The sequence below is a fragment of the Atractosteus spatula genome, chromosome 6, assembly GCF_055471065.1.
Source record: "Atractosteus spatula isolate fAtrSpa1 chromosome 6, fAtrSpa1.hap1, whole genome shotgun sequence".
NCBI classification, from domain to species: Eukaryota; Metazoa; Chordata; class Actinopteri; order Semionotiformes; family Lepisosteidae; genus Atractosteus; species Atractosteus spatula.
This window is the reverse complement of record NC_142711.1, coordinates 62189587-62333765: the sequence shown is the minus strand read 5'-3', so window position 1 is coordinate 62333765 and position 144179 is coordinate 62189587. Positions and strand designations below refer to the sequence as shown.

At 43.2% G+C, this 144179-nt stretch overlaps 3 protein-coding genes across 3 annotated transcripts; all 3 read left to right on the top strand.

Annotated features, from left to right (window-relative positions):
* The first annotated feature begins 4257 nt into the window (after nucleotides 1-4257).
* On the top strand, nucleotides 4258-22170 carry mcm6l (MCM6 minichromosome maintenance deficient 6, like). Its single transcript, XM_088918979.1, has 17 exons — nucleotides 4258-4352; nucleotides 5962-6108; nucleotides 6549-6659; nucleotides 7233-7482; nucleotides 8197-8362; nucleotides 9183-9328; nucleotides 10400-10550; nucleotides 12660-12801; nucleotides 13317-13458; nucleotides 13565-13672; nucleotides 14966-15121; nucleotides 16828-16956; nucleotides 18058-18219; nucleotides 19073-19245; nucleotides 20175-20314; nucleotides 21198-21337; nucleotides 22048-22170. Exons 1-17 carry the CDS (start codon nucleotides 4258-4260, stop codon nucleotides 22168-22170), a joined length of 2481 nt encoding a protein of 826 aa, XP_088775105.1.
* A 615-nt stretch (nucleotides 22171-22785) lies between these two features.
* anks6 (ankyrin repeat and sterile alpha motif domain containing 6) lies at nucleotides 22786-38921 on the top strand. Its single transcript, XM_088919664.1, has 16 exons — nucleotides 22786-23364; nucleotides 24608-25134; nucleotides 27845-27889; nucleotides 29039-29243; nucleotides 30129-30235; nucleotides 31100-31248; nucleotides 32091-32313; nucleotides 32709-32758; nucleotides 33334-33537; nucleotides 34183-34351; nucleotides 34634-34809; nucleotides 35258-35444; nucleotides 35787-35854; nucleotides 36311-36427; nucleotides 37012-37108; nucleotides 37542-38921. Exons 1-16 carry the CDS (start codon nucleotides 23069-23071, stop codon nucleotides 37598-37600), a joined length of 2679 nt encoding a protein of 892 aa, XP_088775790.1. The 5' UTR covers nucleotides 22786-23068; the 3' UTR covers nucleotides 37601-38921.
* A 15663-nt stretch (nucleotides 38922-54584) lies between these two features.
* On the top strand, nucleotides 54585-143844 carry ahrra (aryl hydrocarbon receptor repressor a). The gene is made up of 9 exons (XM_088919418.1): nucleotides 54585-54746; nucleotides 55254-55326; nucleotides 59463-59644; nucleotides 118901-119013; nucleotides 126795-126884; nucleotides 131192-131327; nucleotides 132072-132205; nucleotides 134494-134690; nucleotides 140201-143844. The coding sequence occupies exons 2-9, from the start codon at nucleotides 55265-55267 to the stop codon at nucleotides 141309-141311; spliced, it is 2025 nt and encodes a 674-aa protein (XP_088775544.1). The 5' UTR covers nucleotides 54585-54746; nucleotides 55254-55264; the 3' UTR covers nucleotides 141312-143844.
* Nucleotides 143845-144179: the final 335 nt, after the last annotated feature.

Here is a 144179-nt window from a genome sequence, read left to right as displayed (position 1 = left end):
GCGATTTTTGATGAAAAAACACTCTCTTCAAAAAATGTGTATATGGTACGTTATTTACGGTACATAACGGAACATCACTGGGAGGAGCCGAACACATTTGCACAGCGCTGCCCACACTGTATAGATGTATGTTAATCAGGTGCTCACTGTACTCTGCTAGAGCAGGGGGGGTGAATTGGATGTGGATACCACCTTCAACCTATCTAGAGAAGATCACCTGGAGCTGTCAATGTGGACTATTAGCAAAGCACTCTAAGCAGTCAAAGTCTTTGGTACAGTATGTTGCATGCCCAGACACAGGACATTCTCAATGTTCTCCTCCGTTCTGTAGCTGTCATGTGTGTGGATTTCAAACATAATCTGGGGATTTGCTACTGGACACAAACCCCTGTCTTCAACACAGTTCATATGTATTCAGAAACTCTCTCTCGACACAAATACACCTCTCACCATCCACGACTGCATTTGTTCAATAACGCGTGTCATTCTTCTGCACTGTAAGCACTCTCTCCCCCAGAAAAGTTGCTTATTCATCAAAATTGACTACAGAAATTTGTTAATAAAACAAAACAAAGTCATCTAATAGGGGGAATTACTCCACATCGCAGCGTGTTGTAGGCGAACAAGGCGAGAAACACTGCTGTAACCAACACGCTGTCCGATCTGCACTGTAAAATTAAACTTCTGCAATGAACACGAGGGATCAGAGCGAGTTTTTCAGTCGCTCTCCTGATGTTCTTGAATACTTTCAGCTTTGACCTTGAGCTGCTCAGACTAGGTGAAGTCTTATGCTTTTGCCAAGGTCCACAGTTCTTTCTGCAAAACAATTCTGTATCATTTTATTTTTGTTTTCAGTCCTACAATTTGTTAGCTTTGTCAGTGAAATTAGCGAATTAATTTATTCAGGGATTATCTGACTGACAACATGACATTTTCTTGTACACAGGTTTGAAATCTCAAGAACCCTTGGTGAAAAGTCCTTGAACCAGGGCCTAAACATTTTTAAGGAGCAGTAAAATATAACTTTTCTAACCTGAATGATCTCTATGAGAAACATGTCACATTCAGCTTGATTAATGGAGTAAGCAACATTATCAAAAATGTTTGATCACAATACATGCATAGTATATTGTATTTTGCTTTAATTGATATTTTTAATTTGTGGATGTATTGGTTTTAACACAAATAATTGAATGTCCAGTCAGCACATGTATTTAATCCTCCTTACTCCTGCTTGGATCTGTACACTAATTTAGTTCTTTATTCCGGTTTTATTATTCCTGCTTTCATTTAACTGTAGACAAGAACGTTATAGACTTTAAATTGTTAACACATGGAAAAAAACAGGAGTAACAGCCAATTGTCAAATACAGACTTTTCAGTTCACGCCAGATGGAGAGATGTGAAAACACCCCGATAAACTTCTTGGAGAAGGAAGCTGACTGACAGCAGTGAGTTGCACCTGAATGAGTGTTGAATCAATTGAACATTTATCTAGTATTTATCAGTAAAATAAACACAAACTTGAGACATTCCTGGGGCATTATAGGGGTGCCTGAAACATCTGTTTAATGCATTCCATATGAAAGCTGAAGATTTACCATGTGTCTCCTGGTCTCTTTTTAAAGAACTAATTGTAAACAGAATCAAAATTGTCTTTCAGGTAATTGCCTCTTGTCAGCTGCGTTGCTGCAGAGATTTGTCAGGCACTGTAATCCTAACTTCAGTTTGTCAGAAGTAATTATTCCTGAAGCTTCAGCAGTCATGATTAAGGGCTGTGTTCCTGCATTGGGAGCCGTTTCACAGTCTCAGCTCACGCCAAAACATTTATCTTTCTTAGGAAAGCCAGGAGCCAAGAAACTCTTGGCGGAGCCCTGAGTCTCTCAGGTTTGTGCCCAAACACAGAGATCTCCCTCCCGCACGCAGGCCTCTGCTCCACAGCTCCCTGTATGCATGACTCTTCATGACCTGCAGCTCGTGAAGGCCTCTGTCCAGGAGGAAGTGTACTGGGCATCCACAAGGGTCTGTCCTGGTTCTGGTCAGCCCAGCGGGATGTTCAGAATAAGCGCTGGAACACCACCCCCAGGACACAACTGTGTGAAACTCTGGGAGAATGTATGACCAGACCAAGTCACCAAGAGTAAAAAGGATTATTTTTCTTGCAAAGCGTACCTACATTTAGACATTTAATTTGGGGTTTAACAAAGTTGCATAAAGTAAGTATTCTCTTGTTTTTAAATGTTTTGGGGAACTTTACAGTGCTTATGCATTAAAGAAACATTTTTATGTCTGCTATAAATGCCAAATGAAAATCAGATTTGTAGATAATATTGTCCTAAAAAATACAAAATACAGTACCACACACAGAGAGATAATATCTATCATTCAAATTATATTCATTTCAAAAATGAAAAATAGATAAATGGAGGATTAGACAGATACAGTAAAAGCATTTTCATTTATCACATCATTTGTAGAGGCAGGGGCATAAATATGTCTATTGTGTATTTTATATTTCAGTCAGTGGAGCTGCAGTACAATTTGATCAAATGTATTTTTAGTCAAACTAACACGAGAATCTCTCTCTAGGTGCTAAGAGGGGCTAATTTCCAGTAAAAGGAGAAACCACGAGCAGCTGTCACAGATTAATGCAATGATGCCAACTATTAATAGTGACAACTACTGTCACTATTGGCTTTCTTACTACTTTAGTCTCATTTAAATGAGCCACAGATCTTAATAAACATTTCTTACGTTTAGACTTTCTTTTGTAGCTTAAAAGATTTTACATTTATAAGCACTATAAAAAAAGGCTGGGGCTATTATTATAGTTTTTGCTACATCTGGCTATAAATATGAAAAGTAAAACTGAGGTTTTCTGTCTCATACAGGCATATGGCACTATTAGTGAGGTTAGTGAGGTATGGTAATTTGAAGTCTGCATTTTAAAAAAATGTTAGGTTCCTGTCTTCAGTTTTTGAAAAGAAAGCCGACTGTAAATTAGCAGTAAAGTTAAAGTGATCTTTCTTGTTAGCAATGGCTGTATTCCAAGTTAAGCATCTGAAAAGATAACATTTTCCATCTAATTATTTTTCTGTGGAAACATTATGTGCTTTATAAAACTTATTGTCAAAACATCAGACTGCAAAAGTTTTAAAGATCTTACTACTGACCCAACATTTTATTTCACAATAAGGTAAGAATACTTCACTGGAACACTCACTTCATTGCCAGGAGGTGTCTGACATTTTTTAATGCTGCCTTCAATCCTAACCTTTTTTTAAAATCAAGATAACACAAAATGTGTTAAAAGAAAAGAGACAAGCTCTTAATAAATACTGTTCTTGTTGCCAGTGATGCGGTAAAAACGTTGTCACATACAGTAGGTATCAAATGAACAGCTGAACCAAATGAAAATAGTGCTACAGTAGGTGACATTACAAGAGAACATAAGACTGTACTGTATACTGTATGTATAAAACATAATACTGTATGTTTTCCTTCAGACACAATAAATATTCTGTGTTTCTTGACACCGTGCAAAGCTTGGTCATATTTCTTTGTGACAGCTTTGCAGTTTGTACATCTTGAAGGTTGTTCCTATCATAATTACCAAGGCATTCAAAGAGGCCCTTAGCGAAACAATCTAATTTAAATAAAACCATGGAGGCTTAGAGTGGAGTAAAGACCTGCAGAACTCGAGACCAATTTGTTTCGCGCTGTTGCCTTCCTGGTTTCTAGGGGATCGAGGTACTTTTTGCAGAACAAAAATTGCTCACTGTGGGTCCTATTAGTTAATAACACACATTACCAGGGCTGCGCCCTTAAGTGCCGGCGCACGGGTCCGTACAGGGAGAAGGGAAGGCAAAAACAAAGATTAAAATCTCTTCAGGTATACGAAGATTACAAGAACGACACTGTACTTAGTTATACAACTAATATTTTCGTTATATTATACCGCGGAGCCTTGCTATTAACCCGCTCAAGTGAGTTATCTTTTACTGAAGCACCTTGCTGTTCAACCGAGATGGTAGTGAATTCGACTTGAGGAGCAACATCATGTGCTTGAGCCTTTAACCTCTTGGCGCACATGGCTAATTAACGCGCCCATATTACGGTCTTGGGAGGGGCGACGCGGTTTACGTCAAGGCTCACCTGTGAAGACCGGGCGTCACCTGCTCGCTTCCGGAAGGTGGAAGGGTCTAGCAGACCGCCCCACGACGCCGGCCGTCTGTTACAGCGATTTCAACTACTGCCATGGAGGCCCTGGTCGAAAATACGGCCTCGGGGGTGCAAATTAAGGACGACCTTTCCGAAAAGTGTCAGAAGCTTTTTCTCGAGTTCTTGGAAGAGTAAGTAGGCGTGCTGGTTGTTTCAAGCGCGGTTCAACGCCGCTACTAAAAGTACCGCAATACCGTGCGGCTGTTTTTCGAACAAAAAAAGTTAAACTTGACAGTTTTATGTTAAAATGTCATTTCATGTATTAACTGTTGTATGAACTAACGGGATTGCATTTGACATTTTAATTTAAGATACGGTGTCTGTTTCTTTTTGGCCTCTGCAAAGAGTATTGGAAACTGAGTACTTTTTCTCTTGAGAACTTTTGAGTTCACGCATATTTTTCATTGCTGTAATGTTTAAACTGTTAAGTCTGTATCATATTTCTGTTTATCTTCTCTAAAATACCTTGCGCTTGTTAACGTTAATGTATAAGAGAAGGATTATAAGAAAATGACTAAAAAGTGAAATAACAAATTACACATAATTTTCAAATCGTTTTCCATTGCTCGAGAAGACGGTCTGCGTTCGTATATTGAGGACGAACCGTCTTCCTTTATTTATCATAATCATTGGTTGCGCAATTAAAAGTATCAGTTAGCCACCGGTGTTGTGTTCGTAGTGTAAGGTTACCGTGGGACAGGCAGGTAATAAAGAGGTCAAAGGTGAAGTCCCATGCACAGAAAGTGTCGGTGCCTGGCCTCATGAGAATTGACGCAAAAAGAACCAGGCACGTATTTCCTCAAAACACTAGTAAATTGTAACGAAATGAAATTCTGTCACGATGTGATAAATAGCATATAAACTATCAACAAACTCTCAAACCTGGTGATTCTGTGAATTACAAAGAGCTTTGACCTTGGCCAGACCTCTGTCTAGACCATTTACGGCTAAGCTTTCATTCTGCTCGACCTCTGCTGTCAGGATACTCTCCGAATTAACAACGCAGGACCTTGAGGAAGATTGCAGAGAAAGCTGGCCTCTCATCACGGCTACAGCTTTTGTTTGGTGGCTTGTGGTTAAGTGACCCAGGTAACTCGTCCAGCCTCTCCTTGAAAGGAACCAAGGATATACTGGCTTGGAAACTTTGAAGGAGGGCAGCTTGTTTCCCTCTGCACCAGAACAAGCCGAACGGGTGGGCGTTCGGTTTTAACCGGGGGTGGGTTCGAGCGCCAGTTAGAGACGCGTGACTCTACAGGTGATAGTTACCTAATCGTCACTACAATATAGGCGGCAAAGTCAAATGTAGCTCAGCATACACCAGTATGATGAGAATAGGAAACATTGGTTAGAACGCGCGTACTGTCATCATAGTACTTAGTACAGACAAGGCACGCCACACATCCTGCAACAGCCACAGCTCACAAAACTACTTCATCAGCACCTCCTTGTTTAAACGGCATAGGAACTAGGGCATCCGAATAAGCGCCAGTCATTTTGATCATCATCCAGTCAGCGGTGCTCATAAAATACAGAAGTAAACCGGTTGACTCGCCATTATAGCTCCGTTTGTTTTCATTCGTCATGACGGGAAAAGAAAATTTGCTTGAAATGTTAGATTAGTCCCATGGATATTTTTCAGTATTTTGAAAAAATAAATGAAAACATTTTTTTCCCCACTTTATTAGAAAATGATTCCCCCCACCCGTTCTCAGATCTGGTCCGTTCTTCTGGCGGCCGCAGGTTCCAGAGCCCGACCGGGGAGGCCATGTACCTCCATGACGCCGAGGAGCTCGTCCGCCCGGAGCGCAACACGCTGACTGTGAGCTTCGCCAACATCGAGCGTTTTAACCAGCCCCTGTCCACGGCCGTCCAGGAGGACTTCTACCGGTAGGGTCCGCAGACACGCCTTCTTCCTCCGGCTCGGACCAGATGAAAGTGTTAATGGTGGTGTGGCTGGCAGAGCGCGGTGGTGCCGGATCAGGCAGGTATCACTCTGCTGACCTGTGAGTCCAGCCTCTTATCGAAAGAGCGAAGGGACATGCCGCTCCTCTGTTCCGTGCCCCGGTTAACATATTCCGGTAGGTGGCGATAGGAGGTTACTTCCAGCCCCATCCTGGTCGTCACTAGAGCCTTAAATCGATAAGGATCCCGGCCAAATACATCTTCTGGCACTGGGCTGCATGAACCGAGCCCCCCTTTCCCTGCTGAAGTCAACGAGTTCACCGTAGTGACCCACGTAATTCGATCTGTGGCGAGACCGCAAAAACGATTTGTCTTCATAAGCATTGTCAATCTGATGGGGGTTTTTTTTTTCCTCCCCACTTCAGGGTCTACCCGTATCTCTGTAGAGCAGTCCGCCACTTCGCCCGGGAGCGGGGCAATATCCCGCCATCCAAGGAATTCTACGTGGCCTTCTCCGAATTCCCTGCCAGGCAGAAGTAAAGTATTTGCGAGTCCCGTTTCTTTACTGTTCTCGGTCTGGCCGCTGTGCTTCTCGACAGCAGTTCGCTGGGGGCTGCGGAGGCCGCTCCTGGAGAGGAGGAGGGTTTTCAGTGCCGAATCGCAGCGGAGCGGAGCGGAAAGACGGAACAGGAAACCTCCTCCTCAAACGAGTTAGCGGCTTCGATCAGTGGTTTGCTCTTCGAGTCTTTCACAGCTGATTGTTTTGCTTTTTACGGGACTTTTATGATGTGTACAATTTCAGCAACTAGGTATTTACTGGGGGGGGGGTATTATCTTTGTACCTAAATTATTGCAGATCATCATTCTCTCTAGTGTCCTGTAACAATAATAATTAGAGCTTTAGCTTCAATTAGATCAGATATTTTATGCACTTTGAAACTAGGCTTTGCAAATTTTGATTGCCCTGATTAGCCTTATTTGCCAGTTATTATGACGGCGCACGAAAGTGTGGTGAGATCTGGGGTGTAGGTGAGGGAGAACGGGATCTCGGCAGGTCACGGGCTCTGTGCTTCTCCTTGAGCTGTTGCCGTCTGCTCGGCTCCCGCCAGGATCCGCGAGCTGTCCGCTGCCAGGATCGGCACCCTGCTGCGCATCGGCGGCCAGGTGGTGCGGACCCACCCAGTCCACCCGGAGCTGGTGAGCGGGACCTTCCTGTGCCTGGACTGCCAGTCCGTCATCAGGGACGTGGAGCAGCAGTTCAAGTACACGCAGCCCACCGTCTGCAAGAACCCGGTCTGCGCCAACCGCCGCCGCTTCCTGCTGGACACCAACAAGTCGCGCTTCGTGGATTTCCAGAAGGTAGGCGGCTCGCCTGGGCTGAAGACCCCACGTATCCGCTGTGCCGCTTCCAAGGATCGTCCAGTAGTCTCCTTACCTAGATGTGTCATTCACTGTGCCAGGAGCACTCGTGGCCACGTAGATGCTGTCGAAGTCCATGCATTATAAATGATGGGATCTCAGACCTGTGCATGATCACTTTGTGTGCCTGGTCTTTTTTGGGGGATAGCTAGGGGAGAATGCCAAGAGAGACTAACTTTATTTTATCTGGCAATTTTCAGGCGCCTTTTCTTAAGGATCACCTTCTGCTCTCTGACGTTACATGCGAGTCCGTTCGTGTCTACAGCCAAGAAGCAAAAAGTATACTCGGCTGATAACTGAAATTGCATCGATGAGCGGAACAGCAGGCGTACTGAGGAGTAGCTGCTGTGTCGTGTATTCATTTCCCAATACTAGAATGTGTGAAGGCTGCAGTAAAATTTGTGAGAAGTTCTGTAAGCATTGATGTGAAATGTAGGAATTTATCCCCGGGGAACAGTGAACAGGAGACGAGTATGTTAAAGCCATCTGTGTTCTGCCTCCTGCGATGGGATTGGGTCTGTAATTAACGGCGCTATTTAGGGAGCTGCCGGTGACACTGCCACTGTGCCAGGAGGAGGAGGGAGAAAATGCCGCTTGAAGAGTTCACAGAGTCGCTGGGTGATGCCGGTCTGGGGCACTTGTGCATCTCCGCAGGTGCGCATACAGGAGACCCAGGCGGAGCTGCCCCGGGGCGCCATCCCGCGCAGCGTGGAGGTGATCCTGAGGGCAGAGGCCGTGGAGACCGCGCAGGCCGGGGACCGCTGCGACTTCACCGGCACGCTCATCGTCGTCCCGGACGTGTCCGCGCTCTCCGTCTCAGGCGAGATCACGCCGCCGCGTCCCAGGCTCCTGAGGTGGTTGGGTGTTCCCAGCCGGGAAAAGCTGTGCCGTCCAGAGGGAGCCTTTCCGTGATGTATCTTTTCACCCTGCGTTTCTTCCAGATTGCACCATGTTTAAGATTTTCGAATGGCCTTCGCTATTACTATTGCCTAATTTATTTCCCCGCAAGGGGAAGAAATCTAAAGCAAGGATAGACAGACTCTTAGCTGGCTACAGGAAACGTTTGGAAGCTGTGACCTATCAATAGAGAGAGAGATGAGATAAGATCACTTTATTAGCCATATACAATTTCTTGCATTAGAAATTTGTCTTTTTCCGCATATCCCAACTCGTTCTCCATGAGACACACAGGCACACAGACGGGGTACAGAGAAGCTTGGGGTCAGAGCGCAGGGTCAGCCATTTATATGGTGCCCCTGGAACAGCTGGGGTGAAGGGCCTTGCTCAGGGGCCCAGTGGAGTAGAATTCCTCTGCCGGCCGGCCGTGGGATACAAACCGGCAACCTTCCAGCCACAGGCGCAGATCCTTAGCCACAGTGCCACCAGTAGATAGGTTGTTAATAAATACTGACTGACGGGGTGCCCAAACTTTTGCATGTACCACATTCACTATTTTTTTTCAAGCTATTAAATTCAGCTAATTAGTAGTAACTGTGCTTTAAAATGTCCAGAAATATGCCATGCTTAGGATTGTACCCTGCAGAGGTAGTTAACCTCTTTTCACTTAGAGATTCAGTGAAATTATGCAGTCTGAGCAGGGATGCCCAAACTTCTGCGTACAACTGTACCTCACTGTGCAGGTATTCGGGCTGAGACCAGCAGTAAAGTTACTGGGCCGGAGGGGTTGCAGGCTGATGGTATCCAGGGCCTGAAAGCCCTGGGAGTGAGAGACTTATCCTACAGGCTGGCTTTCCTGGCCTGTCATGTGGCGCCCACTAACCCCCGGGTAAGACTCCTGTCCCATCCGTTCATTTCCAAACTCCTTTGTCCAGAACAGGGGTGACAGGGGAGCCGGAATCTGTCCTGGCAAGCAGCAGGCGCAAGGCTGGATACACCCTGGATGGGACGCCAGTCCATCTCAGAGCGCACACCCACCCACACACCAGGGCCAATTTTTCCCAGAAGCCAGTTTACCTACCGGGATGTTTTGGGATTGTCGGATGTGACCCATGTGAACACAGGAAGAACATGCTGTACAAACTCCATACTGATAGTACCCCAGGAATTGAACACGGGCCTCCAGAGCTGTGAGGCAGCAGCGCTAAGCACTGCTCCACACAAAAACCTTCATCGAGCGTTACTTAACACCGTGTGTTTTTCAGAACGGTTATCGTCGGGTTATTCTTATTTGCCAATTATCATGGCAGGGCATGAAAATTTAGTGTGACTCAGGTCATAGCATCTGGTTCTATAGGTCACGGAGTCTGTGTTTCTCCAGGTGCTGCTGCCGTCTGCCTGGCTCCTGACCCCCTGACGATAGCCGTTCTGAAAATCATGGTGTTAAGTAACGCTGGATGAAGGTTTCTGGGTGGTGCATTGCTGCCTCACAGATGCTGGGGCCCTGGGGCAGCTGGTCAGGTGCAGTGGCGCTGCGGTCAGTGCCGAAGCCTCGCGCACGGGGTCCCGGGTTCAGTTCCCGCCTCGGGCACCTGTCCGTGTGGAGTTCGCATGCCCTCCCCCACGTGCGCGTGGTTTGTAGCGGGGTAGACTGGTTTCGTCCCACCTCACAGACACACAGTGGATCTGGCTTAATTCTGGAGTCGCACTGGAATCCCATCCAGGGAGAGAGGCTGGGATGCGGTTCCCGCCGGACAGGCTCCGGAGTCCTGGGTCGGTGACGTACTGATAGTGGACAGACGGACACTCTGAGTCCCAGCAGTCATTTGGCGGCAGTGAGGGTGGGGGGTTGATAATGGTTTGTTGTGGTACTTATTTTTAAGCTTGTCGTTTTTGTTTTTCAGCGGAATGAGTTTTCGTTTTTATTCTCACTCGGTGTGCGTTTGCTCTTGCGTTTAAGTTTGGCGGGAAGGAACTTCGTCAGGAAGATCAAACAGCCGAAAGCATTAAGAATCAGATGACTCTGCAAGAGTGGGAGAAAGTGTTTGAGATGAGTCAGGACAAGAACCTCTACCACAACCTGTGTACCAGCCTGTTCCCCACCATTCATGGTAAGATATGCACTTCCTGACGGCCTGTAAAGGAGGATACAATACTAATTCTAAAATAAATAGTAGGGGGGTCAGCAGGGGGCGCTCACCCTGCAGTCTGAGTGGGTTCTAGTGCCCAGTATAGTGACGGGGACGCTAGACTGTAAAAAGACGCCATCCTTCAGATGAGATGTAAAACCGAGGTCCTGACTCTTTGGTCATTAAAAATCCCAGGGCGTTTCTCGTAAAGGGTAGGGTTGTTACCCCAGCATCCTGGCCAAATTTCCCATTGGCCTTTACCAATCATGCCCTCCTTATAATCCCCATCTATGAACCGGCTTCATCACTCTGCTCTTCTCCCCACTAAGAGGTGGTGTGTGGGGAGCGTACTGGGGCATCATCCAGGTGGGGCTGCACACTGGTGCTGGTGGAGAGGATCTCCATTAACTGTGAAGCGCTTTGAGTGGAGTGTCCAGAAAAGCGCTATGTAAGTGTAAGAAATTCTTATAAATTCTTAAAAGAAAAGGCGGTGCTGTCCTGGAAAATTCTCACATGAAGGAAATACGGTAGTAAAACTCTGAGCCTTTACAAACATTTGACGTTCTTGAAGGCCATTTATTGTTAAAGACATCTTATAGTGCAGAGAGGTCTGGAGCCCTGAAATGCAGTTACTCTTGCAAATCTCCCCAAATTGCCTGTTGTCCAGTGATCATAATCTTTCAATAATTAGGCAAGTAAGGTTTCCATAAAGGGAACACTCAGTCTTGGAGGACTGAAGGGTATTCTAATCCGTTTCAGTCTTTCATTAAATTACTTGATTGGACTCACCACTTGTTTGACTACTCATAGATTAGTGATTTTAAATATTGAGATCCCTGCTGTATCGCATCGAGCTTTCAAATGGATGCTGATATATTTGGAAATTTGGTTTGCATTTTATTTTGTTCATCTGATGTTTTCTAACGTTTTTATTAGTCCATAAGTTCTTCTTAAAATTATAACGACCCCAGTGATGTTTCCACAACTCTTCACATTCAGAAAAAGACAATGGTTAAAAGGAAAAGGTGTGGAAAATAAATTGTAAATGCCTTTTTGTAATTTTTTTATATGCTACTATTTAGCTTAAATGATATGCTAAATATGCGTTGTCTAACAAGTATAGTATTAATACAATACTAACTAATTATACTCCGGGGTCTCAGACTTTCTTCATGGGTCATTAAAAATGTACAGTATCTGTTTCCAATACGAAATGAAGTCTTTCATGCAAACTATCTTTTTTTAATTGCAAAATGGGATTGTTTTTAATTTGCATAGGTTCGCTAGGCAGCCAAATCAATCTGCTCAGTTTCTGTAATACATGATTGATGTCTGGTCTGTTATTTGCATTTAGAAGTTACAAGCCGAAGTAAATTAACATAAAGCCAGGCAATTGTGTTATTCATTTAAGTTGTACATTGAATGTAATTAAGAATATCCCCCAGCTCAGCTTTAGTCAATAGTGATCATAAGGCAAAGAATGAACTCCCGTGTTTTCTGATGCAATGTGAATATTTCCTAACTTCACAGCAGGTCTGAAACAAAGGGTACTGTTGCTTTCTTCTCTGGTAAAGTCAGACATTTACAGTTAGGATGTCATTTAATTGTGATGATGGTCTTTTAAGCATGTTGAAATCTTAATAATTACATAGAAGTGTTACATTGCTTTTCCTTGTCTAGGTTTATGAGTTGTATGCTGTGATACAGTATGTTTCTTTGCCATGGGCCCAGTGAGATTCACTTTCATTATAAAAGTAATAATTAAAATTCTGTAATTGCTACAGTCAACAGCCTTGCAATGGTCTTCGTTCCCTTCCTCTGGTGTCTCCCTTTGTGAATTACAAAACGATGCATGCACATTTCATTAAGCGTAATGTTTTATTGAAAGCTTGAATGCTCAGACTGAAGACTTCAAAGGGTAAGTTACAGTCCATGTGTTTGGCCTGGGTGTTGTTATTCCTCGTTCCAGTGGCACGCCACGCCTGCTGCGGAGTGCTGGTCTTGCAGTGAGATGAGTTAAGCTGTCTCCGTCGCTGCGGTTTTGAAAACCGAGGGGCGATTATTTAAAGAGGGCCGCGTGTCTGCTTGCAGGAAATGATGAGATAAAGAGGGGCATCCTGCTCATGCTGTTTGGGGGCGTCGCCAAGACAACTATGGAGGGCACCTCCCTTCGGGGCGACATCAACGTGTGTATCGTGGGGGACCCCAGCACTTCCAAGAGCCAGTTCCTCAAGTGAGTCGGTGCAGCAGGTTCATGACTCCGGCTCATAGCCGCGTGAATCCGCTGTCTGTCTTGTCGTCATTTTGCTAAATAATGTTGAAAAGGGGAGGTGGGAAAAAAAAAAACATGGCAATTTCAGTTTTGTCTGTAACAATTTGATACTGGCAACGTGCTCCAAAATGAGGTTTTTCTCAAGGGAGTTGAAAACGATGCACTGCCAGACAGCAGATATTTCAGCATTTACAGCTGTGATTCCGACCACTTTGGAATGACGGTCCCTCTCAACATTTCGAAATCTTAGTGATTAGAGGAGTGCTATGCTGTTTCTCCTCGTGTGCCTGTGAGGGTTGTGTGCTAGATCGTATTTCTTTGCCATGGGCCCAGAGAGATTCTCTTTATTCCTCCAGAATGAATTGGGATTGTTTATCACTGACCGGATTGGAGCAGGTCTACATGACTGTAACTCACTATCTCAGCGTGTGTGTTAACACTAGAGGGCCGGCTGACCGTGCTGTGGTTTGCTCCAGGCATGTGGAGGACTTCTCTCCACGCGCGGTCTACACCAGCGGCAAGGCCAGCAGCGCCGCGGGGCTGACGGCCGCCGTGGTCAAGGACGAGGAGTCGCACGAGTTCGTCATCGAGGCTGGGGCGCTCATGCTGGCCGACAACGTGGGTACCCCCCCCCCCGCCCCCACGCTCCCCTGTCGAAACCGGATTCGACATTCGTGCGAGGGCTGACCCCCCCCCCCCCCCCCATTGCTGGTTTTCTAACTAGGGCATCTGCTGCATCGATGAGTTTGACAAAATGGACCTCAAGGATCAGGTGGCCATCCACGAGGCCATGGAGCAGCAAACCATCTCCATCACCAAGGCTGGAGTCAAGGTAGTTCACAACAGGGGCTTAATGCCATTACCAGCAACACCGCGTGCCAGGTGACGTAACGCCATTAGCGGTGGGCGACACTCTTGCCCAACAAGCTACAAGTTGTTGTTTTTTAAGACTATATTCTTGTCACTTTTGTTAAAAGCTCAGACTAGGACCCTTTACCTCTCGCAACCCCCAATATTTGTTTTTTTTCCCTCAGTCCGTAATTCTCGTGGTGGTAGGCTGAGCTGTACGGTCCAGATGTTGCGGGTTCGAGCCTGGTGTGACCAGGATTCCCTGGGGCCCACAGCAGGATCAGGCAGCACTGGTCTGCAAGGGGCTGCAGCTCTCTAGGCACCTGCAGGACTGTGGTAGCAGTCGGAGAGACGCGCAGCCTGGCGCTGCTGTGCAGCTTATCAAGTGTCACAAGGAGAAAGGAGTGATGGGTAGATGAGTCAGAGGGGCCTGTCTGACTCTCCTTCAGATCAGGAGCTTTTGCTTTGAGCCAAACCCTGATGAAGTTAAGGATTTTAAATTGCTTGAGTTGCCTTTCAGGTTGCCTTGAAAGAAAAGTTGTCCTTCTGAGCCTTACACTGCCCCATTTACTAGGCTGCGTTTCTGATCTAAGCATCTGATTTATTTTACAAACAACAAGCTGCAGATACAAGGTGTGCATGTAAAATTGCTTTGTAAAATAAAAAAAATGTAAATATATATTGATTTTTAATATGCTTCATTCAGGTACTTTTACCCTTTTAGCAGTTTATTGGTTTAAGACAAAAATGCACCTTATGAATTAAAAGAGGTAGTCTTGTAGCCAGGGTAAAAAGATAGCATTTAAAACTATTAATGGAACCAATATATACAAGGTATACAAAAATAAGTACTATGTATGAAGTCTGCTTACACTACCAAAACATTAAAAAGGGTATCTTTTAATACCTGTCTTTTTTCAGATATCATCCTTTCAGAATGAAAGGATAAGGGATTAATAACTTTTTAATCCACAGAGGTCAACAGAGCTGTACTGAACTGCATCAAGGATCTGTTGTGTCCCAGGTGCCAACGAAATAGTTGGATCTGGTTTCACGGTCCTTTTGATTGTTCTAATGTACCTTGATCACCCTCCACTCAAAAGCTGTCAGAAACTTTCCTTTGTCACGTTTCCCCTGTCAGCTCGCTGATCTTGTAGTCCCAGAATCGAATGCCTGGCAGGTATCCGGTTTCTTCCTCCGAACAAGAGCTGAATGGTCGGTCTTGGGCTGTGTCGATGATAAGTTGATGCTGATTTCTCATCTGTTTGCAATCTAGGCCACGCTCAATGCCCGTACCTCCATTCTAGCGGCTGCGAATCCAATTGATGGGAGATACAACCGATCCAAGTCCTTGAAGCAGAATGTCAATATGACTGCTCCCATCATGTCGAGATTTGATCTCTTCTTTATTTTAGTAGATGAGTGCAATGAGGTAAGAACAGCGATTGTGAGTTCGAAATCTCGACAGCCACTGTGTGGTCTGACCTATTAGCTGTATAAATGACCACAACAGTCCTTATATGGAGATTGTGGGGGAAAAATGGTGACTGTGCTGCGTTCATCGACCTGCAGAGGCTGATGAGCAACAGAATCTGTATTGGTTGTTATTTTTTTAATTTACGAATTCGAACATTTTGATGTTTATAAACACGTGTGCCAAAAAGTTGAAAAAAAAATTGTGAAGGGTGTAACAGCAGCATATTGTTGTGTTTATAAGGGACAACACCACACAATTTAACTGAATTGACCTTATACTGCTTATACTGGTTTTTCATTGTTTTTATGTTTACAGTAGAACTAATGGCTGACAGGTGCAATATACATTAATTGGAAGTAAAAGCACAAAAGTGTATTTTATATATATATACACATTTAACAAATACACTGCTTACAGCCTCTGTCTGTATTAGCTATCCCCTTTCCATTCGGCAAACACATTTATGACAGTATTTAGAACTTTGGATCATTTAGTGATCGTTTTGTCCTTTTTTTTGGACATGACTTGAACATTGTACACCAAGCCAGAATCCAGAATGTAGCCCTCATTTCGAGCTTAACCCATAAACACAATTGTCCTTTTTTAGCAAATTGAGCTGACATTGCAAACTTTGGCTTCCAGAAAGCGCATCCAGTTTAATAGTAAATGCACATGTTATTCTCGCTGCTTATTGATTGTTCTTTAACGCGACTCTGCTTAGTTATTGGTGTGAAGGGGAAATGGGTCGTATTTGCAATCCAACTGTTTTGATTATTGGAATTATATTCTCGGAATAGGTGGATTGTGATCTAAATATTATCAACTGCTGTAGTTTGCTGTTTCATTAAGGCTCAATGTAAAAAATACTCGACATGGAATGCAAGAAGAACATGTCAAATGCAGAAAAACAAAAACAATCTGTGTGTTGGATCATTGAAATTCATCTCCTCTTTCTCGTACTGAATCGTTTTTTTCAAAATGTAAACATCTCAGCGGCCCCTCGCATAATTCAAGAGTACAGATGTTGAAGAAATTTTACAATTTCGTTCGTACCAGTCATCACAGCACCGAAAAGCCATTTTAAAATTTATAACTATTCAATGTAAAATTTTAATTGGATAAAATTGACCAAAGAGACATCAAGGAAGAAACAGATTGTCGGTTTGAAAGCAGGAACACATGAAGGATATCTTAATTGAAATCTAAATTTGCATTTCCTACTACAGCAGTAGTCTGATTGACAGTCTCTGGCTGTTGCCTTCCTCGTTTTTTTTTTGTTTTGTTTTTTGTCCTGTTGGAATCCCTTCCAAATTCATTTTTCAGCTGAATGTAGATGCCTTGAACACATATAAAGCTGCCTTTTCTGTTAAATTACAGCAGGCAGGAGCCCAGTGGGCTCTAGAGACTCCCATGACTCTGACTGGCCCCGTGCAATGTGCTCACACCAGCCTGAGGGGTCCAGGTCACCAGAGCTGAACCCGGGATGGAGTCCTTCTGTGTGGTGTTTCTGGGGCTGGTGTAGGGGCTTCATGTAACTGGGAGCATTAAATCTTATCCTTAAAGCCAAAATACCTAAAAGAAGCATACCAAAAGAAATGGTCCAAGGAGAAGCTTGATGCTGTGTAGAGGGTGCTTCGGTGACAGATGTTTTGGTCTTTCAGGTTACAGATTACGCCATCGCTAGAAGGATCGTGGACCTTCATTCGAGAAACGTGGAGTCAGTGGAGCGAGTGTATTCCACTGAAGACGTGCAGAGATATATTATGTTTGCTCGTCAGTTTCAACCGAAAGTAAGCATGATTTGTGCACAGTGCACAGTCTCATCAGCCTCCTAGTTTCATCCTGAAACATGCTGAAAGAAGGGCTGCCTTTTGTTAGTGCTCTGTTGCCCTCTGTTTGTCATAACCAGAAACTGCAGTCCCCGCAGACAGGAATCACGATCTTGATGCTTAGCTGCCAGTGATCTTCCAGGTTGTGTCTGTTAGTAGCTACAGTAGCTAGCTAGCCTTTTCAGTGTGCCAATTAATTTACGAAAGAAAACACGTTTTGCTCCTATTTGCATAAATATTTAAATGACTGAGGCTGGACTTGGGGTCTTGGGAATCTGAATTATGCATCACTACTAAGAAAATGCATTGTACAAATGGAAACATTGTACATTAAAAAAGTTTTTACAGCTACTTTTAGTGTTAAGAGGACAGAGAGAATATAGACTTAGCGAGTTCTTCTAAAGATCTCCTTTCTTACTGGGGATTTTTAACTCGGCAGGTGCATAAACGCTGTTCTCAAAGGGGTGCAGATAAATACGATTGCTTTCAAAAGCAAACGGGTATCGGTCACAGCGTTCAGATGTTTTAACTCTAAATTGGGATACCTGCCGAACGTTGCACAGCGTCATCTCGTCTGTCGTTAAAAGGTGACAAAAACTTTCTTTTGCTTTTTGGTCACCAGTCTGCTAGCGATAGGGATGAATGAACACCGCTCTTTGTCAAGATGATTCGTAAAGTACCTAACTGCGGCTTGCCCATGACGTACAGACCCATCACGCAGGTTTATAGATCATGTGGGTAGAGGCAGTGACGTTATTGTAGATGTTTAAATAGGCAGTGAAAACCATGATTCCTGGTGAGGAAGGATTTCCATGCTTCAGCTGCTGAAGGCTACCCTCGTCGACATTGACATTTACAGTTCGCACAGGAACACAAGCCTCTCGGCATGGTCGGCGACGAGGGCTCAAGGCAGAGGACCCAAGGGGTCGAGCGAAGGTTTCCGAGCGGCTGTGAGCCCACAGCCGCCGTGTTTCCCGCTCTAGTCGAGCGATACTGGGTTTCTGCGGTGCTGCGTTGTTCGTCACCAGCGTCTGTCCGCTCTCTGCCCCCCCCCTTGCCCAGATGACCAAGGACGCGGAGGAGTTCGTGGTGGAGCAGTACAAGCGGCTGCGGCAGAGGGACGGCGGCGGCGCGACGAAGTCGGCCTGGCGCATCACGGTCCGGCAGCTGGAGAGCATGATCCGCCTGTCGGAAGCCATGGCCCGCATGTCCTGCAGCGATGAGGTGAGGGGGCGTGGCCTGCGGTGGGTGATGAGTTGTGGGGGGTGGCCTGCCCTTCCTGTAGTGATGAGGGAGAGGGGCATGGCCAGCTGTGAGGGTAACGAGTTGTGGGAGATGGCCCGCACTTCCTGTAGTGACGAGGGAAGAGGGGCGTGGCCTGCTGTGATGGTGACGAGGCGAGAAGGATGTGGCCCGCACATCCAGCGGCGATGAGGTGAGGGGGCGTGGCCTGCGGTGGGCGGCAAGGGGCGTGGTCTGTAGTACCGAGGTGAGGGGGCGCGGCCCACAGTGGGTGATGAGTTGTGGGGGGGTGGCCTGCCCTTCCTGTAGTGATGAGGGAGAGGGGCGTGTCACTGGGAGACGGGCGTGTCCTGTAGTGACAAAGGGAGAGGGGCGTGGCCAGCTGTGAGGGTAACGAGTTGTGGGAGATGGCCCGCACTTCCTGTAGTGACGAGGGAAGAGGGGCGTGGCCTGCTGTGATGGTGACGAGGCGAGAAGGACGTGGCCCACAGCTCCATCGGTGATGAGGTGGAGAGGCGTGGCCTGTAGTGATTAGCGAGAGGGGCGTGGCCCGCACCTCCAGCAGCGACGGTGAGAGGGGCGTGGCCTGTAGTGACAAGGGGAGAGGGGCGTGGCCGCAGTGATGAGGTCACGGCAAGTTACCACCATTGTTCAACAAGCTGCACAGAGATGCAACAGGAGGGACTTCCTCACACAAAGGATGGTGGGAGTGTGAAACAAGCTGCCCAGCCATGTCGCTGAAGCTGATACCCTGGCTGAATGAGATCCCTAATAAGATCCTGGTGAATCAAGCCTGATTACTGTTGTTTGCAGACTTAAATTTTTTTTTTTAAAGGTGCAGCCCAAGCATGTAAAAGAAGCCTTCCGCCTGTTAAACAAGTCCGTTATCCGTGTCGACTCTCCTGACATAAATTTTGATGCAGGATCCAACGACACAGAGGATGTAACTGGTAAAATGCTTTTTCTCATCCTCATAAGTGTTACAGAGGGAAGATATTATTCAAAGCTGTTTGCAGCTTGATTGAGATACTGTCATTTTATTTTCCTTACTTTGGTTTCTGAGAGAAAAGGTGAGAAGGAAATGACATGATGGGGGGAAAAAAAGATGATAATTAGAAGAATAACTGGGGTGGTTCTCGGAGCTTTTCGATGGTCATGGCTGATATTATTCTGCTTTTATATCGCATACATGCATGAAATTAATGTTGATACGGCCATTTCTCATTGAGTCTCTAATGACTTTACATGAAAGGTGATCTTGAGGCAATAGTGGAAGAAATCGCATGTGGGAGGTGGCATTCCCAGTTAACACTATACAAGGACAACAACCTAAATAAAAGTCCATCTAAAAAGAAATAGCAGAGCTGAATCGCTGAAATTAAAATCAAAATTGCAGAAGAGTGTGAGCCCCCTCTCCCATCTGCTTGCATATGAATAATTATTATTGATGATCGTATATTATTTTATCATACAAATGAACTGAATCCATGATTTTATGGCATTTTGGATCCCAGAGTGCTTCCAGTAGAAGCAGAGAGATGAGAGAGTCTGGACTACTCGGCTGGGTCGCTCGACCCTGCAAGTCCAGGAGGGGAGTGAGGAAACGCTGCACTGAGTGGGATTTAGCCAGAACACCAGGCTTGGCTCCTCTGCTCTTGCCCGCTGTGTCCTGGAGCAGTGAGAACCTCGGTTTAACTTTTTTGTTTTTGGAAGATGGTGTTCCCTCCCAAGTCACAGCGTTCCCTCAGTATCTGTAGTGAGGAAGGGGACATTTTAATTCAGAGGGAAGAGCACCATCTGCTGTCCAGCAGTGATCCACCTGTTCCGTGTGGAGATGTGTGCCCGTGAGCAGCACCTCTTGTTCTCTGCCCCTCTGTGTGACGGTGCCCAGAGGAGGCCGAGGCGGCTGCTGCACAGGACGGGCCGGCCAGGGGCAGGCCGGGAGCAGGGGACTTGGACCAGCAGCCGGACAGGGGCGAGAAGCCCAGCGCGCCCGGGGCCGCCTTCAAGATGCCGTTCGCTGAATACAAGAAGATTTCTAACCTGCTTGTTCTGCACATGCAGAAAATGGAGGAAAGTGAGTACCCGCACAGCAACATTTAAGTCTAAATGTCCAGTTCGTTTAGTCTTGGCTCCCCAGGTCTGCACCTGCTGAACACAGAGTCTGCTGGCTTTTATCTCACCATGAAGGGGTTTTCATTCGACCTGGTGCCTCAGTGTCCTCAGGTGTCTGAGGAGAATGAAGATGCATGGCACTTCTGTCACTGCGACGCCTGCGATGTTGGGGACATCGAGCCTTTCTTGCAATCTGTTCTCAAGCCTTCGGTGGCGCGTGTCTGTGTCTGTGTCTGTGTCTGTGTCTGTGTCTGTGTCTGTGTCTGTGTCTGTGTCTGTGTCTGTGTCTGTGTCTGTGTCTGTGTCTGTGTCTGTGTCTGTGTCTTTGCTCAGGCTCATTCCAGTATGTGGCTGGTGTCACAGTGACTAGATTTCTGCCAGCTGTAGATTGTTCATAATGTAGTGCAGGAGTGTCTACGGCAGGTCCTGGAGGGCCGGTATGTCTGCACGTATCTCCAGGTCTCTAGAACGACAGCAGCTGAAGAGCTGGGAGAAGTTTAAACTGGCCCAGTTTAAGCCAGGGACCAGCTGGTTTAACTCATTAAGAGCCGAGTGGAAGGGTGGGACCCACTGACATACCGGTTTTCCAGGACCAGGACTGCACGTCCCAGTGGTCCCAGTTCTCTGCAGTGCTGGGAATGCGGTGTTTGTGCAGCCCGTCAGGACAGCAAGCTGGGACTTGATGCAACAGAACAGTTTACAGTTTCTATAATAACCCATGAAATTCAGGTTTGTCAGTCTGAGGGGCACCCCTGTGAAACTCCCCTGATCTAAAAACAGTTAATCTAATTTGTCATGTCCATTGAGCAGAATAACGAAACGAGTACTGTACCTACCCTTTGCAGTGGATGAAGAATCTTCACTGAGGAAGAGCGAGCTGATCAATTGGTACCTGAAAGAAATGGAGAGTGAGATTGAGTCAGAGTCCGAACTGATTGCCAAGAAAAATTTGTTGGAAAAAGTTCTTCATCGATTGATCCATTACGTAAGTATCTTCCTTTGTGTTTGCCGACACTCGGAACCCTTTCATTATGCTAAACAAAACCACCAGTTCTGTAGCATAGAATTCAAAGCACTTTTGACTTTGTTAAACACGCCCACTGGAACACACCACTCCCTGGAAAACTGAAACGGATCACAAAAATGATGGAATTCAATCAAATGATGTGCACTGCTCTCTGCATTTCCTTGCAGAATTTCACCTCTCAGCAGATGCACTGGTGTCACACATGCAGCAGCTGCTTGAGAAATCTTTGTCCTGCCTTGCTGTGGGGCACAGGTGCGTTGGAAGAAAACTACTCTGTGGAATCTGTCCATACAATTCAGTGATGCAGGGGAGCCGGAGTCTATCCCAGCAAGCAGTGGGCACAAGGCAGGGTACACGCTGGAAGGGATGCCAGTCCATTGCACAGCACACACAGACACACACTCACACCAGGAGCAATTTTCCCCAGACGTTAACCTATCGGCTTGTCTTTGCATGGAGGGAGGAAGCCCATGTAAACATGGGGAGAACGTGCAAACTCCCCACAGACCGCACCCCAGGTCTAGAACTGAGCCCAGGGCCCCCGAGCCGCGGGCCAGCGATGCTGACCGCTGCTCCGCTGTGCCACCCTTACTTTGGCATGACCCCTTCAGTCCAGTCCAGTCCAGTCCGAGTCCGACAGCGACACCGGAGTCTCTGTCCCCTTGCAGGACCACATTATAATAGAGCTGACGCAGACCGGGCTGAAGAGAGCTGGAGCACAAGGAGAAGATCCCAGACCAGAAGAGGATCCCTTCCTGGTGGTGAACCCCAACTATGTGATAGAGGACTGAGATCTTCAGTACCCTCACAGGCTCATTAGCAGGGTAGCTCCAGCGCCTTGTACGTGTTGTGTGTATTTGTACTAGTGTAGCGTCACTGTCAGCGTAGTTGCATGTGTACAGTAGTAAGAGTTCGAATAAGTTGGAAGGGAGGGCGACGAGTTCTGAGGTGTTTTTTTGTTGTTGTACATCACTAACCCTTTGTACTACTGGAAGGTAATATGAATTTTGCTGTGTATCAAAAAAAAAATAAAGCATCTATTTTCCTATTTTTATGGGTTGGAATTTCATCGTTTCGTTTCGGGAGTGGAGCGGAATGTAAGCTGTAAGTAACGCGTTTTCACAAGGCGAATGATCGGAAGGAACGTCTTTAAAAATGCTTTTTTTTTTTCTCGGAAACATTCGGTGCAGTAGTGCGCTGTTACTGCTTTCCAGTTCCAATTTTTTTTCCCCCCAAGTAAGTGGTCCTCCGCAGTGACGATTAACTGTGTGTATCCAGCTTCCAGTAAAGTTATCCCGGAGCTGAGGGGGTGGGCAGTATAGACACCACACTAAATCCTACGCGTTGTTAGGGGATTTTACGGTAGAGGGGAGGTGGCCAAAAAAATTGACTTGTTGCGTCGCTGGAGAAGCGCATGCGCTACCCAGCACTGCTTCCAGAAATCTGATGGTCAGGACTTGAGAACCCGGCCGGCTCCCAAGTAACTTTTCCAAGAGTAAACTAACAGCCCGATGGCTACTTCTTAAACGCCGGGCGTCACGGTCAGTGTGCATCGCGTCCTCTCCTCTCCTGGTGCTGTCAGCACTAAGCATGCGGCGACATTAAAAGGGCAATGTCTCCCCAGCGAGGGCCAGCGCCGGGCTTCGGAAACCGCAGGGGCTTTCTTCCTGGGCTTCTCGGCGTCCGAGGATGAGCTACGGGGTCTCGGCCAACTCGCAGGTGCTGTTCCGCGCCTGCGATGAGGGCGACTACGGGAGCGCCCGGCGCGTCCTGGAGCCCGGGGCGGGCTCCGAGGGCGGCGGGGACACCGCCCTGGGGGAGCTGGCGCTCGTCCCCGTGGACTGCGCGGACGAGCAGGGCAACACGGCGCTCCAGTTCGCCGCCGCCAGCGGACACGAGCACCTGGTCCGGTTCTTGCTGCGGAAGGGGGCCTCGGTGGACAGCAGGAACCACTACGGCTGGACTCCGCTGATGCAGGCTGCGAGGTGCGGCGCCCTCCCTCTGTATTCAACGCGCTCGTTGCTTTCTGCTGCGCTGAGGGGCGGGGGGAAGACTGGCTGGGCATCCGAGGATGTCTGGAAGAGATTCATGTACTGCAGACTTGAGTTATGCATTCAAACAAATAACTTAGGCACCCCCCCACCCCCAACAGTTGAATTCGGTCTCCATTTAAAACGTGCCCGCAAGAGAGAGCACCGTTAGTTGACCAAGCCAGAAAACGTTACTTTTTTTTTCCCAATGGGGGTGACTTCGTACTTAAAAAAAAAGAATTCCGAGAGTCTCCGAGAGGTTGTTGAAGTAGAAACTGCCGGTTTCGCATGAGACTGAGCAGAAGGAATGACTCGGAACTCGGGGGGGGGGGGGGGGTGTTGGTCTCGACGGTCCGTTTTAGCCCCCAAAGAGGCAGGTACGCTATAATGCTAAATTAGAGCTCGGGTTTCATCGATTCAAGGTGGTGCAAGTCCCGACACGGGCGGCTTCCATGAGGTTTGCCTTGTGCCGTTTCGGTGCAGTAGCAGTAATTGTAACCGCTGCGCGTTGGCTAGTCTGTGTGCGCTGGATGTGCGCCAAGCCCGTCAGGTAACGCTTCAGAGCGCCTGCCGCCGGTGGCATCTTCTGAGAGATGGGCAGTACAGCTGAGGTCCCCTCTTGTGCACACCACAGATACACGGATCTGAAATCGGCTGGGTGGAAAAAATGCAAAGTGAACCGCGATATTAATCAAACATTTACCCGAATGCAAAGTGTGCACGCCTTTCGTCTCTCCTATTAAAGTCAGAGTTTCTAAGCTGTCACCGAAGTGTTTCTTCATAACCGTTTTAGACCTAGCCGTAGGGTTTTTTTGTTAAAAGTGCGCGTTCCCTGTATGCCTTCCAGTGATTTAATTTTCATTCCTTCATTCAACAAAGAGGGTTCGGCAGCAGAGACGGACAGAGCAGTATTTCCGAGCATGGAAAAGCAGGACGAGCCGGGAAGACTCCATAAACCGAATTCCTAGAGAAAGCTGACATTTTAAGCTATTTCTTCGCGAAGAAATAAAAAAAAATGTTTGAATTGGCAACAATGCATAACTGCGATGGGCATTTCCAGCAGGTAGCCTGTACCGTGTATTGATCATCCTGCCCGCGGGACATCACACTTAGCATTGGCAAGCAAGCAGGAAAAAAAAAACAACAACTTGCACGCCCGGGAAATAAAATAAATTTCCCTCGCTGTTAATTCCCGTAGGTTTGGGCACCTGAGCGTCGCCCACATCCTGCTGGAAAACGGAGCGGAGATCAACGGCAGGAACAGGATGGGGGCCAGCGTGCTGACGATGGCCGCGAGGGGGGGGCACGCCAGCGTGGTCGGGCTCCTGGTGGAGGGCGGCGCTTTCGTGGACGACTACGACCACCTGGAGGTGCCCGGGGCGAACGGCAACAACAACAACAACAACGGCGGCGGCGGGGCGGGCGAGCCGCCGGCCATCACCCCGCTCACGGCGGCGGCCCAGCACGGCCACGAGGCGGTGGTGAAGCTGCTGCTGGACTGGGGCGCGGACGCCAACCTGGGCCTCCGGGCCACGGGCTGGCGCCCCCTGATGGCGGCGGTGCTGAGCGGCAAGGTGGGGGTGGCCCGGCAGCTGGTGGAGCGCGGCGCGGACCCCGACCACGTCAACGCGCTGGCCAGGACGGCCTTCGAGCTGGCCCTGCAGCTCAAGCAGGAGGGCCTGCAGTGCTACCTGGACGCCATCACCACCGTGCGGCCCCAGCCAGGTAGCGTGGCCCTGGCAGGGCTTTCTCCTGTTTGCCCTTTGTCTAATGATAATAATTCCTCACACTTCTACAGCGCTTTTCTGGACACTCCACTCAAAGCGCTTTACAGGTCATGGGGATCCCCTCCACCAGCACCAGTGTGCAGCCCCACCTGGATGAGATGGGGGTTATTAGGAGGCCAAGATTGGTAAAGGCCAGGGGGAAATTTGGCCAGGATGCCAGTGTAGTGGAGCTAGTTCGGATACGGTGACGTCAGCGCCTGGGCTGAGGGAGGTCTCCTTTAGCTCACGCGGTTGGGTCCCTGTTGTGTTACGCAGGAGACCCGGGTTCGCGCCCCAGGTATGCGGGATGGAACGGGCGGCGGGGGGCACGACATCGCGCGGAACTGCGCCGGTCACACCAGGGTAACACCCCTACCGTTTATGAGAAACACCCCAGGATTTTTAATGACCACAGAGAGTCAGGAACTCAGTTTTACGTCTCATCCAAAGGACGGCACCTTTTTACAGTGTAGTGTCCCCGTCACTACACTGGGGCATTAGGACCCACACAGACTGTGGGGTGAGCGCCCCCTGCTGGCCCCACTAACACCTCTTCCAGCAGCGGCCTAAGTTTTTCCCAGGAGGTCTCCTTCCAGGGACTAACCAGGCTCACACCTGCTGGGCTTCAGAGGGTTGCCAGTGGTGAGCTGCAGGGTGATATGGCTGCTGGCAGTGTCTGAGACTCTAAGGAGGATATTTGACCCGCCTGGCCTGTTTGGTAAGTTATTGCCGATTGGATCTGACCCAGCTGTCTCCCGGAACAGGCCTAGGTGTCGGCTACAACCACATGGCTGGGTAGCTATGTTCCCCACCCCCACCACCCTCTGGGTAAAGAGGTTCTGTGCTTTAAATTCCTTTCCACTTGCGTGCGCCGGTTTGCTATGAGCTGTTCGCTTAGAAAAAATCCACCGCCGGGTTGAACTTGACCCACCTGTGTCGGTTCCTCCAGCCAGTCGGCGTAGGGCATTCCCTCGCGCCCCAGAATGCGTCTGGTTTAGTATGTTCTTCCCTGGAATAAACGTGTCGAAGGTTTATTCCAGACATTCTCCAGCATCTGTCGTCGGCGTGGCCTCACTAGAGGGTGGCACTCGACGAAAGCTGTGAATTAAAATGTTTTAATTGGAAACAACACAGCTGACGAAAGTAACAACTTGAATGTTGTGTCTGGGCTGGTTAAAGCCATGCTTCACTTACAGAAGAAGATAAAAATATAGCCATCTTGTTGCAGAGCCGGGATCTGGGTTTCTCCTCTACAAGGCTGGACTATTTTTTTCACTTTGTTTTTTTTTTGGGGAAAAAAAAAGAAGCACTTATCTTCTGTGATTTTGTCACAAAGGAGATAGTAGTTTTTATATTTCTTAAGGAATTGCATTTAATGTGAGATTTTAATTAATTTAATTTATGCCCGAATGGGTAATTAATTTAAGCACTTCCACTACGAGGATTCTCACAGGACGACTTCTACAGCTTTCTAGACAAAAGAACACCTGTTAAAAATGTTTGGTTTTGTCATGTCATTTCAGTGGGTGTGAGTTTTTTTATTGTCTCCTGTCTCCTCCTGCCCCCTTCAGCTGATTTACAGTATGTGCTGTTTGCCAGATGACACCTCTGGGCCTTTGATAACAGGAATCAGATCTGTGATTTAGTATTCCTGCCTTACAGCTGAAAGACCCAGAGGTCACACAGCTTCATCAAAGCCTGTTTTCAGTTACCTCGCCCTTCTGCTCGGCAGACAGTACAGTTGAAAACGTAGGCAGTCGCAAATGATGATTTGATGATCTAAATTTTTTTTTTTTCATAATAAAGGGGGCGTATTGTATAGAAGATCAAAGAAGTATTCTCAGAAAATACATTGGATCTCTACATTTTGCCAGCAGCCATATCACCCTGCAGCTCACAGCTCACAGCTGGCAGCCCACTGAAGCTCAGCAGGTGTGAGCCTGGCCAGTACCTGGATGGGAGACCTCCTGGGAAAAACTACGGTTGCTGCTGGAAGAGGAATTAGTGGGGCCAGCAGGGTGCGCTCACCTTGGGGTGTGTGTGTTTCCTAATGCCCCATTATAGTGATGGGGACACTATACTGTAAACAGGCGCTGCCCTTTGGATGAGACGTAAAACCGAGGTCCTGACTCGTCATTAAAAATCCCAGGGTGTTTCTCGAAAAGAGTAGGGGTGTAACCCTGGCGTCCTGGGCAAATTTCCCATTACCCCTTACCAATCATGGCCTCTTAATAATCCCCATCTCTGAACTGGCTCCATCACTCTGCTCTCCTCCCCACTGAGAGCTGGTGTGTGGTGAGTGTACTGGCGCACTATGGCTGCCATCGCATCATCCAGGTGGGGCTGCACACTGGTGGTGGTGGAGGGGATCCCCATTACCTGTAAAGCGCTTTGAGTGGAGTGTCCAGAAAAGCGCTATAGAAGTGTAAGCAATTATTATTATTATTATTATTATAAACTCATACCCCAGCCATTTACATGTGGCTTCTGTTCGGACACATCCTTGTGCTCTATACAGGCAGAAGGATTTTTGGTGCATTTTTGAAAGCTCTACTTAATATGAAGTTGTGAATGAAAGTTATTGGAAATTTCTGTTTTTCACCTTTTATACCATTTTTGTGCAAATAAGAAGACGGATGACAAATGAAACATCTTTTTGTCGTTTTCAGATGATGAGAAGAGAAGACCGGATGTCTTCAGTGCACTGAAGTTAGGTAAGGCCCCCTAAACCAGATGTGTGCAGGTTTGACTAGTTTATACTTTGCCAAACATGGTAAAAGGTTTATAAAAATCGAAGAAGCATCGTAAATATCCCATGAGTTATCAGTCTTTAAGTCATGCTCAAGAGCAGCATTTATTGCATTTGAATGAAAGATAAACAGATAGTTTATCAGTGAGTATAACAAGTTACGAAATTCATCACAAATCATGTGGCGTCCTTTCTATCGAGCTGAAACAAAGCTGTGGCCCCTCTATGTGTTTTTTTAATCGAGGCAGCAACTTCACGTTTCCTTTCATCGCCCAGCTTAATTGTAATAATGATTGTTAGTCTTGAGTACGTCTCTGGATCATGACCAGTCACCACCTGTGTGTGACTTGTTTTGCCAGTGGTACAGTACAGTGTTTCATTGGTCACATCTTCCTTTGCTTGTTCAAGGTAAAATGCACACATATAGATATAAATATAGAGAGTTTAATCCTGATCACTGGAATAAGACAGTAGCATATGACTCTCACAGTATCTGTGAGATGCAGAACTGTCTCTCTGTCACTGCATCCAGCATTGGTTTATAGTGCGGTCACCTTAGGAAAAGCTTTATTATCCTACTGGGGGAAATTTGCTTTGCAGGCAGGTACAAGACATAACACCATGCATAATACATGTAACGTGACATGAACCCATCAACAAATGAGAAACACACGTTAGATGAGGACAAACAAGTTGGCAGCTTTAAGTAATCTCCACAATTTAGAAGAACAAGATGGGTTGTCACTGTGCGAGTGAGAGACATAAGATACACGCACACTGCAAAAGATAAATAAAGTGAAATAGAACAATCGGCCATCCAGATGAAGCAGGTTAATAGCCGTGGGAATGATTAATAACTCGTAATTAATAATAACAACTCGGTCCTGTTGCATGTAATCCGAGGTAGTCTAAATCGACGCCGAAGTCGTGTCCACGCCATGAAGGAGCGCGGATCTGTGCAAGGGGTCAGTGTTCCTGCCCTTCCGCCGGACCTGTGTGCTGTAGGCGTCTCGTGGGTCTGTGCGCTCAGCGGGCTCGCTGGGCTGACATCGCCTGGCCCTCGTGCGCGGCGTGTGCGTGGCTCACGCCCCTCTCTCGCTTGCCTGTCCCCCAGGAAACCCCCAGCTGGTGAGGGAGATCCTGGACGAAGACCCCAGTCAGGTGCACATGGCCAACGCGGACGGCGCCTCGGCCCTGATGATCGCCGCGGTGAGCGGACAGCTGGACGTGGTCCAGCTGCTCGTGGAGAGGAGCGCCAGCATCGACAAGCAGGACAGCGTCCACGGGTGGACTGCCCTGATGCAGGCTACTTACCACGGGTAACGTCCGGTCCTGCTGCCTGCCCCGCGGCCGGGCTGGCCGGGGAAACTGCCGTCGGCAGCAGTGTGTAGTTTGTCCATGTTGCAGATCAGATTCTCAAAGGCGTTTGCCTCAGAGCAAGCTGGTGTAGAGTAGAGCTACACAACAGTCCACAGCCAGCAGAGCCGAGTGCTCCCGGAGGAAGAATACTCCTTTATTTGAGGAGAAGAAGAAGGTAACTACTGTGACTAACATATAGAAAAATACCAACCGAATGAGCAAAAGACAGAAAGGGAGCCAAGACTGAAATTTGGAGGTTCGTAGCAGTAGAATTCAGCAGTGAAATGCGTCTTCACCAGTTATAACGCAGTGATCCCTCTTCGGTGCATCCATGAGTATTAATCATCCTGAACAGATTTATAAAGCTTTTGCCAGTACAGTTTTATTGCCAGGTTTTAGAAAGGCTACAAAAAAGAGGCCATTCTAGCCTCTTCTAGCCCTTTTAGTGATTGATAGTTAATTGATCTCAATATTTATTGGGGAAAAAAAACATTGGCTGACTTTGTCAGTGCCTTTGAGGATTGTGAAGGTCTCCTTGTTGTCTTCCCCTGTTTAAGACTAAAAATGTTCTGTTCCTTCAGCCTGCCAGTCCAGGACATTAAGCCCCAGAAAGTATCTGGTTGATGTTCTCTGGATTGATTCCAGGACAGCGATATCTGTCCTCTAACATGCTGACCAAAATTGTCCATAATATTCTGAACAATGCCTTACTAGAGCACAATAATTTTATCCTAACATACCCCGATTGAATGGATGTGTTAGCTTTAACATCTGTCTTTTTCACAGCTCCGCTCAGTAGTTACAAATGTGCCCCCTAATGTCATATTCCATTCTCTGTCCTGCAGAAATAAAGATGTTGTGAAGTATCTGTTAAACCAAGGGGCCGATGTCAATCTGCGTGCCAAAAATGGATATACAGCCTTTGATCTCGTTATGCTGTTAAATGATCCAGGTGAGCTGTAAAACATACTTGATTTTGCAAGGACTGTAGCAGAGAACAGCGTTCGGGTGAAAGCAAGCTTTGGTCACCTAAGAAATACCTCTGTATGATCTGCTGTATGTCAGTCGTTTCTCAAGTACTGTACAGTCCATTTGAAGTGTATGCATTTTTCTTGGACATTTCTGGTGTGCTTTTATCTATTGGCTATGCTGTCGTACAAATCTCCTATATCATTTGCTTTAACCCTAACCTTACTGTAGCTTTTCATGTAACCCTAGTCCTGTGCCTATTTGGAACACAAGCCTGTACTCTGAGCCTCAGCCTTTACCATATTCAAGGAACATAGAAGGGTTAGAGAAGAGAGGAGGTCATTCTCATTTAATCGCTAGTAGCGCATTCATCTGAGAATTTCATCCGCTTGTTTCTTGAAGAGTCCTGGGTGATTGTCTTCACTCACACACCTTGGCAGCTTGTTGCAGACTCTCACAGCTCCTTGTGTACCTGCTGATGCACCTCCTCCTAAATACACTGAAGATGTTGTTCTCCTTTTGGTTCTGTCAGTGCTTTTTTAGGATTTGTAATGCTTGCAGTATTATCAGTAACCTTTTCTGTTTAAGCAATTAGTTTCCATTCACCCGTCTGTGTGCGACATTCCCTTTAGACCTGGTGTTACTCCTTCTAGGGCAGCAATGTCTTTTCATGCCACAACGCCATAAACAATCCACTGCTTTTAACACCTGCAGGCTGGGACATGTGCAAACCTCACGACGCTGGCTGAGCCGGAGTCAAGGTCATTGACATACATTCGGAAGAGCAGTTTCTCAAGGCTTATTGAGATGGGATTTTTTTCCCTTTTGTCTTGCCTTCTTCATGCAGACACGGAGCTCGTGCGACTGCTGGCCTCTGTTTGCATGCAGGTTGACAAAGACAAGAATAAGCAGAGGAACAGAGCCACCCTGACGCGCTCGAAGAGCAGGCAGTCCCTGAATATCCCCGTCCCACCTGATGATAAAGGGGGCTTGAAGGTACCAGAATCATAGACAACTTTGTCATATTAGTATTAAATATGAAGGCGTTGTAATTTGCTGTCTGTTTTCGAAATTTTGTAGGACATCCTTCCTCCTGTTATTCCCAGTTAAAGGGGAACTGCAGCACTGTTTTCATATTTTGGGGTTAGAAAGAAACAGCATTGATGAGTGCATTTCAAACCGCAATAAAAGTAAAATGCACACAGTAACGAGTAAAACTTCCAATTTACATCACAAATTAGACTAAATTTCCAGGTATGCGCAGCGCCATCTTCTGTGATTCAGAACGAGGCAACAAGACTTCCAGTGACGTGTGCGGCCCTATTACATTGTAAACAAGTAGGCTTGTGAATACGTCTCTTTTAATCCAACAGATTTAATTTTGAGACGGTTTTCCAAAAAATACTACTTGTTAACTCCGCATGCAGATCACGTTGGAACATTTCTGTGGCGAAAAGGTCTGCTGCACAACCAGTACTCATTCACTCGTCCATCACAGTACATTAGTTGTTATGGAGACTAGTGAGCAGGAAGGGCTGCGTCACGTCGCAATTTGTGGGAACTTTAATGCGAGTTTGTGTCAACATGGCGACTTGCAATACTTTCACAAAGTCAACGATTTTGTGCTTCAATTCGAAACCTTTTACTGGTGCGTCAGTGAATTTATTTCGTTTAATAACCGGCCTGAGAGATGGGGACCGTAGTTCCCCTTTTGAGAATCCCGATTTCTGAAGCTTCACACTGAAACTCCCGGGGGCTACACTGTTCTCCCGTCGGTATGGTACACTGTCGTACCGCGCGGCTGTGCTCACTGGTGCCCCCGCGGGCCGCGCTCTCAGTCCTGGTGGAGCAGGATGTCCAACAGGTTCCGCAAGCTGAAGCTGACTCACACGCTGCGGCACGGCTTCTCCACGGGCCGCCTGGCCCCCCTGCCGGACGGCGCGGACGTGGCGCTGGACTGCACCATGAGGGCCGGCCCCAGGAGCGGCGAGGCCAGCGGCGCCGCGGGCGCGGGGACCCCCGAGACGAGCACGGCCTGGGCAGCGAAAAGCAAAGACAGCGGTGAGGGAAGGCTCTCTCTCCTTCCGCCACGGGCAGACTCGCAGGCCTCGCCTTTCCAATTCATGGAACGTTGTGCTCTGGAGTTTTTTTTCCTAATTTTGCATTTGCGTTTTGACGAATCTGAAACGATAAACTAGAATCCGCGAAAGCGTTTTGCCTCAAAGTTATGTAAAGTTATGTAAAGAAGCAACAGCTTCTTGTACATTGAATTTCCCTGGGGTGGAAAAAAATACTGAATCTGCAAATTTTCGTTACCCGAAATAAATAACTGATTAAATTTGAGAGTCCAAGAATTAAATCTTATCTTTTCTTCTGAATATCTGTTACTTACTGTATGTGTCCATTTTGTAATTTTCCAAGTTGTTCACGTGTGATCTCGTTCCATTTTTTTCCAGGACTTAGCAGTGCTGGTACGGAGAAAGACGACACTCTGATCACGACTATGGTAGGCCATGACTTTGAGAAAAGGCATTGCTCCTCCGATAAGCCTGTTCTGTGTTGTTATTATTACTATTATTATTATTCCTTACTAATTACTTAACTCTTACATTTATAAAGCGTTTTTCTGGACACTCTGCTAATAGCTCATTACAGGTAATGGGGAATCCCACTGCTACCACCAGTGTGTAGCCCCCCCTGGATCATGCGACCAGGTTCACACCAGCTGAGCTTCAGTGGCTTGCCAATTGTGAGTCCTGCAAGTTCAGGCAATGCTGCTTTAATCAAACTAGAGAACTGCCCCTGCTCGGTCAGGTCAAAACGCCCTAATTCTGAAAACTACTTGCACCACCCGTTTATAACCAGTAACTAGTTGAGCGGCACATTGATTTGCAGATCCTCTGCACTGGGCTACTCCAGTCAGCGGCTGCTTGAGCACTTCTGCTCTGCCCCGAAGAAAAGGTAAAAAACAACACCGGCGGGTCAGCACTCTGTCACCCCACGACGGTCGAAGCAACGCCGCTGCTCGTTGTTGCTCCATCATCTCATCTTTTTTCCCATCCCCATTTCTGTCCCCCGCAGCTGAGGAACGGCGCCCCCTCCACCCACCTGCCCAGCGACAAGCTGAAGGCCGTCATCCCCCCGTTCCTGCCCCCCTCGAACTTCGAGCTGCGCAGCGCGGACCGCTCTCGTACCGGCCGGGAGGGCAAGGCGGAGCAGGCCCGGCAGCCCATGCCCCCACGCCCCGCCAAGGCCTCCTTCAACAGCAGTGGCAACTCCGACATCGTGAGTCTGGCACACGGGGAGAGGCCTCGCAGGCCTTTTCCGGAGGGTTTCAGAGAACAGATTGCGGAACTGCTCGGCTGACACCCCGGCTAGGGCTAGGGTTAGCATTCCCCCAGTGTTTAGGAGTGTCGCTGTTTCTGTGTTGTTATGAGCACGGTTAGCTCATGGGACTCGTCTGTACGCCTCAGGAAGCGAGTTAGAGTTCAGACAGCCCTCCAGGATGCCTTTGACGGCTGTGTGCGTTACGTTCCTGGTACTTCAGCGTAACGCCATACTTGTTTTGTGTGCTGCAAACCCGCACGAGTCGTTTTTCGATAGGGTTCAAAGCTAACGATGCGACACGAAGAGCCCGTGTTTTCATTTACTTGGAAACAGACCAGTTCATACACAGGGTATGCAGTGCGCTGGAGAACCCTGTTACTCCATGACAAATCAAACCACGCCTATCTGTGGAAGAGAAGAACGTTTACGAGTCGGAGGTCTTCCCAGCCTAGTGAAACATGTCGAATATCGATTTTGTTTGTCCTCAGGTTTATAGACAAATGCTAAATATACATCCATCGTCCCGATTTCCTCCCTAGCGCCTTACCCCAGCTCCAGAGACACGATTTGCAGCCTCTCACAAGCTGTGGTTTTCTCTTCCAGACGTCCGTCAGTCGTGTCGCCGCCCGGCCCGTCAAGTTTCCGAGCATTACTAAGAGCCCCACGTCCCCCTCCAACTCGGGCTCCTTCAGCTATTCCCCCCACTCCTCCGGGGGCGCCGGCGGGGTGGTGGGGCCCAACAGGCACGGGGTAGACCCTCACAATCGCTCAGGTGTGTTGTTTTTCTTTTTCTGTTTGTCGTCACTGCCGTTGGGTTTTCGTCTGTGCATGTAGTGAACTGCGCATCTGCTGCTGGGGTGCTCTTTCTTAATTTCAAGCCTCCCAAGATGGACTTTCTCTTTCCCGAAGGTCGGCTCCCAGGGCGCCTGCGGTTATCGAATGATTATTTTACTCGCCCCTGTGTTTTAGCAGAGCCGGGTATCTAGGCAGAACAGGGCTGCTGAGTTCTACGGTACAGAAGCGCTCCAGCGCCGTTTGACTCCCTCTTTCCCAGGTGGCAGTTCCGACAGCGTTCTCTCCCAGATCGCGGCGCAGAGGAAGAAGGTTGCTGGCTTGCTGGAGCAGAAGCCCCAGCCGTCGGACAGCCAGGCCCCAGCAGTGCCGGACATCAGCCTCCCTGACATCCACAGCACTTCCTGTCTAGTGGTCAGCGGCGCTCAAGGCAAGATGGTAAGGATGCTTGCTGTTTGGCCGTTTCAGCGGGCTTTGGGACTCCCGAGGAGGGCGATGTTTACATTTGGTAAAAATACTCAGTGTTATTTTTCTTTAGAAAATATTTTGTAGCTTTCTCATTCTTTTGGGCTAGGATGTGGTTATGACCAGAGGGTAATAAGGGCTGGAAGAAAGAGCGGGGCTAAGGATTGGACTAGCTTTCATCTTTATTCATATTAAGGATTATGGTAAAGGTGAGAAGCGGGATTACATTAAAATTAGGATGGGGTTTGGACACTTCCTTACAAATTCTTACACCAGGATTGAAACAAAATGAACCTGACTTCCTTTCCGCTGCCCCCCCTGTTTGCGCTGTTTGCGAGCGTCCCTCCTTTTCCCGATCCCGGTGCGTCGGTTTCGGGACGGAGCAGGACGCAGAACGTAATGCCCCCCCCCCCCATCACAGAAAGCGGACGCGAAGAAGAGGCCCCCGTCGGGGAATTCGTCCACCTCTAAGAGCACCTCCCCGACGCTGACGCCCTCGCCCTCGCCCACGCTGAGAGGCCCGCAGGCCGACGCCCTCTCCTCCCTCTCCTCGCACCCGCGCTCGCAGAGCAGCGGAGGCTCCAGCAGCGGCACCGTCACGGACGAGGGTGAGTCCGGCCCCGGGGCGCGCTTGCTGGCCGCCCTCGCGTCTTGGCGTTTCGGAGGCTCCAAGACTATTTCCTGTCCTTGAGTCCTGCATGTTCTTTTGTTAATTAAAACTGATTTGATTTCGCACTCCCGAAGGTTCTTTGCCAAAGCAAAACATATCAAGAGACAACCAGAAATCCTCTGGGGTGTGGCCTGCAGTTGTTAGACTACACGGCCGTACGCGCCTCTGTGTTGAGAGCAGTAAGGCTGATGGGGGAGCTGTCAAGGCCCTGTGGTCGCCTACAGATAACAACACGACGAATCCGCCAAGCTGATCCCGAACACACTTTTCTTTTGTTCAGACGAGCTCTCTGGCATCCTGAGGAAACTGTCCCTTGAGAAGTACCAGCCCATATTTGAGGAACAGGAGGTAAGAATCAGTGAGTTAGCAGTGTCAGAATATTTGTGCCCTACCTTAACCTTTTGGAATTATTTTCTGCTGCTTTTGTGGGTTGCTCACATAACATAATGTTTGTTTCTCCCTGCAAACGATGCAGATTTATTCCTTGAGTGCTGTAGCTAATAGTCTAGAGGATGTTGTTTGAGTCTTCTCCTGCCTACAGTGAACTTACAGCTTTTTGGACCTTGAGTGAACTAATCTAAAATCTGCCACAACAAGCAAGGTAGTCTTGCTTTAAGCTCGATTTGTCCTCAGATAATTTAAGCACACACATGTTCTGGTGTGCGACTCGAGACACAAAAGCATAAAGTAGTGAACGGGGTACATCCCTGCCGACTGCCGCCCTCTCTTTCTCCCAGAGCCGGAGTGGTTCTGAAGCTTTCACCTGTCGTCTGAGTACGGGGGGTTTCCTCTGCTCCCTTACAGGTGGACATGGAAGCCTTTCTCACCCTGACCGACGGAGACCTCAAGGAGCTGGGCATTAAGACAGATGGGCCCAGGCAGCAAATCCTGGCTGCCATTTCCGAGCTGAACGCCGGAAAGGTACGGACTCCTGTTTCTTCTGGAACAGGCTGCTGGGAATCCGTTTCCCACCCGGCCTCGACTGCCGGAGGCGTGTACTTTCCCCGCGGTGATAGGCCTACGTAGGCCTACCTGCGTCGTGAGTGTTGTGCAAGGGGTTTGTACCTTTTATTTTCAGAAATCGTCCGTGTAATGCATTTCTCCAAGGATGGCGAGAGAAATTCACCCATAAAATAATGATTTAGCTACAAACAGAGTGACTCGAGTTCAGTGGTTAAAAAATATATATATTTTTGCAGTGAAACTGAAAAAAAAGCCGTTTTTTTTTTAAATTCATTCGTGCAAAAGAAATCTTTGCAGAGCGTGCGCTTTGAAGGTGACACATCACTCGCACCTGCTTCCATGGGAGATGGCCTCTGCCCAGTGTCTGCCTGGATTCTGGAGCTGGGGGGGGGGGGTGGGGGGTGAACTTCACAAGTAAAATTAGGCAAAGTTTAAAGTGACATTAAAGCTCCTCATCTGTGTGTTCGCGTGGCCCTGTCCGGATGTCCGTTACAGGTGTTGGCGTATCCGCAGCAGCTGAGATGCAGTGTTTCTTTTAACAGGGCCGGGAGCGACAGATCCTCCAGGAAACGATTCACAACTTCCAGTCGTCGTTTGGAAGCAGTGCCAGTAGCCCTCGGCCCCCTGGGTATCCACGCTGTAAGTAGCTGCTCTGGAGAGAGGGGCCGTGTGGTGGGTGGCAGGCAGGGGGGGGGACTGTAATTACAGCCATCCTGCCATTTGTTCCATTTGGTGTTAGCTAGCTAGTTAATTGTTTCATTATCACGGGGGGGGGGGGGGGGGGGTGAGAATCCCACATTTTCAATATGGGGTCTGTTAGTGCTGTTGGAGTACAGAAAGGGCTTGCACGGCGTTAGTGCTGTTTTAGTGAGCAGTCGGGGGAAAGTGCTAAAGTTTAGACGTAATAAAGAAGACCTCCGAGTGGCTTATGTGTGAGTCCTGTGGAAGCCCTGCGGTTTAAGCCTCCTGCACCGCAAGGTGACCTACACTGAGCACCCGCCGCGCCCGGTTTCCAGGACGGGAGGGTGCTCAGACGCTTACCGCTGCTCCCTCTCCCTGCGTTCTCCCGCAGCGCCCACGGGGTGGGTAAGACAGCAGGTGCGAGCGACCAGCAAGAGGCAGGGGCCGTGAGCGCGGCGCCCGCGGGGCCGGCCGTGAACGCCGGGGGCTGGCGGGGCGCCCCCCCCCCCGGCCCTCCTCCACGCCAGTGTCCCGGAGCAGCAGGACGCCGAAGGACAGAGCCCCCGGTCACCGCCGGGGTGGCAGGGCCTTCAGGGGGCGCTGCCGGCTTCGGGGAGGGGGGCATTGTGCCCCGAGACGGAGGGCGAAGCAGAGCGCCGCGGGCATGTGCCGGTTGTCGGGAAGAGCCAGGAGGTGTGGAGACACGCGGCAGGACAGCCTCAGCTGGCAATCGGCAGGGCCCAGGCTGGGAGCAGCCGAGCAGCCGGGGGGCTGAGCTCTCTGGGCCGCGTCCCCCGACTCCGGACCTGGGGGGGGGGGGGGCTCGGCGGACCCCGCGCCCTTGTCCCCTTCGTTCCCGAGCTGCTGGAGAGCCCCGGCTCCGAAACGGCTGGCGGTGCCAGGCGGGAATGACGGACGTGACGGAAAGAAAATGTCCAATCCAAATTTAGGGCAGGAAAAAAGGCGCTCTGGTAAGAAAACAAGAATTTAAAACCAAGAGCTCGTGGCAGACGCGTGTTTTGAAGAGTGTTGTTTTTTTTTGGGGAAATCATTTGGCTTTATTCCTCCTTGGTTACCAGTGCCCAGCTGCTGGATGGTTTCTTGCAAGCGAAATGCAGTGTGACACTTGGTCTCTGGATCCAGAGGGCGGCGCCTCTCGTTTTAAGTCGCGTGCTTGTAAAGATCAGCACTTTCTGAGTCCAGCTCCAAGTGTGACTTCCCTGGAAGGAGAGCGTAGAGAAGGTGCTGTAGGACAGGATGGGGTTTTCTCTCGTCATCGAGGTTCTGAAAACAGTCACGGGGAGCGGCACAGGAAAGACTCTGACATGTTTCCGACCTGGCTTGGCTCACTGCTGCTGGGAAGCAGTTCTTACATAGTGGGGGAAATGGAAGAGGAGACACTCCACGCAAGAAGAAGGATGTTTGTGAAATGTTGCAGATGTGGGGCAGAGGTTGTGTGCTTTTGTCAGCATGTCTTCACCGGCTGCTCATCTGTACAGCATTACCGGCCCCAGTGCCAGCCCTGCGTCTGTCAGACCGCTGACACAAGTCTCCTGATCCACATGGGTCCTGCTCAGCCCTGCCAGTAGAGAGGATCACAGGCGCGTCCGCGGACTGTAGAGAAAGTGTCCCGCGTTCATATGGGAAATGTGTGCATTTACAGTCCAGTATTCTGTTATTTAAAGAAACCAAATGTGGAAAAGAGGTGTTTCTTTTGTGATAATGTACTGTACATTATAAATTATTACTGCACATTTATTAAAGAATGAGATTTAAATTCTGGGTTTACCTTCACCAGAACAAAGACACATACTAAAACTTTTAACACAGTCATGCGCTGCAGTCGCTCCAGTCCTGTCCGAAAGCACATTTAGTCACGAACGCCCAAATAGCGCTCCATCACGGGACAGTGCCAAGGCACACGTGAACATACCCGGTACCCTGCAAATAGTCCTACATGTGAGTTAGCCTACAGAAGGAGGACTCTTGGGGGTCCTTGTATTTTTTGGGAAGAAAGAAAATTGGAGATGAGTTTTGAGACCTGCTTAAAAAGTCAGCTTGCAGTTGAGAAGGCAGATGTACTTGGATACCAGCAGGTTGTGTGGAGTGCTGTCTGAGCCCGAGTGTTTCTGCTGCCACATGAAGTGAACAGAAGCAATTCCCACCTGCGGAGTTATCTGAAAGCTTAGCCTGAAACAGCTTTGTTGTGGATTGAAAAATTCCTTGACCATGCTCGATTATTGTGCTTGATCTCCTCAACAGTAGTCTCTAAAAAAGGATTTAGTAGTCTCCCATAAAACAAGAGGGATGGTTTTACAACTCGTTAGACGCCCTCTGAAGGAGTGAGAAGGAGCTGAAACAAGTGTGTAGTGCGAGTGGTTCCTGGAACAAGTGGAAACTCTTCTGAAACCGATGAATGTTTGCAAACCTGGGGTCTCATGAATTAAAGTAAAACGAATGTTTTAGTGGTGCAAACACAAATCATATTCAAGACAGCTTTATGTCCCTGCTACCTTCCTCTCCCTCACAGCCTTATATCCTCGCTACCTTCCTCTCCCTCACAGCCTTATATCCGCGCTACCTTCCTCTCCCTCACAGCTTTATATCGCTGCTGCCTTCCCCTCTCCCTCTCACCTGAAGAGGCTCAAGTCAAAACGTTGTGATTCAGCTTTCTGCTTCTCAGTGTGGAATAAACCTTTACTTGGTCCCCAGAAACGGTCCGCGTCCGTTAACATCGCAGTCCGCTGACAACGGGAGGCCGCGGTGAGTTTCGGTGCAGTCAGTTAAAAAAAAGAGAAGAACAGCTGAACAGTTAAAAACAGCATCTCGTACGAGAAATGCGAGGGGAAACCAGCAGCGGCCATGAGATTGATGACCTTAACCCCGCCGCGGTCTGTAGTTAGGTATTGGCATGTACTCAAACAAGGGGGTTTGTATTCCCTGTACACATGCATCACATCTCATTTTCTTACACCTGTGGTGGATAATCGGAAGCACGTGTGAAAAACGCCTTGATGGAAGCCGTGTGGAAATCCACACCATATTGCCCCAGTTAAGGACATGGACACACATGCAACAAGCTGCTTTGCAAGGGTTTCTTAAAAAGCAACCGCTGAGATCGAGGATTTTTTTTTACGCTTTCCTGTGAAGCATAAAGAGATCATCCACTAGGGGGCGCCCTTTAACCTGTTAAGGTCTGATGCTCTTCTTGAACTGCCTGAAGAGACCAGCAGGCGCCTCGATGACTCGCTGCTTTGTATCGGGATGTTTCGAGGAATAAAATGGTATATTTAGTCAGGAAATTGAAGTTATGTTCCGTTATTACGTAAAAATATTTGACTGTTACATCTGTCACAAAGATATATTATAGGATTTTAAGCTGTGGACCTTAATATATTTTAACATCCTCAAATCCTGAAGCGCAAGGGCAAACTCCGTTTGACAGACGAATAATCTCATGTCCTTCGTATGACGTAACTCACAGTGAAAGCCCACTGCCTGAGGGGCACTTCTAGAGCCCGGCTGCTTCAGCCCAGCTTACTAACGCGGAGAGACACAGGTACCCAGCTGTCTTTTTTCGCGTTGTTCTATGACAGCAAGTCTGCAATACGTTACAGTATAAGATCCTTGTGAACCTGGGTCCAGTTTACATCTGTGTTCCTCCTATATTATTCTTAATGCTCCTGGTAATCCGCAAATTTGTACAGCACAAATATAAACTGAATATGTATATATATATGTGTGTGTGTGTGGTGACATAATCCACTCCTACCGACCATTATGAGTAAGCACGGCTATAGGTTTAAAGTTGTTCCTGACCACTCGAGTTCCTCTGGAACTAAAACCCATTTCACAGATGATGCAAACGGATGTGAGTGTCGGCTTCCCCAGCGCAACTGCAATGAATTTTGTGGGTTAGTTATTTGAGACGCAGACTGAAATGTCCTTTGGAACACTGTACATATGGAAAGCTCCGACCCTGTTAAAGTAAACCGTGCAAAATAGAAAAATAAACACGTCTCATCGAACAGTCACATTCGTTCCTACCATTCTTACTCTCCGTGTAAGGTTGTATTTAACATCGCATTTCACCGCTTAACTCCTGCTGAAGTTTCTCCGCAGAACCTGACGGTTCCCTGCATTTCTAGAACTAGACCGGGACATGAGAAAAAGCTCTGAAATAGACGATCCTAAACGTGTTCGTGCTTTTGCTGTCTTTTGCTCGTTTGAGCCAAGCCTTCTTTCAGGTAAAGGGAAGCCCTTAAAAGTGCGTCAGTCCGATAACCCCAGCTCTTCTGCTCTCTCGCAGGCGATCGAGACTGTCGCACTTGTGAGGTCGTCCACCTCACAAGAGAGGTAGCAGCCCTGTTGGACGATGTTAACTTACCCCATACCTACATCACCATGCTACAAGATGAACAACAACAAAACAGTTTCATATTTCCAAACAGATAACCTTTGAGTCCAAGCTTTTGTAATCATTATCTGTGGTCTGCATCAAAATGGACAGTACTTTGTCTTGCAGAAGAATTCACCCTCCCCCCCCCCTCCACAATTGCCCCATTTTGTTAAATTATACTGTGAATGATCTGTAACTTTTTTCTTTTTTTAATGTGAATATCAAAATTGAACACTTTTATGAGCGAAAAAAAGTTAAATGTCAGCAAAAGCTGCAAAGAAAAATAAAAAACTAAAATATCTTGAATGTAGAGGTAATCACCCCCTTTTGCGATGGCACACTAAAATTATTTCAGGTGCTGAATGACAATTTATCACATGGCCTCCTCACTCTGGAGATTTTGAAATGGGTCCTAAATTCCTCAAACGTTGCATCATCTTCCAGTGAGAGTTTCTTCATGTCTCAGTGAAGAAAACTAAATATTTTAAAGCACATGTGAAATCTTAAAAGTCTTAAAATACTGAGGATAATGCACTATTTTTGTACAGAGAGTTGACAGCTACTGTAGTCCTACAGTACCATTTGGAGGGAAACAAAGTTTTAGCGTGTCACAGAAAACAAGCACGCGGAATTTCTATTCTCCAAAGTCCAAGTTTGTGAGACACAGCTGTATTGTCTCGTGTCTTTGTTCTGCTGAGTGGAAAATGCAGTATTCTCTGAATTCTTGGCATGGGTGCAATTTCCCTGCTCCTGTTCACAATGGTTGGAGGAGTCTTCACATAATCATGGGCTTTGTAAACAGGTCCTTTTACAACTAATTCCCATTTAATAAAATAAGCGTCTCAAGCTCTTCATGTGTGTCTTGGAATCTCCTGCATTAGACAGCTTCAGACACAGTCATTTTTAACTTGTCAATATGCAGAAAGTGTCATGGTTTTCTGTAACCTGTTACATTACTTATCCGCCCAAAGGACAAGCTTAATAAGTCCTCAAAAACTTACTGACTATTATAAGAACTGATCTAAGGTCCAGTCAGTGTTGCTGTGAAAAGAGAAGGTCTGCTTACTTACAGTATGTAAAATTAAAAGGAAAGAGGACTGATATTCAAATTACAGTACAAGAACAGCTACTATATAGATAAGCCATCATCTGATCAAAGCGGCATTTAAAAAATCATGGCATTTTAACTTTATTTAAATGATCACTGCAAGAAATGCATTTTTCTTGCAAGGTCACAGAGGTGATTTCTGTGAGGAGGAAGCACTGAAAGCACTTTTCACATATCGCACAGTTTACAAAATCACCACGGGCAGCCTCCTACTACCACCCCAGTACTCTCTGCACAACTCCTTGCCAGCAGGTCCAAATGAGATTTGGAGCAGCAGTACACTGTAGAAGTGGCGGTAGTCATTACACCATCCAGTCTTGAGTTTAGAAAAGAGTTTATTAACTTTGGCAAAACAGACAAAAGGTTACTTCAGACATAAAGTCAGAAATGACCCGGAAATTCATTTAGAGCATTGACTGAAGGAGCTTGCAACTTCAGGTCCACATCACCACACTACCTCACCCAGGGATCTTTCGCAATGAGTTAGAGTTAGAAACATCAGTGCGATTTCATTACTCTAGACAGCTCGGGTCTTCAGAGTCATCTGGCAGGCTTCCTATCTGTTCAAATAATCAATCACTAACTTGTGGGGTAGAGAGTTAAACTGAAACATTAAGACAAAAGAGAACTTACAGGTAACAGGAAGCTGTTCAGCTCATTTTGCTTGTTTGGTTCCTAGTAACGTAGTACATAGTGTCGTGCCAAACAAAGAGCATCAGCTGAGAGTTTGTGTGTTGAAAGTTGTCTTTATTTCATATGCATATGGAAGTCTTGCTTTTGGACACAAGACTTAAAAGACAACACTTACAGTGCTCTTTTATACAGTGAAACAAACGATACAAGATACACTCCCACATGACTCTCTACTTGCATTGTGGCTATATACTGTATAGTAATTCTAGAAAGCTGACCAGTACATATATTTTCTTTACTGCCGGCTTGCGTGACAAGCAGCCCCTTCTGCTGAATAGACCATTTGTTCCAGGAGAGGTCACTGGTCATTTCCCTGAGAACTGTGCCAGCTATGTGTAAAGACCCCATGTGGCTATGTTATCTTTTGAGATCAGACATCCTGGGATGGATTTAGTAAAATATAAGTTAAAAAATACCCATAGTTAACAAGATATAATACAAACTTTTAGTGAAAACGTTTAGTTAATTCCCTCTATAGTGATCTAGGAGTCCCAAAAATAACCCACAGAGCCAGATTGTGAAGAAGTCCAACAAAGGTAACTCGGACAGTGGAATTCTGCATTTTGAGTAACCGAATCAGGTCTCCACATGACCCTCCCTGTTCCATTAAAGTTTTGCCCTTTCCTGCAAGTTTTAAGTTGTTGTTCATTTAAGGCGACACACACACACACAAAATCCTAGACTGTGGCCTCAAAACTCCAGAAACCTTTTTATAAGGAAAATGGTTACACATAAAAATAAATACCCCAACCTCCAGGTTTGTTGGCCATATCTTTGCAAATGTATGTGGTCTAAATGGAAATTTGTTACAGATTTTATTTCACAGAAGAGCTCAATTATCCTTTGCTTAAGTGGTTTCCTTCACTGCATTTAACATATTGTGCGTTTTGGATATAAAATAATTTTAATAAATTTATTCAGGTTGACAGCCAAGACACATTTGGAGTACATTAGTTTACTGTGGACATGTGCTACACAAATGTGTTTAATTACTTCTGATCGTATATTTTTTAATAACTGAAGTTATAAATGCATTAAAAACATCTGAAAAACGTTTTTTGCAAATCTTTTACTTAACAGAAAGGGGGCCCTGGTGTCTTTGTCCCCGCTATCCCTCTGGAAATGAAGTTAGGCTTCATATCCAACCAAGTCCATTCTGGTGTTGGTTATGGAAGAGGTCCAGAAGGCTCCAAGATCACAAGTGATGTAGGACACAGGATTTATCCGAAGCTCCAGGCTGGAGGGGTGAGGCTAAAGGCAGTTTGGATGTCTGAATGACTGGCAACAGTGGACAAACATTTACAACACCTTGCAAAAGTATTCACCCCCCTTCCAGTGATGTCCCACCTCGTTGAATGACCGGTGACGCAGACACTTGTATTTTAAGGCAAACGCTTTCAATCCAGACTCGACTGCTAAAGCTTTGAACACTTTCACGGGAGAAAGGAGTTAAATGCCAGCAAAAGGGTCAAAGAAAAATCTAAAAAAAATCTAAAGTATGCTGGCAAGGAAATGGAACATCACTGGAAGGGAGGGAATACTTTCGCAAGGCGCTGTAGCTGTAGTGAAGAAAGGAGTTTCGGGTGCATTGCTGCTTTATTAGCTGATAATGTGTTCAAGAAGGCAATTCTAGGCTCATGACATTCTTGATGTGGACCTGTGGTTAAATCTATGGTTTAAATGCGAATGATATATTGACGTGGAGAATATTAAACTGGGATATTTTTACGTGCAGCACAAACTCAGACTGAACCTCGGCCCCTGTGCCAGCTGCAGCCATTGACATTTCCCCAGACTGAGTCCATCGCTGCACACATCGGGCCAAAGGTCTCCAGCCCCACCCGCTGCGAGCCATCGAGAGCACGCTACTGGACCGGATACCATTTCTCAACGTCTGGGACTGGCTTCAGGTACAGTAGCTGTCTGGCTACGGCTGGATATTAATTTGTAAAAAAAAAAAAGAAAACCAACCCAAGAAACCAACCAAGATGCATTGTTGACTGACTTCACACTCGAAACCCGGCTTCAGGGTTTCACCACGATAGCCAGTACGCTGTAGCACAGCGGTCATTCTGAGCTTTCCTCAGTCACTCTAAATCACCAGCGGCTGACGGCTGGAAGCACTTGTAAGTTGTCAATCAAATAGGCACGTAGTTTGTTTAAGACAACTCTGGTCCTTGAGGGATGATTAAATGATCTCTAAATTTCTTAAATTTAGCTGATACCCTGATCAGTTAAATTCTTCTGTGTGTTTTGAGATGAATGATTGCATTGTTCCCTATAAAGCTTTAGGACTGGGGCTTTCACATCCCTTTTTTATTTCTTCCTTTTACTTCCCGGGGGGAAAGAAACATCGATTGGCAGCATTCTCCAGTAATACCCAGTATCCTGACAGCTCTAGTCCGCACAGCACGCTCAGAGGGCATTTCCACGCACTAAGACTGGCCTCAGCTGGTCACCTGCTCTGAGCCCCACACTTTGACAGGCGTCTTTACAGAAATTCTGTCTCTTAAAAATCTGTGTTGCTTGTGTTCTCTGTCACCAAATCATCCTCTTTAATTCCCTCTTAAAATAATACAAACAGCAGCCTTTAACCAAAAAGGCCCATTACAGTGAATGTGCTTTTTCTTTTAGGAAAGGAATAATACGGGAAGCGGTCCGCCTGCCCAGTCAAACAGTTCGTGCCACTCTCATGCAATCCACACTGCTACTCCTGGACGGCCTGCTCTGCTGAGGACGTGTAGGCGTTCCTTTGTAATTGTCAAGATGATTATGCCTTTCTAGGGACTCAAGGATTTGTTATGTCAGCAGATTGAGAAAGGAAAAACAAGCACCACTGCCCAGCACTGCATCTGAATTTTCCACCACAGTTTGCCACAGAGCCCAGATGACCAGCCCTCATTATTGCCTCCGTTCATATACTGTCCAGACCAAATGACATTAGAACGCAGAAAAGGATCTGAACAAGAGGAGGCCATCCCACCCATCTGGCCCGTTAGGTTAACATGCGACAACTGAGCTGCAGATCTCATCCAGCTTTCCCGAAGAAAGTCACGGTATCGGCTTCAACAACATACTGTAGGTTTGTTTCAGACTCCCACAGTTGTTTGGAGTAAACTAATAGGAAACTGCATTTAAGATGGAGAACTTCAATGCGATTTCTCTTTTGTTTACCCCAGTGTCTTCTGGTTTATACATCACTGGTGGTCCTGAAAAAAGTGCAGCAGGTTAGCTTTAATAAAACAGACTATAAAGTACAAGCGATGCCTGTTTCCACGGACAAGGACACTTTAAACTAAGAAATACACCATGTGTACAGTACAAGAAGGTGTAGCAATCCAGTAAATTTTTATTTGAAATTTGCATCTTTTCTGTCAACTTTTTGAAGACAGTTTCTAAGTTTCACGCACGCTGTAAAGGCACACCTTTTATGGATAAAGTACCAGATAATTCAGACAAAAGAATATGATGGGATGGAAAAAGCTGACAAGGAGGCAGGAAACTGCCGCACAGACGCTTGGTGAATGTTATTGCTGAACCTTCATTATTCATTTAGGTGATTCCCTAATTGATCGAACTGCACAGCCTGTTCGTGTGTACGGTACTTTGTCACCGTTTCAGCTATAGGTGTCACATGTCAAAGTGGGGGACACTTTGCTTTTGATTTGATTTTAAAATTCCTTCAAATGGCAACAGGGAGCTTAGAAGCCAGTAACAAGTTGGGGGCCTCCAATTAAACAAGCATCTGTCTCTCCATGGGGATTACTCTGCCTCCTAGTGAAGCTCCTCCAGGAACAGTAACGCACTTCTGCAGCAGCTCTCTGTAGTCCCCTTCCCCCTACATGTCACCAGCATTGACCAAATTAGGTCATTAATGCTCCTCAGGGAGTCATGAAAAATTATTTCTTCGCATACGAACATACAAAATGATTTAAATTGCAGATGTTCTCTCATTAGGGCTTCTTTGTTGTTTGCAGAAGGAAGAAGAGAATTCTTATTAATTAAGTCAGTAACATTCTAATTCAAAGCTCTCAGTAGCTGTCACGTTTGTACAAATATTCTGTTCTCCTGAAATATTTAAGTCGTCTCCTTTATCTCAGATGTTCATTCAGTTTTTCTCGTCTGAAATTTTTTCAATCGCCCTTTTTCTTGTTTTGAACAAAAGCAGGCAACATCATTTCAACAGCGCTCCTGTGGAGTTTTAGCCAGCATCGATGTATTTTACCATTCATCATTTCAGATGAAAAAATATGTTAGCCAAATTTAATTGATTGTACTATTTAAATGGGTGCCATAAAATATTGAATACAGAGATGAAGAGCACGGATGCTTCTTTAAAGACAGTGGTGTCAAAATTATCCAAAAACATTTTTTTAAAGCTGTACAGTGCTTTACAGTTACATAGAATAAACAAATCCATTAATTAATTAGCGGTTTGCCGGTCCTAGTCACTGGCTACGTGATAACTGCTTAGTCGGCCAGACCATATGCTAGCAGTTGCGTGCAAGAACTTGCTGTTTTTACTGCTGTGAGAGCTTAAAGATGCTTAAGACAAAGCTGATCTTAAAGTGGGCTGCTCTACGACACACTGAGACTACTCCCAGAGATGCTATGGGATTTAGACCGACACAAAACCCTGATTGAGAGAAGTCCGGCAACACTAACCAGCCTGGCTCTTCCCCAGGTGAAACACTGCTCTCTGTCCCCATAGTGTGATGACTTGGGCACTGGATTTCTGTATTTTAAAGAACCAAATCAAGTCATTGTGCCATTAAAGTTTTGCTCTTTCCTGCACGTTATAAGTTGTTGTTGATTTAAGGGGACACACACACAACATTCCATTGTGAGGATTTTGGAGGATTTCCAGGAGAAATGAAACAGAATAACAGTCTGGAGCCAGTAACATTAAAGCTGAGTGTGAAATCCTGCATATACTGAATAGAAATCAGTCATGCAGGTAAGGATTATATATAGGAGGATCAGGGGTCACTCCATTGATTCAAAGAGCTGGAGAAACCTGGAACAAACATTTTGCCAAGGTGAGAAGCATTCCTGAGGCAGCTGGATTAGACCCTTAGACGAATCAGCTGCAGATAATCATGAACAAGATGAGCTGAATGACCTTCTGTCTTTGGGAAATCATGAAATGTTCTCATGACACTGATGTCAGAAATAAGAGAGTGTTGTCTCAGATTTCTAATGAACACATTAAGTGTATTTATGAGGTGAGCACTGATCACTAAGTGTTTTTCATGATCAAAATCTTTTCCCTGGGCTTTTAAGGACACCCGTGTGCTTTTTTAAGTAGGTATTAATAAAAGGTCGAATTTAGCAGAAATCAAGGTATGAAATTCAAAAGTGATCAGAAAAAAAGAACAGTCTCTTACCTGCTGAGAATAACTAGCCTGTATCACAAGCAATGACTAAGCAATATTTAATGACAAAACATGCAGTTTATGTATCTAAACTTTTGTATATTTTTGGATATACTTAAGCAATGTAAAAAGTATATGCAGACTCAGTAAAGGTGGAAATAAAGCCCCATATCCATAACAAAGTTATTTCATATTCATGGCAAGACTTTTCCTGGGAGTTCAATAATACAAAATATGAATCCAAATTTAAAAAAAAAATGTTCACATATGAAAAGATGCATCTGATTACCTGCAGGGTACATTTTTTCATGGGAAGCCTTTCCCATCCAGCAGAGCGAGGTAGAAATCGAGCAGGAGTGATTCGGACTGACAGGCGTGTTTTGAACTGGCTGGGATTGCAGGCTTCACAGCTGCCTTTGCAAAGGAAACGGGAAGAAGGGATCTGCCATGACACAGACTCCCGGATAAAGGATCCGGATAAAAGACACATGTGATGTAAAAGAGTGGGGTATTCTCCAATCTCACCAGATCCCGGAAGATGCCATCAGCAGCTATGACAGATTTATCACACCTTCAGCCTGCAGAGAAATATACCGCTATGATATAACAGTATAAATAATGGACTTGTGTTCCCAGGGGTCTGACTTCCTGTATAAACATTCAAGCAAATAGTTTTGCCACCAGATAGGTGAAATCTCATCCAAAGCATCTATATTTCATAGCCCTGGAGGTGCCATGATTGAAAAAAATGTATCTTTTTAATATAAAAAAAATTAACAGAGATGACTCAAAGCTAGTCATAGGAATGGCCGCCGTCTGCATGTATTATTAAGACAGATGCACTTCTGGGTCTCGGTAGAATTAAACATTTAAAACACTGGAAAGCTACACAAGAGCTAACAAAGAAAGTCCACCCATCGTCGCTGTGCAGCAACACCTGGTAGAATGAAGTCGCTTTCAAGTCCGCAATAAACAGCCTCCAGGTCAGGAGACTGCACAGGAATTCTGCACTACAGGCAGAGAAATCAGTATGTGTTTAGGCTGTTGTCATATCACTACTTTCATTCTGTTTGCCCTGCTTTCGAGCAAAACAACAGCAGTTCCACAAGATTGCAAGCTGTAGCTTTGTGGGTGTGAGCCACTTACTGTTCACCAGGGTTCAGAAAATTAGGTTCAGATCAGATGCACATTGTGAAATGAACATACATTTTCCATTTGCACCTGAAGCGAATATTGACTTGGTGTCAAGTCTAATCAGATACCTGTCTGATATAATTGCTATCACACATTCCATGACCCATTAGGTTTCACTTCAGGAAAGAAAGAATATTGGTAAGTGAGAAACTGTATGTCCTTCAAAACGCAGCTGAATCCCTGCTGTTCTGATGACTGGCAGCTACAAGGTAATGTTCTTGTTTTCTAAGGAAAAATGAGTACTCATGATACTTGTGCTTTGAAGTTACAAATCTAGAGAAAATGAGATTTTGTACAATAGCTAGTTCTTTATCTTAACATCCATAAAAGTACTGTACCTACATACTGTAGAATGCTCCAGTCTTCTAGAGTCTATTAATGATATTGTGAATTCAATTCATTTCTGGTTTTGTAATTAGAATTTAATGTAATTTATTTAATAGTCTTCATAATAAAAGATGTCATTTTCCTTTCTTTTAATCCACAGCAATTACATCTTTCCCACCAATCAGAATTACCAGACTGCTGTTCAGTATTGCAGACTAGTGATAAGCTTACAGTATATACAGTACAGTACAATACTCTTTAGTTTCAAATACCGATTTATACAACTGGTAGATCATCAGGGCATGTTGCATAATTCCACCTCATATTTCAGTGACAATTGCATTCTTTTTTCGAGATATCTTGGTTTTTTTAATGAATACCTCACATATTATAAAGAGAAGTAGCCTTGACTTAAAGTTGAGCAATTGCTTGTCACATACACTACATCCAGTGACGTTTTCACAGAAATTTAAACACTCTGCAGATAACCTGCATATTTTCCTCTACATGCTTTTCACTTATCAAAGAATCATGTATGTTTGACAAAGAATTTCAACAGAACTTATTAATTGCAAGGTGCCAATCAAAATAAAAACAACAACAAGTTAAATTAAAAAGTAAAAAATAAATCAAATTAAAAATGTTTATATATACTGGAAAACAATGTGTGGGTAGTGACTTTTTTTCTGAAAAACAAAAATCCATTTTCTCTGAGAGATTTTTAATTCTAGAACATTTTCAAAAGTTAAAAGGAGAAGTCATCTTTAAACCTTTGCAATTACACAGCAGCAAATTACAATACCACAAAACTGGAAACAATGTTTATCACTCTTCAGGAGTATGAGGGTCCACATTTAAACCTGCAAAATCTCAATTCTCACTGTCCATCACACTACCTCACATAGACTTCTGTGACCATGTCCTGCACCGGGGCAATCTGAGTTGATCTGTTTCACTAATGTTGGAGAGAAAGACTGGAGTGTTGGGATAATGTGGCGCACTTATTAGTGATATTAATTTCCATCTGGGAGTGGTCTGGAGTCACAAACGTTTGCACAGAGCGTGTTTATGTCTCTAATGTAAGACTAAGAGAGGGAAAGTAATGCAATGGTTCACTAAATGGACCTAATGTGTAAGGTTTTTATTATATCTTCTTTTTTAGTCTTCTGCGTTCCTTAAGATCAGTTGTAATCTTGTAATCTATATAAACCAGTTACCAGCTTCTAATTAAATTAGAAGAAAATTTACAGCTGTGGGCTTTTTGACGCTATATGAACAAATGTTACTGTTTATGTAATATGCTAATCCAATGAAGTATTTTGCATAATTGTGCAGATCTGCACAGTAACTGTAATAGTCGCATTAGTCTTGTCTTCAAAGTTCAGCAAGCTAAACATAATATACTGTAAGCACTGAATATATTAAATATACTGTGCATACAGGTATATGTTTTTTTTAAACTGGGGAAAAATATATTAAGGAAATATTCAGCAATGTGAAACTATTTGGAAACATTGTATCGTAGTGATAATACCTTTAGGGTTTATCTGTTTTTCTTAAACAATTCATTGTACATTGTATCAGATAAACAAAGTTAAATGTGCATTGCTTATTTAATGGAACAAGTAATAGGTTTCTTCCATGCTGAAAAGAGAAGAAAAAAATACAACGTTTCGGCTGTTGTGTCACACCTGAAACGTTGTGTTTTTTTTCAGCGTGGAAGAAACCTATTTTTTTACGCAGCTACCCACCTGAAGTTGCTTATTTAATGGTATTCATACAGTACAGTATGTAACCAGAAACTGACGTTCATACTCTGTCATACTTTTTCAGTGGGTAAAGGACAACAGCATAGTAGCTGTAGCACCTGCCCACGGCCAGATTTCAGAGGGGTGAAAATGTAATTAACTGTTCGGTTAATGCAGAACCTCTGTTCACAAAAGAAGCCCGTGAACGTTTGAGCGAAACTGTATTTTTTGTATAAAAACTGTATAAACTTTTTGCTTATTTTTCGAAGCAGAACTTTCTTCCTAAATAGGTTTTTAGAGGAGGGAGAAAGTGACACGAAATAACACAACTTATATGGTACAAAGTCCACCTATTGAACGTGCTGAAAGTTTGATATTGATCATTTGACTTAAACCAGCCAGGAGTCCTGGAAAACAAGAAGCACTGGTACAGGATGAATTGGCGCTTAATCGATTTCTCCAATGACAGACGCTGTTTCACTTCATGTGCGTGCAAGAAGCAGGGATACGTGTATTAAAACTATAATAAAGATGACTAACATTAGCACCGGCATGGGTGGTGCTGTAACTAGGCTCTCCATCTAGTTGTGCACTTGACAAGCGGTAATCCTGTCCTGAGCTCCTGCCTGAGACTTGCTCGATATTGTACTGTATATTATAGGCACATGGTACTGTACTGCATAAAACGTGGTTTGGGAACTGTACAGTCTGGCGAGGATTTAGTTCAGCAAAAGGCTGAGAGCTTGACGAGATCAAATACGTTTCGTAACATGTCTTCAAATTCAACGCCAAATTCAGAAGCTGTGATATTATTATCATGGGTGTCTTATTTTACTGTCGCTACAACATTAGACACCAACTGAAGGACGAGACTGGTTAATTGCTCAAACGTTCCAGGTTAATTGTTTTCTGAACCGCTGTCAAATAGCTGGGTGGTTGCATCACACACACACTTCAAATATTAACACGCCAAAGGCAAGCCTGCGAATTGTCGGAATTGTGTGTATTCCTGACAGTAAATTAAAAGAGTAAGGCGATTATGAAAATCCCTAAGTGTTATTTTACTGGTGCGCAGACAGAACACAGGATGAAAAAATACTGTTCATTGCTTCAAAGCAGTGTAGTGAACGAGAATAGATTACGTGTGTGAGGGGTTCCCATTTGAACGCGTCTGTGACCCAAAACTCCCGTTCAGAACATCCATTTCTTAGTTCAGAAAGAAGAACAGCAGGTTTTGTAACCGCCTCAACCAACCACCTGATCTCACACCTATTTTAATTTTACAGAAATTTGACAGATGAGTGACACGAAGAGTGCAACCAGCCCGTGCCCTCCGATACGATTGGACGACCAAACTCGCGAAAAACGGGCACTCGCAGACAAGCGTGTGGCAGAAGACTTAGACCGCGTTTCTCCTTGTTATAACGAGGGGTGGATTCCGGAGAGACGTTTTGCAGTCAAAAGACGGAAAATCGTCATTCGTATCACTTATGTTTATGTTGTAAAAGTACCTGCACAGATACATTGAAAGTTTAAGTTGTTTCTTTATTGGTTGTAATTATGTAAAACTCTCCAGGCACGCCCGTAGTCCTTTCCGCTAGTACAGTATGTGTAGAGTTTAGTAGCATCCTGCACAATAGCATCCGCATAACTACGACACGTTACACGAGTCGTCCACGGATATCATTTATCACCAGTCTGGGCGTTTATATAGAAGATATAAGCAGTACGAGTTGCACCTGGCGATTAGCATTCCTAATGCTGTATACACAAACCGCGGATTGTAACCCACGACAGGTAACGCACACGGTGTCAGTAAAAACAGGACGAAATGTCAAAACCTCACATGGATTACTGTTAAAGCCAAACGTATTTACTTTTGAAATATTTTTTTTTAACACGAGATGGCAACTAGCTGGAAGGCCCCGTGACCGCTTTCTGAACTCCAGTCGGCTTTCGTCCGTCCTCCCAATCTGCGCTTTTCCGAGCAGTCGAGTCCCGAGTCTACGAAAAACACATTAAAATAGCCCACACTGCAGTCCCGGCAGGTTCGGCGACAGCGTGCGTACACAAACGTGAAGATGATCAAATCATACCCTAGATCTACCAACAATCTAACAACAATAAAACCAACCGACCGCGTACTTTGACACGTCTTTCTTTATTGACATCTCCAAAGGCACCGCCTGAGAAAGTAAAACGCGTATGCTTCTCTAATGATGCCGTTTCAGGAAACAAAAAAAAAAACACCACAAAAATCAGATTTGTTCCCCGCACGCCGGCGAGAGCTGTGTCGGCAGGCAGCCTGGAAATCGCCTGTCTTCTCCCAGCACACAGTGTCCTCTCTGAAGCCGGCGAGACCAGGGCTACATGCGCTACCGGAGATTTGTAGTGGATGGCTTCGCGTGTGATCCCTCCCCTCGCTCTGCGTGCGTGTGTGTGTGTGTTGCTGAGTGTTTGTGTGAGGCTCGGAGAATTGCGTGCGAAGAGCTCGGCTTGTCATTCAGAGGAATCTGCCACCTGAAACACAAGGAAGTGAACCGACTCAATAGGGTATAAAACATCAACCGCATCGGCGTCTAGCGAGGCAGGCTGATAAAACGATCTGTTCGGCGCGCCGCTGCCTTCACCTTTTCCTCGGGATCTGGAATTTCAAATCCATCGCATAAATCCGAAATTAATAAAGTAAACTCATTGAATGTTACTCTATTAAAAGTGTTCTGGAATCAGGAGAGATTATCAAAGCGGTTCGGTAAGTGTAACGGAGTTTTTTTTTTGTCTTACTTTATAGGACGGAGTTTCTGAACATCGCTCTTTTCAAGTTTTTATTTGTCGACAAACCGCTTGACAAGTTGGTCTAATGCATCTCCTCCAAGCCGGTCGGGTAGCGGCAGCACGCAGTGAGCTCGCTTGCGCCCGAGATCCATCGCGCCGCTCCTGAGCATGAAGCGATTGGTTTGCTAGTGTAAACAGGGCAGAACCACGCAGGCATCCAGGCTTTTACGAGCGAAACGTCTTTCTCTGACCTGCTATGCACCCGTTATTGTTTTAAGCAAGCTGTTCTCACTATGTTGCAAGGGTCAACATCTATTTTATTTTGTGGGGGGGAGGACGACAAAACTTTTTGTTTTCTCTCCCGTGTGTAGTTGACGCTGGTTTCCTTGCCCGTGCAGTGACCCGCAGTGACAGAAACGATGCGTGCTTTTGCAAGTCTGCTCTAAAGGACAGGGTTTTTTCCTGCACCTGTCACCTTTTCCAGAGTCCGAGGTCATGATTCCACCCGGCGACTGCATGTATGCTGGCAGGAAGAGGAGAAAGCCCGTTCAGAAACAGTTAAGTAACGCGCTGATGCTGTCAATGGTTTTCTGCGGAATACCGCTGTTTAATTATACTGGTAAAATATCATCTCACTGCTATGTAACCCAGAAAGATTCTCAGAAGTTAATTAATGTCAGAAAACATGCCCCTCGTAAACGTAGCTGTTAACATACCGTGTACATTAGACACAGTACTGTAACTGTATACTGTACAGACTGAAGTACTAGGAAGGTGAACTACTGTATGGCTATTCATGAAATGCTACTTTGATTGTCGTTGTGTATGTTGTGTCAAAAATACAGTTTAACGATTTCTTTCTTCTTGTGTTTGAGGTCTTAGCTCTCGGGGAGGTGTTGGGTGTCTTAGATGGTGATGAAGGGAGTTTTAACAATTTCAACCCGTGATTCGCGTTTTTCACGCATGGAGCACGAATCGCCCCCGTGGTCCTGGAAATTCGTTTTTTAGTTAGTCTGACGGAAACAAGACACACAGTATTGATTTTACATGAGACATTTCGACACGTGTGCATTCGACTTGAAAATGCGGTTTGTGCACGGCACCTGCTTCTGTGAAAGCTGAAGGAAAAGGAGGAATATACAGAGGTTAATTTCGCTCCAGAAGAATAGTCTATCCTCACGCTGCAGAAATGTACATTAGTTTCTTAATGTGGTAGGATTAATATTCAACTCTTACTAAAATACGATATTTCCTTTTTTTTTAAGAATAATCTGCCATCAGATTACGCGCGATATAAATTCCATCATCAGCCTGTTGTCCGCAGTTAGTGTCTCCAGTTCTGTATCCCTGTGTCCCTGGAAAACTGCCCCCTCCGAAACGCGCACGCTTCGGACGCCTGATCTCCCCATATAAAATGATTTTTCTGTAACACATAAGGACAGAGGATGCACATGGTTTTTGTGTGCTTCCGTTCGAGTTCCCCTGTCTTGTGTAAAGATCATTTAAACTTTAATTCGCGTGGCAGTGGTATTTGTTTCTAATCCCAGGCAGCGTATTTAAATACACCGAGAAACCGACACAAACAGGGGCAAACACACCAAGGGCTGCTTTTATATCCGTGTCGTACTAAGCAGAGGCACAAACGTGCTCACAGGAGCTGCCTGCATCGTGAAGTGTCCTGGAAAGTTTTGTGGAGATACTGGATTTGAATCGCCTGTTATGCGACATCAGCCAATACCTCTAAGGTTTTCACGTTAAACGAAGTGGTGTGATTTAAATCAATGTGTGCCGTGTTCAACAATTACTGCCACCGTGTGACAGGTTAGCATTTTATGTCGCAGAGGCTGGGTAACGGGCCGCGAGTTGGTACCGTACAGTATAATTTCAGCGCCTCTTGACGAAATTCGTGCGTGTCTGGCAGGTCAGATGATCATATCAGTGTAAATTGTGATATACCTGTAGTCTTCGATCACTGGTCAGCTAAGTATAAAAGTCGATCCCGGCGTCTCTGTAACCTCTTCATTCAGAGCTTACTATACAGTTTTGAGAATAGTCTTGCCTTGCAGGACAATAAACAGCGCATACCGCAGGATTATAATCTAACTGTCATTAATTCGTACATGCGTAGTAGAATCCATTGCTATACTGTAGGTGTAGAAGTGAATGAATAATTTAAAGGTATTTTAACAATCTTTAGTATTTGACTTTGAAAGCACAAACCACAGATCTTTAGCCTCAGTACAGTTACTGGATTAGCCAGTGGCTTGTCTGATGGTAGCAGGGTCCCCTCTGCTGACAGGACAGAAATGAATGAGGTAGCACTTTGGTAGGACCTGCGTTTTGACGATTCTCAATTGTTGCACTTACCTGCGCGTCAGCCTCTCCAGCCACATTTCTGCTTGCACGTTCGTTTGAAACCAGTCTCCCATCCTCTTCCTGGTGGGGCAGTAACCACCGTTAGTCTTGAGTGTCTTGGTGATGGATGGACTCCACAGGAGAAACTGGGCCGTCTGTGGGATCCTCTGTAGCCGAGACTGGAGTTGTAGAGGTTGATAACTTTGACCACCAGAGAGTTCTCTGACTTGAACCGTGTTGAAGTGGTCCTGAGTGCGTTGTGTCTGTTCTCAGCCCTCTTTCATCCCTGTGGAAATCAAGGTGACTTTCCAGAACCCTTCCTAAACTTCTTTAGGAAGTTTTTTATCAACACATTTTAGAGGTATGTCATTGCATGTGGGCAATGTGGACGTCGTGCATTTAGAAACACAGTATATGAAAGTTTTTTGCTGTTACGCTGTTGCTAGATTCAGTATGCAATTTTACACTTCTTCACTCATTTTATTCAATTGTAACTCATCAGTGCTGAACACTCCTGATGTACACCTTCATTTGCTTTTCGTTGCAGTACACCAAGGGTATGAACACATTGCGAGGCAGCTGTAGATATTGGTAAAGAGCACGTTTGCTCTGGCAGTGTGCTGTGCATGGACTTGGCAAGGTGTGAATGGGAGTTGGCTGTTTGTAAAAGGCAGCGATGCACTAAAATACTGTGTGGGAGAGAACCACGGGCCGCTCCTGAGACAGCAGGAGGGAACCTGTGGAGCGAGAGGCTCGGTGTGCGATTAGTCAGGCACTGTCGTCCTGGTGCGCGTGGGTCCGGTCGTTCCTCTGGGCAGTGGTCTGTTACGCCTGCCCAACACCACAAAGCTGTCCAAGAAGGACTTCTTGTCTTTCCACAGTGTTGTACGAATATCATCTGGGGGGAAATGAAAGCTAAATCTTCAATGAACTTTCCCCTTTTTAGGATTAATTTCTCTCTTTGGCCACGCAAATAATTGCAGCACAATAATGGGCAACAGAACAATCTAACGCTCTCATGAACATACAGTACAGTAGCTAAATATAGTGCTGCATAAAAAACACTTCAGTGACAGTCGGAAAACAAGTATGGAGCGGGAATGTATACATATACAAGAAAAAATAAATGAGAATATATTACATGTGAAAAAGAAAAGTAATATCAATATTATAAGTAAGTTTGATTATTATCATTTAAAGGTTAATAATAACTTTTAAGCGCAAGGTGTTCCAGTTTGCCACTTTTCTCAGGGCCGTGTTTAAAATAGAAGAAGGTCACAGTGCCGGAGGACCTCACATGGAGAGGGGCGTGCACGGCTTCCTCTTGCATTGAGTAGTTAAGAGTAATTATGGTGCCTGTAGGAGTTAAGTAGTTCGCACATGGCAAAAACGCCCTAATAAAACCAATCTAACCCTGCGCGCTGTGAAGTACAAAGCGTCATGGCGAAAAAAATGAACGTCGCACGTCTAAGGATCTTTTTTAAAAATCCAGGAAGGAGCTCAGTCTGCTGGCTCTTCAATCGGCAGGGCGATGACGAGGGGGTCAGCGCCGAGGCCTCATGGGCCTCGGGTTCGAGTCACTCAGGTTCGGCTCCGCCTCAGGCACCTGTCTGTGTGGTGTTTGCGTGCTCTCCCCAGGCTCGCGTGGGGGCTCTCTGGGTGGTGCTGCAGGGTCATGCAGGATTAGCTGCTTGAAGCCTTCCCCTCCCTGTTACTCTGGGCCTGGAAGCGTGCAGGTGGCTTAGAGATGGAGAGTAAATCTTCAGGTCTGAGATGTGTGTGAAATCAGTGTGAAACAGCACACAGGGGGAGGTAATTCAGCCTATTGGATATCAGAGACTCACCTGCTCTAAACTCAGACTCAAAACCTTCTTCTTTAGAAGAGCCTTTACTGAACTGGTTCCATTCTTCACCCCTCTGCTCCTGCTGTATTTAGTACCACCATCTACTGTCTCCTCGGCGTATTCTCATCGGGTTTATCTTGTGTATTCTTTATTGTTCATTTTTAATTGTTGTTGTGGCTGTTGTCATTATGTAAAGCTCTTTGAGAAGCCACCTTTAAAGGCGCTATATACAATAAAGTTTATTATTATTATTATTATTATTATTATTATTATTATTATCCGGCCAGTTAATCGACAGTCTGGGGAGGGGAGGTCAAGGCCGCCGGTGGGAGCGTCAGGAGCTGAAAGGGAGCTGAGGGGAAGGTAGAGTCAGGGCCCGCAGACGGTGTCCGCGCAGGGCGAGTCCCTTCAGGAAAAAGGGCGTCCTTCCCCCCCCTGCGGTCAAGCCCCTGGCTGTCCTCTGAAACGCCCTGAGCTCTCGATTGTCTCGGCAGAAAGCCGGCGGTCGTGAGCGAGAAGTCCAACCCCTCGAAGAGGCACAGAGATCGGCTCAACGCGGAGCTGGACCGGCTCGCCAGCCTCCTGCCCTTCTCCCCGGACGTCATTTCCAAGCTGGACAAGCTCTCCGTGCTGCGGCTCAGCGTCAGCTACCTCAGGGTGAAGAGCTTCTTCCAAGGTAGGGCTCCGGGTTTGGGGAATTCATGGCTCCGGGAAGCTCGTGTGCCGTCCGTGCGCGCCCGGTGAAGGCAAACAGAGGGAGCGGCTCCTGGAATCGGGATACGCAGGCCCAGTGTTCACAGCGTGAACCCGATTCGCTGCGGCACTTTCAAGCTCTCTGAGTGCACGGCTGCGGCTGGCCTCTTGAGAAGAGGCCAGTGAGTTGCAGAACGTCGCAGACGCGTAGCCACTGTCCAGCAGCACCCAGAGCGCAGAGGAGGCCCCGTGTGTCTGCAGTGGTTTGAGGGAGGCCAAGTCATTCACCACCAGTCTTAGGATATTTTTCTGTCCTCAGCCGTAAATCCCTGAGCGTCATAGTGCTGGATGCTGTCTCTTCTACAAGTGCATGCAAGTGGCTTGTTCAAAAAGTGTGTGAGCCAAGACTACTGGCTTCCTAAAATCTTGCTTTAAAAGATGAGCAGGTGGAAATATGACATATATTACTTCATTAAAGAGCGTCGTGAAACAAGACAGGGACTGCAGTGTACCAATGCTCGAATTCTGTCCTTCAAAAATAGTTGCAGCAGTGATCAGGAAAGAAACTGAATTGATGGCTCATTGAAGCTTTCTCTGTTCTTGCCAGCGTCTTGTGAGGATGCTTGGTACCTCGTCTTTAACGTACGGCAAAGTTTCTGCCCTTGGGATGTTATGAATGGCACCAGCTTAGTGCGAATGCGGAGAGGTGAGGTACAGCATGTGTGGCCAAAGTAACCCCTGATCGTTTGTTTCATAATTATTCGAAGAAATCAAGTTGATTTGCATGAGGGTGTTTGTAGTCGGGGTGAGGCACAACGAGTGGGGAAAATGCCAACAAGACACATGGACGGTGACCTACAGATGACCCAGCTATTAAAGGATCAGGACTCCAGTGTTCTCATTTGACCTGCCTTTATAAAGGAACTGACTCCCCCTGGCATGCTCCTTAAAATTCCTGATCCCGAGCCCTTAATTCGTATTTCACCAGGTGCAGCAGTTAACAAGTATCTCCGAGGCGGTTCAGATGAAAGCCTCACACATGGTAGGCACATGGGGTGCCCCTTACTGGCAAGAAAACCAAGTCCTGTAATGTGGCACAGAGCACAAGTACTTATTAGGTTATAAAAGAAATCAAAAGCAAACTTTTGAGAAGTGTGCATTACACTGCTGGGGAAATCGAGCTAGGGTTAAAATGGGAACATTCAGGAAATGGCGCTGGGTGCCTGTTGGACCTGTATAGTATATGGCCAGGACTTCTGGGTGAAGATTCCTGAGCTTCTGAGCGCTAATTTGACAAGTCTCGGGTAACCAATAGAGGGACCTGAGCACCGAGGAAGACCTGGGTTAATAATCTACTGTATGTATTGTAGTCATTGAATTCGTTCAGACAGCACGAGATTCAGTTTGATGGCTTTTATTTTTGCTGCCTTATTCTGAGGTTAGTAAAATCTCTGTGGAGCAGGGATCAATTAATCAAGGTCCAGGAGGCCGTGAAGGCAGACACTAGCACCCCCCCCCGCACCCAACCTACCAGTTCTACATCATGCAACATTACTCATTCTAAATGTGGAGTTATAACTGTCAGTCAAAAGAAAACGTCCAGAATAACAGCCTTGTGCCTTACTTTTGGAGAGTACACTAGATCTGTAATCTTACAGAAGCAGAATCTCACTAATCTCCTTTTTTCTCCAGTTGATTAAACTGTTTTTCATCAGGGCTTGTTTCTAACCAATTGATTGAATGCCATTAACCAGCATGTAGGAGCAGACAGAGCGACTGGACTAAGGAATTCTATATGAAACTATGTGGTAGCAGAGTCACTGATGAAGGCTGGAGCTCCGATATTGATGATGTGAAAATATCGTTTTCACTCCCAAATCACTGGCCATCACCTGCAGGGAAATGACTGAAGGTCACAGTACCGCCTGTAGCGCACAGCTCCCTCACCCAACGTGTCGCACCCTTCCGTCCGAAATCCAGGTTGAAAATCTGCTTATTTGCCCCAAGACGAGTATCATCTGCTGTAACTGGGCCATGTGGGGCAGCTACACAGTGTGCTCAGAAAGGCTTCAGTCGCCAGGGCAGCAGCGCGGAGGACAGGGGAGGGCTCTGGGGCACACGGGTGTGGGGTATCACCCTGCTGTTGTGCCCCTGAAGGAGGTGCCAAAAGCCTCCCTTTGTGACCGGAGGTTCAGGTCCATGCCGTTATCATAAATAAGAAATTGTTTTCAAATAACCCATCTCAGTAAAGGATAAAAAAAATACAGAAGTGAGAATTTACATTTCATGCCTGGTGTCCCCTAGTGCTTTAAAGATGCCATTTCTTCAGTGAACACTTGTCGAAAAAGGTTGTAGGTTCGAATCCCTGGTGAGGCACATACTGTACCCCTGGAGCAAGGTGCTTCGCTCAGATACTTCCAGTATAATGTCTTATAAATGGGCACAGAAGAAAGCTGCTTTGGATAATATTATTATAAGAGTAAAATAGATTGTTTATCCAGGATGTTCCATTGTCATAGCTATTGTTGTTGATATATTCAGGATGTGCCTTTGAGGTCTGACTACGTTTCACACTATGAACCAGCAAGAATAACACAACATGTGCTGTACCGAAGATTTTGCTGTGTAATAACTTATCTCGAGTAGTTCTTGAAATTCAGGCAATATTCACTGCGGTGTTTCCTCCAGGGTGACAGTTAAAAGATTCCTAGTACAGCACAGGCTTCTCAGAAGCATACTAGATGGATTGACAATCTGTTTGTTTCTTAGAAAATTTGAGTTTTGCCCCAAGAATGAAATGGTTTTACTTAAGTATTATGTAAGTTTTATAGTTGAAATGGGGTGTGCTTTACAACACTGTTTAAAAGTATACTTATCTAAGAAAAAGGTCTCAATTTCTTGGGTAGATCTTTATAGAAAAACTGAACTGTGTCATTCAGGTGCTTCCTAATCAAAATATCACTTTGCTCATTTTTATGCATTTATATAGCTTTCTCTTCTGTCATTGCTCTTCTTAACTATGCTAGTAACTTGTTTGATCACAGTAAAAAGGATGAATTAGTGGTTCATCCAGCATGTCGTTTAGAGAATAGAGCAAATTACAGGATATTCTCTGGCAGACCATGAGTTAATATCATAAGAAGAGAAAATGCAAAGCTTTGCCTCTACATGTGCTGTACAGTAGGCGTTAATGATACGTTCCTATAGCTTGATCTTCAGATAATCATATTGCCTTTATTTGAAAGTACATTAATTACTTTGGTTTCTCAATAGTGGCCAGAACCAGTCATTAAGACTAGCAGTTGAAATCACAACTTTCTTAAGACCTGAAGCAAAAGTCTCCGTAAAGTTTACAGCAATATGACAAAGTCTGATCATATCACTTTTTTTTTTTCATTTAGATGAGGAGTTGCAAATTCTGGCCCTTGAACACTGTGAGGCAATAGAAGTTTTTCTATTGGATCAGCTCCTCGAATGCGATTGCTTGAGAAAGTGATGATTTAAGGGCGACCCTTCATGGTTCTCCTACATCAACAGGGCTGGCTAGACGTGCTTCATAGCTTGGGAAACGTGTTTCCTGCCCGTGACTTTTATTTAAACTTTGTAGCTTTTTTCAAAGGTCTGGAACGATTCACCCAGTTTCTGTCTTTCAGTTTTGGGGTGCTGTATGTAAGAGAGCATAACTGATAGACGTGGTGTGTCATTGTGATGCAGTATGTGCATTAGCTGTATTTAGCAGCCTCTGTAGAGTTGCAGATCAGGTTTCAGGGTGAGGAATACTATATTCCATCCAAACCTCAAGGGAACAGTCAAGGTATTTGCATCTGACATTATACTTAAATGTTCTTTAAAAGCTGTTAAAGATGCCAAAAATTTAATCTGATCTCCCTGTGTCATCACGCAATAAGTAACTATGCACAGCTGTCTGCAATCAAGATACAGACTTATTTTCTATTGCTAAAAAGCTAAAGAAAGCAAACAAAGAATTAAAGAAATCAACAATAACAGGAAAAATATTTGGCTCTGTTTTGGTTATAGCAAATATTTATTTTTTGTTTATTTGCATGTCAAGTTGGATTCTTTAATTTGTGCCTCTTTTAAATATTTATTTTTGTGCTTAGAATAGTCCCGTTATTTCAGCTTAATTTCTCTTCACTTCTGTTTTCTTCTGCTACCAAACACGGGTTCTGTGAACTGTGGCTGGTGTATACACCGAACAACAGCACTGCTGACATTGATTGGAAGGCTGATCCCTGATACTGAATCCTAATAATCAGTTTCTCTGATGCTACTGTCCTCACTGTAAAACACGTTTCAGCAAGTAAACACCAGTGTGTTTCCTGGGCTCGGAAAACACATTTACTCAGAGATCCATCTCCTAGCTGGGTTAAGCTTTGGACACGGAGGTCTGAGCCCTGGACAAAACTGACTGGGTTGCGTTTCTAAGAAATTTAAGTAGCCAAAAGCAAATTCCTCTTGACTGTCTTGGCAGTGACAAAACATGTTTGGTAGGTATTGTCTTTTGCAAATTCACATTATTTTAGACTTCTGGACCCCACATGTGCTAGACACACCCTTCCACTTCACTGCTACCCCACTTCTTCCCGAAAACACCTCTAAACCCATTTACGAGCCCAGGGCATTTACACTCCTCTACACATAATGTACAATAACGAATGATCAGTCTTGATTTGTCCATGATGTTTATACTGATAATGAAAACTAGCTGCTTTTGAGTTTGTTTGCAATAGATCATTAATCGGTATTCAAAGTAATGGAAGAAATTCTGTATCATTATACATGGCTGTTGACTGAAAGTATTGATTTTAATACCATAATACCGGCAGTTATGATTTCAACATTTGCTTGTAAAAGTTCGTTAGCGTTGGAGTTTTCTTAGGGTTGCAGTAGAAATGGTTGTCAAACATTGCCTTTCCTCTTAGAGGTGTAATATACTGTAATTGCACAAAACCATGCATCAGAAGTCTCGACTGAAGTAAGGTATAATAAAAGACCTGTAAGTTCCAATCTCAAATAGTATGGAATGCCTGTGAAATACCACCTTTCTATTCTTTTTACAAGCTTGTTTTAAATAGGAGTCTTTTAGTTTATGTTTCATAGAAAGTGGCTTATTTGGTCAATTTTTTGTTAAGTTTTCTGACATTTGACTTCTTTCTCCCATAAAAGAATTTAGTTGGAAACTCCCATTCATGTTTAGATTAACATTTCACAATATGGGACTGTATGCAGCATTTGTAGTTCAAAAGAATTGGATTTCATTGGAAGGATGTGATCACATTAGCAAGGTGCTGTAGCTATTCTGAAGCCTTGTCCTGAATCAAAACTAGCCCTTTAAGGAAGTAATTTGGAAGTAATCTCTAAAGTCTAATTGTGTTTTGCACAATTTGTAACATCTACAGTACATCTTTTGGGCTCATTTATTTACCTTATATACATTATATTCAACATGTTGTGCTTTTAGTTCTGTGACACAAATCAATACCTCATGTAATTTGCTCAGTGATAGCTTCAGTTCAGAAAACTGGCTAATCGGATAAGCTGGGAGGCAGAGAGGGACTTTATGTGAAAAATCATACTTCACTGCTACCACTGGATTCCTTTTTAAGTCATTTAACAGATGATCTGTAGCTTCAGATAAGATTAGTGATTATTATGACTCGAGTTATCTGCAAAATAATTATTTTGACTGTATCTGTCAAATATTGCTTCTCACACTACTCCTAGTACTTGAGGCTGCAGGGTATGTGATATCTCCTTACATTCAGTTGGCAAAAATCTGCTTTCTTCCTTGTATGAGTAGCATGACTGTTACAGTAGCTGTCATAACTTCAAAGTCATGTTTGGAAACTGGTACAGTGAATTTTTATTGTTCTTCTTTAATCTGCTCTCTGTTTTGAATTCAATGCGTCAGGGGTAGTTTTCACTAACATAAAAATCTGGAAATGTTTTATCTCTGCAACGGGTCATGTGTCCTCACCGTGCAAGACAGCCCTTAAAATTGGTCCTGTGTAAAGAAATGAGTGGGACTGTCAAACATCAGGCTTGCAGCAAACTATTATTTAAAAAACGATTGCAGCATTTATCAGGATTCACCATCTCTCCCAAGCACGAGTCATTAAGTTCTGGAGTTTAAAAACTGGTACTGTACATCTCTGTACTTTGATCAGGAAAGTTGATAGTATATACTTTGAAAGTGCGCCACAGAGGTTCAACCTGCTTGTAATGCAGTCAGTTTCATTTGGGCTGAGAGGCGCTGATGAGAATGGAAACAAAAATAAACCTCACACAGCAGTTCAACTCTGCTTCATAGCTTTAGAGATGATAATTTAAGCTGAATGATAACTGCTGTACCTCAGGACAAACCAGGTACTTGTATTAACGTACGCCTTTGTCTTTTTTTTTATTTGAATTGAGCCTGGAGAGGTTTTTGAACGCTACTGAAGGAGCGGCATCAAAGTTTATCGTATTCAGTTCTTTATAATCTAAGCTGCAGAATTTTACACAGTGTCTTCTTTATGCCCTGGATCTCCATTATTCTCCATTCATTATGAGAGTCCGAGCAAGTTGTCCATTCCTGTGAAAACCTGAAGAGTTTTTCCATAAACAGAAACATGGTGCAATAACATTTTTAGAGATATAAGCTAAGACTGACTTGCGGCTGTCTGAAGGAGCTTGACATGGGGAGGGGCGAGATTTGAATGTTTAACTGGTCTGTTGAGTCCCGAGGCCCTAAGGGAAACATCTATGCACGACATCAGCAGTGATGTGACTTCACTACTCGAGGAGCTGATCCACTGTACGAGCCGGTCGAGAGCTCACGTTGTGAGGGCCACACTCAACCGAAGGAACCTGCGACGAGTAAATTAAATCCAGAGCTCTGTAGTTCAGTCAAAGCCTCATCAGTGTGACACACCGATGAAGTTTATTACTGTACAATGACGTCTTGAAGTCTGTTCGGCTGCGGAGGAGGCAGCCTGGCTGTGAGGACAAGGGCGACGGGACTCTCTCTCCCTTCACTTCACCAGGGAATGAGCCAGGGAGCTGCTCTAAGGGTGAAGATGGGGCGGAGGGAGGGTGTGAGAAAGGGGCTCAGGACGAGAGATATTTCTGTGTAGGAGAGCGGAAGTGGGTGAGATGGGGTGAGATCAGATTTTCCTCCTGAACTTCTGATTAAAAACACCGTCGATGCAGTAATTCCAGTAATTCCATACTCCACCGAGTGGGTAACTGCGTAGATAAAGAACGTAGAGTTTGATTTTTTTGGGAAGCAGAAGCAGCTCCCAGTAAAAGGTTCTTAACCTGGTTTTAATGAAATGAACTTAGAGGGCGGGTTCAAAGTGCCGCAAAGGTGCTTTTTGTTGTTAAGTACAGATCTCCAAATGTTTGCTTTGGGGTGTGAACTGGAAAATCAACGCCCACTATCTAAAGAGAAGACACTTTATTTCAGTTTAAACAAATAAGAAATTGCTGTGGGTTATTATTTCCTAAGATTCCTAATGGTAATTTGTAATGGTGTTTGTATCTATTAATTTATTTGGATTGGTTTGTGATATAATTTAAAAAAAATGTTTTGACAGTACCACTTCCTGGTAAAGTCACATCTTTTTCTTAATAACTGAACCAGAATTAGTTTGTGACACCTACAGTATGAAACAGCGTCGCCCTCGATTTAAAACAAGTTAAGAGTAAAAGAGAAGCACAATTGTGGTGATCTCGCAGAGTTCTGCAGTAGCCTTCAGCACCTTCTTCCTTTAATGTTTGGGGAAAAAAATCTTCAAAGACAAACTGGGGCCACAGTTTCTCTTCACACTCCTCCACACTGTCTGCTTTTGTTTTCAAGAGGTGTTGGAACTCTGTTCTGTCTTCACACACTGTGCTGCTTCTAAGGAAAACTGTGGTTGCTGCATTAGCAGTCCACTGGCGAATCAAAAAGTCCATCCGACTACATCTTGTGTAAAGTTGTTAGCCTGCTTAACACAAGCACAATAACTATGCAGACACCTTTAAAAGAGAATATAGCATGGATTATATTATAATGCAGTATTGTATTGGAAAGTTGCACAGAGGGACAACCAAAGACTTTTAGAATTCTCTTTTCAACCAGCTTCCCTGCCCCCATTTCCATAACAAAAAACTTTTAAAAAAAAGTTTTAAAAAGCTTTTTATCCCTGGATGAGGACATCTGTTAAGCAAATCAATACAATAAAAATATGTGAGGTTGTGATCCCCATGGGTGTCAAACAGAGCTTTAGAAAGGCTTGAAACAATTAAAAAAGATAGTTTAAGTGCCCAGGAGTCTCAGCCCGGTGTTAAACTAGATTTACTAGTAGCAGACAGTGGGGGGCACCTGCCAGCGAGGGCTGCCATCCTGGGCTGAGGGGGATGTGTCATCCTCTCTCTCCCAGCGCTCACCCAAAGCTGGTTGTGTCCATTCCAGTCCACCAATGGGGAAGAGGTGGCTGTGCACTGTGTGTGTTTCAGTTCCCCCACGTGCGGGTACTGCAGTCCTGCAGTAGTCATAAATTGCTCTTATAAGGCATGAGAGGTGTGGATGGAACTATGTGACTGGCAAGCCTAGTTTCCTAGAGAAAAGACGTTTTGGTGTGTTTTTCCCCCATGTGATTTTGGTTCAGATAAACTTGTGCCCTGTGTTAGCCACAGCTTTGCAAGGAATTAAGGGTTGCAAGTACGCTTTCTGTAGATTTAAGTAAAATCATTTGTATTCCCTTAAAGGTTTTCTCTTCTCTTCTTCACCGGTACATCATTAACTGTGGTTAGAAAAATAAAAGCCAAAAAGTGTTGTCGATTTTCAGAATTTAAATAAAAATTCATTGAGTCATGGTGTTCTGCATTGTTATTTAGAACCACAACATCATATTTCTGCGCTACTTTGAGGATTTGCTGCAGTTCAAACTATTTTCTGTTGTGAGCAATGGAATGGCAGGGATTGATTTACTCACACCCTACACACAGTAACGCAAGGACTGCTTATGAGAACAGCGCTGAAGACACACAGGCAAAGTGCCACAAATTCACACACACAGAGCAACCCCTAGGGTTAGGGTTGACGTGTGGCAGAGAAACTTTGTCAGCTTTAAGACTTCTATATGGGTTTTGAGATCTGTGAGTGGGTTTGTGGTTAGAGGTTGAAGCCAGTAGGGTGGTGTGAATTTTGTGTTCTTAAATAATACAGTCCTCCATATGCAAGAGTGCTACTACAACTTCTAGTCGGCCACTAAAGGCATTTTGAGTGAAACCCACTGAAAGCGCTTTTAGTTTGGATCTATGGCCTTAACTCATTTTTAGGGAAAGCAGATCCATATTGTTGCACTGGGTGGTTTGAAACTGTGTCTCAGGTGGTGTCCAGCAATCCCACTCTAGGTAGGAGATGATGGATTAGTACTGTCCTTGTAGTTCCAGAGACTTGACGGACATGATTTAGGAACACCACCCAGCACCACACTGGCCAAGTAGGCGGGCGTGGTTAATTTTGCTCTAAGTCCTGCAGGCGCTCCTTTAGCCTTGATGGTGAAAAGATGAGGAGGAGGAGGGCTGGTGACTCCGGGAGGAAGATATGTGACCGGCAGAGGCATGTGAAAAAGGCAGCAATGCCCCAGTCAGCCATGCGAGATGTGAACCGAAGCCTCAATCAGCACAGCTGAGATGAATCATGCATGACACATATCAGAGGAACCTTTTAACAAGTAATATTCCAGTCAAGTCTATATAAATAATATTGAGATTCTGCTCATGGCCAAATAACTGAATCACTTTTCAATTTCTTTTTAAAGTCCATCTTCATTTTTTGCTCCGCTGTACAAGGTTGTTAAAGCAGTTATTACCCTACCTGTATATGAGTGTCGCATTCTCAATCTGCTAGGATGATACATCATTCGCATCCCAGGAAGACCATACTGAAGCTTTTCACATCCTTTCTTCAGGCAGGCAGAGTAATGTCAAGCTACTTCATCTTCATGCACTCTTGCCCTGTAACAAAGCTACACTGGCCACATGATGTGGAGAGTTAAACTCAGATAAAAATGTGGTCTAAATGTACAGCTTTATATGGAGTCTGGGAGATGCACCAGCAGGAAAAAAAATGTATTGAGTTCTCTTTCGAGTGCAGTTGCTTATCAGATCAAATGTATCAAAATGCATTCTGTATAATCTATCAATTTATGCAAAAAGCTTGCTGCTCTGTACTTGGTTTAAATTATTTTAACCTGGTCTTATAAATTCACCAAGTCTCTTTCAGAATACAAGGAGAGTCATTCTACTGACCTCCTCGTATTCTGACTCCAGGAGAAAGATCATTGTGCACACTTGGATTGAAGCTGTTAAATTTGTCAAGCGTGACTTCAGTTAGCTGATTCTCGAACTGTATGATATAATGCCAAAATTTATTTTTTTATCTGTTTATTCTCTTATCAATATTGTACTATTCTTCCTAGTGATCTCTCATTTTTGTTTTTATTGCTATGTATTATTACATTTTCATTAATTGGTGGGGGCATTAATAATGTTTTTGACTCATTAGACAGAGTAAGTTTTAATCATTACTGTATACTGAAAGCAAAGTTTAAAAACTTTTCTTTAATTTGGCTTTGTACTGGAAAAGACCAGTCCAGTAAACTGGGGTAACTAGATATGATTAAAATTGATTTTCCATTAAACTTTTCACAGAGTTTCTGACTACATACTGTCTAAGAGCTGCTGGCCCATTTACATGAAACACTGAGTAGCAGAGGTCTAGCATTTCAGAGAGCTCAGCAAACAACCTGACTGTCCACTGACTCTTCTAGATGATGATGATTCACTTCTGGTGCAATTGCTTATCAGATCCTTCTTCCTTTTGTGCAAGTCCTGTTCACAAAGGACTCCTTGATAAAGTGTCTCCTTTAACTTCTCATGTGCTACAAGAGCATGTGCATATCTTCGGCAAAGATCCACAACCAGCCAATTGTACAGTTAGAATCTGAACACTAGGAGGATATAAATATAAAAAGGTTGCATGGGGGTAACTTTCAACAGTGCTTCAAATTAAAAATGTTAAATATAATAATTTTTTAAAGAGGAAGAAGACTCAGATTTGCTTGTAAGGGAAAAATGCGTTCCGGTGTCCCGTGGGATGCCAAACCTCGTGCTGTCCCTCAGTTTTAAATGGATATGAAATTCAAGCCTTCAAGATAAAAGTAGTTAAAATGCAATTTGCAGCCTGCTGATTATAAATTGTACCATTTCTTCACTACAGTATATGCTGATTGGAGGTCATGCCAAATCATAGATGACTAGGGTGTGACTGATGAGGAATACAATTTTTTTTCAGCTACTGGCCCTTTACATACTGTATGTCAGTGTTAAATTAGTTGGGTTTTTTTTACACCCGTTTCATTCATTTACTGTTGGTCCAGTACTTGAGCCCATTGGTGAAATCTGCATCATCAATGCAGCAAGGCCAGAGTAGGACGATCCAGTTCCAGCTGACGGTGGGACAGACACAATGATGTGCAACAGCATCACATCCAATGGATGGCTCGGTGCAAAATTAACCTCACCTGCGGAACTGACCCCGTAGCGCGTAAATTCAGTGGGTTGTGGCTTCCAGTTGCTTCTATGCGGACCCGAACTTAGTGGTCATATTGTCAGGGAAACCACACGCGTGGCATGAAAATATAAACAGCCAAGATCACATCTTCTGTGCAAGCTACTTGGACGTTAACCATGAGTTCGAAAAGCGATGCTAGTGCCGGCAGCGCGTCTGTTGCGGACAAGAATAAACGATGTTCCTAATCCAAAACCTCCTCCTTCACCGGCAGCCAGACGCCGTTCTGAAGGGGTTCGAGTGTGGAGCTGCGTCCGCTTCCGCTGTCTGCAAAGGAACAAGTGCTGTAGGCTTTTAATTCCACACTGAGAAGTGGAAAGAAGAGAAAACGATGCACATAGGGAAAGGGGTCTGCAGTCGAGATGTTATTTTTTTCCTTTTTGTTTTACTTTTCATGTGGAATTAAACTCTTATGTTGCATTGTACTTAATACGCCAGTTGAGTCAATTTAAATTCAGTTAGAAACGTATTAATCATACGCAGTCCATCATCGGCGTGTCAGAGGCAGTAATTCATTTGGCTGGCCTCTTCAGGGCTGAGCCTGAATCCATATTTTCTCTACCGCCTGGACCGAGAGCACAGAGATGGTCTGAAACTAGCGAAAGGCACACTGCCGTGCGTTTCCCTGGAGTACAGTAAATACCGCAGGTATTTCCACCCTGCCACAAAGCCAGTGTGTTGCTTCTAATCTTTTTTTTTAATGTATTTCAGACCGAAAGACTCCTAATAAAGGGTACTCGGAGCGGTCTTGCTCAATACTGAAGTGTCGCTTTGTAGCACTTGCGCAAACAACAATAACGAAACTTCTCTTTTCTGAGGTACGAAGACCAGATATGAAGATCTGCCCCCTAGACATTTAATTTGATTCCCCTTAAAATGGCACGAGGTCTTTCTTCTTTAAGATGTTTGTTTCCTTATGTGTTTATAGCCATCTTGAATGCTTTGGTTTGAGTTATTTTATGAGTATTGCAGTGTCTACTTAATTTACCACAAGTAACCCCCTCCACATGTCGAAGAATGAGCGGCTGGTAATTTAATTCTTAACAATCTGATTGCCACTGGCAGACCGTCTCTTTTTTTCATTTCAGAAAGTAGATTCTTTGTAGCTTTGTGTAATATCTCAGTAGGTAAAGTTTCTTCAGTAATAAAAGTAAACTGAAATGTTTTGATAACTCTTCTCTCAGCTTCTACCTGCATTTACCAAACAGGACCTTCAAAATGTGTTTTTCCAATAATTGTGCTAAATACTTCAGTGCCCTTACTCCTTTACTGTCCTTGGTAAGTCTGCACACTGGTGTGTATACTGCATGTATTCTTATTCTCTTTCATTCTCTTCCACCTTGCTGTTTGCACCTGAAAACACGTAATAAAATATGCATATTAAAGCGAACCCGTCAGGATTATGCTGGAGAGATCTGTCACCTGAACTTGAGAAGACACAGGGGGAAACATTTCTTAATGACATGGATTGATTTCAGGAAACTTAAAAAAAATGAATTTTACGCATGCACTGGGAAGACTAGATGATGTGCCTGTTCGCTGTGATAGAGTTATCTGTTAAAATCGGGTTTTGGTTGAGGTACTGTAATAAGATGAGGCAGATTGTTAATTGTAGCTCGTGTTCTGAGTGCCCGGGCGTCTCGCGCGGTTGCTATTTGTTGATAGTGTCGGTTCGCTGGAGGAAACCGCGCGGGACTCTCGGCAAAGGGTTACCCAACCTCATTTTATTCTTGTGATGACTTAAATGTGGAAATCCCTGATATTCCACAACGCATTAGAATACGTAAGCATCCAGGACGCCGTGCTAAATGTGCAACGGAACTTGAAAACGACTAGGTGTGAAGGGGAAAGAAAAAAACATCGCATTTTACACACTAAGGTTTCATGGGATGGTGCCCATCTTAATCTCAATATAACGATGTCAGGTCAAAACAGCATCATAAAAACGCATGTCCAATTGAATGATAAAATTAACTACCGCATTCATTTTAACATTATTGGAAAATAAAAATAAAACATCTTCTAGTTTAAAAGGGAGCTTATAAACCCCCAGCGCATATTTATTGCTTGATATTTGAAAAAAAAAACGTCCTAGAGTTTACGTTTTTGAGGGCGAGGAAACAGCATTGCCGAGGAGGGGAAAAAAAAGTCTCTAAAACAGTGTCTGTTGAGAACAGGGGATGGTGCTTCTTCCTGGAACACGGAGCTGCTCCCCACTCCGAGCACAGCGGCTGTTTTGACTGTGTTGATTTGGTTTATTGCTGTGTGAGTGAACATGACAAAATACATTTCGGTTGAATAAAAAAAAAAAAGGCAGTTAAGAAGATCATAGCAAGCTGAGCGATCCAAGCACATACGGGAGTAATTGCCCTCGCAGGAAAGTGGCAGAGGACAGTTATGGGTAATGAATGCTACAGTTATGCTTTTGGAGCATTGCGTGACTGCTTTCTGGCAAACCATATGACCCCCGAGGCACAATTTGTAGTACAGAAGAAAGAAGGTACGCCTTAAGTATTCTACTGTAAATAACGCCATGGAGACTTGAACGCTGTTAGGTCTGAAGACCGACTACGAGGTTTTTTAATGACATCATGTAGAATCCGCCGGCTGGGCTGCACACTCTGGAATGCCTTTGAAGTGCTGATGGTTAAAACCAAGTTTCTATTTCAAGGGGGAAAAAAAAAGCTATTTTTTGCCTATGGGGTTTTTTTGTTGTTGTTGTTGTTGTTGTTACTGTTCTGTTTAATAAAGAATCATATCCATGAAATAAAAGGCAAGATATTTTCTATGACCCTCATAGGGCCGTTACTGTGTTTAATTAACGGTGATAAGAATAATTTTTACAAGGTGTGGATTTGTGATGTAGGAAATAACATGATATGTGCCCTGTTAAGAATCAGGCCCGTACGAACACATGACAGACGAGAGATACAGTTACCAGCTTACAGCAGCGGTGATTCTCCCTGTATGAAAATAACAAAAATTAAAATAATGACAAGCTTTTTCCTGAATTTCCCAGAGATCTGATTTTTCTAGAATAATACGAAAAGTGGTTATTTGTAACAGATTTGAGACGTTAACCTTTTCTTAAAACGGTATGTTGGATACACGTCTTTTAAGTTAAACGTTCTTTTTAGCTTCCGCAGCACCGTTGTTCCAATTTTTACTTTCTACAAGCCCCATTCCAGATGTGTCCGATTAACCCAATTGAAGGAAAGCTAATTCTAGATCATTAGTGGTCTGTGAGTTGCAGTTTGGTTTCACTGATGTTGAAGCTAGGGGGAGCACTGGCCTTGTCTGGTTCACAATCTTCCTTTTCACTTTGGATATGAGGACCTGAAGAGGTGTACACAGAAAATTGCAGCACATTGCAGTTACCTGCAGTAGCGACTCTAGCTATGGAGCCTTCAGTGCTGTGGTGTTAGTGGATTGATGCTGTTGGTTTGAATATTGTTTTATTTCCCGGTATAATTAAATTCTTCAAGGGGCACGCTTACTCTTGCTAATGATTGTTTTTTTCTTGGCTCGGTGTACCTACTGCAGGAGAGTGCTGCACCACAGGGCAACTTCAGTGAGATTTTTATTGGTGCTTTCTACAGTTTTAGAAATGTCTCCTTAAATTTTTACTTGAACTGTGACTCAGTCAAGGACGGCTGTAAAGAAGTATGGTGTGAAGTTGCAAATTATCGTAGTTTTATTTCTGAATGAAACTCTAGATTTTATTGTAAATGTGTCATTATAATTAGATTGATTAGCATGGCATAAAAGGACCACTCCTCCAGTGACCTTTTATTTTTTAACATTTAATTAATTCCATTTTCGCTTCCTGCCTCTATCAGGGTGAAACGTGCAGAGGCAATTTATTGTGGCCGACACACTGACAGTTTTATTTGCAGCAGACACAGAGTGACTTGGAGCTAAAATATGATGTTAAGGGACGATGGGCACGTCATGATTTCTGTCAACAAAATGAAAAAACGAACATAAAAATAGCATCACAAAATAAATAACATGAGTATGAATGAATGCATGAAACCTGAGACACATTCAAGCCAAGAAATGAAAGCGCCAGTACTGTATGCGGCCTGTTTCACGAGAGAGCTTAGCGTTAATGTTTATCCTGGGCTGGTGAGTCCCGGCCTTAGCCAAGAGCTGAGAAGAGGGAACAGTGTCATAGGACCGTAAGCAACAGTACAAGATTTCTTTTAATAAGAAGAAATTCCTGAAAAAGATGCAACCGTCACTATATTTAGTGCACTAAGCGGTCTCCACCTTCCTTGCAAAGAGCACTTCTGCCTTCTAGAAAGAATGGATTTCGTCCGAGAGTGATCAAAGCGAGAATCAGGAGGAGAAATATTTCAGTTCGAGAAACTGTTTATTCTGTTAACTCACAGGCTGCCTTTCAGTCAGGGGAGTAATCCTTAAACTATGGGCTGTTTTCCTCTCCTAAATCCTTCCCAATCAGACTGTTTCTTTCATTCCCTCAGAGTGCGAGGCTAAAGAATTGTTTCTGTTTTCCATGGGGTTGTGTTGAATGTATTTTTCGAAAGGACAGTTTGTTTCCATTCTGATTGTCTGAGCATCATTTGTTTTTTTTCATACAGTATCCTCAGACGGTAACATTTCTGCTGAGCAGGGTGCTGTTGTCTCTCTGCGTCAGGTTTTACCACTGAAAGACTGTAAGCGGTGCACAAATAAAGAATTTACTGCTGAGTACTGTTTACTTTGCCTCAAGTATCATATTTGACTTGCTCTCCAAAAGGACAGAATGTTATATTGACATTCAGCAGCTGCAGAGCCTCCCCTGGCCAAGCTCCCTCTAGCTTGCGTGCGGAACAGGGAAATTCCATCTTCCCTGGTAACGCCAACGTGCTCATTTTCATCAGATAGCCTGATTTAAATATGCATTATTCCAATCAGGATCGGGCAAGGCCTTCACCGTGCATCCGAGCAATAAACCATACAGCCTAAGTGGTTTTAAAACGAAGCACTTCGCTTCTGGAGGCTGTGCAAGAGGAGGTTTTAAATGCATTTACGCCTTTTCCGAGAACATTCATATCCGTGCTTCCCATTCCTGTTTCCACTGACCATAATGTATGCTCAGACATTAATTGCTTGTTTCTTGTGCTTTTACGTGCTTATTCTGTGGCACCACAAGTAGTGCACATGTTTGGAAAGAATCGTGACAACCGTGAGTAAGCGAACGTTGGAAAACTGCTTTGTTTTGGTTGGAGGGGGGTTCACAATACTGTATGTACTGTAGGATTATGTTTGAGATTGTGTTTGTGTTGTTCGCATACAGTGTTATACGAACTTTTAGAAACTGGTGAAATACCTTCCACAGACAAAATACTTTGTGTTAATCTTACAATTCTTCTCTGTATGCAAGATTCATGGTTACATCATAATTCTGAGTAGAAAGGCAACCAAAATGCCTTTCATGAAACAAATATTAACAGTGTAGTGCTTTCTGAGTTTGATGGGCATATAACATTAAGGTAAAACATTCACTTTACCATCTCAATCTTAATCATTTTTATTAAAAGCATCAAGTTAATTTTTCTTTTTAACTGGGCAGAAATACCATTCCTTTAATTGCAGAGAATGGCTTTGCAGATCAATGCATTTGACTTAAGTAAGCAAAAAAGCTAAAAAAGACTGTAATTACATCAACTCAAAGTCATGGTGCCTTTTGAAGTCACATCATACACATTACTGAAAAAAGCAGCTTGTCTGCAACTTTGTCATCTGCTCAAAGAAAACATTCAGAACGCTGCTGTTTCTCTGTTTGTGGGAAATTGGATCTACAGGATACCAATCTGTTCTCACGCAATGTTGTGTAAACTCTGATAAAATGACCCCAATATGTCAGAAATCTGTTTAGCACAAAGCTGTGTTCTGTCAGATACAACCGTGATAATCTTTCGATGCAATACTTTCAGATATCAGATGAAAACCGCACATACATTTTACCGTAAATACAACGCCTTTCTTACTCTTGTTTTCATGATTGTTTTATGTGCCACTAATTAATTTTTTTCCAAAAGCCTTTTCTTTTCTGTTTTTTTTTTAACAGAAGAACAAAAATCCTCTGTCAATAATAATTTCATTGGCTTTTCATTATGAGGAAGGTTTATAGGGGCTGTTTTTCTTTACACAGCAAGTTTTTCATGCAGGCAGTTAATCATATGTCAAGGGTAGTGGCCTCTGGTTGTGCAAAGAACACCTTACGAGAAAAAAAGCAGTCTTACTGCTCACTATTAAAGGGGTCACTTACTGTATGTGGAGCAAAACACAGTAAAACTCAGTCCTCATCAGATCCAGATGATCTATGTACTTTCTGACAATTGCACAATGATTGTGCAAGATATATTGAGTAAAACTTGAGATTTATCAATCCATGCATGTATGTTTTTAGAAAAATTAAGTATTCCGATTTCGGATGCAGCTTAAATGTTTTTGCTGCTGTTTTGATTAGTTGGTCCTTCACGGTAGCCCATGATGCACTCAGGTGTACTTTGATCATTGCAGAAGAAGTAGATCACCTCCTTAGTGAGAATTGATTGTGCACCGCCTGAAGAACAGATGTAACCTGTTGAATGCCAATCGTGTGGAAGACCAAAAATGAAACAGAAAGAAACCCGGTCCTGCTTCTCAGGAGACCAGTGTCTTTGTGCCTTCGGCATGCTGGAGGCCGGACTGAGTCACCTGCAGTGGAACCAAATTTTCTTTAGCGATGCAACAGAATGAAACCTCAGGCTGACCAAGCGACGAGTTATGAACTGTCTAATCCAGCAGATCCCAGTCCTGCTGGATGGAATACTGATAACAATACTGTAGTGTGAACTGTTTGTTCCCAGCTCTCAAACATGCTGGAGCTTTCACCGCTGTGTTTTGTAAGTGAAATGAAATCCCAAACCTGTGACTAGAAACACAGTGCGAGCGCTCCAGTGAAGCACGTTCTCAGAGCTGGTAAGGCTTCAGGTGTCTACTGAAGGGGGCAGGGAGTGAGCAGCAGCAGGCGTGTGGGGCACCGGGGCCACAGCCGGGGGCCCCTCCTGCAGGGGGCTCGTGGCAGCCCGAGTGCGCTGGGCTACAGCGACCCAGTCCTGGGACAAGGACAGCAAGAGTGGCCACAGGACGAGGGAGTGACAGGCATGTCACAGAGGCCCTGCCCTTGTCCAGAACCCAGTCCAGCGGGCCGAGCGCTGGACCCTTTCACCTGATCCGTCCTGCCTCTTTTTACCTTCTTGAACGTCCAGGGACGAAGGAGACACCTCTCTCTGGTTCCCATTCCCACCTGACCAGGTGAACACGTCTGATACATTTAAGAGCAGGAAATCAGTGCTTCACAGGAATTCGGCACGAGGCACAGAGATATGTTAATTAAGTGTCGGAGACATGGATTCAGATGTGTTCTCCTAGAGGAATTTAAATTCAAGAGTGTATGAGTCAGAATGGACTTGAATTCCCAAATTCCCCTTCCTGGGAATTGTAGATGGGGAAAATACTTTAAAAAACACATAAATTCTCCTCGAATGTTCCTCTTGAAAGTTTAAGAACAAAGCCTATAAAATAGTTTTAGATTCCTTCTGCTTGTGATGTGTAATGTTTAATTCTGGGAAACTAGACCTGGACTACGAGTACTTTAAAACAATTAAAACATTGAGACAGGCTGTCTATATACATACATACAATATACAATATTGTATGCCTCTTGTGACAGGCATTGTACTGTATACTGTATTTCAGACGTGCAGTGCATTTAGATCCTAAAGTTTCCTGCAATTACAGAATGATATTTTGCAAATACAGGTGCTACTGTGACTCAGTGCTGTGGCCGTTGACTTAAAACCCAGCATGTTACAATCCTAATGGCTTTGAAATGGGCCTTTCTCACTCTAAGAAAGACTTTATTCACTGTATATGATTCCTTTGCACTGTAATTAATGAAATCTAATGTAGTGTAGCAAGAGTTAGCTTGTCAGTTTTTGCCCGCCTCTGTTCACAAGGGTGTAGAGTGGATGGATAGATAAAAGGCGCTATATCATATACGGTTATTCACAAGTGAATTACTGCCTTCCACCTGCGAAGGAAGCTTGAAGATGTTGTCAAATGAATTTTTTCCTGAGAAATGTTTTTAAAAAGAACTCCTCCTGCCGTTCACACCTTTCTGCTGAACTGCTTTCTTTCATTACAGAGCCATGAATAACAGGTCCCAGCCGACCAGCCAGTTCTGCCCCACTCTGTACTCGTAGCAGGAACCTGCCCTGCCCTCATGTCCTGTTGCCCTGCTCCTTCTCCTTCCCTTCACCACCCTGCCTTGGCAGCTCGTGAATCTGCTCTTGTGTGCCACTGTGCCTTTGCTTTGACTTTGCACATGCAGCACATGTACACGTGCTGTACTGCGTGTCTGTTTATAGGACAGCATGGTCATTTCTGTGCTGGCTGCAGCTCCAACTCACCTGCTCTGACAGAGAATTAGTATCCCTTGATGACCCACCTAGGAAAGTAACCCCTCAGAGGGGTTCTTTCTTATTGCTTCTCTCTTTTGAGTCTTTTGAGAACATCAGAGTGAAAGAAGGGTTACAAAGGAGAGGGCGCCATTTGTCTTATCCTGACGATTTGGTAGCTGGTAGTTAAGAGATCCAAGGATCTCATCCAGACATTCCTTGAAATAAAACCTGGGCACTGGCTTCAACAACATGCCTGGGTAGCTTGTTCCATACTCCCACAACTCTTTGGGTAAAGACATGTCCCTTGTCCTGCTTGGAGGAACTCGTCCAGCCATTATTTGAAGTATGTTTAACTTGTTCCAGACCCCCACAACCTATTAGTGTAAAGAAGTGCCTCTTGTGCTGATCGAAGGATCTCCTCCAGCTGTTTCTTGAAGGAAGGGAGGGAATCGAGTTCAGCAGTACTGCTGAGCAGCTCGTTCCAGACACCTGCCACCCTTTTCCATGTCCATGAGAATACAAACAGGTCACAGAGTATAGCCATTATATTGCCCATGAAACTTAGCAGATGATCTGACATTAAACTGCTCAATTTTCATGATTCATTCAGCGAGACACATCTACTCCCTCTTATGTTCCATGCTCTGCAGTCAAGGAAACTTCTCTTCTTTGTGTGCATTGAACATATTTTTCACATCCTGTAAGTACACAGCACCTTTTTTCCATTCTAGTTTTTACCACATGAAAACAGGACACTGTGTGTGTATTGTACATGTACAAGATACCAGGGTATAGTGGAAATATTCTGGTCTCTATTATAAAGAGATCAGAATGTAATCTCATATTGGGTGTAATGTACAAATGATTGGTTATTCTTTGTAACATTGAATATTTTTTACATATGTTCACATAAAAAGAAAAACATTAAAGACCTAGCTGTGCACTTGACTTAACAGCCTTTATTCTGAAGTACACTCAAAAGGATAATGATTTCTGGCACAGTAGGAATTTTGAATTTAATTATATACAGTATTTTTAAGTTGCTAACAAACTGACATCAAACATAATTTATGCTACAAGGGAAAGGTTTTGAATTTTTTCTGCTTTCATTAATGAAATTTGCGTCTTTTGTTTATACAGGCAAAACATATTTGAAAAAGCCTTTTAGTGACGTCACTGTAGTTTAAACCGAATCTGTCAGTTAGATTGACATCACATTATAGCAACAGCATGTGTTTTTTTTTTTAAATCAGGCTGGAATGAATCGATTTAACATTAAAAGAACATAAAGATCACTGCATGTTCAGATGCAACGAAAAAAAACAAAACGAGAACCAGCTCACATCTGGTTTGTGAAAGCTGAGCTGGATGGATGGATTAAAATCATTTCTTGATATTGGAATCATAAACTAAATATTGAAGCTCCCGTCCTTTGAGCACACAGCATTGCATATACAATATGAAAAGTAATCTCTGGCTTGATTTATATATATACTGTTTGTCACTTTTATCACACATTTCAAAAACATCATGTATTTAATCCCATTCCTAATTAAATGGCTGTGTAATGGTATGTGAAATCAAGACTTACAGCATGCTACTTATTTACAGTATACAGTATGTGGCTAGTGTGAAAATCTTATGCATACTACTGTAGGAAAACTGTAACAGTAATATTATCCTCAGATGTCATGAAAAACAATGTAATTATAATGTAGCGACAGCCTCTGAGGTTTATTGTTTTCCTAATCTGTTCTTCCTTCTGTGATTGAGCTTGAACTGGGTGTCCCTATAGGCATTTGTTTTCTCTGGTGGTAATGTATATCAAAAGCCAAGATGGCTGCCGTAGCTCACAACATACAATGTGTCCCTCAGGAGTATTCATGTGCAAAATGATCCATACGTGCTGTCAAGATCGGGTCGTGACAGCAGCAGTGGTGATGATGTTCTGTCTTTGGGGCTGTGTGTACATGTCAAGTACAGACAGCACACGTTTTCCAAGACTTTGTAGTTCTGTTTTAACCCAAGCTGGTCAGTCTCCTGTATTATTTATGAGGAACAGCTTGAATTTCATTTACATCAGTGAAATAAATCTTGACAGCTTTCTGGACCTCTCAGAAAACCACATCTGACCAAATGTTAAACAATCATTTAGGCACATTGAAGGCAGGGGTTAGCAAAAATGAGGATTTTGTGTTGTAAAAGGAGGACAGATTCTGGGTTGCTGAGACACATATTAGGAATATGCTGCTTCCTGAAGATGGCTGGATGGAAACCATAATCTGCCTCAGTCTTGTGAGTCATTTCGTGTGAACAGTGTGTCTAGTGTTTGTCAGACAAAATGAACCGAAATTACAAAGTAAGTATTAATACATTGGCATCGCCTTCCTTTCTTCAGTCACGCGATGCATTTTTAGGGACCATTTCAGCAATATCTGCGACAATTTACAGCCGAATGAAGAAAATAAGCAGGATTTTTTTTTCTCAGTTGGATTCTTGTTAGTTTTTCAAAAACTCGACACACTCTTCCACCCAAAAGACCCCTAAGCAGCATTGGAAAGGATTTATGAAGGATGTGGTTGCAGTAGCACTCCTCCTGCCTGCATTCCCATGGATCTGAGCTGAGACCCATGATCCTGCGAGGCTGCTGCTGCAGCACCACCAACCAGCCACCAACAGCATTTAAAGTACCTGCTGCCGTTACTGATGCTTATCCAGTAATGGGGTCTGACAAAGCTAAGAGCTGATCCACTGGATTCATTAAGTATGACTCAACACCACTTGAGCTGTGCAGCTTTCTTCATCTGCGAGGAGAGTTCTTTACAGGGTTTTAGAACTAACATTTCCCGTAGGTTTTTCAGTAGCTCACAGATAAAGGTCAGTGGAGCAGGAGATGGGCAACACATACCGTAGCATCAAAATCGCATCGGTTCCCGGAGAGTTTGTGTCGTGGTCTTGATGTTTCACACTGTCCTTATTGTGTCACATCAGCCTGGCCTGCACTGAAAGGTCTGGTCTTCGAAGGCAGATCTTCTCTAGTTCCGTACATTCACAGAGGGAGCCGGGGAGCAAAGTCACATTGGGATATGCAGTAAGAAAGGTTGTGAACAGGAGAAGGCCAATAGGCCCGTCGGGTCCTTTTGGTAGGTAGGAGCTCATTGCTCTGAGGAGCTCGTCCAGTTTTGTTTTGAAAGACGTTATGTTATTTGCTTCAATAACATGGCTGGGTACCTTTTTCTATACTCCCACAGGCCTCTGGGCAAAGAGGCGCTCCTTGTTTCACTTTTTATTCTGCGGAAATCTGCTGTTTACCTACAGTAGGTTGGTTATTTGGTGCCGGTGTGCGAGTTGATATTGAAGCCCTAACCATATGCAACGACTTCATGTCAGAACTGCTGCTTTTTGCCTTGATCACTTTAATGTCCTCGTTAAGCTGTGATTTTTTTTTTAGCTGGGCGCTCCACCTTTTGATTTTTCAAGAAGCAACTTGTGAGAAGGCATTTGCGAAACAGATGTTTTCTGGTTTACAGGTTAAAAAGTCACAGCGACTATTCACCTTGACCTCAGTGCCTCTGTGATGAGATTTATTTTCCAGAATTATTCTGATCACTGTTAATTCTAAATTTAAATAATTTCTGAACATGTTTATACTCAGCAATTAAATTGTCGTTGTTCTTTAATATATGGAAGTGCAAACAAGGGCATGACATCAGTGAATGGATATAAAACGCATGCACATATGAATTAAGAATCATAGTTAAAATTTCATGAAGGCTAGAGTAAATCTTTGATTAGTTTTACATTGCACAGACTGGGTGTTTAGTATCTATCTTCTGCTGTTTTCTGAGTTGAGGACAGTAGGCCTACACTGGCTCAGGCTAAATTATGTGAAGGTACTGTATACTGTACCTGACATACAGTACTGTACTATACCGTATGCAAGAAGTTTTTAGGTAGACTGTCCTCTCTTTTGGCTCCACTCAATTTACAGCCTAGGAGGAAAACCTTAAAATCAGATCTTAGTTGAGGCCAGCACAGGTAACGGGTTTTCTTTTTTTGTCAGAACCCAAAGAGCATCAGTGGCTCATCTTTCTGTTAGCAACAGATCCCCTGTAAATGAAAACTGTAGTGATCAGACCTCCAGGCTCTGGTGTGATGATAGGGTGCCCTAAGAAGGGAGGGGTGGACTTCTCGACTTCCTTGGATTTGTATCTTGATGTTGTTTTCAGTGGAGCTTCTGGATATACAGTACATTGCAGTGTTTTGTTTCCAGCCTCCTGTCTTACGTCTGCTACACGTTTGTATCTCCAATAACAAGAAAATCAGGCACAAAGCTCTCATCTTCTGTACGTAGGTGCTGCCCATAGAGAACACTGAACTAAAGAAGTTTACCAATGCATTCAGCCACTGGCATCCAGCACCGCTTACTCGATGACGGCATAGGGATACGTTCTTTTTCAGCATCAGTTCTGGTCTTCTTGCAAAACACAAAGCACAAATGAGGAACTAAAGATGGGGAATTTTACGTTTTGCTTTGTTCTTTTCGAGGCAGGGCCATCATTAGACCTGCATGCAATGGGAGAGGAAAACGTTGATATTTATCCTTCCGTTACTCCCAGAGCGTTTTCAACAACGTTTGTACTTGTAAAATGAGCTTGTTCAGCTTGCATGGATGTTTTCGGTCTGTTTGAAGCGTAACTCTGTTGTGAGACCTGTGGGATATTTCACACACACTGAAAGCAACTGATGAACGTGTGAAAAGATAGACGTCTGATGAGTGAGGTACATTGCACCTCAAGCCAAACGTTTACCTTTTTAATAAAATAATAATTATTTTTAATATTACCGCTACTGCTACTGATGTTGAGAACCTAGAGGATGCCACATAATAACAGAATGTGTGCTTGATTCATTTTCTGTGTTCTGCATTATACAGTACTAACATTACTTCCAAAAAGAACAAACTAGAAGACAACAATAAAATAAAATGTTTGCTGCTGAGGGAATTGTTTAGGCTCCTGTAGCTTTAGAGGCTGTTTTTACGGTCAGTTTTACAAATGTCTGTTTAATGGTTACCCCTCACAATATGTATCTGCTGCACTGAGCTCTAAGGCATCCACCAGAAGGTGCCGGTATGAATTTGTTTCCTAATTTATTTCCTTCATTGCGAAGCATTTAAACGTTTAACCATTTCAGGATATGAACTATGAAATCGCTTCTGTGCTTTGAATACTGAAACTTCTCCCACTCATCTGAGTCACTACAACAAATATGTATTGTGCTATATTTACAGAGAGGAAGTTAATTACACTTTTATGGGGAAAGGAAAAAGGCCAAAAGAAAGGGGGCTAATTTGGCCAAAGTATTGCTTTGGAAAGAAAGAGCTCAGAAGCACCAGGGCTACGGCGCAAACTTCCCCTGTGCCTTTAAGGCCCTCTCGTGTTGTAGCGGCACAGTAAACCTCACTCGGCGGCGGGTTGCGTGACTGCGAGCAGACTCGGCTCTGACCTCAGAAAAGTGGTTATGAAAACGATCTGTCGATCAGAGGAGAGGAGCCCTGCGGCCGCAGGAGACCAGCCCTGCAGAAATGATCTGGAGCGCAGGGCTGCCCTGTCCCACAGAGGAAATCTCTTTCCTACGCACACGGGCATGAGACGAAGCACAACATCCTGACCGGGGGCAGCAAGAGGAACGCCGAGCGAGCTTTTCAGAAGAAGAAGAAGAAGAAGAAAAAAAAAAGACTCGTTCTTAGGGTGATCTCAATCGCGTGCATTCAATAGCCTGTGACGGCAGTATAAATAGGAATTCAAGAAAAACAATATTTTATCTTATCTTTCTAGAGTGGAATCCCCATGGTTTCTGGTCGACTATGAAACCAGAGATTGGCTCCTGTCATCTGAGTCGCACGCCGAATGTTGTGCACAGCTCCTCTCATACAGGAGCAAAGCTGACACCATACCGTAGATCTCAGTTTAACTTTAAAGCTGTTGGAGTCACAGGCTGTTTGGGTTGTGCTGTCATGATGTTTGCATTGGGAAAATTACTGTAGAAAGTAGGCTAACAGATTTTAAAATTGTCCCTGGAGGATTTGCTAGTACCACATTATTAAGACCTCTTTAAGACCCCTGTAATCGTTTATTGATTCTGGCAGCTGACTCTGAACTGATAAAAAAAAAAAATCCTGTGTTTTAGGATGCACTCTGTGTTTCATTCAAGCAGTGCCAGTATCCATAAAGTCCTAAAGCTTTTAATATCCCACATTAGGTTAAGGTTAAAGGGCAGACACTTAAGTCTGCACTGAGATATTTCTTCTGTGTATGAGCTCAGAAAGAAAGTGGAGAAAAAATGACTGAATAAATTCCCCACAGGCAAGAAACTACTGCTGCATTATCCACCGAATGTCAATATTTACAGTTCATCTTCATGCTACCAAAGTGCTTTTACTCCTCGGTTCATGTCACAGTTGCTGTGTGTAATACACATGCTCCCAGCCAATTAAGTGCATTCTTCAAATGCTTCAAGTAGAAGGAATAATTCTGACATATACATCCTATTTATTTTAGCTCATTATAATGATATCTCTCTCTTAATACAGTGACAGATATAAATGAAACAATATCAACAACATTCTTGCATTTCTATGTTTATAACCTAAGTGTGTTGATTTATTCCTTCTCAAGACCCACTATCATTTAAAATGCATGAATTCTGCGTTTCACAGGGCATGCGTTAGCTCAGAATAAAGTGTTTATTTTTACCACATTTTGATAGATCAAAAACTACTAGGTAATTTTATACTTTGTGAACCTCAGCTTAAATCCTGTGCCTAGGATATGAATATATAGTGTAAGGTCCCTGTTCTCACTATCACATCATGCTACTGGTCTCAAGGTAAAGAAGCCACGCACAATGGAATTGTGAATATTCTTATTAACAAGCACAAAATTATGTTTTACTGAGGCACAAGTGTCAACAAAATGGAATTAGTTTGTTATAGCATTGACTACACCATTTTAAAGCCACAAATTAAAAATATAATTATGTTTTTGAGTGATATGTAAAATTCATCATGGCCCCACACCGTGTAGACCTATCATAATTTATATTTTTATCATTTTTGATCTCTGTTGTGCGATGGTCAAAGGCAGTCATGTTCATGTTTGAACAAATATTTTTCATTCTTTATTTTTTTGTGTTTCAGCTTATAAACCGATATTCCTGCACAACTGTTATGTTACTGATTTTGTTAGCGATTCATGTGAGGTGCGTTGCAGAGTTGTGCCTTTTTTGTGTGTAAAACGTGCCGTTTGTCGTGACTAACAATAATCCCAGTCATTCACTGATCTCATTCAGCAGGCTACAAGAGACCACAGATGCATGTGCTTTGGAAACTGTACTGAGAGGCATTAAACAAGTGCTGTTGGCTCCAGTACTCATTGGTTCTGTTTTTAATGGCTCCCAGTATAATATTACCACTGTGGATTCTAGGTCTCCGAACAGCTCTCTCTTCCCATCTTCATACTGAAGTCAGGATGGGGGTTAGATGAAGTTCCAGACACCACAGGCATCAGTGCTGCTTGGTAACAAATTGAATGTGCTCTTTTGTTATGCTGCGTACTCTGAGTTTCTGGTGATCTCTGTGCTTTGGAAGTGATGGCTTCATCGTGCGTTCACTGCAACACTTCTTTGTATACGCTCCTGAGAGAACTGGCTGTGTTTTCTGGGCTTTCCTTGTTTTTGGATTCCTGTTTGTTTCCAGACTTATTGTACACCCTGGGGGTGACATTGTGTTGTATTTTTGTACTCTCTGGCTGTGTCCAGTGATAATTAGCTAATCCAGTAAAATAAGGTTTCAAAGTAAACCTCTCTCACACCTTATCGCCCACCGTGTAATCTTTCTCAGAGTGGTTCCACACTGTTGCATGAACCCTCAGCTTCAAGTCTCACCTTCGAAGTCCAATTGAGAAGCACCCCTTTCTTTTTTTACCTTTAAATTATGACCAACTGTAAGACGTAGAAGACTTGCAGATATCTCCCAGGCTCAGTAAATGTGCAGCTCGTCTCGTGTTTGTGAGAGGTGCAAATATTTGGTGTTTGGTGTCTCAGGTGCCTCGGATCTGTCTCCACCCCCAGAGGAGGTAATGTAAATGCTACTGTAAGTGTTCCTGTAGCACACAAGGAAGGCCGGGGTTGTGCTTGGAATTGCTGCTGAATGCTCAGTTGTGACAAGAACTACAAAATCATGGAGGAAAACAGGACTTCTTTCTTCTGATCTGTACGGGAGAATGAACGAGCCTGCAGCACTGCAGCTGTAAGGTACAGTAAATAATAGCCGAGAGATCACTCTGTTCAAAACATTCCCTTAGGAATGCTAATAAAACAATTCTCTTGATCAGTTCCACAGTTAGGGAGACTCAGTTCTCTAGCCTTGTTTGTAAATAAAGGCTGCAATTCTAATTTCTGTCTGTACATTTTATTTAATGTAAAACTGCACATGGCAATAAAGGGCAGCTGTCCTTCACTTAATTGAAATCACATATTTTCATGCTAATTCTTCCCAAGTGTGACGACAGGCAGCAGTATATCTACTCTCGTTCTCCTCTTTCCTTCTAGGAAATTATTCGTGTGCATTTCTTCCTTCATCCTCTCAGGTTTTATGATATTCTACCAAGACACAGGTACAGCGCGAACGCTGCAAGTGGAAATACCCGTGATTTCCATATTTAAGTGGTATAAGACAGTAGGTTTCAACTTTTACCCCCCCCCCGCCCCGGTGAGCTCATAGAAAAGACATTTCATTGCCAGCAACTACTGCTGCACGCTGTATTGTTGTGCATTGGATAAATAAACTGTGATTGATTGAGATTGATTGATTGCATTGAAGCCACGTGTTCTGACATTGCATAACTCCTGATAAGGGTGTAAATCACACTGTATTTTTGGTTCTCTTGTAGAATACTGATATTGCTGCTCTTTAGAAACTATCCATGCATTAGGCAGCAGGCAGACATACAGTCACTCAAATACCTATCGATGTGCTAGGTCTATAAATACTGGAAACACTGCAAGCATGGTGGAAATGCTGGGAGACAAATTGTGAAATTCCCAAAAATAGTCACACCAAGAAGTTTATTCTTGGTTTGACTATGTTTGTGAATTTCACAATTTGTGCCTGAGTTTTTCACATTCTAACCTTTTTTTATGCTTAAACACCTTAAAAGAGGTTAAAAAAATAAAAAACAATACAGCACTCAAACTTAAATTTAGTTTTTATTATAAGTATGAGTAGTTCCAAAAAGTGTTTTTTTTCTTAATGCTTTCTTGGACAGCTGCTAACTGAAATGAGGTGATAACTATGTAATAATCCTGGTGGCCAGAGCAATTCCATAAAGCAAAGGCAGTCAAATATTGCCTTGCAATCCTCAAAAGGGCAGCCAAGCCCTGCTCATACTTTTGCTTCTCTTGTGTTTTATTCATCGCGTCCTGCGCGGGTCACTCTCTTCCACGTGTTTCTGGAGAGATACGAGAGGGGAACCAGCCTGGAGGGGCATTGACTCTCCTCCCCACCACCCTCTGCCACTTTAAACCTTTGACAGATGTGGAAATAAGGGCAAAGAACGCTAATTCTAACGAGGTCAGGGATGATCAACACAAACCACCAAGCAGTTGAGCTCTGAAAGGCCGTGTCGGACTCCCGTTACTCATGCCTGGCACTCATCTCTGCTTTGCTGTCTGGTGTCTTTATGGCAGTCAGAGGCTGCTCCACTCCTGAACCGTATCCTTCCTACAATTCCCAGCTTGGCAGCTCCGTGCAGTGATGCCTCAGCCTAGAGATATTATGGGCAAACAGCTCAAATGCCACATCATGCACTGTTCAGACCTTGCATGCTGGGTGCCACACCACCTGCTTCTCATGTGGCAGCTCTTTACCATGTACTGTATTTTCTCTGTTTATGTAGAGTGTGGGTTTCTGTTGTTGGAGAATAGGAGTAAATGCACTGCCAATGTATAATTGCATCCACTACTGACTTGGTCTGCATTCCTAAACTGCAATAGTATCAGTCCATACAACACTGCAGTATTATAATAAGAAAAACAATGCATATTTCTGGTTCAACTGATAAAATTTGATGTGACTCTTCCCCGTTAGACTTGATGACAGTTTTAATTTAATATGGAAAACTAACTTGATGTTTTCCATATTTCTGTTACTTATATCCCTCTTCCCACATTGTACATCAAAGTTTCTGCTGTGTCTCTCTTCCTCCTGGTATCCCGAACCATGTGCTCCTGTTCTGTCAGTGGTCCTCCTATTGTCCTGCCTTTTCCCTGCGTTCTGGGAGAGCTCCATGGAGCGCGCAACATCGAAAGCCTTCCCCTCATTTGGAAATGAAATCGTTGGAATTCTTACCAACATTTGAGCTGCTGGTAGTAAGAACAATACAATGTGTTTGTACTGTAGCTGCAGACTTTCAGCTTGAGAAATAACCCTATTCGAGATGTAACCCCCCTGCATTCCTAACACAGTGTGACCGGACCGCTGTTGGAGATCTGTCACACTCTTGCCAGAGCCCTTCAGCACCTGACATGCTGTGAGCAGAGGCAGTTTCTGCACCCTCAAACTCCACCTTTAGTGACTGATCCACTCGGCAGTTTTCTTTTCCTTGTTAACGAGTGTGAAAAGAAGAATATTTCTTACACCTGTTTGCGTCTTGCCTTTTTTCCTGGACTTGGTGTTTCTCTTCGTGTTTTTGGAGCTGGCTCACTGTCAGCGAAGCCCTGCTCTCTGCTCATGCCGCCTGTGTGAAGACAAAATCCTTTCAAAACCACACGATTGAAACGTTTCAGCCCCACAACCCCCCAGCGAAAAAAGAAGACTTTCAAAGCAGAAGATGCTCACAGTTGGCATAAAATTTAATAGACTTCTCCACCTGTGTCCATCTATGCAATGTCTACATCCAGATAGTCCAGCAGTCAAATGTATCAGTTCGAACACAAGAGCACCAATAAATACATGATTCACAATTCATTAAAAGCAGCACAGGTTTGTTTTTAAAAACCCAAAAACTCTCTTAAGACTAGGTCTCTGAAGTTCTTTGACTACTAAACTGCAAGAAGGGTCAACCCGTTACTAGTGCAAATAAGAGTGGAATGGTAATGGGAGCGCTGTTCTCACGGTCAGCACAAAGGAGAAACGAGGATTTACCCCTGGAAGAGATGGCACTGTCGTAAATACGTGTTCTAGTGGATATGACAAGCATTGATACCTGCTGCACTCTGGGACAGAGCAGAACTTGTACTGTATATTGTATGAAAGTGTGCAGTATCAGAGAAAAGGACACTGCAGGGTCTGAGGAGCATTGGTAAAGCCTTTGTGAGGACACTGAAATAACATTCACAACTGCTCAATACCTCTTTGCTGATTTAAATATTTAATATTGAAATCCTCCTTGCACATGTGGTGTCAATCATCTTAATGAAACGCAGAGATGTAGCCTGTGTAATGAATTCCAATGCTACTATGATTCACAATTAATGAATGGGCTTAAAACAGTAAATCTATCTGAAATGCACATCAAAGAAAGACAGTTTATTTAACCAGTTCACCTGAGTCTGATGTGATTAGCAATTCATGGAGAAATGCTTGTATACCAGTCATACATGTGAAATTCCAAAAAGATGTTTTTTATGATAATTGCTTTTGTTTGTTAACAATAAAATACTTTAATCCACCATTCCGCTTTCGTAATTCAGTGTGTCGCGGGGGAGCCAGAGCCAATCCCAACAAGCAACAGGCACAAGGCAGGGTACACCCTGGTCAGGACGCTCGTCCGTTGCCGGGCGCACAGACACCTACTGTAGCCACAAACACCCACACCTGGGCCAATTATCCCGTAAGCCAGCCAACCTACCAGCTGGTTTTTGGACCGTGGGAGGAAACCAGAGCACCCAGAGAAAACCCACACGAACACAGGGAGAACATACAGACGCCAAGCAGATAGCTCCTCAGGTCCAGAATTGAGCCCAGGGCCTCAGCACTGCAAAACCACAGTGCTAACCACTGTGCCGCCCATGCATTAATCCAGGTTTTCACCACTACATTTCTCTTATGTACATTCGAGAAAGACAGCTCTTCTCTGTGGACCACTGTCAACAGACAAAAAGGTTTTTCAGATATATGCTGCTTATAATCTATTGAAATCATTGGAATCGTGTCTGCATGTTGATGCCATTGTTGCTTCTATTACACGAGGATGGTCAGGCTCGTTGTTAAGTGTAAGGCACTTCCATGAACTGATTTTCTGTGCCAGATGAGTTAGAGAGTATCTCTGAGAAATTAAGATTTATCTTGGTTTAACAAACACCTGATAGAACAACTATGTGAATTTCCCTTCTCTTCAACATTTATGACACAATTATGGTATCTTTTGTGAAAAAAAGTAATAATCGCATCCAAAACTTCAGTACAGCTGTAGTCTGAACAGCTGTTAGAACAGGCAAAATCTATGACTTGTCGAATCTCTTCATCTGGGGCTTGGGCTGGAGTGACTGTTATCTCTCCTGCATTTTCGACAGTTCTGATGTCTTTTTGACAACTGTGCTGTGCAAAACTCATTTTTGTCTATTTAGTTACAGTCAGAGCTTTTTGTTTTTTAAATGGATACCTTAACTTTTTGTTTGAGACATCATAAGAACACCCTTTTAGATTACTGGAAAATTGGTTCCCTAAAGATAATCTGAAGTGCCTGTCTCGAGTATTTATTATTTTACCTTATAATTTACTTGGATAGAATTGTTTTATACTGCCCTGTGTTTTTAGGAGGAAACAGGGAAGAACGTGTTTGGTTTATGAAAAGCTTTCAAAGTCAAGTTCCTCTGAAAGTCCTTTTCAGTGGCTTGGTTTCTTTTGTGTTCATTTCCCTTGCTTATGCTGTTGCCCTGTGTAGATGTCAACTAGCAGACAATTACACCATTATTGTCAAAGATTAGTCATGGTTTCATATCATTTTTTTATTTTAGATACAGGCCTCTCTTCCACCTCACCTATAGTATTGGTTCCCTGTGTGACGAAAATGGCTAGTTTAAGTTACAGTATTATGTCATTGACACTTTCAGATTAAGAGAACTTTGGACAGGAATAATGGTTAACACCCTTTAATCAACAGACTGTGAAATTAGTTTTGAATAAAAAATCTACAATTAAACCCAGAGAAGCCAACATGATTTCTGAGTTACCTGTACAGCATACTCTATTAACATGTAATAGATTAGCATTAAATCTATTGAATTTTTGCTGTTTATTATTTTATTATGCTTTTATATTATTTTCTGTTTTTTGCCTTTCTTTTATTTATTGTTCAGGAAGTGGGTCCAAACGACCTTCTTGTTTCTATAAATTAGTTTTTATCATGACGAAGTTTCTTGCTGTAAGATATTTTCACAGAATAAAAGTTCATTGTAATGTGGTGACTTGATATAGAGGAAATTTCTAAACATTGCAAATATTAAACTGAAAATTTCATCTGGGCAAGATCCAAAGTTGTTTGTTTTTCATTTTATTTTAAACTGATGAATTCAAAAGGTTCATCAACTGAGTTCAAAAGTACTAATTCAGTTGTGACTTCACGTATCATTAGTGCTTCATTTAGTGGCAGGCAATAGAGATGAGTGATGAAAACATAATTATATTTGTTAGATTTCGTAATTAGAGCATATCTTTAGTCTGGAGCATTCAAGCTTCTGTGGCCTTTATAGCACTAGATAGATAGTGTCAGGTATCTTAAACATCTAGATGCCAATTAATTCTAATTAGAGTCAGCTCGATAAAGACTGGTGTTCACCGTGCACAGCTGTTGAGAGCACAAGAGACATAGTGTGGGATGTCAGGCCAAAATGTGTGAGTTTGGATTTACTCAGCGTGCTTTAGGAATCACGTTTCTGTTGTGTTATCTTTTCACGACTGCCTAAGTATTCAAACCCTTTGCTGTGAAAACCCTAAATTAATTTAGGTGCACAAAAGTACTTGATTATTTATTTTACAAAATGAGACCCCATGAGAAGGGTCAGAATACTTTTGCAAGGCACCGTATGCGCTACAGTATGTCCACATAGTGTCAAGTATACTAAGAAATGTAAAAAAAAGTCTAAAACAGCAATTGTTTTTAGAATGAAGTATCTTAGAATGAATATTTTGCAATATAATTGCAATATTATTTATAATTACACTAAAAAATTGAAATGATGCATTTATAATAATTGTGAATAATTTTATTAATTGTTGGAAATATTTGACAGCTTGACAACCTGTGATAAGTCAGTGATATCAGTCATGTGCACTGTGCTGAATTTCCACTGGGTTTCTCCTGAAGCAACGCAGTGACGTACTCTACAGCGCAGCACTGTCTCAGGCTTTTAGTGTCACAGCTGACATCTGCCTCCATTCTAGAGTGGCGCAGATATGTAAATATTTTGATCAAATGAATCTGCTGGCGTCCTGAGGGGTACGTGCCTGCTCTTCGGATGCAAACTCTGGGCGGTCTTCTCAGCGCGGCTCCATCTGCGCTCTCTCGGGTCTAGCACTCCGCAGCCGCCCGAGGCTCTTCGGCAGAGTACAGCTGGGGGGAAGGGAGCTGCGTTCTGTTCGTTGGACTCTTCCAACAGAGCTCTGTGTGGAGGGGGGGGGGAGGGGGTTAGTTTCATTTTCTTCTTTGGACTCTTCCACCAGAGCTGTGTGTGTGTGTGTTGGGGTGTGGGGGGTGATTGTAATCCTCAAGGGTGTCTGTGTGCGCGCATGTATGTGTATGCGTGGGAGGGTCTTTGAAAGACATTTGGGCAAAAGTTGACCAAATGTCTTTTAATGGGGGGACAGGGGTCAGCCTAAGCACTTCTGACCTCCGTTCCCAATCCATCCTGAAGAAAGGGTGGGGTTGCTCACAGCACGTCCAGAGCTCTCGGAAAACGAGAACTGCCACAAGCTGTTCCACTGAACAGGGCACACATTGGTCATGTGTCGTCCAAAACAATACGTACAGTATGTACTGTATATTACTGTATATGTATATCTGTGTTTGTAGTGTACAGTACATATGCATGCAGTGGTCAAAGTAATATTCACCCCCAGTGAATAATGTGTTGTGCTGAACAGGATGGCTCTTGTACTGTATCCCAGGAAACTGAGAGGATAAATGATTACAGCCCAGTCCCACCCGGGACTGCCAGCAGGACTGCCCTCAGGTGAGGCTGTGATTAAGGTACAGTGTCAGGGACTGTTCCACCACTTTCCAATAGAGTTGGATCCTGAGATCCTATCTCGACCTCTAAGGAAGGTGGAAGCCTGCCTCCTGATCCTCAAGCCCCCAGTACTCTCCCCTGCCACTGAGAGACTATTCCCTTGTAGAGGCCAGCGAGTGTGCATCTAGACACTCATTGCCCTGGTTTTCTTAAGCATGACTGGGAACGCTCAGCTCACACAGTGGACGGTGCCAAAGAAGAGCATGATTGAATTGGATCAACACTCACCTGGATCCCTCCAGATGCACATATTTCTTAAAGCGTTCATCCTGGATGTTTCTTCTTCTTGCTTTTTTGGGTAGCGATCTTGGAGCATATCCTCTGGTTCTCCTGATGTCCTGTTTTGTTCAGTATCCAAACACCTGTTCTGGACTTGTGTTGTCGGCTTAAGCTTGTATTAATGACTGGGTGTAATGGTGCCAGCATCTGTAGGGAATTTAAAAAGCAATTAAGAAATTAGGCCAAGGCCTCCTCAGCTTTAACAGTTCTCTGTAACTATCAAAATTAGTCATACTGTTTGGCTCAGGACTCATTTGGCCGATCTTTACGGCAAAAAAACATCGAAATGACATGTTAACATTTTTGTAAGGTGGTAAGCAAAACTAAACAGATTAGTAAGAATACCACTGCAGTGTAAACAGGCCTCTTATTGTTTACCAAAAAGGTTCAGAAGACAAATGTTTCCTTTTTTGGTAAATGACAATTGTGTAATTTGTCTAATGGCTCCAAAACCTTAAACTGAAAGTTTTTTTTTAAATAAAAACATATTACGTTATGATAATTGATTTGTCAGCATTTCATTAGACAGTTTGAATAGGCTTTTCAGTCTTTTTCAGTTCAGTTGCTTAATAATAGGAAGATGCATTATAGTGTGGCTCCAACTAATACTATAGCTTGACTAACCAGCCAGCATTTTTTATTTAAAATGGCATTTTTAGAACTACAACAGAAAATAATAATGAGTAGCAATTAAGATGAGAACTTGCTTGTAGTCCGTCAGTGGGTGGGTCCCAGTCAAGAATGATTGCTTAATGAAAAATGCAGAATTCAAGTGGGTTTTATTGCAATGTTTAGTGATCAAGGAAGGATGCAGTAGCACAGCGAATGAGTGGTCATGCAGGAAATACACTGCACAGAGAGCTAATATTTTTAGATACTTCAACAGGTTTGTCTGAAAACATCTTCCCTTTCTCTGTAGCAATACCGAGAGTAGTCTTCCTTTTTATGACACTTGTATTTCCGGAATACCCCTGCCTTCTCTCCCGAAACTCACCTCCCTGCTCCCTGCTTCTGTACGGTTTACTAAGTCCATCTGTGTACCATTGTACGTACCTCACGATGTGCCTGTGGGACAGGATACTGCAGGTGAAAGAGGACATACTGTGCAGTGCATCTCTAAAGTCAGTCCAGCAGGGAATTTGTTCAATTAAGTCATTAACAGGATCATTTTTGAGCATGTTTTGTGAGACCAACACTCTCTTCATTTAAACAGAGTCCTGGCTTTATGGATCAGTAACTGTCAGGTGTTGCCGGTCTTCAGAAAAAGCTGCACTATAAGACAGACTGGATTGTAGAGATGTGTGGGATGCCATGGCATGAATAATACAACATACGTCTTCAACACTGGGAGTTTGTAGAGCTTTGCCCATGACCATTCACCCACAGACGCTGCTGTTTTCGTGCCAGGGAAGGCAGACCCCCTGCTGGACAGAACTGCTTCGATGTTCCGGCTGCTGTTCGGCGTTCCACTTCTCCTGAAGTGGGAGAGTGTGGGCATGTTGGTGACGGTGCCACTTCGTTACACTGATGGGTTTGTGTGTTGTCGGGCACAGAGCACGCAGGAACGTGAACGAAATCAGACATCAGTTTCTATGGAACTTTAGCTTAAGCCGCAGAGAACCTAATGAATCTGAAGTCTATCTTTTCTTCCATGTAGCCTGACTAAAATCTGTAACACACTTCCTTTGGACACAAACCACTCTAAGAATGCATTTATCCCTGAATTGAAAACTAAGCACTGGATCCTGTAAAGGACGTATTAATTATGAAGACCTGAAGAATTCCATGGCATAAGTAACACAAATTACTTTTTTTTCAAATAGGAAAATAGGAATGTGTTTGTAAAGCTATGGTTATGACCTGTAGTCTACAGACACTACCGTTCTTGTGTGAAGGCTCTAGGGGCTAGTCTCAGACTCTCTATCCTGGGAGAGCACACCCTTGAAAATGCACATGCATACTGTAAATATCGTCTGTGAAACTGTTATAGTTATCCTGCTTTTTAAGAGCAGACATTGCTGTTCATTATGAGGGTATATTTATTCATATCTCACAGCATTATGAAGCAGAACCATCTAGAGAGACTTTTAATTCTGTTTATATTTAATCAAAGTAACAGACAGACAGCTGGTTTGACCTCACTGGGGATCTTCAGCATGATATAGACGTACATATATCTGAGCTGGTATGAAATTACTCCCATACACTCAGCACTCAGCTCCACGCACTCAAGCAGTCAGTCACTTTCATCACTACATTTTTCACAGTGTCACTGCAAGACGATTGGCCAAAACACCAGTTATGTTCACCATGTTTTTGGGGGGAACTGATCTTTTTAGGCACACAGTTTTTCAGCCACTGGATTGAGCAGGATGTCAATCCCATAGTGGTATTGTGTGGAACTGTAATGCTTATTCAGTTTGACTAATGGATAAGTGCAGCTGAACTGCAGTAGGATGTCAGCTACAAATTCCTCATCACTCAGCTGTCTTCTGCCCCTACATTGTAAATGTGTTAAATATAAAAACAGAAAGCAGTGGGGTAAAATGGGAGTGAATCCAGCAGTTGCCAATAAAAAGACCACACAAGCTGACTTTTACTACGCTGAAAAAAGCCAAAGAAATCTGACAATTCAGCTCTTCACTGTGGAATAAAAAAAACGGGCAGAAAACCTCATTGAATCCGAAATCCAATACTAAATTCTAGTGAATGCTGAGAAAGAAAATTGATTCTAATTGATTCTAATGCATGGATGTTTTTTTAAAAAGAGCAATGCAATGCAAAAACCATATTGTTAAGAACAAGACAAGCAATAATAATTATGTGATTTCGATTTTAACATAATGAATATGGTGTGACCAATGGAAAAAAAAGTGACTATTTAGAGGTGGGGCACTGCTGTGATGGTCCTGGGTTCAACTCCACAGTCCTGTGTGGAGTTTGCAGGTATCTCCTTTGTCATGTAGGCTGTTTCTTCTCCATGCGCTACTGTTTTCGGAAAAGAGACGACAAGCTTATTCTGTACGTGATACTTTTTAATGCATTTTTAAAACTGAACGGCTCCCTTCAAATGAACAGAGAGCAGCATGTCTGATCAGAGTGGTGGAGTGGAGCAGTTTGTGACAGTGTACAGTACGTGATGTTTAAGAGAGGAGTGCACTTCAAAGAAAATGCAGAGTAGAAACTCTGTTTCTACTTTGAAGCTTGCAAGGTCATTCCTGGCAATTAAAATTAATTTAATTTGTTTCTTTCCAGTACATTAGTAACGGCTGGATCTGCATGATTATATCATAAAAGTAGATTGTGTTATGAAAGACTGCTGAGGGTTTCGAATAGTGCCATTAGTGTTTACAGCAGATCATATTATATCCAATCCAATATTCACTAAATGTATAGACTTAGATAAGCTAGACAATAAGTATTTTAATACTTGCTCCACCATCTCATAATTTTTCTTATTATTAGAATACTTAGTTTTATCACGTTATTGAAGTCTCCTAAAAGTGGACCTCTGACAGCTCAGGAATGGAAGTCTTGGGTTATTTAAAAATAAGAAGCAGTGACAGAATTGGCCTGTGTATTGCAGCTAAAGTTGGAAAACCAAAATAATACAAAAGCAGAGAAGAAACAAAATAAGTTCCAGTTAACATAGGAGAATTTCAGAGAATACCACAGACAAGTCTTGCGTGAGTATGTGAAAAGTGACAGAAAGGGTATTTTTAAACTACTAATACTTGCGAAATCAGCAATGTTCCCCAGTTAGAAAACATACTGAAGCCATTTGATGGAGAAATTCCTGTGGCCATGTCATAAATCTTCTCTTTCGGCTTCTGCTGCTCGGAAGACTTGGGAAACAGAATGACAGAGGGATGTACGCGGCAGTCCGCTGCGGATGTGTACAGTAAGCTGATTCGTGAAGTCAGCTCTTCAGCCTGCGTGGTCTCACTATTCTTCTCGATTGCACAGCTCCTGCAATTCACAACAGAAACACAACAGATCTCAACTGCGGAGAATAACGAAGGACCGGTCGCACTGAAGTTTACCGTGTATTTCAGGCAATTATGGTCGTGCATACCAAATATTTACTAGTTATATTTCTAGCACATTTGGAGATCTTAAATTAAGAGGCGTCCACTTCTCATTAGTGTGATTTCATCCTGTATTTGTAGAATAGCCACATTAAACAACCTACATAATTAATGAAGACATGCATATTTAATGGATATATACATTTACTGTAAATAAGAGTATGTCAACACTTAGGAAGCAAAACTCCTCAAACCAACTAGGCACCCTTAAACGTAGAGTTACTGCAGTGACTCTTAAAACTGTCCAGTATTAATTTCTTTTAACTTGCTTTGTTTTGCTCTATGCAGCTCTTTGGTCCTGGGTTGGATTGTGGACCCCTCTGTGTGGAGTTTGCATGTTGTCCCAGTGTCTGTCTGTGTCTCTCTGGTTGCAGTCCTACAGTGCCATTCATCGTACAGGTTCAGCTCAATGTAACCCTAAATAGGATTTACTTTAACAGTTATACAGTAGATCATGGATATAAGCATGACCCATTCTGCAATTCATCCACAGCAAGAGCAGGCCTGTTTGATCAAGAGCTTTAAAACTGTGCTGTTAAACAGGGTTTCTAAAGCAAACTTAGCAGCATGTTCCATAAAAATCACACTGCTTGCATGGGCCAAGTTCCAACACACAAAGCCACAGGGTTCAGCTGTAAGCAAGCTGCCAGCACCCTTTTAGTTACACAGTCCAGTGACAGAAATCCTTGACCCCTGTGACACCAGCCCAGCCCAAGGCTTGCTTTGTGTCTCCTGAATCACAAAGACACCTGACCCAGCTGCTGAGCTGTCCCATCAATACATCTGGTGATGCCTGCATTTCCTGTGGTGTCTCATGTTCGGGACTGATGTCCACAAGTTCTCCATTCGCCAGCTCATCCACAGCTCGAAAACAAAAATAAAACCATTGGAATGGAATCCGGAGCATTAGACAAAAATGCAAGAACGAATGGTGATTCATTATTATCCAACGATGAACCTTCTGTGCACATGAAGCAGGGGCCTCCATTTCCGCTGTGGGTAACTCACAGGCACACAATGACAAGAGGCAGTTTGCCTTGCAGTCTGTTCATAGTGAACAGTGTACGCCAGCAGGTTGTTGTAATTGCTAATGGATAGCACAAAAGCAGCAGCGCTCAGAAAGAAGCAATTCATGATGGAACAACAGAGGATACTGCAAAAGGAAACATCGCATGGATTTGAGCGAGCAAGGGCCAAGGGTTTGTTTGTATACTCGTGGAACGATCCTCTGTGCCACACTAGACTTTTATTCCCTGCTTTGATTTGCAAGGTCACTGAAGAAAGATGAGATGTGAAAAAAGGGTTAACTGATTTCTTTCTGCACAAAGACTTCTTTTGGTACAAAACATTCCATGCTTAAGCACATTTGAGTTACGGCAGGGAAAGGAGTTAACTTATAAGAGATTCTAAGTGCGAGATAAAGACTCCCTAACTATGGGAGGATAAGAACACCATTCAAAGTGTTCAAGGTCTTGGGAATGTCTGAACACAGGTGACCTCCTCCTTAACCATGGTAACAAGTTGCATCAGAAACGGCTGAAGTTTGCTATATACAGTAAACTGGAGCTTTGTACCTATATCTTTGAACAAATCCGAATATATGGTTCCTCGCATGCAATAAACTCAGTTGATCTGCTCATCTCGGGGGTCCAGAACTTATTTGTTTGTTACTAATTAGATCAGCCTTCCCCTTGTGTGTTAGACATTGTGTCCCTTGTTTATGTCAGAGAGTCCTGCAGGGGGGGAGCACAGGGCTGCACAGTATGCACACGCCTTGAATGGGGATGCTCAACGATGTGTGCTGCTCCTCCGAAGGGGAAGTCATCTTGGCTTTAGAAATACTTGTTCACACTGAGTCTTACTCTTACACTCTTTTCAAAAGCTCATCATGGTAAACGCACGTCACCGGTGTGTATTTTGTTATATTTGTTACATTTGAAATGAGAAGAATGTGCATCGATCTGCTGTCTCTCTGCATATTTTGATTCTCTACTCGTTGAAGAGGTGCCTTATCTAAGCTGGTTGCATTACATATCAAGGGCTACTGCAGATAGGCAGGCAGGGATTATAGAAATTCATGCCTTCTAAGTGGAGACGTGCTTGTGAAGTTTAGTTTCCTGTAGATGAACCTGTGTGCTAAACGTTGCAGAGAGAAAGTGAATGTCAGGAATAGAGAATGTGGCTTCACAGTAAAAATAGTATCCAAGACAGGATCTCCAATAAAGCAGGTTATCGATGAAGGCTATTTGGGTTTTGTATTATCTGTAGAACCCGCCTACAAAGAAACAGCTAATGTTCTGATCATTGCTGTACACTGTACTGTGTATCCAGCGCACTGAATCAAAGACGTAAGACACTGTATGAAACTCGAAAGAATTAGACATCTGCTGAAGGGTTCTACCAAGAACTTTAATGTGTTTAGCAACGCTTTCTCACCTGCATTCATGAACTATGTCTTTCAGTCTCTAAAAGTGTATCATATAGTGACTATCACAGCCAAAAGCAATGGTGCCTCTCTTTCTTATTTTTATTAACCTTTCTTATCCTAATTTAATTTTTAGATTGAGTCTTTCCTTTGATTTCTATCTGTGTTTCTGCTTCATCTTTGTTTTTTTGGTCTTATTATCAGTACTTGTATTACCTGTCTCAATATTTCTATGATTCGTATTCGTATATTCACATTCGTATACAAAAATACACATTTCATTGTTGCCCTGTCTACCTGTGTCGTGACCTTAAAAGAAAACAACACCTGCAGAAACGTCAGAGAAGACTCAACAGAGAAATATTTTATACTCAACCTTTATACCATTCAAAATAAATAAAAGATTAAAATAATTAGTTCTTACAGACCATTTAAATTACATTTTGAAGGTTGCCCATAACAACTCTGAATGTACATACTGTATGAGACAGCATTTTTTTAAAAATATTTTGACTCTCTGATATGTCAATAATTTTAATTATTTCTCCTAAATTCATGAACTTGAAACATCAAAGGCTTAAGATCGGGTTCTACTGCTATAAGTTTGGTTTTGCTTATTTTAGGAGGAGATTAGTACAGATGTGCAACAGCTGTGTGTGCTTCCTGTGTTTTTGTAGCTAGGGGCATATTTTAAAGTGTTACTTATTGCAGCCTCTTTATTATTTCTGACTATATCGCAAACCTCTAATACCATTACATAGCTTATTTTTCCAGGATATTAATATGACAAATTTGTACATAAAATAAGGCGCCATTTCTAGTGTTGCCCAAATAAGTACAGTTATATAGTATATACAGTCTATATAACAGAGTGCTCTTGTATATAAATGAGTCCCATCCCTTCCAGAGAACAGTTCTTCAACATGCTTTTAAAACTCATTTTATTTAATCATTTACAGTTCATGTGACTTTTTTCTAATAAAAGTAATTACAGGTTAGACACAGACAACATCTTTCAAGCATTTTACAACTTCACCGCTGAACAGGTTGCCCAGAAAGGCCCGATGGCTGTCCTGTTAATGTGTGTGAGAACTGTTCGTCAGACCATGTGGTCACGAGATCCGAAGCTCACACCCCATAGCCCGGTGCTGAAACGGACTCTCACGGCTGCTACAAGCAGGCATCAGCTTCTAGATGCTGCTGGGCCAATTAAATCATCTCCTCACTTGATAGTGAATGAGGCACAAAGAGGGGGTACAAAAACAAGCCCTCAAGCTGATTGTTTTTAAAGGCCATTATTTGGAGAGTCGTGAAGTGGTTAACAGTTAATAAATGAGGAGAAAAAGAAGTCCTTTCCCTTCCTCATGCACTCCTGCAATGCAGTCGTCCTGCGGGCTGCTATGAATAGCCTGAGCTGTGAATAATGCACCAGTTCTGTGTCGGGAATGCCTCCACAAAGAAGAACGTAATGGAGACGCTAACGGATGAACCTGGCAACACTGACAGTGGGCTGAGCTGCTCTGTGTTCATTTACTTACTTGGATAAGGGAAGAACACGTCTCTCTGTTGCGCACAAGGTATCCCAGCAGTTCTCAGCCAAGCAGCGATGGCTGTCATGGGACTCTTGACGTCAGTTCAGCGGGGATGCCAATGGGAGAGGGTGGGGGGGCGCTTGAATCTGTCTCCTCGGAATTCCCCACAAGCCCCCACTTTCTTCGAAAAAGACACTCCATCACCAGAAAGCATTTTCCTCCCCACCCCAGAAGCAAACAAGCCAACAAAACCATTAAACATAGTGTTACTCACCGATACTGATTCTAGCTCCACCCTGTTTCAGTTGCATAAATGATAAACGATAAGATATTTTAGCATGATTTCTAGGTAGTTACAGTATGTGACACCTATATTTGTATCCCTGAATGTCGTCAATGAATCACTACTTCCCGAACTTGATCTTTCATGTCAGGGTTTTGCTTTAATTTTGCTTTGTAACTCATTATAGATGATTAGTCAGTATGGAAATTTGGCTGTCTGCTGTAAAGGGGCTGTGATGTGGTTCGGGGAGTTTTTTAATATTTTAATGTTTAAATTCAATTACTTGACACAAATGCCGAAAGGTTTTCTTTTCCAGAAGGTTATGGGCGATTCCTGGAAGTTTTCTTTTCATGTTTCTGCAGCGTGGAAATTCTGGGCACGAGATTTCTTGTTTGTTTTTTGGGGGGGTGAATTGACCATCCACGTTGTCTGAATTCTGCTCTTGTTCTCTGTGTTCTTTCTGGCCAAATTAATATGCAGTATATTAATATATTAAGCGCAGATTCAGTCTTGAACTTTTCACCAGGTGGCAAGTTTGTTTACCCACAGTAGCGTCTTCGGCCCAGTGGGGTAGCCAAGTAAAAGTAGGCCAGAGGAGTCCACCAGTCCCGTTCTTTTGCATGTGTAGCGGACGGTTGTTCTGGGCTGTCAGCTGGGTTCGGCTCACAGCAACGAGTGCTATACTGCGCAGAGAGACACTGAGGGACCGGGGCAGGCGGGCTCCCCTGTCCTGTGACCTCGTGCAAGTGCCACGCCAGCTTCCAGCCGGAGGCGCTCTGCCGGCACCGTCTCGGCGTCGCCCAGCTCCTGCTCGGCTCTGCTGCCGGGGCGGCCCCTGCCCGGAGATGTGCTGCTCTGCTGGTGTGTCCGCGTGTTTCCCCCGGGACTGGGTCACGTTTCCTCTGAGCTCGTCGCCTCTTCTCAGGCACCGGGGGGGCAGGGCGGTTTAGGCGTAGGCGTGCGTCTGGAAAATATCCTGGAGGTGTGAAATTCCTTCTCTCACTGGATTCAGCTCCTTTCTGCCCCATGGGGTTCACCCTACCATCTCACACACTGGGGTTCACCCTACCATCTCACACCCTCACTGGGGTTCTACCATCTCACACCCTCACTGGGGTTCGCCCATGAGTTCATTCAGCCCACAGCGACGTTGAATCAAGACGCTTGCCCTTCACACCCCTTCCCCGCTCGCACACACTGCACCCAGGCTCTTGGTAGCACCAGACGGAGGAGTGCGGTGCATTCGGTGAGCTCGAAAGGGAATCGTGGTGCATCCGATGCATGTCACATGCCACTGACATCTCAGTCTCTGTCTCAGCACTGGTATTAAACGGAAACAGAAACGATGCTCATTGGAACCAAACCACGCGCTTGCTGTTCCAGAATGAAGCGGTCTGTTCCACAGGTTGCCATGCGTGTGGCGGGCACCGTACCACAGTGACTTCCCAGTGTGGCATTAGCGCTGCATGGTTGGGCATCTGTGTGTTATTAGTGTCTCAAATGGACTGTGAAGGCTTACAATCTTTTTAACAGATTAGAGGCCTGGTTTGCGGATTACAATACCAAAGGGCCACCCATTTAATACCTCAGCAGATTGAGGTTGGAGGAATCCCTTCGGAAAGGCCGTGCACTACTTTGATCAGCAGTGAGCCTCAATGTGCTCCAGAGGTGCAGATGTGAATTCTCTTGATTGTCATCATTTCTGTCAAGAAGGCTAAATTGCTTTTAGGTTTTGTCCCACTTTCTCCTGTCATCAAAAAGGGACTGCTGTGTGTACAGTGTAATGAGTCCTGTGTAGAGGCGTGCTTGCAAACTAGCTCTGAAAGGAAACAGAGGCTCTCAGTCGGTTTATCGAGTGTTCAAAATGTCCATAGCTAAAGGGAGATGTAGACCATTATGACCACCATCATGGCTGATGTTTGTAAACCTGAAAGTGGGCTGGGGTGTCCTGGGTTGAGTTACGTGCAGTTGTTAATTGAGTTATACTGAAGACTCCCTGTGACCTACGGAATCTAACTGATTATGTCCCATGGATATTTTGTCACCCAGGCAGGGGTGTGGGTTCAGATGACAGGTGGGAACAGGGGATACTGTACCCAGGTGGCACCAGAAAACCCATTGGCGCAAATTAAAAACCAACAATTTAACAACATTGTAGCAACAGTGGGTAATTGTAACTTCCGTAAGGCAATTTGTATAAAAGTATCAGTCAAATAAATGAATAGCAATATGCTGTCAATTTTTGGAATGCATCTGCATAAATTATCATGTGCAAAGATTTATGCTCACATCCTGCACCGTCAATTGAGCTGCCAAGATCCAAAGCTCTGTTGCTCATTTGATCCTGCAGACAGACGATTTCTTTTCCACTGTTTTACGTACGACATCTTCAGCAAATGGCAGCTTAGGATATAGCTCTCAAGCAGGAGTAAAGATAATTAGTCCATCGGACACAATCCGACACATTCCAAAAAGTTGTGATAAATTGTAAAAGTAAAAGTCCACAAGGAGTAAAAACATTGTGTGCAACACCTCTTAAAGGATGTTATCTGTCCTTAGAGGCATGTCCAAATACTTTTACAGAAACAATTCTGTTTCTTTTTCATAATTTTCAGAAGACGCCTCAGTGAATACTGCAATTAGCTTCCAGCTGCCCTGCTGGCAGATCAAAGGAATTGGATCTGAAAAGGGAGAGTTTGTGATCTGTCAGCTTTACAACAGATCTCCCAAAGATGCTTATATTATAAGAAAAAAAACCTTTGCAATATGAGAGGTCAATACTATGATAACAGGGAGCTTAAATCTGAAAGTATGGAAACTTTTAGTCTTGAAGAGAGGAGACCTGATAATTCACAATCCACAGAGGCATCTACTTGGAAATTTATTTAAAACTGAGAAGGATTGTGGGAGTATGGAACAAGCTACCCAGCCATGTTTAAAAACTGTTATTCTGGCGTCTTTCAAAAACCCAATTAGCTAATAACTACCAAACAAGCTACTATAGGAGAGCCCAGAGGGCCTCTTCTTATGTTCTCTTGTTTAAGCAAGACTATATCAGAACTTGAATGGGATGCATTGTGCTGTTAAGAGTTTCCTGATACTTTATACCAATTTTCTTTCACATTTTTATTGGAGGAGAATTCTGAAACTGGGAAATAATCTGGTTTTCCTTTGGCAAGGAGGCAAAGACTGTTATTTATAAATCTGTGTATTTATAACTAATTGCTAACCCAATCCAGTGTCCACTTCAAGCCCAATTTTCTAACTGGTTCAGCTTCAAGGATCAATGTGTGTCTGCAATGCAAAATCAAGCTCAACTTACCATGGAGCTATAATCAAATAAATACAATCACTAAATCTTGACTGCTGTGTAAAAGCAAACCTTTTCTGTAAAATCATGCAATGGAACCATACAGTATATCAAACAGAAATTCCATCTTAGCATTTTTCCATGAGAACTGGACAAGGTTAAGATTAGTTTCCAGAGAAAGGAAATAAGTAGATACACTTTATTGCTTATCTCCTATTATAAATGACTGTGAATCTAGATTTTGACTCATTGTGCCAGCATTTCAGGTTCTCTGCTTTCAGATGTTTATGCACATCAAAGAATTGATTTCCTTTAAAGGGTTTTGAAAAATGCAGCGCAAGTGACTGATTCAGACTTGCTTAAAGCAGCACCAGAGGACGTATTCAGACACTTGAGTGGAAACAGATGCAGTACAGAATATGAGAGGGACATTTCTGACTGAGTGGTGGGAAAATTTAGTACATCACCAAGTCCAAGACATGCCGTGTTTTCTAATTCATTGGGACCCTTCAGGAACCAGCTGTGTGACGTTCTGGGATCAGTAAGCCAGTAGAAGCTAAAGTAGATTGAATGAGTGCTTCCTTTCATACAGTACCTTCTTAAATGTGTATCCATCCTTCCATGTTCAATAACTGCTTTACCCTTTGAGGGTCATGGTGGGCCGAAACCTGACCTGACCTGACAGAGACAAGGCTCAAGGTAGTGCACACCCTGGACAGTACCAGTCCAGTCCATCACAGGGCACACACACACACCACACACTCGCCCTGGACGCCACGCCAGTCCATCACAGGACATACACACACTCCGACCGGTCAGTGGAGAGATGTCAAATGCAGCCTGCCTTTGGTCTATAGGAAACCAAAGCCCCCACAAAAACACAAGTGCACATGGGGAAACATGCAAACTCTCGGCGGAAAGCAAGCCCAGGACCAAAGAACTGGGACCCTCTCAAATGTATACAGATCTAGTAGGGAATTTGGTACAGTTTGATCTTCCTCTTTTACAAAAACCTTCCACTCCTCCTCTCTGTTGTCAGTGCAGTGCTCCTACTGTAATAATGAATTATTCCCCTAAAAGCTCTTCTTAGCAAATACTGTACATGTTGTGTAAGGTAAATTAATACATTAGGGAAGTATCTTTAATTGTCTGTGTCACTTGCAGGAATATTTGCCAAATGTGCAAAGGAAAATCTTGGGAAAAACTTTCGGCTTTTTCGCAAGAGGTAAACAGGATGGCTCAAACAGTGACATTTCAAAAACAAAAAACACTGGAAATCATTATCTGCGTCTGGCATTGTGATGTGACTGAAACAGATTAAATAATAATATTCTTAATAGAATAAACACATCAAAGAAAACTTTTTTATTGTTCTACAGCTAGAACTTTGTGAATTAGTCAACTACATTTCAATATAGAAGTTGATTGTTCAGTTTGGTCCAGAAGTTGTTTATAGATAAAATTTAATGTGAGCTCTAGGACTTTTAACAGTCAGTTTTCACATTTGTAATCATAACTTATAAATGCTGTTAAATATCTTTATGATTGCTGGTTCTTTATGTTTTAAGCATCTGTTACTTATAGCAGATTCTCAAATGTCTTCTGGACATAAGATGAGCCTTTCATCTAAAGCAACATATGGAATTGAACTTCAAATGACTAAAGTTGATTTGAAAAATGTTTCATCTTTTTTATTTATATGTTACTTGGTGTAAAAAACATCCAGTGGCGCTCTGTACTAAACTAACAATGAATTAAATGCAGTGGTTTGTTCATAACTCTTTCTCATGAAACGGACGACTACATTTAAATGTTTCTCCTACTTGGCTGAAGTTGAGATACAACTGGGAATATTTTTCACTCACAAAAAGTTCTGACCCCATCATTTAGCAATTTACTAGTGACATATTTTTCATTTGACAAGAAAGGACATAAACATGTTTCACTCCACTGCTGTCACAGGGTACCGTTTTGAGACACAAACTTTTCAGGTTCAATATCTTTTGGACAGGGGGTACAACGGTTTCTAAACAGACTTGTGAAAAGCATGTTCATTACAGTGTACAGTATATTCTGGGAGTCAGTTTGTTTTGCTAGGAACAGTCTGCAATGGCTTCACATCAGTGGACAGCTCTGGCCTCACGGAGTCACAATCCAGTAGGTCTTTCAGGTCACCCTCCAGCTATCACTCAGTAAGGAATTGGAAGGCGCGTGAGTTTTGATCGATTTAGCGAGTGATGCTGCTCAATTTAGCCAGGCATGGCCCAGTGTGGTCACTGAGCACCATGGGGTGTTGAGAATTTAATTTTCAGAAACTTGGGAAATAGTGAAGTTCGCAAACAACCAGCTCAACTGGTCAGAGTCAAGCTGTTCCCAAGTGTTGGGAAATTGATGCGCTACCTAGAAACCTTCCAGGACCGGCTCTGTAGGGGGATCCCTGTCAGCCTCTCCTGCTCAGCTGCGCCACACATCTGTAGGGGGACTACAGCACGGGAACAAGTGATAACAATCCAGCAGAAAGAGCCAGCCTCCTGCATCCGAGTGGCTGGCCGGGACAAGAAAAGAGACTTCAAACACAAAATAAACACTGTATATTTAGGTAAACGTATCAGAGGAAAACTGTTCCTTTTTAATTTCTAAAAAAAGTCTGACCTTGAAGACATAAGCGAGTCTGAGTCATTTTTTTCCATAAACAATGGAATTCCCGCCCATGTTCTCCCACTGACGGATCAAATCCTGAATGACTCGGTTTCCTTCAGGACTCTTTGCCTCTCCTACTGTATACTCAGTGTTTTATTGGTGTGCAACGTTCAGAGCACATCGGCCGGCATTCGTGGGTTTTTTTTTCTAAAACATGATTCACATCCTTTTCTTTCAGTGCCTATCTTTTCTTATTTAAAGAACTTAATTTGATTAACTAGTAAAGAAAAAAATACTTATCTGTATGCTGTGTATTGTGGTATCTTATGTCATATGATATGACGATCAGAGGAGCATAGATAGAGAACTTGTTAAATTACAACAGTTACTGTACTTGTTCTGTCTGTTTTCTCTTAAAAACATCAAACATCACATAGGACATATTTTTCTTATTGACTTTTTTTCTAATCATGCTGTAATATTAACATTCTTCTGGCTATTTTTCCAAATGCTTGCAGATCAAAGGGTTTTTTATAATAATATTTCTTATACCGGTATATGAATACAAAAAACTGATGCTTTATTTCCAGAGCAGGACATCAAAGAAAAAAATAATTCTCTGCAACACAGATTTTTTTTTCTTGAAAAACAGATGGCATGTCTTGTCTTTGCCTAGATTGTAATTTTTTTTTAATTTTTAGAAACTGCAGGACTTACATAATTAATTTTTGAGTCTTCCGAGACCGTGGCAAATGACAGTTAAAATGCAGTCCTACAGTCAACATCAACGCCGATCCGGATATATTGTCAGCTGACTGTAAAATGTACTGAATTAAGACTTTAATGTAGACAAGAAAAACAGGACCTAACTGGATCTGTGGTTAGAGGGCTAAAAACTATTCTGAGAAACATCGTGAAAATAACAGAATGTTTATCTTTTAATTAATTATATTGGACTAAAATCCAGATGGTTTGAGGCGGACACTGTTGATATGTTGGAAATATGAATGTCTTATATCACCTCCAACTGCACTGTAACTGTAATTATAAATGATCCCTTTGTTTTCGGCGCAAGAGCACAGAAACATGTCCCTTGTATGAAGTGCCGTTTCTGGCCTCGCTACTGCTTTCCATGAAATTCACTCAGTCGTCAGTAATCCCTGCCGACAGATTATGTCTGCCGTTTCCCTCCTGCGAGAACTAATGCGCTGTGCGTGACCCGTACGAGCGTCCGCTGTCCTGCAGCACAACTAGAGCAAGGGGCTGTACGGATTTGATTGCATTCTCATTTATTTTATTTCGTGCCTAAAGCTGTTTTTATTCCAGCCTTCAAATGTCACAGCGTTTCCATACTTGGAGAGATTTTAGCATTAAATAATTTCCAAGTCGTTTATTTATTTTTAAAACAAAGGAGCCTGGTATTAATTTATACTGTATATATATATATCGGTTAAAATGTCTATTAAGTAAAGTGGAACGCCTTGTATATGCAAATATAGATTTCTATAGTAATTTACAGTAGTAAGCACTAAACATCTTGCATATTCTTTATTTCTTTAATTCTAAAAGTACATACAGTTTTTAGTTGGCACAATTATGCGTAGAAACCTCATTTTCTCTCTCAGAGACACAATGCAGTAGATTATATGGGGAGAATAACCTCACCCAAGTAATGGCTTTTTCATTTTCACTGTGCGTATCGCAGATTCTCCTGACTTCACACGAGCACACCCGTGTTTCACTGCTGAGAAAAAAAACCCAGCAGTGATTCTCACTAGACGGAACGCAGCAATTTAAACGCCCCGAAATTCAAGTACAAAACTGTTCTTGTTTTTTTGTTTGTTTGTTTATTTTTTTTTTTAGGAAAATGAATAACAAGAAAGAAAAATTAAATAAGCTTTGCAGCACCTGCCAGTCGGTGCCTGATTTCACGCCACATTACCTAAAAAAAAGAAAAGTTCCGGACATTTGATACAACGTATAATGAAGAATTAGGTTCCATTACATTGCAGGCTTACCCTTTATGGAGAGCATTCAGGGTTTGCCAGCAGTCATCAATATTTAACAGCTGTTGTTATTATGAAATTCTTTATGGGCTAATGCGGCTTGCCGGCTCGCACGCAAGGGTTTGACCGTGTGCCAAGGCGCTGTCAGGGAAGAGCGCGGATTGACAGACGGGTAGCTTGCGTGACACGGCGCGGCTCCGGTGGTCAGCCCTGCGCTCTCCCTCGGCTGCTCCGAGGCGGGGCGGCAGTGGGGGCGGCGATAGGCTAATGGCACACGGGCTTGCAGCCAGCGGCCGCCCGCCCCCACGCCTACCCGGGAGGGGGGGGGGGGGGGCTGTGCCGTCTCCGCGCACGCAAGGCGGCCGGGCCGGGACTGAGGGGAGCAAGAAACACGGCACCCCTGCCTTTCTCCCCGAGCGCGGAGAAAGCCACCGCCCTTTCACCTCGCGGTGAGCGCTTCTAATACTGCGTTTTACGCTGGCGTTTCCCTGCGACATTTAAGGGAACGCGGGGAAACGCTGTCAATAGATGCAGGAGATCTTCAGAAACTTAAGTGTGTGTGTGTGGGGGGGCAAAGCACACCCTGATTAGTAGCTCTAAACGCAGCCCCTCAAATTTTAACTCAAGTAGAAAATAGTTTCTTGCTTCATTGTAATCTTCTGCCACGGAACATACTCTGTACACTATTCAGTGTCATTTTAAAGGTAAGTTAGTAAGTGGATAACGGGACCACTGAGACCAAGGCAGTCTCGACCAGCAGGCGTTGTTTCTTTTTCCTCTCTTTTGGTAAATATTTGGTAAATATTGTTGTTTACCAATTGTTTACCAATATTTGATACCACCAACCAGTGGAAGCAATTATTATTATTATTATTATTATTATTATTATTATTATTATTATTATTCCTGGGACATCCTGTGGATTGTGCAGTGACACTTACTACAGGTAGTAAGGACTGCGCTGGTGTTCATTGGAGTGTGACCCTGTTTTTCTAACACCAGGGTTTGTCACGCTGCTCTGAAAGACTGAGTATAAGAAACCGAAAAAAAAACACTACCGGGCAAACCGTTCTCAAAACTGGGATTATACAGTATGTGTTGGTGAAGGTGTAGTTTTGCCTGGTGCTTCAGCCGACTCTCAACGCCTGTGTTGTAGTGCGCAGTCCTTGTGCCCAACGTGTATCTGCGGGCTGAATTCGGCCAGGAGTTTGCGTTGAGGTAGACTTTTAAATCTAAAAATCGGCAAATAAACCAGATTGCTCTTCAGATTGTTTTTCTCTCTTGTACCGTATTGAACTAGCATGGCCAGCAGCAACAGTATGTACAGTACCCACCTTCCATCAGATGTGGTGAAGAATGGATTACTGCCACGTGTTCAAAATGTCTGGATGATCAGGTTATATATTCATCCTGGTATCGAGATTAGCAATGTGAAAAAAACATATTGGCAGACACCTCCAACCAATCACTAAGACTTTCATCAATGACTGAATTCCTAGCTGGGTTAGGATGCCCTGTGTCTTCTGGGGATGTATGAAGTATAACAATATCTGACGTGCTGTGTATTCATGCTTTACGTGAGTGAAAAGCCATGCATTTTGATTTGGTCAGACCAGACCAGACCCTCCATCGCCGGAGTAAAAGAGCGTCATTCGAGGCTATGTTGACTTGTTTGTAATGAAGACTGCAGTAGTGTTGGCAACACAGAGGGCGGTCAGAGAAAAGACACACTAATGTTATGTGCTAGGTGCTGCACAGATCACACTCGTGCAAGTTTAGATTTCTTGTCTTTCAGAGACTCAGTTGTCTGTGCCAAGACGAAAGCGTAATTATTCGAATGATTGAATTATTGGAGAATCAATATTCTCTACTAATAGAAGTTTTATTAGAGCAAGGGGGTGTGGACGTGCCCTGTGCAGCACAGCTCCTGCTCAGTGTCTTTTGCAGGAGACTGCACGTGTTGCTCCTGGGCTTTAAGGAACTGTTTGTGAAGGTTTCTGCTCTAACTTTCATCACTGCATTTTTATGGTTGGGTTGTCTTTTAGAATTCCAAGTAAAGGTAATGCAGGAAACACATTTTTTTTTCAGCTATTGGAATTTGTTTAAAAATGTGTCATGTCCCAGGGAAGAGGACACGATTGAACACAAGTACTGTACTGTTGATCCATTTTTCAACGGTGCATTTCTTCGTTGTTCAAAACCTTCCAGGTATAATCAAAATCTCACCGAGATTTTGGCGTATTGTTCGCATTCAGAATCTGTCCCCTTTACTGACATCATCCTTTTCATTCCCACGCAAAGTGGAAATTGTTTGCCAAATGTGGAAACTGGGATTTCGTCTGATTTACTTTCATCTTCCTCCAGTCTCCTCTCTCATGGAAGCAATCACCGCTGTTGCTCAATCCGTGCTGGATAAATACTTCTGAAACAGATGGAATTTAATGTTTCTATGCACAATTGTACTTTCAAATCTCATAGGAATGTTTAATTACACCTACAGTAAACCTCAGAGCTGTTGAAAAGAAAGATCAACCTTAATGGGAAAATGCACTCTCATCTCTTGTCAGGCTCTAAGCAGAAGCAGGTGAGATATATTGCGTAGGTGATGCATTATGAGTGTCTAATAAGAACTACACAATAAGTGCAGGGCTTGGGAGTGTGGATTGTGCAGTAGTTCACAATGAAAGCTGGCCTGACCACACCTCATGACTCAATGATGTACCTCTTGCCTAAACAGACTCCAGAAAAAGTATAGGCACAGAAAAAAAATCAATATCTGCCAAAATACCAATGATAATTTGAAAATATTAAATGAGTAATATGAGTCTGGAATAAAAGAAGTGATCATATTCACCACACTGTGTGTTTCATTCAGTTGTGTAGTGTTGGAAAACCTTTATTGACATTTCAGGGAAATGCTCAGAATGGTCTGAAATCTGGCTCTGGAATCTGAAAATAAGTTATGTGTTACACGTGTTATTGTAAAAGGCTCATGTCAGGGTGCAAATAAATTAGGAAAACAAAAAAGTACAAAACCCTAGGTTTTGCAGCGCTCCAGTTCGAAAGACAGCTCTACTTTTACTAATCCCGTTTCTCAAAGAACATCTCAGCCAAAGGAGCGTTTAAGTTGTTTTCTCTCAGACTTCTCTTTGAGCATCTGACTATGCCAAGTGAGTCCCAGTATAACAATCGCAGCAATGTGAATGTTCTCTGGATCGCCTTAGTAATATGCCACAGCCACTTATCTCATAAAACAGATACCAAAAGACTTTGGCAAGCCTCGGCATTATTTTCTTTTTAAAAGACTAACGGGACTAAAGCCAGTCATACTGATATATTCTAGAACTGCATTGTAAATTTTTTGCACAATTGTGGACATAGTGACTGAGTAAACTACACTGGGCAGTGTGATAATTGCACATACACTAGATAGTAATGAAAATATGTGTCTGAAGCAGAGAGCCAGGTTTCAAGGTCTGCCACTGTCGATTGTAAAACATTCAACTGAACAGAAGAGAGGTCGCAGACGAGAGGAGCTGATCAGCTCGTCTAGCTTGATTGGTAGTTTCTAGGTCCCAGAATCTCATCCAGACGTGTCTTGAATGAAGCCAGGGTTTTGGCTTCAACCACGTGGCTGGGTAGCTTGTTCCACACTCCCACCACCCTTTGGGCAAAGAAGTACCTCCTGTCCTCACTTTTAAATGCACTTCCATAAAGATTTCACTTGAGTCCTCTGGTTCATAAGCTGACCTTTTCAGTGCCTTTAAGGATTTTAAACACTGGTATCGGGTCTCCTTGTTGTCTTGCCTGTTTAAGACTAGAAGAGTTCAGTTCCTGTGTATTTAGTTGCACTACATGAAGCAGAGATCTGCTAACTAACTCTTTACCGAGTGCATGTGTTTGAGTTCTGCTCTGTTTTTTTGTGAAAAGCAAATGACCAAAATGAATAAAATAACTTTAAGCTTTTAAGGCAAACCTTTAATAATTAATCATTCCATTTATTTGTCTTTGCTGAATTCATATTCTCTCCAAAGTTTTCATAAGGCATGAGGGGTGATTACTAAGTCATGAGGAACTGAGGCTGGATTGAGAAGAGTATATAAGCAATAATATTTGTGGTCTGAATGATCTTCTTGGGTGTATTTCACAGTCAGGAAAGAACTAGGTGATTATACAATGCCTAATTATTAGGTGGGAAGAACATTTCTGCCTAAAATAAATAAACAGTTATGTGGAGATGAATACAATCAGTCCAGTTTGCATTGGTAAGTGGTGTGCGAGTAAGTAAAAAAAAGTCTGGGATAAGTTCGAATGTAGAAATAGCATATTACAATCAGTTTCAGCTGGAGATATTTGGTTTTCTCAAATGCCATGTTGGATCTGGGATTGGAAGAATTTTCTTTCCATGGATAATATCTTTGAGCTTACACGTTTTTTTTACTGAGTTTGTGAGGGTCACTGCATGGTAAAAGGCTGACTTTCACAGCCCAGTATGACAGAGTTCTCAATTGAGCCTGTTAGCTCAAATGATTATCGTGGCATCTGCAGTAATCAAAGTGTAACCCATGTGCTCATTCCTTGTTAAGGAAAAAAGGGACAGAGTGGCATCATAGTTACATTTTATTGTCTTTTGTGCTGTGGGAACATGGTTTAATTTCTGCCGCTGTCTGTAATGCCATTAATGCTGGGTCATTGGAACCCAAGAACAAAAGAAGGATTACAAAGATTACCCATATCCCTCTCATTTGGTTTTAATTGATCCAAGGATCCAAGGATTTCATCCAGCCGTTTCTTGGAAGAAGCCAGGGTATCGGCTTCAACAACAAGGCTGGGTAGCTTGCGCCACACTCCCACCACTCTTTGGGTAAAGAAGTGCCTCTGTTCTCAACCCCGAACACACTTCCACATGGTTTCCACTTGTTCATTCTGGACATGTCCCCTAACCCCGTGTCTTTGCGGAGTTTGAATTCTTGAATACTTGTATCATGTTTCCTCATAGTCTTCTCTGTGCATTTATTTTTTTAGCGTGAGGGTATAGGGCATTCCCTTAAACCCTGGAATTCCTGCGGATGCTCTCCTTTGGACTCCAGAGGAGCCATACCTTGTCTGTAACACTCGCTCGGTTCACTTCTCGCGCCTGAACAGCGCCAGGAAACACTGGAGGCTGTAAGGAGCCGAAGGGTCACCTGAGCTCTACAAGCACTTGTCCACCACCGCCGCAAAAAACTCACAGAATACTCTTCTGTTTCTGAATGTAGGCTCTGTTGGCTAGCGGCAAACTTTCATCGCAAATCTGAATCATGAAATACAAATGTTAGACAGAAATTAAGAGTCTCAGAACAGTCGTCACATAATGCATCTTCATTTACAGACACATTGTTAAAACTGAGTTCTTGAGTTCTTTCAGCCAGGTAAATATTCAAATGCCAGCAAAGTTTCAAAACACTTTTTGCTGTAGAGAGATTTATGAAACCGCACCTGGTTTATTTAATATTCTTAACTTGTGATGGACTGCTCTTTAAACTGTTCTTTAAAATATTCAGTATATATTTGATGTTTTGTATTAGTTGTCTGTAATGTCACCAAAAATGCCTGATTTACAGGTAAATTGCACAGTACTTTGTGTGATTTTCAGAAAGTAAAAGAATATTAGTTCCATCAGGCTTCCATATTGCTCACATATAGAGGTTTAATTAACAGTGACAGCCAAGGGGTTTGCCACATTTAATAAGCCCTTGATGGGAATGGAAGACAATCACATAAAAGATGGCAAACTACTCGTTAATAACATTGAGAGACTAAATGTCACATTAGGATCAGCTTTTGTTTTGGCTGGGCATTACAGGGTGAAAGGACTGAAGTGAAGTGGAGCTTTAATTGATCGCATTACTGCCAAAATACTTTCTTACTGGCCTGTGCCAATCAGGAAATCAGATTCTTCACATGCCCTGTTAACACTGTCCACCTCTGACTCCAAAAAAAAGTAATGAGCAACCAGCTGGCCATATTGTGTAGATTTAGTCCAGAAAACTCTGATAAAAAAAACATTCATTCTACTTTGCAATTGTCAAAATATTTATCTGATCATTACGATCTGATGTTTAGTCTTTAAAGAACAAAAAGATGAGAATCAGAGTGTGGTCACAATTAGAAGTTAAATACTCTGAATTGGAAAATTTGTTTATAATGATGAGGGCACTCTGAGTTTCTCCAGTCATAAAATGTCTAAAATTGAATTTTCAGATTATTCCCGTATTTTTCTTCAAGGTTTTACAATGTGCTCAATACATTACACATTAAAAAAAATAAAAATATATTCTGATCTATAATAATAGGCAAACATGATACAATATTAAGATGCCATATTTTAAGTGCATCTTATTTTGAAAAGTTATTTGTAGACTTTACTTTCTGTAATAATAAAATTGGAAGCATTTATTGTATTTTAGTCACTTTTAAGCTTTTTAATGCATCCATTCAGTCATTTGCACTTACTGATTTTGGTTACCAGACAATTTAATTGCATTTTATTTAAATAACTTCCCAAATAATTAAAACCTTGTTTTTTTTCTGTTGTTACCGGATCCTAAATAAGAATTGCACTGTTTTAAAAAGTACAGAAATGCAAAAATTCTAAACAAGATGTCAAAAATACATTTTGAATAGCATTTTGTGGTAGGGTGGTTTTAAATGCAGTTTAGAAATTGTCGTGCGAATGAAACACAGTCAGCATCGATGTTGTGCATGTCTCACACCACAGGAAATTTGGCATGTCAAAAAGGGATTTTCTTAGAATGCCTTTCTCATGCTAAAAAAAACTAAAAACCACCATATTTTTGCATAACAACAGTTGCGTAAGCTACACTATACCGTACCTTGACGAAACATTTTTTTTAAATCTCACTACCCAGCAATAAAAGCCATTCAAGCACCGGTGGTAGAGTACATTGACAGGACTCTGCATTTGTCAGGAGAATTTCTCTTCCTAAACGAAAAAGCATGTGAAACCCATCGGCTGACAACAACAGCAACCGAAACACAAGAGTGTCAAAACAAACATGAGGCTTGTTTCCATTTTGCATGACGATCTAGACAATGCTAATTGTATCGTTAAATGGCATTCCGAGAGTCCCTTTCAGTAATCACTGTATCAACGACAACACGTATCGACAGCAGGCAGATCGTTGGTGATTAATGACAGCAATCACCCATGATTTTTGTGCTGTTTTGAAGCGTTATACTGCAGCTGAACACAACCTTTCATGCAGCATGTGTGTGATCACCACCGAAAACATCTTTCTTACAGCAATTCAAGAGAAGCCATCCAGAAAGCACATCAGCCAGGCAGCCAGTCAAGACTCCAGGAAAGACAGCCTGCCAGTGGGAAGCAGTGTCACAGAGAGTGAACTATTGCTTGAGGTGAGATGAGAAAAGACGGTCTTTTTTTTTTTACTTTTTAAAAATTTCAAAGTGCATTTCTGTCATTTTGTCATCTCGCAAAAAAAAGAGTCAGTTTTTCTAAGCAGCAGAGAACAGCACTGGCACCCAGTGGGTAAAATGTAACGCCAGCGGCACACGAATGACACAATCCTGGAAAGTGGCATTCGAGATGGAGGGTTGTGTGAGACTGGTGCGTGTTGGCGTCACGGGTACAACAGCGGGCCTGGCTCTGTGGGCTGAGCCCTGGAGGAATATCTGACAGGGTTGATCGTGATTAATCAATTAACCTTGGACTCATAAAAAGTGTGTGATTTGCCATCACAGTAATATTGAAATAAAATAATAGAAAATATATATATCGCTTCATGTTAGTTTCGTTCTAACAGTGAAGTGTGGAAGACACATGTGTCAAACAAACAAAAGCAAGCTCGTCCAGGTATTTCGGACTCCTGACGATGTGTTGATTTCTTTGCACAAGACGTGTTCCGGTTGGCTTTGCCAAAGACCGTAGTTTGTTCGCTTTCAGTCACACTCTGACTTGCTCTAAGTTGCTTGCATGGAGGCGTTTTCTGAAAAAAAAAAGTTTTTACACAGCTTTTATGGAGCAGGTAAAATCTAAAGAAAAATACAATTCATTCGCTGATCGTCTCTTTCTCTGGGACTATGCTGTGAGCAAGACTCAAGGAATCTCTCTGGCTCTTGATTGATTGATAATTGAACAAGATACAAATTAACAGCTGGATGAGCCCATTCAGTCCTTTAAGAGTTTGTTTACAACTTTTTAAACTCTTGACATCACAAAGCAATGATTAATCCCTTTGTTTATAACAACTGGGAAAAATATCTAATTCCAGCAAGTTGGATATAATTTTAAAATGGTCTTGTTAACTCCAGAATGCCCCGTGTCCGATTACTGCACAAAACCAGACAACGTGACGAATGTTTTGTTGAGTGCTTACCGTACAGGGGAATTCATCTCAGTGAGCTGCAGGATACAATGCATTCTTTTGTGGTAACATCTCAGTGTGGCAGGATAGAGTCACAGAAGGACTTACTCCACAGCAGAGAGAGATGGAATTCCCAAGTGGTAGAGAAAAACGGGAAAACAAAAGATAAGATAAGATCACTATATACAATACAATTTCTTGCATTAGGAATTAGGCGCCCCTGGAGCAGCTGGGGTTAAGGGCCTTGCTCAGGGGCCCAGCAGAGTAGGACTCCTCTGCTGGCAGCAGGATTTGAACCAGCAACCTTCCAGCCACAGGCGCAGATCCTGAGCCACAGTGTAGTGACCTCTCTAAATGCCAGAGTCCAGCAGGCCCTGGCTTACTCAAAGATACCCAGGGAAGTGGGACAATGCTATTTCCAGCTGCTTAGAGGACCCTGTCAGCAAGCCAGGTGTGAAGGGCGCAGTGGGCCGGCGAGCTGATGGGATGAACTTTCAGACCCTGGGTTACAGCCAGTTTTCCACCACGCAGCCTCTCTGCTGTGAGTAATGGCCGCCATGGTGTGTTTTGGCTGAGGAGAACATGGTAGGAACTGGGTAGGCCAGTTATCAACAGGCAAAATAAAAGTTAAGAGGTTCATGGGGAACGGGGATATGCAGTATATGCGATCACAGTTGTAGGAATTAAAGAACGTGCCACGTGTAAAAAGAACCATGTTTTACATGGGATGGTGTCTGCGGTGCTTTGAACAAAAATCTGTTGTAGGAGTTTTTTTTCTAAATTCTACTTGTACAAAGCTCTTGCTATACTGATACATTTCAACTTTAAATGAAGCTGTCTCTTAAATAAACTTTTTACAGCCAACATCCTTTTGGCATCCGCCTGGCCAAGACATAAACGTCTTCTTTGTTGTTGTTTTTTTTTACTTTTTATAAAATAGTTTGGGTAAAAAAAAAACATCGTCTGACATATTTGTCAAAGAATAGCAAAGAGAAAGCTTTCATACCAGCATGTTTCAGGGCCTGTAGGCACGGCCCATGTCAAATACAATGTTTAAAAATATAACTAACATACCGTGAACAGTGAATGAAAAAGTCATCTATTATTTTAACATACCACTCAAATTAGGTAGCTGTTATAAGAGCCATTACACAACAGAACCTACAAAGACCCAGTCTGCATCTGAAACTGGTGTAACACTAGATAAATAAAGACCCAATTGACTGTGGAAATGTTTTGCCCATATTGCGTGACTTGAAATGCTGCTCTCAGTAAGTGATTGATACAGGCCTGCACGATTGTGCGGAGGTAACCATAGCAACTGGGTCCCATGGGGCACAGAGATGCCAAAGTGTTTTCCTCTATTCTGGGGGAAGACTGAAATGTTTGGAACAGTTCTTATTTAATATGCTGTGACCCTGACAAAAATACCTTTGATGTATTTGTGGACAATGTTTTGTTCTGAAACAAGGAAAACCGTCAGGATGTACTGTATGAACGGGTGTTTTGAACTCAACACACCCATGTGTTCCAATATACTGTATATGAAATGTCCTGAGAATGCTTCACTATTAAATAATAAGCGTAAGATCACCAGCTGAAGTGTACTAAATGAAATCTCTTTTAACTTTCACTGCCTTAGTTATATGAGGCACAAGGGCATATAGTGATTTAAATTGAACTGAAAATGTTATTTGGATTCAGTAACTAACAGGTGCAAGTTTCCATTACGTAATCAAATTGGAATTACACAACCCCAGAAAAAGACAAGAAAAAAAAGCTGTAAAAAACTGTATAGAGAAATCGGAATGCTCCCTCCCCCAATCTCTCCTGTGCATAAAAATATACAGGACCTTACGAGCAAACCCTGAATAGCATCTACCGTAGTTTGAAAGGGAAATGCATAAGCAGCCTTTAAAATACCGGAATACCACAAAGCATATTAAAATTACAAAGGAAAACAGCAAACATCAGGAACTATCTTCAAATGAGGTTAGGAAGTTGAATATAATAGGAAACAGCTGATGTACCGTATCTGTTCTGAGGTTCAAAATATGTATAGAATGATAGTGAAAAAGCTCATACAGCTTGACTGTCTGCTTGCCTGTTATACAGTAGGATATACTGTAAGTATATGAGATATAAGAACAGTTCTCATGTGTTACTAAACAGAGCCATCTCCAGAGACTTTGAATAATGCCTTTTGTGTATTTATCCAAGGCCATGGACATAGTTGTTTCCACCTTCTTAGGGCTTAGGGCACGGTACAGCCATATCTTGACCAGCAAAAATGGCTTAATATGAGTGGAATTGACAGAACTACAGTACCTCTCTGCTTGTCTTTCAGTGAATGTCTTGACATGTTCATGCATACTGTATAAACAGCAATGTTATATACTATACACAATGTTATATGTAACGTGGATTTTCAGCGGGGGAAGAAAAGATGATCCTTCTGATCCTATCTATTGCCGGAATATAAAAGGAGAACAAATCGGAAGCGCGTTTAAGGTTTGTCACGCAGCATTTCGAAATGCGACTCCTGTGCTGTATGATTTGTCACACTGGAAGGAAGCAGGAGCAGTTAGTGGGTCAGAGCCCCCAGCTGCTTAATGGCTGCGCAGTTTAAAGCTGTCAAACAGACTCTTTGTCAGATTTAGCTGCGGCCTGGAGCAGAGTGCACCTTTCGCCTGCTTGCACATGCGGTTGTTTCATGTGCTGCCCTACGTACACAGACAGCTCAGGAGACATTGACACATGCTAATAGATTATGGATTGTTTAAGTAGGCTGTGGCCATGATGCTCAGTCATGTGCTTCCTTTTTACTTACACAGCCCAAAGGATATTGACTGCGTGAGCTTGCTGGCATCCATTTTAAAGGGGTGGAGAACTCGTCATAGCGATCTTCTCCGGGATTTGGTAGGGATTGTTTTTATGATGATTGACTTTCATGTCTAAAAAAAAGCCCCACAGCAGGAACACACAGTAGATTGAATGTAGATTAGAGCAGGGAGCTGCGTCGGCGTGTGATCTGTAAAGGCGCAAGCAGGGATTATTTCCACACTGAAAACACAAAGAGAGCCACACACGTTTCTGTCTTCGGGTGCCGCAGTATTCTTGTGTCAAAGACATGCTGTCTAGCCGACATGACGGTGTCTGTACCCCAGAGCACTGGCATCCCATCCACGTGTGGGCCTGTCTTGAGCCTTGTGCCATTGGGATAGGCTCCGGGGTGTCCCAACAAGGAACAAGCAGTTTTCCGATGACGGCTGGGGTGGCCAGTGCATCAGAATACAAAAAGTCATTCCTCTACAGGTAGACGTTTATTAGGTCCTCTTCCGGTATATCTTACAGCAGGGGACCCACTTCATCCTGCACTCAGCTTCAGGATCTGCGGGGGCAACGCACACAGCAGACTCTCTGTACTGGCAGCCCCACTGTGCAGCAGGTCAGATGAAGGAGGAAGAATCCGCTCCTTCAGCTGGATTCAGGAGAAACGTCAGGATGGCCAGACTGAGTAAACCCAGTCTGTAATTTAGCCATGGGATCTTTACTGACCAAGTAGTCTGGACCTCCGTTAAATGTTTTTTAAGAACTGTTACAAAACAGGCACCTCCCACACCACAGTGTCCCCTCTCACTGGGATATTGTTGTGGAAATTGTGGCCTAAAGAGAAGATCGCCACCTGCTGGTCCCGAGTTATGACAAGCTCAGGCTGCATGGCAGTAACCATGCTGTTGTTTATGTACGGTATATTACATTTTACAATGCCGTGGAAGTCAGAGGTCTGTCAATTCCTTTACTGGAGATTTTTTTTAATAAATTAATTTAAAAAACACCGCCATATATTCATACGTTATTTTAACTCGCGTAAACCTGGCGTACAGTAAGAACAACACATTTAAATGGGGATATTGAAAACATTTTTCCTGCTTCCCAAAAAGCCATGCGGACGTTCCAATTGTTCCATCTGAGGTGGCAGACGTGTGAAACTCTGACCGCGCAGTTCACGCCCCAAGCCACAGCCAGCTCGGAAACATCCCTCCGTGGCAGTTCTGCGAAAGCAAAAAAACCCACAACGTGAAGCCAGTGACCAGAGCGGGGGCGCAGCGGAGGGGGAGGCGCGGCCGTGGCCTGGGACGGCTCGCGTGGGAGCGAAGGTGACAGGTCCTGGCAGGGGCTGCGCTGCGAGTCACGCGATCGCCAGGACTTGGAAGCTGTACAAACGATGGAAAAATGAATGAATTACAGTGTGTAAAACTTAATCTCTCATTTCCTGACCTCAAAAAATGTAACTCCGTTGCAAAGACAGAGTGCGGATTTAATTGAATAAAAGTGTGCGCGGTGGTGAAGAGTCATATGGTAACCAGGTCAGTCCTTTCAACATTGTGTACAGCAGCCTCCAGATTTATTCGTACCCTTGATGAACCACGTGTCAAAAATAGTTACATATACAGTGGTGTGAAAAAGTGTTTGCCCCCTTCCCGATTTCTTATTTTTTTGCATGTTTGTCACACTGAAATGTTTCAGATCATCAAACAAATTGAAATATTAGACAAAGATAACACAAGTAAACACAAAATGCAGTTTTTAAATGAAGGTTTTTATTATTAAGGGAAAAAAAAATCCAAACTTACATGGCCCTGTGTGAAAAAGTGATTGCCCCCCTGTTAAAACATAAATCAACTGTGGTTTATCACATGTTTGGAAAGCTGAGTTCAATTTCTCTAGCCACACCCAGGCCTGATTACTGCCACACCTGTTCTCAATCAAGAAATCACTTAAATAGGACCTGCCTGACAAAGTGAAGTAGACCAAAAGATCCTCAAAAGCTAGACATCATGTTACGATCCAAAGAAATTCAGGAACAAATGAGAAACAGCGTAATTGAGATTTATCAGTCTGGAAAAGGTTATAAAGTCATTTCTAAAGCTTTGGGACTCCAGCGAACCACAGTGAGAGCCATTATCCACAAATGGCGAAAACATGGAACAGTGGTGAACCTTCCCAGGAGTGGCCGGCCGACCAAAATTACCCCAAGAGCGCAGCGACGACTCATCCAAGAGGTCAGAAAAAAACCCACAACAACATCCAAAGAACTGCAGGCTTCACCTGCCTCAGTTAAGGTCAGTGTTCATGACTCCACCATAAAAAAGAGACTGGGCGAAAATGGCCTGCATGGCAGAGTTCCAAGATGAAAACCACTGCTGAGCAAAAAGAACATAAAGGCTCGTCTCAGTTTTGCCAGAAAACATCTTGATGATCCCCAAGACTTTTGGGAAAATACTCTGTGGACTGATGAGACAAAAGTTGAACTTTTTGGAAGGTGTGTGTCCCATTACATCTGGCGTAAAAGTAACACAGCATTTCAGAAAAGGAACATCATACCAACAGTAAAATATGGTGGTGGTAGTGTGATGGTCTGGGGCTGTTTTGCTGCTTCAGGACCTGGAAGACTTGCTGTGGTAAATGGAACCATGAATTCTGCTGTCTACCAAAAAATCCTGAAGAAGAATGTCCGGCCATCTGTTCGTGACCTCAAGCTGAAGCGCACTTGTGTTCTGCAGCAGGACAATGATCCAAAACACACCAGCAAGTCCACCTCTGAATGGCTTAAGAAAAACAAAATGAAGACTTTGGAGTGGCCTAGTCAAAGTCCTGACCTGAATCCGATTGCGATGTTGTGGCATGACCTTAAAAAAAGTGGTAAAGGCTCGAAAACCCTCCAATGTGGCTGAATTACAACAATTCTGCAAAGATGAGTGGGCCAAAATTCCTCCACAGCGCTGTAAAAGACTCATTGCCAGTTATTGCAAATGCTTGATTGCAGTTGTTGCTGCTAAGGGTGGCCCAACCAGTTATTAGGTTTAGGGGGCAATCACTTTTTCACACAGGGCCATGTAGGATTGGATTTTTTTTCCCTTAAAAATAAAAACCTTCATTTAAAAACTGCATTTTGTGTTTACTTGTGTTATCTTTGTCTAATATTTCAATTTGTTTGATGATCTGAAACATTTCAGTGTGACAAACATGCAAAAAATAAGAAATCAGGAAGGGGGCAAACACTTTTTCACACCACTGTATTTCTAAATGCCTGATGTTCACATTGATTTTTTCCCCGGGCCTTAGCAGTTTGTGAACTGTCTGGCCTCGGTAGCCGTTAACTTTCCACCACTCCTGCTGTACATGCAGCGACTCTCCGGCAGAAGCCCGCTTGAGATCTGCTTTCTTCAGCTCATCCCATATACATAACGGTTCGGCTGTGTCGTCCTCTCCAGGTGTGTGAAGAAGGAGGCTCTGCAGCCAAAATGTTGTCTCTCTTTTCTTTTACATTTAAGACGTTTTATCCTGGTGAAGCCAAAGGTTTCTGAAGGAACTACTTTTCTGCTCGCACGTTCGTTTGAAACCAGTCTCCCATCCTCTTCCTGGTGGGGCAGTAACCACCCTGTTTAGTCTTGAGTGTCTTGGTGATGGACGGACTCCACAGGAGATACTGGGGCATCTGTGGGGCATCTGTAGCCGAGACTGGAGTTGTAGAGGTTGATAACTTTGACCACCAGAGAGTTCTCTGACTTGAACCGTGTTGAAGTGGTCTGGTGTGCTGTGCTGCAGTGTTTAGCCCAGTGGAAATTTACAAAAATCTCAGCAGCTGGTGACTCTGAATCCAACATTTATAGAAAGTTTTTCAAGGTAAAATAGGCCATCCTTTCAGGGCATGTCAATTTTGTTTACGAAAAAGCAGTTCTTGAATATTAGCACTTAAAATGTTTTCTACGTGTTTTTCAATCTTTTTTTTGTGTCCCTGTTTTCTAGTCCTTGAGTGGTTTTGCCCTTGTGGTGAGCACAGATGGAATGATATTTTATGCCTCATCCACCATTGTTGACTACTTAGGCTTCCATCAGGTATGTATTTTTTATGAGCTCTGTTTTTGCATTAGGTTCAACAAGGTGAAACTCTTGGTACTTTAAAACCAAAATCCAATGTGTAGCAGTCGTTAAGGGTCTGTGTGTTTAATGCCAATTCTATGAGTTCAAATCCTGGGTGAGTTTCTGGTGTAGTACCCTTGAGCAGGGCAATTCACTCAGATTGCTGCGGTAATATGCCCTGCTGCATTAGTGTGCATAGAAAGCATCCAGCAAATGAATTAATAATAATCACACAGAAACTGATATGGAAATCAATCTCAATTCTACAGGCACAGATGCAACCCAAGAATGATTTTTTAACTAAAAAATACCTTTTATGAGAAACAGTTTAGTGTTAATAAATGCAAACTTGTTTATACAAAACACACAGAACCATGATCTGAAACTTAAGAAATGTGACAAACAAGTTTGTCCCCATCTAAGCCAAACCTGCTTGTCAGTAATGAATCTGTGTACGTGGATGCGTGCTCCTTGCCAGCAGGTGCCCATCTTGTTCAGATGTAATTCTAATCGGATCTGTACACATGACCTTTGCCACAGAAAGGTTTCCAGTGTCCAAGAAAGCTGGAGCCTGTTTCTGCACTTTCTGTCCTCATCCTGGGGCAGTGCTGATGGGTTCATATTTTCAGTCCTGCACCTTTGCGAGATGCAGGAGCTCACCAAGGGGAAATGTACCGACATGGCTCAGTCTGAAGTTATATTTTTAATAATACCAGGATAGAGGAGGCTGATGTCTTACAGGTAGCACTTAACATTAACAAATCTCCAGGGCCTGATGGTATTTTCCTGAAGGAAAGAAGAAATGTTACTCATAGGCCATTATCAAAACTCTTACGGCAACCACTCAAGATCCATCGACTGGAAAATCGCTCATGCTGCACCCACCCATAAAAAGTGGGTCAAAACCAAACCAAGGGAACTATAGATTTCCTTACTAACTATATGTAGTCTAACTTCAACTACATATAATGTTATAGAAACAATATTTAAAACGACAGGATCACCTCTCTGGGAAGAGAATTCCAGTAGAATAGTCAGCGTGGATCTGGAAGAGGTAGGGAGAAATAAACCATTAATGTAATTTACCGTTTCAGATTGGAGGGGTGGAGCTGAAAAACACAAAAGAAATGTTAAAAAACCTCAGTTTACTGTATAAACCTATTTGCTAGTCCCCATCATAATGTCATTGTTAGTGCTGATTTCAAAACTGTATAACAATGTAACACCTCTATTTTTTTATAAAAACATATATAAAAAAACAAAATTACCAGCAACAAAGCTTTAAATATACTGTAGCAGGAACAGACTGCAGTGAGATTTAATAGTTAAAGTGAGATTGTTCCTGGTCTCCAGGCCAGGGCTGGGAACCACTGTTCTAAATGGTTGTATTTTTAGAGATCGAAGTGGACCAGGTCCTTTCATTGTGTGTAGGTTCCAGTGAGTGGCGTGATCTTGTGTTGGAACGCGTGCTCAGACAGATGTGAAGTTTACCATAATCCTGTGACGCTGCACAGCACACAGTGGAACACTTTTCCAGTGGAGAAGGATCACCTAGCAGCTGCTGGAAATTGAAAGCACTGCTCCTGCTCAGTGTTTTCCTGCCTGCCAGACTATGCTTTTTTTTAGTAAAAGCTCCCTGAACTCTGCTGAGCACAGAGGCAAATGGCAGGTCAACTTTTTAAGGAGTGATTTTAAGGATTTGAGTTTTTTTCCTAAGGTCAAGAGTTTAGTAGTGCTACAGTACATTCAGTGAGTGTACATTGTTGTGGTAAGGATGGAGCAGACTGCAGTCTTCTATATGCCTTTTAATTATTGATTTTAGTAACTGGGCTGTCTGTCCATTTGTGCTGAGATAATCCCGCATCCTCATGAACTAAATCGTTTCCTAAACTGACCAGCTTTTTACAGATCACTAACCACATTAAGACATCTGAACGTAGTTTGGATGCCTTTTTTCTATGTTGTTCTGTTACATTATGAAGAAAGTTTCACACAAACAGTAGAGCCGAGATACAGTACCTAGACGACAGCTTACTTCAGTTTGTCATTTCTTCCACTGTTTATGTATCACCAGTGTACTTGGATGTGTGGGCAGCTGTTTCTGTGTGAATTGACCATGTGGGAGTGGTGATTTGTGCCTTTATTGACACTGGTCACAGTTTCTCATCCTTTAAGAAAGTCAGCAATTTGCTTGGGGAGACAGAAGAGTTGTAATACTGTACAGTATGTGTGCATATGTACAGTATGTGCTTTAAAACCCAGGATTATTCATTATACAGCATTATTACAGTCTTTCATTGTTGTGTTTAATTGACAACAAACACAAACTGCAGATTGCCAAACACACGTCCCTTTTTGTCAGATTTTTTTCACCCACATCGCTATGTGCAGTACCTCCTGTGTTTTAAAACATTGTGTGTATTTTTTCTTCCTAATCTTCCAAGATGTTGAAATTGTATGAAGCCCGTAAGATGTCCAAGAGAGATTGGTGTTAAGTTTCTATTTTGTGTTCTTTCTGTTTTAGTTCCTGATCCTATCACATCTAGCAGTTCCAGTTTGTTTTTTGGATTATTTTAGTGTGTGCTAGACTAAAGACTGTCTTTATGAAATCTTCCATAGAATTCAGTGCACATGAATAAAGATATATAAAAACCCTCATACTACCACATTCTTCATACTCTTGGTTTTGAGAGATCTTCAGTGTTGCTAAAAAATCCCTACATTAAGTCCTGTGACAGACTGCTTACATCTAATTAATTTGTAAATACATACAATTAGTGCTGTATTTTGAATGTTATGTTCGTTAAAAAATTTAATAAATAAGGATATGTAGTATACTGACAAAAAATAAGATCACAGCCTAAAAACTGGGTTTTTGGCTGTGTAAGTACCCCAGATTACTTATATATTAACTTAATATATCAAATATAGAGTATGTATAAATCTGTTCAATTCATTTACAGAAAATATAGTGAATAGTTATATTGGAAATTGTTGATAATTGAATTAAACAGCAGCAACATATCTGGAAGCTGTCTTTGCTGTTGTTTTACAAAACCACAAAGACTTTCACAAACATTTGTGACACCCAAATAAAATAAATGAAATATGTAAATGGGACACACATGACCAAAATGATGCTTTAGAGCCATGCCACAATAAAGTACAGAAATTCTGCAGAAAAAGCACTTTCTTTTGATGTGATGTGTTAGTTTGTAATTATCCTTTGAAGAACAGGATTCTCCAGCCAGGAAAAATATTGCTTATTCTTTTTTACAAGAGAATCTCACACAATAGTCACTTGATCCGCCTGCTGTTGGGAGTTTGGGGTGGTTTCAACTATTGGTGGCTGTGCCATGTGTTTAGGTTCTAGGATTGTTTTGCAAGGCAAATATTCAAACCCTTGCGTGCCTCCGATCTGGAAATTATGAGGAGGTTAAATATTTCAGAAGGAATCTGTCATTCATGACAGAAAGCAAAGCTAGTGCTGGAAAGAAAGAGGAATTGCGAATCCGGGATGAGTTGCAGGAATTTGCATCAGACCGCGGACTTGGTCCTTGGTACTCAGTGTCACGCAACGAGTGACACAAGTCAGACCAAAGTGGCCTTTCTCTCCTTTCCAGGAAAAGTGAGCTTTTAATTAGACCGTATAACGTCTGACATTAAGGGCTTCTACAGTATATAAACACGGAGGGAAACTTCCTAAACCGCTGTAGCTATACGTCAGAAAGACTTGAAGAATAAGTAATGTGTCAGATATACATAAAAATGACTTCATGTTCAACACCCAATTAAAATATTCTAAAATAAAATTAGCCATACGACTGAAGTCTGTACGAGTCAAGTACACTGATTTTCAGTTCTAATGCTTTTGTCATCGTTGATCATATGCACTTTGTTGGTAACATGCTCCTGTTAATTGAAACCTGTTAGCTTTTCCATGTTTTCTGACAATTTTGGGTCTACTCTCTTCATATTTATATATGCATCCATGCTTTACAGTTAATGGCAACCAGTGTTTTTGACAGGACCAGTTACTTTTTTCATTGTATTTTGAAAGGGATTACAATGCAAACAATGCGATGCCTACTGCTAGTCCGATGTTAATGTCCCGACGAATCGTTTCTGCATGGCTGGCAGTGGGGGGATTGATTCAAGTGCACTGGGGTTTAAAATGGGCATCCCGCATTGTTTGCAAACACAGCAGACATTATTAATGAAGGGCACTGGAGCTCCGGCCCCGATCTCTCATCTTCTGTCCTCTCCTCGTGGCTCATTTCCAGACAGATGTGATGCACCAGAATGTCTTTGATTATATCCATGTGGACGACCGACAGGAGTTCAGACGACAGCTCCACTGGGCCATGAATCCCCCTCAGCAAGTGTCCGGGCAGGACCCTCAGTTAACAGCGGGAACCGGTGTGTATATAATTACCAGGCACAGAAACAGAGAGGCCACTTCAGAGGCAACAGCCAGAGAAGGATTTCCTAATGATGATCTCAAACTACGATGAAAGAAGACTTAATTGCAGGGGGAAGGACAAAGATACTTGATGTCCTGAGCAGCTCTCTGATTTATTCACTTTAATCTAGTTTTGCTAATATTTCAGGGTGCCTGGTGTTACTTGGCCTTGTCTGTGTGGATCTTGTTAAGTGGAAAGACTCAATAAAAAAAAATTCTACGGGAATCATGATCAGATCAAATTGACAAGTGCAAATATGAAAATATGCAGAAACCAATCCTTACAGGCGAAAAAAGAACCATTGATTCTGTCTTAGCTACAGCATACTTTGTGCCTGTCAGCATTATCAATTGAATATCGGCTCTAAAGCTGTGCGTATTCTTGAAAACGGATGCCGCCCGAAAGCTCATTACCCACACAGAGACAAATTGTATTTAAAAAATCCGTTTCTATGCAGAAAGATACAGTATCCCAGGTTGACAATTAGACATTTCAGCAGTTCTGCAGCACCCCTAGATTGAGTCTGTGGCGACGTTACAACATTGCAAAGAACGTAGAAATGTTTGCCACGTTTCTGTATTAAGCGGCGACTTTTTGCCCGTATCGCCGCAACATTACTAGGGTTGCTGGGCCTCACGTTGAGTTCGCCACCTGCCGCTGCTGCCGAATGGAAATAAAGCCGATGTTCTTCTTCTTCTAGGCGAGGAGTTTATGTTCGGCAGCCTGTTCAGCTCCCAGGAGTCGGACGGCGTGCCTCCAGAGTTCTCCTGCTTTCTCAACCGCTGCTTCATCTCCAGAGTCCGCTGCCTGCTGGACAGCACCTCGGGCTTCCTGGTGAGCGGACAGGGCAGGTTCGGCACAGACCCTGCCTCCCCCGCCGGCCGGCCGGGCTGGGTCAGACTGGGTCAGGCCGGGCCGGGCCAGGCGCACCTCTCCTGAGTTCAAAGTGCAGGCTGTCGTTCTGTATGCGTGTTTCCAATAACCTGAGGCTGCCCCTGTCTTTATTCCCGTGAAACACGCGTGAGAGGTGTGGGTAACAAAGCGTTTATTTAAAAACGCTGGATCTGGCAGTCAGATCGCAATCACACTCATGCCCTTTTTACTGCCAGCTGGGTAGAGAAAGCAGCTTGATACGGGCAGCAGGGTGAATATTGTTTTTTTTTTTAATAATACAATTAACAGAATAAGATCATCCTTATTTTACTCTAACCCCTAGGGATCTTCTGTCTTTGCCTCTTTGAAATACACAAAACGCAAACAAATGACTGCAAAAAAGGGAATTTTATTCCCTGTTGAAATATTGTGCACCTTCCCCTTGTGTATATCTAATACCGTCTTTTACAAATTAAGAAATGAATAATAGCAAATTAAAAATAATTGACTATCTTCATATGAAGATTTTAATGGATTAAGTATAATTGTAGTATATGTCTCCGGGAAACAAAATTTTACCTAATAATACATAACTTATGACATGACAGTTTCTGCTGAATGCATTATTCTGCATTCAGCTGCTGTTCAGAATAATGTAAAAAAAAAACATTTTAAAAGGGTTGTTTGGTTAATATCAGTGAAATTCCTCCCTTAATTAAAAGTCTTTTTTACCCAGTACGTTTTATTAAAAAATACATCACGTTGGTTTGTTGCTTGAATAATTGTGAATGTTTAATGAGTTACCACCTTTACCCTTTCTCTCCAAGAGAAGTGATTAGGATATAATATTGGAAGCACGCAGCTCAGGTTAGTCAAAGCTGGGTGAGCCAAAGACCTCTTGGAAGTCCAGGGTTTTCTTTATGTCTGTAAAATTTCCTAAGTATAATTCGTATTCTGTATTGTTGGGTGTTAAAATTCTACTTGGTTAGAGTTTACTGAAAGTTTTTTTTTTAAATAGTGTGTTTTAAATGCTATATATCATTGCTACAAAATTAATGACGTATAAAAATACGTATAAAAAAGAGATTTTTTTATACACAGTCAAGCCATGTAATGACCTCTAGTGAAAGATATTGAAAACTGCATTTATTAAAACTTCCTACAGTCCGTGAGAAGATGTTTTTCCTACAGCTGCTTGCTTTTATTTCTCTGACTCATTACATTTGTGTTTCTGAAGAATATATGGAGAACAAAAAAGGTGGTGATGGAGAGCATGAATAATTTAGGATAACTCAGTGTTAACTGTGGGGCTGGGAGCAGGAGATGGAGAGACTGGACTTGTGTGTAGTCGCTACATTTACAAGTGCCCATAGGACTGACCTGTAGTATTTAAAATGAGTTTGTCACTACACGATTTCTGTATTTCTGACTTTTATAAAGCCCATAATGTACCTAAGATATAAAGGTATTTGTAAATGACCAAATGTTCTGATGTAAGAAAACACTCTACTGCAGTTTACTAGCTCTTAACTCTTTTGCTCATGTGATTGATTCTTCAATTTTATCAATTATTTTATTGATTATTGACTCAAAGCATTATCAGCCTAAAATGAATCATTTATAAAAGTGCACTACCTGTGATAGAAATGTACTACAATTTATAGTATATTTAGTGTAGCTTATAACTAATTTAATGGCGCTATACAAGGAATTAAGCAGTTTCATAATTAAATAAATAACACTTGCCTAGTCTATGTAAAACCGTGTAAGTCTATGTAGTTCTTGTACTAAGAGCCTGTTTGGAAAAAAGAGAAAATAGATACTGTATGATCAGTTTTGCAAGGTGATTCTTGTTAACTTTTACAATAGTGTTCTGCATGATCTTTAACATGACTTCTCTGCCTGTGTCACTGTGTGCATGAAAACAGTCACATTTATACTAAATGAAAACAATTCACTATTTATAGGTGCATGTTAGCACATCTATGAGACACAGATTAAAGCTACTATTAAAATCCCTCAGGACTACATTGAGAAATGAGGACATGAAAGTTTTGGTTTTCTTTTTTAGTGTGATTACAAACATGGGATTCAAATGTACAACGCTCATTATAAACTTGTTCTGGAAAAAGAATTGTGTCCAATAACCAAACGATGTAATGAGAGAAATGCTCCTGAGAACAGCACCAATCTGCCCACTGAGCAGTGCTTTGTCTAAACCTCCCGTCTGCTTCTGCTGCCGTCCTCAGACAATGCAGTTCCAGGGCAGACTGAAGTTTCTTTATGGGCAGAAAAAGAAGACCGCGTCGGGCGCCAGTCTGCCTCCGCAGCTCGCTCTGTTCTGCGTGGCCGTGCCTCTGCTGCTGCCCTCCATCACCGAGATGAAGATGAAGAGCATGATCATGAGGAACAAGCACAAGCCGGGAGTCATCACTCCGCTGGAGAGGTAAGTTAAATTACTCTGTTTGCCACGCACGCACGGCTGACAGCGTGCCTCACTGCTGTCGGTGGGTCTCGGGGAGGCGTGAACTGAGCTCCAAATCAGAAGGCTGCAAGTTGCATAGCTTTTAGACGATCTGAGCCGTAAAAATCCGAAATCACAAGGAGTAGATGAGATTTGTCTACATGCACTGCTGTGCAAAAGCAGGGTTCATCCTGGACGCTTTGCCTTTTGTAGTACAAAAAGTAGCCTTTTAACTTTGGAGAGAACATAATGTCCAGGAGGAGAATCATCTGATGATGAAACAATCATGCTTGATTGCCAAATAGGAAGAGCTGCTGGAGCACCTCATACTCATGGTGTGCCTGGAGTAGTTGTCATCATGTTTTTAAAGAGCCTGATCGATGTGAATTAAAGGTCGCTAACCAGAGTTTCCTCTCACCTAAACTAAGCTTAATAAAAGTTAAAGCTGTTTTAAAAGTGGAAAATTCTATTTGAGGATCCCAACAATGACCCGTTGCTGGGTCATACCAGACATACATTGTAAAATAGGATTGTGATTAAGATGTTTCAGGCATTTGCACGCCAGCACATATAAATAATTATATTTTAAAATTCTCCTCATAAAAGTTTTAATAATAAAATACTGTACACTGGGACAAATGGACTTTAAATATTCATTTTTCCTCGGTTACTCAGCCCAACAAGTCAAGTCCCTCAGATCAGATTTAATTGGTGTAGTGCAACACTGGGCAGAATACATATATTTGTCAAAAATAATTTGTGCTGCTTTCATTTTCACAGGGAAAGGAATGTGGCTTTTTCTTCATCGTAAAGACTATTACTTGTAGCTTTTATGTCAAAGTTTGAGGCATAAAAGACAAAGGTTATGGACGTACACTACCCGCCGTGGTGAAACCAGACATTTGAGGGTTTTTTTTATTTTACTGTGTTTGGACTTTCATACCGAACACAACAAAAATAAGATCAAATAGACACATTTGTGCTGTGGCACGAGCAAGAGGGCTGAAGTTGATGTGGCTGTTTTTCTCATGTCCCAGTGAATCACATGTCTCACTTTATCCAAACGGCGCTTGACGTATCTGGGTCATGTTCAGCAGAGCAGCGGCCGCTTCTCCGCGACCCTGCACGCGGAGTGAGCGGTACCCTTCACGGGCACTCAGGCCGGTGCCCTGTGTGACTAAAATCATAGCAATGGTGTCGCGTCGATTCTTGACAAACCGGCACGGCTGCCGTCTGGGGTTTGGGGCAAGGGCGAAAGAGCTCCTTCAACCAGGAAGGACAGCGATGATCTGGTGCCCACTCAGCTGTCGAGACGCTCAGTGTCCAGAGACAGGATTGGACTGGGATGTTCCTGCTAGTGTTTTGGTAACAGGACTGTGTGTCTCTTTGTATGACTGAAGACATCCTGATTCCTTGCAGTCCTGGGTTCTGCATGAATGGGTTGACGAAGGAGGACTAGGAAGCAAGGTCAGGGACTGCCGGCGAGCCACTGGCTCATTCTGTGCCGAGCGAGACGTGAGAGCTAGCGGATGTTGCAAGAGGTTGCACCAAATTGTGAACTGTTGCAACACACGTGGGACTTGGGCACTTATTTAATCACTTATTTATTCATTCCTATTTCGAGAGCCCTGAAGCAGAAGCACAGAGCACAGGCGGTTACAACCACGCCGTCTTTGCCGATGTGACACATAATGCCGAAATCAAAAGTACGTCCTTCGTAACTGTACAGCGTCGCTCCTTATTTAGCACCAACCCATCACCCGCAGCCTCTGCACGTGATCCTAGAGAAGCCTTGGCTTCAGTGGAGAGGGACAGCACATGTGCGGTATTTGGCCCACAGGCAGTGTCCATCTGGACAGCACCCTGGTGAAGCTCCAGGGCTGAACCTTCAGACTGGGCCTTGCAGAGGAGTCCCTGCACTGGCTTCTTCGCTAGAATTAATAAACCAGCTGAACTTGTAGTGCCCCAAGTCCAGATTACTTCGATATGGGACACCCGACCAAGTCTCAGGAGGTCAGCCAGTTGCCGTGCCTATGCTCTGTGGCATGACATCCATTTTTTCTAAATTCAGCATCAGCAGCCTCAGAAAGGGCCTCTTCTGCTTTCTTCAAACTGCCCTAGTCCATCTCCTGTGGTCATGCCTACGCCATCATTCCCCTCTAGCTCGTTTTACATCTCTAAACCTACATCTGTCTGCACTGTTTGATTCAGGTGATGACATCACTATTGCAGAGACACTCTGTATACATCCAGAGCATGAACAGGGCAGGGAGGGGGAGTAACCAGCTACTGGCCCATTCAGCCAAGTACCCAAGAGTCTTTTTGGAGAGATGCACTGAAACGCTGTATCTGAAAGTGCTTGTGAAATTCACAAAAACCCCAGAAAGGCATTCAGACCATATCCTTTAGAGAAGTAGGTGTTTTGTAAGTTCTTCTGCTTATGCAAAGTTTTGTGGAAATTCATCTCATAAACTACTGTTTGTATGCTAATACACAGACAGTTTATGCTGCAGTTTCTGAGTACGCTGTGAGTCTGGGCCTGGACTGTTGAGTTAGAATCACACAACACAAATGCTTTTTGAGCATATGAGTGCAGTTAGTTATAGAGGCACAACAAAGGTTTGGCCGAAGGAAAAAAAAAACACATTAATGGCAGACATGACGAACACAAAGTAAGACTGACATGTGAAACCCAAGAAACCAGTTGGAACAATTTCCTTTGCAAACTGCTGACTACAGGTGGGTGCAATGAGTTCTGAATTCATTTCTCACTTGTTTAACCTTCATTGCATCATGCACATGTGTTAGTGCTTCCTCAGGCTGATACATGGGCAAACAGAACCGAGCACAAAAAAAATAAACACTGCTGTCCTTTATATTACTCAAACTTAGTTAAAACAATTGCATGTGGTGAGGCCTGGTTAAAGAATTAAGATGTTAACAACAAGCAAGCCGACCAAAACCACACACACACACCCCCTAATCCTTGCTTTTCCTGTGTGGCTGCAGTGGATAATGGAGAAAGCGGACTTCCTGTCTTCAGAGTTCTTCCACATGAGGAGCACTGGGTTCGGGTGCAGGCTAATGCACAACTTGTGTGCGGGAATGGATGCCCAGAACATGTCATTGTCACACAGCAGGCCGTGAAGTATGTGTCTTTATGCTTCTTAGCTATTCCTGAAACATCTGAAACGTATATACATTTCTTCGAATTTTTGCGTCGCCCGCAGGCTTTACGTTCTGTACCGCTTGTGCAAATCGTTCATCAGAGCACGAGAAGCCATTTAGGTTTCACAGAGGCGTCACGGAAGACAGCCGCTGTTGTGAAGGTGAACGAGCGCCTTGCGATTGCTTTCCTGTGCTTCTCAAGAGAACCGCGCTCCCTGTGATTTGGCACATGTGGCCAGCTAGCCACAGTCCTCCCTTATCTTATTTATGGAGTGTCTCTTGGATTTTTCTCCGATTACCTTCACATTTACTCAGTTTTACTGCCGGTGTTGTATCTGTTTCCAGGGTTTGCTCAGCTTTCCGGCTTTGGCGTTTCCCCCTCTTTTTGCACATTTCGGAGAGAAAGGGCCAGAAGTGCCCGGCTGCAGTAGGCTTGCTCCTCTGGACCGTGGTGTTTGGACTACGAAAAACCAGCATCCTCATCATGAGGATCATCATTGAGCTGCACACTGCCCTAAATTTCTCTCTCTCGAAACCCGTGTTTTCCTGTTGAGAGGAATACGACACAAACAGCGGACGTACAGCGGCAATTTTTTTTTAAGATCACTTTATTGGCCCTATACAGTTTCTTGTATCAGGAATTTGTCTTTTCGCATACCCCAGCTTGCTCTCCACGAGACACACAGACAGGGAGAGAAGCTGGGGGTCAGAGCGCAGGGTCAGCCATTTATACAGCACCCCTGGAGTTGGGGTGAAGGGCCTTGCTCAGGGGCCCAACGGATCCAATTCCTCTGCCGGCCACAGGATTTGAACCGGCAACCTTCCAGCCACAGGCGCAGATCCTACTTTTATTTATTGATAAGGAGTATGTGGATCAGTGTTTTAATAGGCTTGTGATCAACCTTAGCTCTTGCCTGTTTCTGACATTATTTGCAAAGGTTTTGGTATAAACTTCAGTACCACTCACAGATACATTTGTTTGGATTCACAGAGAGTCAGTATTAGATGGCTGTTAATGACTGATCGCAATCTTTTAGTTTCAGGTTTTCCTATTTGCTCTTTTCAGAAGATAACTTATCGTGATGGTCGTAAAATGAATTATTAGGTTTTATCACCAATGTGACTGATTACTAAATCAGGAATATCAGTAGCAACTTTAACTTTAAAGAGTGTCACAATATCAAGACCAGCTTGTAATGGTAAACAACTCTAAATTATTACAAAAAGGTCGAAATGCAGAATCTGTTTTGTGCAATTTAAATTAAGATTGTTACAAGTTTTATTACCAGGGTTAATATTATAACTGGGCCTTGACACACACAGCTGAGGTTGTTGAGTGGTCTTGTGAATGAGGATCCAGGATCTTAGAAACTTCTTTGAATTTTAACACTTTCAATAACAAACCTTTTTAATTAGGCTTTAAACTCTTCTTAAAAATCTAAATATCAGCAGTAAAAAATACTTTAAATTCCACATAAAATGAGTCCCAGATTTGCTTTATGCAGTGCTTGCAGCTTTCCATCTATAGCATATAATCTTCTCCATTTCCAAAGAGCAAATCGTACAGGATTTTCCTGGCAGTGCTGTTTCAGAATCAGTCCCATCCATTCAAAACTTTTCATCCAGAGGCCAACGTATAAATTGTATTTGTTTTTGTAACCTTTTATTGTCAAAATCAATGCTTCTTTTGTTGAATCTAACAAAAATGGAAATTTCTAAGCAACTAAATACCGAAAGTGTTTTCATAAAGACTAAACTCTTTTAAATCACTACGACATAGTAATGCAAGCACTGCAAATACTTAATAACTTCATGTCCCATTTTCCCCTTAGACTGTCTTTAAAATAATTTTGGTCTGTTGTACAAAATTATGCTGTTTTGATTTTGACAGAAGACAGTGATTTTGACAGTTTGACAAACCATTAATGTGAACCTTTGGATACTGTATCAAAATGAAAGTCAAACACAATTTAGTTCTCTTAAGTAAAGTTTAAGTTAAATCTTAAATTGAATATTTAATACTTGTCATTTTCAGTGTGCAAAGGCAGCATATGATGGCTGGCTTTTCCCTTTTCAATCCCACTATCAGGTACCAAGTGTGGGTGTTATTATTGGTGATAAGGACTTTGATTTAATGTGCCACTGAAGTCTGCTAAGAAAAGTTTTTTATCCTTTTTTTATTTTTTCCTCAGGTTTTCTGAAAAGCTACAGGCAGAAATAGGAGCTGCATTCAGACACAGACTTGTGTCTCCGGTTTTCACCCTTTCTGTTACCTGCAAGCTTTCATTTCTCACTGACATTTGCTGCTTCTTTTCTTTCTGCAGCGATCAGGAAGAAGGCAAGAAGAAGCATCCCAGTGCTGGCACCATGAGTGAGAGTGTGGAGGGGTTTCTGCTGACCTGCTCCCACAGTGCAGCTGGGCAGCTTGGCCACCACAGCTCCTGGTCGCCAGTCACCAAAGATGGGATCAGACACAAGATGGAAGTGTGCAAAAGCGAAGGATTCTATCCCCAAGACGAGCCCCTAAACTTCTGCAAAACCTCCATCGGTGGCCAGAAAGCTCACAGTCTGGAAAACCCATGGGCTCTCCGTGTTTCTGCAGGAGCAGTGAGAGCCAGCCACCATGCTAACCACCTGCAGAACAGACTGGGAAAGTCCAGCCATTTCGGAAAACCCAGCGGTTATAAAATGCCTCCGGGCTGCCACCACCTCAGGAATGACACCCACCTGCCAAAACTCTACGGCTCTCTGCAGAGCCCGGGAATGGACGGCTACTGCACAGGTGGCATCAAGACGGAGAGCCCGTACGCGCCACGCGTGGACGGCTATGACGCCCGGCTGCTTCCTGAGACGGCCATTAAGATCGAGCAGGATTCGGACTCGGAGAACGGATGCGACGTGTTCGGCACGCCCCGGAGCAGGGCGTGGACGGGCAGGGAGCAGGTGGACAAGAGGTACGGCTACGCGGAAGGCCTGCCGCTGAAGACAGAGGCGGACTATTACGAGCAGTATTCCCCCTGTCAGAAGAGCAAAGCCAGCCTCAGCCCTCCATTCAATGGGCACTACCAGGGCATGGGCGCCGGGGGCAGGCCCCTGAAGTGTGTCCTGAACAAAGATTATACCCAGTTCAGCCCACAGAGGTTCTCTCACCCCGACGGGCAGTGTGGAGGCCAGAGCACCAGCTGCGTGGACAGCCCCATGTACGGGGACAGCTCCGCGGATCCGAAGGGCTATGTCCAGCAGGAGTACAAGGTAAACTACGAGTTCAAAGGTCACAGCCTGATCCACTCCATCAAAAGAGAGCCAGTCGACTCTCCGCCGTGGACTGGCGGCCACCAGGACGTGACCCAGAATCCTTTACAGCAGCACATCATGCCCAACTGTGTCATGAGCTCAGGAGCGCAGAAGTCTAACCCTTATGCCTACTTGCAGTAAGTGGCCAGACGAGCAGAACGTGCAGGAGATGATCCTGTGTGTGTGCGAGGCTCGAGCTGAAGGACAGTATTACTTTAATGTAACGGGGGATTTGAGATCCACCAGAGGAAGGTTCTCTCTTCTTTTTTTTTTTACTACGCTATCAAAATGCAAACTGTAGTTTTTATTAAATGCACTTTTCATACAATAGTGACGCAAATATTTTTAGATTCACTTGCGCTCATGTTTATAGTTTACAATGTGCGCTGCATATTTTACCTTGCATAAGCCTTAGGCTGTAAGGACATCACAGATAAAGGCTTTGCAACTATTTGTGAATAATATAATAAAGCACTATTATTTTTGCTTCTGTTTATACAGTGTAAATACAGAAAAAGCTTACCAATTTCCACTGCAAAGCATCCATTAGTATTTATATATATAATGTGTAAATTACATGTTGCTGTACTTTTTTGTAATATGCACACAATATGGTTTAATATGAAGACAAAATGCTGGCAACATTTGATAAACAATTTTGGGAGTGATGCTTGCTGATTTAACAGCAGTCTGATGTAAAAACTGTTATGTTAACAGTGATTTAATTGTGGAACTTTTCCTGCATTCTTGAATTAACCAAAGCAGAAGTGTTGATGTATTATTTTGTCTGTATTTCTTTTAAATGCTTAGAAATTTTCTTAATGTCTATTTTCCATACTTTCTCCACAATGGTATAACTTCAGAAATGAGTGTTTGTTTGATTTGTTTTATAAACTTTCATCACATTTTTCAAAATGAAGATAAAATCAGAATCCTATGAAACAATGAGGTCATGACATACTGTATGCAGCTCAATATTTCTTAAATTAAGTAAAAAAATACTCTTTTCATCATAAACAAGGTAAGAAATTGAATTTATTCATAAAATCACCCATATACAAATGCAGGCATTTCACTTACGTCAAAGGAATATTCCTTCTTATTATTAATAATAATTAAATAATGAATTAATTTGAATTTAACAATGCACAGAAAGTGTTTAATATATCTCAGACAGTGGTTACCTCTTTTGCAGAAATATAAATATAAACAAACAATAGCTTTGATGTTTTTTACAGAGGATTTTTTTTCTCAACATGTGTGTGGTGCTCTGTTCCTAATGGGACTCCTTAGTTATAAATTAAAGCAGAGGCAGATCTATTTTGATTAAATAATGTTATTATAGGTGTGTCCCTTTGCACTTTACCAAATGTCTTCACGTGGTGCGGTAGTCAAGTTGTTTTTTTATTTCTAAATAATTAAAATTGCACTCTACTTTTCTATGTATGTTATGCAAAAACCTACCACAAAGAATATCCAAAGGATTGATAGTCTGATATACTTTATCAAGGTGACAATATCCTTTAGGATGCCAGTTTAGAGGGGAACTTTCCACATATTGCTACTGTCTTAGCTTTCCCGAGTTCAAAAATGCAAATGTGGATAAGATGTTGAAAATTATACCAGAAAATGTACCACTTCAAAACAAGTCATCCCATTTCTTCTTTCCAGAAGGTTTTTGAGTCATACTTTCTAATAAGGGTCAATAATAACTGTTAATGAATCCATTTAGAGAATGCATAATATAGTGAATTTACTGTTAGTAGACAGCTTACAAACATGCTTCAACATGAATAGTACGTTTTGCTGGAAAATGTTAGCATGCGCAAAATTATAACCTGTGAAATGGTTGTAGTGATTACTATCAAAGATGTTACAGTGATCTCAGGACACATCTTGGGATGAAATGTCGAGCCACAGACAGTATTTATATATTACAAGGAACATATGATATGACAACTGCATACAGTAGTTAATAACTACTGTATTTATAACTAGTCAATAGACATTCAAAAACCTATGTATGCATTATCTATTAAGAGTTACTAAAGGATTAATGAAGGATGTATTACGGAGCCTTATTATAAAGTATTACTTTTTTTGTTTAAGATCATCATGTGGTAAATCCATTGACTCTGAGCTTTCTTGTGTTTAAGCAAACAAAAACGTACTCAAAAGAATCCCCAAGCAAGAGTAAATTATTTTGGCTGTTTGGCGCCTGTTTCCAAAGATTTCAGTAAGCCTGACACCTCACTGAACTGGTGAATAATCATGCAAATAATCTGTGTATAATAAGACAATATGGTTATGTCTTTATTTTGTGCTTTACACATACAAAAACATGTGCTCTTCTTCTCATGAAAGATACGACCAAAAATAAATCAATCAGCACACAAATCTTAAATTTAATTACATTATAAATGTGCATCCTCACACAAAAAGCCATGAAACTGACAGATTGTAAAAAGGTAAACAGCATTTTTAGTTCAATGCTTGTTTGTTTTACATCGTTTGTTCAGGGTAAATGTGTACAGTATACCCCATTAAAAAACAATTTGATGTAAAAAGGTTGGTTTATAAATCATATTTCCATAAATATTGTTAGTGCGCAGATCACAGTCTTTAATTTTTTTTTGTATTTTGTATAAAAATAAATACAAATTACTTTTTTTTAATTTATTTCCTTGCTTTTGCATTAAAAGAGAGATTAGGTGTTCTCCATGAATTATTTTACAATACTGTACAACAAGACCAAGAAGTTCAAAAGAGTTGAACACTTTCTACCACTTGAACACACTTAGGTCGGTGATTCTTAATGTTTCAATAACTCCACAAGGGGAATTACAGACTTTGAGCTGTATATGTTGCCAAGGATGGTAATGCTTGCCCAGGTGTGTATATTTGGATTGAGGTTAATTCACCTTGGCAGAACATTTCATACTCACATAAAGCTACTGTTTGTTATGCTTCCTTTCAGTTTCTTTTTTGAGCTTGCACTAAAGAACTGGA

What these genes read in the sequence shown, in the direction of transcription:
- mcm6l (XM_088918979.1), top strand. Translation starts at nt 4,258, where the DNA reads ATGGAGGCCCTGGTCGAAAATACGGCCTCGGGGGTGCAAATTAAGGAC. An exon ending in CGCTCATGCTGGCCGACAAC is followed by an intron (nt 13,459 to 13,564) that starts GTGGGTACCCCC and finishes TTTTCTAACTAG; the next exon opens with GGCATCTGCTGCATCGATGA. An exon ending in TAGTAGATGAGTGCAATGAG is followed by an intron (nt 15,122 to 16,827) that starts GTAAGAACAGCG and finishes TTGGTCTTTCAG; the next exon opens with GTTACAGATTACGCCATCGC.
- anks6 (XM_088919664.1), top strand. Translation starts at nt 23,069, where the DNA reads ATGAGCTACGGGGTCTCGGCCAACTCGCAGGTGCTGTTCCGCGCCTGC. An exon ending in ATGATAAAGGGGGCTTGAAG is followed by an intron (nt 31,249 to 32,090) that starts GTACCAGAATCA and finishes CCGCGCTCTCAG; the next exon opens with TCCTGGTGGAGCAGGATGTC. An exon ending in GCGGCGCTCAAGGCAAGATG is followed by an intron (nt 34,810 to 35,257) that starts GTAAGGATGCTT and finishes CCCCCATCACAG; the next exon opens with AAAGCGGACGCGAAGAAGAG.
- ahrra (XM_088919418.1), top strand. Translation starts at nt 55,265, where the DNA reads ATGATTCCACCCGGCGACTGCATGTATGCTGGCAGGAAGAGGAGAAAG. An exon ending in AGAGTGAACTATTGCTTGAG is followed by an intron (nt 119,014 to 126,794) that starts GTGAGATGAGAA and finishes CCTGTTTTCTAG; the next exon opens with TCCTTGAGTGGTTTTGCCCT. An exon ending in TCAGTTAACAGCGGGAACCG is followed by an intron (nt 131,328 to 132,071) that starts GTGTGTATATAA and finishes TTCTTCTTCTAG; the next exon opens with GCGAGGAGTTTATGTTCGGC.